A 139,752-nucleotide genomic window follows, 5' to 3' on the forward strand; every position below is an offset into this window, starting at 1 on the left:
TAGAAACGTTTTATCATTCCGTACTTTCCTGTGCAGTCAGGCCAGTTCCACTTTAACTGCGCTCGACAACGGAGGTCGTTTTGAAAACAACGAGAGTAAAGGGACACTGCACGTCTGCAGAACATCACGTCCGAGTTTAAGGACAGCAACTTTAGAGATTGGAAGCTAGGGAGTTTCAGGTCTGTGTTTTTATTATAGGTTCAAGAAAATCTGAATACCTTTTCAAGAAGTATTTCAGAATCCCAGTCAAATCCAGTACGAATGCCGCATAGATCTGCATTGTACAATTAGTATACTGTTTGTCCATTGAATCAAACAAGCCTTATGAAGCATTTCTAAAACAGGAGAGATCGTTAGGGAATGCGTCTTCCTGTAAAAATAAAATGACTTCAAGGGCACTATAAGCAGAGGTGCTCTACAGAAGAACTATAGCCAGAGATGTCAAAGAGGTCGAGATTTCACCACGTGAGAGAAAGCATCTCAGAAAACGAAGTTGCGGTCATTTCCACGCCTTATAAAACCACTAGGTCAAACAACAAGAGCTGAAGAGCCGCTGTTGATAGTAACGCGGCCGAGCGCTCTAAGAAGCTGGCTTAAACCTCCAGCCTCTTCAGGAGCATCTGTTGGAGTCACACTGCTACGGCGTATCTCCTTGTTAAGTATCCCTTTTATTGTTGTTGCTACCTCCAGGCGATGTAAACCAGGTTCAGAAAAAAAACATTTGAACAACATTATTCCCATATTTACTCAAAGGTGCAGTGGCCAGGTGGTAAGGTGTTGGTCTTGTAAACTGAAGATTGTGGTTTCAAACCCCACCCATGCCTGTTTCAAGGTCTTCAAAAAAACTTGCAATGTAGGAGTCTCAATAACAAAAGAACATAAGTGTTGCAAGTGATTAGTGTTCTTGCATATCCTGCCTTGCTTTTTAGTCGACAAAACGTGTCTCTCTTCACACCCATCTTCCGAATGATCGCCTCAGCATTGGGAAGGAACGTGCGCTTGATACAGCCCCCGACTCCATGGTCTGATCACAAACAGATCTGGTGAGCTGTCAGTCCAGGTTGGAAGTAACGTTCGAAAGCACAAAAAAATCTGACTTAGGAACGAGAAGACCGTGTTTTTTTAAACGAGTTAACGATAAATTAATATACTGCCTGCAAGACTATGTCAAGTTCAAGTTCAAGTTTAAAGTTCAAGTTCAAGTTTATTGTCATTATACTCATACGCAGGTATATGGTATAACGAAATGCTATTTAGCTAGCTCTCGGACATAAGTAGTACAAAGAAAAAAACACAACAACAATACAATTGTATAACAAAAGAAAGACAGAGACAACAGCCGATGTCCAAAAAACAACAGGCAGCGTGCAAAACAACAAAAAGGTAACAGGTTATGTGCAAAAACATGCATCGAAAGAATGAAATAAAGGGATAGAAATGATGGGGTGAGCTTTTTGACATGTATGGTAGAGGTAGATTTTCAATGTGTGTTTGGGTTTTTGGTAAGAAAGAAGGCACTGTGAGGTTCAGGTCATAGGTGAGAGGTGAGGTGAGAGTGAGAGAGGCGGGGAGTTTAATAGTTTGATAGTGCGGGGGTAAAAACTGTTTCTGAGTCTGGTAGTCCGGACCCGAATGCTCCGGTACCGTTTTCCATGTCATGCTAAACGCCACAAATTGTGTTAGTCCAGCCGTATCAATCGTCCTAAAGTTACGGAAAATCGGATGCGACTGGTGCAATCAGCACACATTTTTTCAGGATAGTCGAGCAGTTTAAAACAGCAAATTCACAGCTTCGTGTCTTTTAAGCTTTGTGTTTCGCTCTCCAAATAGAGGCACGGATTCAAATCCCACTCCCGACAGTCAGGCATTTTACCCTGTCTTTTTTACCTGCTTTTACACTGTTTCAGTCTTGTTGTGCTCGCTGACAATCACAGTACGAGGAAAACGGAGAAACTACTTAGCAAAAAACATAACGGACAGAAAAAAGCTTCGTAAACACGTGAATGTGATTAGCAGCGGTAAGGTATGCATTCAAATGTTTAAGGCTGATTTATAAAAGCAGCAGAAGAAAGTTGCAGCGCAGTGCAATTTGTGAGAATTCGCGGGTTTTTATGCTGCTTGGACTTCTTTCAAGCCTATGAAGTGACCCCCGTTTTATTTTCATTTTCAAACTTCAGAACCGAATAACAAAAAGGTTTTATGTGTGACAGCATTCCGTTGCAAATACCGTTTCCACGATGTATTCAGCGACGGGAATGAAATATTTTAGTACTGGCTCAAATGCGAGGAATTTCAGAAAAACCTGGAAAAGCAACGCTTACAGTAAATGACAAATTTAAAGCGTGTAGTCAGCATGAACAGAACAACGCAATGCTCTGTAATAACGATCTGAAGCCGCAATTACTCTTTTATTTCGGGCAGTTCATTCCGATAAGATGTTTCCGCAGAATAAATGAAATGCCGAACTCCAAACATGTTGTTGCCATTATTGTTACTCCTGCTGCTGTAGTTTTAAGCTTTAATCAGTAGATATGTAATGTTGTAAAGGGGCTGGACTACTTTGTTCAGTCCAAATTCCATTATGTGAATTTATGCTTTTTTTAATATAAGCATTAACAACACAATGCGTGCTCAAAAACCGTTACTTATTAGCTTAAGAAGCGGCAGTGTTTTGACAAAGTGTGGTATTCGAACAGTAAATGCTGAAGTGTTTAATACTTGCTTGTGAGCCTTAGATAAATTTTCGAAATCAGACTTCGAAATTTTGTTTCCCTTTCACTGTGTTGTATTTGCCCTACTCGTACAACATCAATTGTGATGTCATCATTGCCCATTGGTTTGTCTTGTTGTCATTGTGTATTTTACATTACAGGAACTGAAAGTACTGAACTGAAGGTACTGAAGGTAGGAACTGAAAGTACAGACTGCTTTAATTATAAGAAAGTTTTTTTTCTGCTGTTCTCTTTCCTGATGCATTGGTATTTTAAGGCTATTGGGCAGCAAGGATTTATCTTCCTGAACTCGCTATATAACATATGGGTCCATGGTCATCTTAGTTTAGATGTACCTTTTAGAGTTGGTATTTTTCTCCATCGTTCAGCCTTCAGACATACTTGGAAAGTTTTAGGCACAGACATAATCTTTCTTAATCCCCTTTTATCCTGAGGTGACGTCCCAGACGAGCTTGCCCCCTGGGAATATTCACTGTGTTCTTCAGGCTTTTTTTCTGATTCTACACAGATTTTTTCCCCTTCAAACATGTCACCACTGTCTGTGCTGCCGTGTGCTGCCCATGCATCTTCTGTATCTCCTGATGAACTTCTAAGCTCTGTGTTGCCTTCCAAACTATGTCCCTCACTTTGACTTGAAATATTAACTATAGATTGTGTACTGTCATCTGGTTTGGAATCCTTACCAATACTCACCTCCTTTTGCGCCCTAAGCACTTGGATTCTTACTTTTTTTCTATCTTCATGCCAGATACTGATAACCATTTCCTGTTGCTGGAGCAATCCTCTCCAAGGACTCTGTTTGACAGTGTTGACCACATATTGTCATGCCACCTAATTTTTTTTTTCTTGCTTAGAAAACTTCAGAAATTCTTTGATCTCATTCCCTACTCCACCAGCCCTTGACCAGAGGTCTGGTCTCCTACTCCTCTGTCCTCCTTTAACATGTGGCATTGCCAACAACCTGAAAAATAGGGAACACATCTGAATGAAGTGGAAACATAATTGAAATTCAACTCCCATTGGATATTAATAGTGTAGGAGTGCAACAGTCCATTAAATGTTTTTATTTCTGTGTTTAATTTTTGAGGGACCCTATATTTTGATATAGCATCAATCACAAAACAGCATTCTGTCACTGTCACGACCACCAGCCAGGGGAGATCAACTCACAAAAGAACTAACCAGTACCAGCAGCGGGTTAATAATAACATTTGTTAATCCACCAGCAAAGCACTGTTTTAACCATTCAAACCCGCTTCCAGCTACTCGGTATTGAGTCTTCTCTTTGAGAGTTCTACCTCGCGTTTACTCTGAATCTCGCTTACTGGTTACTGAACTCCCTTTTGCCTCTCGACCTTGGACCTTACCTTCTGTTTTGAATTGTTTGCTTCTCTCTGTACTTCCAGTATTTCGATCTACCTTTCACCTAACAATCTCGGTCTGGATTCTTCGCCTGTCTCAATAACTACTTGCTCCTGCATCTGCACAGGATCTGCATACCTTTTCACTGATGATTTCTGACAGTCACAGCCACATAAAAAACTAGAAAAGAAGTATGTGTTTCTTAAAAAAAATACCCCAAATTGTTTTTGTTTTTTAAAAGTCAACATATCTGGGTTGTGTTTGCAAGATTTTTTAAAATTGCAAAGTTTGTGTGGGTATGATTGTAAAAAATCAAATCATAACTGAAGAAGGCTCCATGGTCAAAACATTGTGTTTTCTTCTTCTCTTTTCAGCATGGAATAAACCTATTACTTGTTCCTTGGAGATTACCATGTGCCAATACGATAAGATCACTGTATTGACCATATACAATTTCTTGCATTAGAAATTCCTATTTTGCATATCCCAGCTTGCTCTCCTTGAGACACACATACAGGGAGAGAAGCTGGGGGTCAGAGCGCAGGGTCAGCCATTTATACGGCACCCCTGCAGCAGTTGGGGTTAAGGGCCTTGTTCAGGAACCCAATGGAGTAGGATTCCTCTGCCGACCGTGGGATGTTAACCAGCAACCTTCCAGCCACAGGTGCAGATCCTTAGCCACAGAGCCGCCGCTCTGCCAAATGTGCCAATTCTTTAAAAGCAGTCCAAAAAAATGCAAATTTATTTTTAAAAATAGCTGTTGTACAGAACATCAGTGGCTATTGAAGAGTACATACAAGCACAGAGACAAGTTAATAAACTTGGAATGACTACTTACAGCTCTGGAAAGACCGAAGATATTGTTTCCGGTTGTTAAGGAACAAGTAATAGGTTTATTCCATGCTGAAAAAAAGAAGAGAGAAAACAATGTTTCGGCCGTGGAGCATTCTTCAGGTGTGAGAGAGAGAAGGCAGTAGGCAAAGGTAATGTAGTGGGAGAACAAAGGCTGGGAGGGAGGAGGAGTGAGAGGCGGGAGCAGGGGACAGAAAGAGAGGCCAAACAAGAGGTGTGAAGTCAGAAAAGGTGTTGAGAGGTGTGAAATGAAACTTCCAATGAATGGAGAAAAACTTAGTAGAATAGTAGTCTGTCGTTTAGAGAAGGGGGAAGGTGTGATCCTAGCTGCAGGATAAGTTTGGTTTCAGTAGTCTTACTAATGTATGAGTTCAGAAAACCATCTTTGAGAACACAGACGTAGAGATTAGAGTTGTCATGGCCATCAGAGGTGAAATGAGAAACAGTGGTTTTTGGAGAGATCTTCAATCTTCACAGCCCTGACATGTTTTCTGAAGCGGTCTCCAAGTCTCCTTCCTGTTTCTCCAATATAGAGAGAAACTGGGCATTTACTGCAAGAGATACAGTAAATAAGGTTGCTGGAGGTACAAGATGCCATCTGGGTGATCCAGAATTGTCCTGAGGTGCGTTGAATGAGTGTGGTGTTGGATGTGTACTTGCAGGCGATACAGCGAGCTCTGTTGCAGGGGAAGTACCTGGTGTGGATGGTTGCTGAGAGCGGTCAAGGGAGCTGTGAACACGAAGGTTGCGCAGATTAGGTGATTGCCAATATGAGATGATGGGGCGGTCAGAAAAGAGGGCCCCAATGGAGGGATCATCCTGTAGGATGGAAAAGTTGTCGTTAACAGTCCTGGGGATAGGAAGTGTGTTAGGGAAGCACCAAAGGAATGCGGTTGTTATGGTGGGAGTTCCTGATTGGGTTGATGGTCCAAGGGGTGTTTTTGGCTCGGGCAAGGGCCCTGTCAATAACACTGCTGGGGTATCCTCTGTTGATGAAAAAGGAGTAGATTTTGAGGGTTTGATTCTGGAAGTCGATGTCGTTGCTGCATATTTGTTGTAGCCGAAGGAACTGTGAAAAAGGGAGAGAATTTTTAGTATGTTTGGAGTGAAAACAAGAGATAGCTGTGTGAATCCGTGGGTTTGTAATAAACAGAAGTGGAGAGTCTGGGGTAGTTGATGGAGAAGTTGATGTCCAGAAACGGAAGAGTAGTGGAAGATATGTTAACCATATATTTGAGGGACAGGTGGAAGTTGGTGAAATGGTGCAGGAAGCACTTAAGCTGATCGTTGGAGCATGTGGTGGCACTGACGCAGCCATCGATATATTGCTTGTAGAGGTCAGGGACATAGCCAGTGTAGGAAGCGAAGAAGCGTTCTTCTACCCAGCCAACAAAGATATTGGCATAGCTGGGTCCCATTCTGGTGGCCATGGCAACTCCACTCACCTGTTGGTAAAAAAGATTATTGAAGGAGAATGCGTTCAGTCTGAGAACCAGTGTTTCTGGTTGTTGTCCTTTAATTGATCTGGCACCAAAACATTAATCCTAAACAGTCAAACAAGTCCATGTGATGAAAACCCTTATGCTCTTTAATGTTTTTTTACACACTAATTTCCCCCCCTCCCACTCATCAGCTTTTGGATGAGAGATTCTGACCACTGTATAAGATCAGAAGCAGTAGAAAAAACTTTGCCAAATGTCACAACCCATTTAACATTCATCAGACAGGTTAATCAGTTGGATATCTCTTAGGTTCTAAATGCACTTAACGGCTGTATAATGCAAGCAAAAGAGTAAAAAGAACAGTAGATAACTACAGTTCTTACAATAATAAACAGCCATTTGATCTTGTGAATGATCTATCATACACCCTTGAAATGATGTTAAAGATTTGGAAGTTTGCACAGCTTGTAGTCTTTCTAACTCCATGAGACACACAGACAGGGAGAGAAGCTGGGGGTCAGAGCGCAGGGTCGGCCACTGTGCTCTTGTGTCAAACAGGTCATACAAAGACCGCCATTCCTTATATCTTTCCCTGAACCTGTGCGTCACTTCCTCACCTTCCAGAAGCAAAATATCAAGCTTCCACACACCCTTCCCCACAGTAACAGCTGTTGGAATAGAAATTGTACATGACAGCAGACAATGGTCAAAGAAAAAAAAACAGGGGTTAGGCCTGCGGTCGTGCAAGTAAAATCACGTATCAAACAAAATGCGTGAGGCTTGGGTCCCATTAGACTAGTCCCATGTGAAACCTGCCCTCCCCTGACTATGAAGTTTGAAGCCATCTTTCAGTTTAAAATCTTTACATAATGTTTGCAATAATATTGATGATTTATCAAATTGGACCCGCCTCTCGCCCCTCATTCTGCCTTCTCTTTCTAAAAGAGAATTAAAATCCCATCCCAATCAATATACTCAGTTCCTGAATTAGGACATATCTGTCATGTGAGCAACTCAGACAATATATATTTAAGAGTTTAAATTAGACATTCATGAAACCCAGATACACCACCAGTGCTCTCCCTGGTTTCACTACAAGGTGCTGACGTACCTCTACCATCTTATTTTTAATTAGAACAGCTATACCATCAGATTTATTTTCTTTGGACCCACTCCAGATTGATGGGCCCAATGTCCCCAGTTCTTCCATATCCTTATAGCCGTTTTTAAAGGGTAACCCACACTCCTGTAACAACACAATATCAGGATTTACCTTCCTCACAAAAGATAGTATATTCCTTGCCCTTAACTTGGAGCGAATGCTTCTCACATTTATGGACACAATATTAAGAGCCATAATTAAGTAGGACCAGGGGAGACTTAAAGCTCTGGCTACAATCATTCAGTAGGTGACACCTACTATACAGGCCTCCCCCCCCTTTTGCTTTAATTGTCTCCTCCTCCACCACCCCCACAATCCATAGGATATATCTCCACCTGCCTTCCTTGAGTCTCTGGTTCTAAAGCTTGGTCAGTAAGATCACATATATTGGAGACATCTAAACCCATGGGAGAACCTACCTGAGGACTCGGAAAATGATCTTCCCTCACTCTTCTGCTCTTCTGAGTTAAATCATTTTCTAAATCTAATGTCTCTTTTAGACTGCACCCTCTGTTCTGTACATTTCATTTGAGCACTTTCAGTCTCCACAGGTGGCAGGCTATTGGAAGAGCATTGGTCTTCCCAGTTTTGTTCTATTTGCAAAGGAATTTGGACAGTCTTTAAACACATGACCTTCACACTCACAGAGATTACATTTCCTCACGCTTGTACATTCAGTATATGCATGTCCAATTTCCTTGCACTTACCACACACCACCTTTGTACAGGCATCCACAAAGTGACCCAGCTCCCCACATCTCCTGCACGGTTTTGGCTGCCCTTGGTAGAACACAAGGCCTCTATTTTCACCTAATCCAATCAAAGAAGGAATGTGTTTAAATCCACCATAACCATTTTTTGTCTTCATGCAATGAAACAGGTACTCTCCATGCACAGTTCCAGATGCCATCATCATCCAAGACTTTCTGAAGCTCACCTTTCACTAAACAATACTTAGACAACCATGTCACAACATCTTCCTTCATCACCATCTCATTAAACATGCGAACAATCACAGTCCTATTAATTAATAATAATTGCTTACACTTATACAGCGCTTTTCTGGACACTCCACTCAAAGCGCTTTACAGGTAATGGGGACTCCCCTCCACCACCACCAATGTGCAGCATCCACCTGGATGATGCGACGGCAGCCATAGTGCGCCAGAACGCTCACCACACATCTGCTCTCAGTGGGGAGGAAAGCAGAGTAATGTAGCCAATTCATAGGGGGGGATTATTAGGAGGCCATGATTGGTGAGGGCCAATTGGAAATTTGGCCAGGACACCGGGGTTACACCCCTACTCTTTTCGAGAAACGCCCTGGGATTTTTAATGACCACAGAGAGTCAGGACCTCAGTTTTACATCTCATCCGAAGGACGGCGCCTGTTTACAGTATAGTGTCCCCGTCACTATACTGGGGCATTAGGACCCAAACAGACCACAGGGTGAGTGCCCCCTGCTGGCCCCACTAACACCTCTTCCAGCAGCAACCTTGGTTTTTCCCAGGAGGTCTCCCATCCAGGTACTGACCAGGCTCACACCACATTAGAAAGATCCATCAGCTTCTGCCATTCAAACATTCTAATCAGGCCCACATCTTTTTTTCTACTCTATTTTTATCCAAAATTGTTCCAGTAACTTCGCCGATTGAAACTAATGTCAAAACCAATTCCCTTCAGCAAAGTGATTAAGCATTTGACATCTAATGCCTTAATCCTTTCTGTAACACCTTCCTTGAAAAGTCCAACCGTGAAATATCACCCGAGTGAGCCGAACCCTCACCACCCTTATACACCAAAAGTGAGCAAAAGTAACGGTGCATGCCGACCCTACAGGCCGCCATGGCCGTTACAAATGTGTCAAAAGCAAACTAAACCTAAACCGAAACCTCTGCTGTGCACCAAACCCACCAAAACCCTATTCCCTTAATCTTACACTTATAAAAAAACTCCACTCTCGACTTCTGGGTTTAACCCTTTACATCTCAAACACTGGTTAGAGACTCAGTGTGTCCCAGGCTCAGCGGTTATATAGGACAGGACTCGGCGAGCTGCAGGTGAAACTCGTTGTTCTGCGCTCCCCGTGCGGAATGCTCGTCTCCTCCCTCCAGACTCATCAAACCGCCTTCATACTCTACAGCGGGAAAAAAAAACTCCCTTTACTGTCTTCATACAGTACATCCCTCTTAAATCCCAGAAACACAGAAACTCCGGGGCGTTTCTGTGAGTCAGTACTAGGTTTCTCTGTTCGAGGTTACAAGCAGAAACAATAAAAGCGCTGAAAGCAGGAAGTTATTTCTGCTCGTAGGCATAAATGTGTAAAAATAAATGTTCTGATTCCTAAAACCTAATAAAATCCATGTAAGTCTCCTTTTCGTCCCCAATGCATATAACTGAATATAAACCAGTCACGTTCAGCTACTTTTCTGATGTATATGAATACACTAGTTCTGGTGCAGCTCTTACAACAAAGATACTTAAGAACTTTTTTTTCATACGAGCTCTTGCCGTTTTTAAATTGAATATTTTTTCATTTCAGTAAATCACACGAAACACCAGCAACACTCATTGTAAGCATCTGACCAATCACATTCCTGAATTTTAAACCCATTTAGTATTTATTTTTAACTTGTTTTATTTTTTAAAAATTTTAAAACCTGTTTTAAGTATTCTTGCCATTTTTAGCATATTGTAAGTGGATTTTTTCAAATATTTTATTTTTTAAATCATATCAACCCATTGTAAGTTCCCATTGATAATTCCTGAGCTTTATAACTGTGTATTATTTCTTTTTACCTTTTTTAATTTTTTTATTATTTTACAGAGCTTTTTAATATATTGTGAGCATTTTAGTGTCATTTTAAAATAGGACTATCAATGCTCCTGACTTTTAAACCTGTATTTATTCTGACATTATTCTCTCCACCTGCAGATGAGGGAGTTATTTGATTTTAAATTTGTTGATTTGGGGGGAAAATGTACATTCATTTCCTTGTATGTATCACCAGTGGGAAACTTTTTTTGGATGAATTGCATTTTTGGATGAATTGCAATCTTTACTTCAAGGCCTTCAGGCTGATATAGAAAAGACGGGAGATTTAAATGACACATTTGATAAATCAGACAGGAACAGCATAACATCTAAAATGGCAGAACCCTCTAAAGTACTGAAAAAATTCCGGCACATTCATAATAAATACAATTTATTTAATTTAAAGCATAAAATTTGCTTTAAAAAGAAAACCACAATTTGTACGATATCATATTTCAATATCGACATTCAGATGAAGAATTTGAGGATTTGAATATCATTGAAGAGTACATCGATTTTGGGACAATGTTTGCATCTGAATAATCCTTCCTCCTGGAAAGAAGGAAAAAAAAGTTTTGAGTCTCAGTCTTCAGGATCCCCCCCAAAAAACGTGCAAATTTGTTTCCGATGTATTTTGGATAAAGATATAACTTTCATAGAAGATACATTTTATCAGTTGAATGCAGTCGATACTTTCGACTTTTTATATGATGATAGGACCTACATTTAGGGCTCAGTACTGATAACACTGCTGCTATTGATGGAGTAGAAATAAGTGATGTACTGGCAGTTTTTTTTCTGAGGCAAGAGGTCCTAGAACACCTCCTATAAAAATGTTAAGATTCAGAGCAAGAAATATTTTTCCACCTCACCTAATGCTATTGCATTAACAAGGCTGAAGTTGGCTTCTTATTCGCCAGCTGCTGCTTTGTGTTTTTCGTTCCATCTTAAATGCGACTGCTGTGATGTTATGTCGTCTTTCGCCTGTAGATGGCTCTCTACAGTCATTTTTAAAAATACTTCTCCGGATGTATTATTGTACATTTCCTCAGTAAAGGGGAATATGTAAGTAGAGACTGTCCAAATTGCATTTTTGTATGAAACACATTTCAGAAACACAACTCACAATAAAACAAACTGGCATGTTATACCACGAGTAAATAAGACAAAGGCAAAATGTAAATTCACTGGCACTTCCTGCATATTTTCCACGACCTTGCCTTCTGATCATAAAAAGTCTCAAACTCTTGCATTTTACAAGAAATTTTAATATAGCAGTTTTAAATGGGACATTTAGAACATGGCATATGAGACTATATGGTTAACTGAGGATGAACAGAGGGTGATCGAACCTACCTCCTGGTTATGAAAATGTCTAAAAATTCTGACACAGATGTGTGAGAGACAATGGAAAAGACTATCAAAATCCTGAACTTCAGGACATTTTACTGTACCGTTTTTTAAATACGACCCTCTGAACATGGCACGAGAGAATACATTGTCAATGCAATGCAATGTTTGCTATATTCTAGGGCCCTCCCTCCTGATTTTAAAATCATCTCATATTTCTGACATCAAGGTGTGAGACACAATATACAGACTGTCAAAATCCTGAACTTCAGGACATTTTATGATACCATTTTAAAAATATGACCCTCTGAGCATGTGAGAAAATGGCATGTGAAAATGCATTGGGAAAAGGTGAATGCAATTTCTGCTGAATTGCTATTGCCCTCCCTCCTGATTACAAACTTGTCTCACAATTCTGAGACTGAGGTGTGAGACACAATGTAACAGACACTATTAAATTGTGAAGTACAAGAGATTATACTGTTACGTTTTTTTTTAATATTGACCCTCTGGCATGTGAGGACTTGTAGTCAACAAAATAGCACACATTCTGCCAATTTGCTTTGTCCGTCCTTCCTCGTTACCAAAACATCTTAGTATACCGACACTAAGGTAAATGTCTCTAAATCCAGAAGTTAAGTTGTCAAAGTATATCGGAGTCAACCGATACTGATCAGGTTCTGCTGCTGCTGAGCCCGCAGCCTTCACCATAAGGTCCAATTCTCCAAGCCTGTACCCTTCAGAAATTGCAGTATAGAATGAAAAAAACTCCAATAGATATCGGCCACTGTTGGCGATTTTCCTTTAAGAGAGATAGATAATACTTTATTAATCCCGTAGGGAAACTGACAAATGATTCTCCAGAAATTTTACGGAGTGTATCACTTTCACTGAGACCGAGGAGTGTTAAGCTGTACATGAGTCTTTGTGGCTCGGTTGTTAACAAAAAGGGTGGTGGTTTGAGCCTTCCCAGGGACCCTATGAGCCTTTTAATGTACACACCCGTCTCACTTTATCTCCACGGCCGGTCTTGTACCGCAATCAAATACAGAGCCCGCAGGGGGCAGTAGACTCGCAAATATAGCTCACTGTGTATATAATGAAGAAGCGGAGGTTAGTTTCTCATCTGCATGTTGCAGAGCCTTATGCAACTCGCAACAACAGTTGGGGTTTGATCCCTGCACGGGCTATTAGTTGAAAGACCATTGTAAATGACGTGTAACAGATTTATCCAGCTGGCTTTTATGTTTCATACTAAATTGCTATCTTGAAACCAAAATAATTAGAAATATGGAACACAACTGTTGTTCCCCATGAAGGAAAGCTGTTTTACACTGACGTCACTCCTTTTTATTTAATCCAGATTTTAAAAACAACTCGGCCCTATCAAAGGAAAATGTTACACAAAAGTTGGAAAGCACACTCTGAATCCATCTGTATATTTGATTTCCGCAATCCGTTCAAGGCTGCCTATGTTAATCGTAAGTGTATAGATGAAACATTTAATATATTGTTCAGTTTAAATCAAAATGCTTTACTACTACAAGAGAGAAGTATAGTATGGAGGATGCGACAAATGTGTGATTTCTTGGAAGAAAACTACTTTTCTTTGCGTTCGAAATTAATTCGAAACAATTGACACACAAACCCTTTGTCTTTTTTAAAGAGATTATATCTTTAAACAGACAAATGTATAAAATGTGTTTTTTTTACCTAGAGATTTTGGACAGGGGCGATGTATTACTAGTAGAGGCTGCTGACTAACACTGTACTGTCTGGAGATCAGCTCCATTTGCAATAAAAAAACATGCGTAACAAAGCTGGAGAGCAGCTGAACTTGTGCTCAGTAGTCAGTATGGTGCTGAGGGTTCAATACTGGCGTTGTTGTATTAGTACAAGCTGCACAGGCTCTGAATCAGACCATTTCAATTAGTCTGATCAGTGCAGGACAAGTTAGCCCATGTCACCCAGCTCTGATTCAAGATCGAGTTGCATCTTCAACATTTTGTTTTTGTTTCTGATCATAATTTTCTTTAGTTATGATCGATATTGAACATTTTCTAAGTAAAACAAAACTAATCAAACATGCAGGCAGATTTTTGAAAAGTATTAGGAGTTGACAGGGCGCTCCTTCGGAATAGTCGTCAGAAAATGTGAGAAAAGGAAAGTTACGTAAACTCTCACACACAGCATTAAAGACTGGAATCTGGTCATAAAAAAACTAGCTGTCTCCCCGTCGGCAATCAAACCCCGGTTTCCCGCGTGACTGGCAGGGACACAAACAACTTTACTAACTAGGAGCGCTTGCTAGCTATTAGGAGGCATTTACTCTTAAATATGTTACTGTTTTGGGTTTCGACACAATTACACACATTACGTCCGAGTTTAGTGACAACTACCTCAGAGATTGTAAGCTGGGTAGTTTCAGATCACTTTTTTTTAAAGGTTCAAGCAAACCCGAATACCTTTGTGTAATCGTTTTTCATAAAGTGTAATTGTATTATAGCATGTCCCCTTGATGGTTTTCTTGATACGTTATATGTGCTCTTGTTTGTATTGTATGTAGTTTTGTTGTTCAAATAAAACGTAAAAGACACAACTTTCCAGATGCGGCTGCTGTAAAAATAAAATGACATCAAGGGTGCTGTACGCAGAGGTCTGAAACCTGCTCCACAGAAGATCTTTATCCAGAGGTGTTAAAGAAGTCGAGATCTCGCCATGAGAGGGGAAGCATCTCAGAAAAAGCAGGTGCAGTCGGTTCCACGGTCATAACGCCACTAAGTCGGGCGACAAGAGCAAAACCCACCCGGCTTCCTCCAGGCAAGTAATGAGATAAAGAGACAGCATGCAGCGGGTAGTGTGGCCGAGTGGTCTAAGGCACTGGATTAAGGCTCCAGTCTCTTCAGGGGCGTGGGTTTGAATCCCACCGCTTCCAGGTGCTTCTGTCGAGACCCCCTTTCAGCTGGCTTCAGATGAAAGGGAGGGAACTGCTTTTTGGCAGTCTCTCGAGAAACTAAGCAAAGTGTTTAAAGATACTTTCTCAGCTTGACATCAAGGCACAAAACAAAAACCTTCTTGCGTCTTCTCAACCCAAAAGCGCTTTGCCATTTTTTGCGTTATGCAGGGAACGATGTCTGCCCAGATCACTTTTGTGTCAATGCAAATCGTAGTGTGCCCTCCGTTTTAATGTTGGCTGTGCTGGCGTGCTGCTTCTGTCTGTGAAACTTGAATGTTCTGCTTCTTCACACCAAATCGTCGGCGGGGGTTGAGCTTGTTAAATCTTTGTGCATAGCGCTCCTTTGGAAGTACTTTGTCCAAGTTCAAAAGCAATCGTGGGATTTACTTCATGCGTGCAAAAAGCATGCCTCGCACGACAGATTTAAATGGGGAATGGAGCCTGCTTCTTGCTGTTTTTCCTGTGGTTGCAGTTACAAAGTTGATCGTGCTTTCACATTCTGTTAACAGTATTCACTGGCTGAGCTTTATCAGTTGGTTCGTAAAGGAATCTCTGCTTCGGTTCCAGAAAAGTCATCTGTAGTGTGTTTTTTTCCGTGCCCATGGCAGTCTTTTAAAGCTGGTAGTAATGGCGGCGAAGTTAATTTTTTATCCTCTTTAAAAGAATAAGGACGGGCTGGGGCGAGCTCCATTTACCACTCTTTCAGCTAACCGCCGAACTCGCGAACTGATTACACTGCAGAGCCACGGGCGCCTCGCTTTTCTCCATTCTCTGGGTTAGGGTGAAAAAAAACTTTGCTGGTATTAGCTGGCCTGCTGGGAGTTCCTCTTCTTCACTGATAAGCAAGATTTGTGTTTCATCTTTCGCAAGCTGTATAGATTTCTTTCAAAACAAGTTGTTCCAGAAAGGAAACGGACACTTGCATTCACCTGAATTAAAAGGCATGGGATTTGCCCATAAGGATAAATTCTGTACAGTAAGACAGGAAGAAAGGCACCGCTGGGAATCGGACCCAGGATCTCCTGTTTACTAGACAGGCGCTTTAGCCAACTAAGCCACGGCGCCGGCAAAGTGCTGTCCTTTGACAGCCACTTGGACACGTCTCTACTGCTCTGAGACATCTGCGTTCGGTGTGCACCGAGCCTGCTCGCCTTGCAAGTTGCCTCATTTACATGCGATAGTTCCACCACTAAGAGAAAGGATGAGAAATGGCTTTTATCTGTCACTTTTCATGTCAGAGGATCTCAATCTGCTTTCCCTGTACAAGAGGATGTCCAACTCATGTAGCTTAAGACGTAGACGACAGTGCTCCACTGAAATCTTGATCTCACAACCCTCGGCATGACTCCGCTGTGTTCCGCTTTAGACAAAGGGGGGAAAAGACTTCTTTCATCACACGTTTTGCACTGTTTACGGTGTTTGCAGTGCTCTTTCTTAAATGAAAACCAGGAATCGGCACCATATGAGGTGAGACTAGATAATATTGGAACAAGTAGCCTCGCCATTCCATGCGTGACGTGAGCAAAGTGTAATTCCTGTCTTTATAGTGTGCTTGTTAGAGACATAGCTGGCACCCAGAGCGCTTTAAATCCGGGAGTCAGCAGCCCAAGACAAGAGAGTTTCCTTCGTCTATGTTTTTTGGGTGAAGGGGGAAACCATGCGTGTGCTGCAAACGATCTTAGTATCGAAGTGCCGTCCCACATAACCGATCCGAACAATCTGCTTTACAGAGGAGCACTGCCGGAGCTTATCGTTGGCAAACTGAAGACCAGGCTGACCTCTTCTGTGACTCTTGAACACTGAGTTTCTAGGTTGTGAATTCAAGCTCCACGCTGGCGGGAAATTCCATAGGTAATGATCACATTTTCTTGCATGCTAATCAAAAGAAATATTAAGAAACTTTTCCCGATACCAGTTTTTTACAAAAGTAAAGGCACATGGCACATGTGTGCCACATCACGTCCGAGTTTAGTGACAACTACCTCAGAGATTGTAAGCTGGGTAGTCTCAGATCAGATCACTTTTTTTATCAAAGGTTCAAGCAAACCCAAATACTTTTGCAAGAGACATTTCAGAATCCCAGACAAATCCAGTACGATTGCTGGATCCTTTGAATTCGACTGAACTATAGCACAGATCTGCAGTCCACCATTAGAATACTGTGGGTGTGCTGTATAAGCCATACCGCCCAAAATAGTTCTAAAACAGGAGAAGCATCCTCGTTTAGGAATGTGGTATAAAGTGAAATGGTCTGGGAAGAGTCCTACATTTGAACAGTTCAAAATAGACGTAAAGGGGTATTTACGGACTCTTTCGAAATGTAAGAACAAGCTGGGCGGACCTTATCTTTATTTACCTTGTGTAATCGTTTTTCATAAAGTGTAATTGTATTATAGCATGTGCCCCTGACGATTTTCTTGATACGTTATATGTGCTCTTGTTTGTATTGTATGTAGTTTTGTTGTTCAAATAAAACGTAAAAGACACAACTTTCCGGATGCGGCTGCTGTAAAAATAAAATGACATCAAGGGTGCTGTACGCAGAGGTCTGAAACCTGCTCCACAGAAGATCTTTATCCAGAGGTGTTAAAGAAGTCGAGATCTCGCCATGAGAGGGGAAGCATCTCAGAAAAAGCAGGTGCAGTCAGTTCCACGGTCATAACGCCACTAAGTCGGGCGACAAGAGCAAAACCCACCCGGCTTCCTCCGGGCAAGTAATGAGACAAAGAAACGGTGCACAGCGGGTAGCGTGGCCGAGCGGTCTAAGGCGCTGGATTAAGGCTCCAGTCTCTTCGGGGGCGTGGGTTCGAATCCCACCGCTGCCAGGTGCTTCTGTCGAGACCCCCTTTCAGCTGGCTTCAGACGAAAGGGAGGGAACTGCTTTTTGGCAGTCTCTCGAGAAACTAAGCAAAGTGTTTAAAGATACTTTCTCAGCTTGACATCAAGGCACAAAACAAAAACCTTCTTGCGTCCTCTCAACCCAAAAGCGCTTTGCCACTTTTTGCGTTATGTAGGGAACGATGTCTGCCCAGATCACTTTTGTGTCAATGCAAATCGTAGTGTGCCCTCCGTTTTAATGTTGGCTGTGCTGGCGTGCTGCTTCTGTCTGTGAAACTTGAATGTTCTGCTTCTTCACACCAAATCGTCGGCGGGGGTTGAGCTTGTTAAATCTTTGCGCATAGCGCTCCTTTGGAAGTACTTTGTCCAAGTTCAAAAGCAATCGTGGGATTTACTTCATGCGTGCAAAAAGCATGCCTCGCACGACAGATTTAAATGGGGAATGGAGCCTGCTTCTTGCTGTTTTTCCTGTGGTTGCAGTTACAAAGTTGATCGTGCTTTCACATTCTGTTAACAGTATTCACTGGCTGAGCTTTATCAGTTGGTTGTAAAGGAATCTCTGCTTCGGTTCCAGAAAAGTCATCTGTAGTGTGTTTTTTTCCGTGTCTTTTAAAGCTGGTAGTAATGGCGGCGAAGTTAATTTTTTATCCTCTTTAAAAGAATAAGGACGGGCTGGGGCGAGCTCCATTTACCACTCTTTCAGCTAACCGCCGAACTCGCGAACTGATTACACTGCAGAGCCACAGGCGCCTCGCTTTTCTCCATTCTCTGGGTTAGGGTGAAAAAAAATTTTTGCTGGTATTAGCTGGCCTGCTGGGAGTACCTCTTCTTCACTGATAAGCAAGATTTGTGTTTCATCTTTCGCAAGCTGTATAGATTTCTTTCAAAACAAGTTGTTCCAGAAAGGAAACGGACACTTGCATTCACCTGAATTAAAAGGCATGGGATTTGCCCATAAGGATAAATTCTGTACAGTAAGACAGGAAGAAAGGCACCGCTGGGAATCGGACCCAGGATCTCCTGTTTACTAGACAGGCGCTTTAGCCAACTAAGCCACGGCGCCGGCAAAGTGCTGTCCTTTGACAGCCACTTGGACACGTCTCTACTGCTCTGAGACATCTGCGTTCGGTGTGCACCGAGCCTGCTCGCCTTGCAAGTTGCCTCATTTACATGCGATAGTTCCACCACTAAGAGAAAGGATGAGAAATAGCTTTTATCTGTCACTTTTCATGTCAGAGGATCTCAATCTGCTTTCCCTGTACAAGAGGATGTCCAACTCATGTAGCTAAAGACGTAGACGACAGTGCTCCACTGAAATCTTGATCTCACAACCCTCGGCATGACTCCGCTGTGTTCCGCTTTAGACAAAGGGGGGAAAAGACTTCTTTCATCACACGTTTTGCACTGTTTATGGTGTTTGCAGTGCTCTTTCTTAAATGAAAACCAGGAATCGGCACCATATGAGGTGAGACTAGATAATATTGGAACAAGTAGCCTCGCCATTCCATGCGTGACGTGAGCAAAGTGTAATTCCTGTCTTTATAGTGTGCTTGTTAGAGACATAGCTGGCTCCCAGAGCGCTTTAAATCCGGGAGTCAGCAGCCCAAGACAAGAGAGTTTCCTTCGTCTATGTTTTTTGCGTGAAGGGGGAAACCATGCGTGTGCTGCAAACGATCTTAGTATCGAAGTGCCGTCCCACATAACCGATCCGAACAATCTGCTTTACAGAGGAGCACTGCCGGAGCTTATCGTTGGCAAACTGAAGACCAGGCTGACCTCTTCTGTGACTCTTGAACACTGAGTCTCATGGTTGTGAATTCAAACTCCACGCCGGTGGGAAATTCAATAGGTAATGATCACATTTTCTTGCATGCTTCTGTAGGGTTTGGGCATTTACTTGGACAATTATTAATTGTAGCAGTAAATCACAAAATTGATTCTTTTGATGGCTTTAGAATCCAACCATGCAATATAACTCAAACAACGCACACACAGGTACTAATACACGAGGATACATTTATTAATACATAGAATATGCATATAAACAGATCTTATCGAGAGGGTTATCAGAATACAAAAGATATATATTCAGTCAGTTACAAAGAGTTACATATATCAAGAGGACATACATTCAGTATATCATTCATTTAGACCGTTTCGTAATTGAACTTGGTTATAACTTCTACATTAGATACTCAAAACAAGTACATAACTCTTGTTGGGATAACAATTGAATTCTCGAGCAGTAATGCAGTGAAGTTGAATACTCATCCAATCTCTGGGGATTCAGATCTCCTGCGGGCACAAAGAAACAGTTGCAGGCTGTTGCTGTCCAATCTGCGCTCTCTGGCTCGGTGCCAGGCTGTGCTGTGCGGCTTGTGACGGTGCGCTGCTGATGCTCTCTGAATACTGGCTAGTTAGTTTTGGCTGAAATTAGCGAAGTTTGTGCACAGGAGAAAAGATGACTGTGAGTCCCAGCAGGTCAGGAAGAAGACCAGTTCGTTCCTGATGAAGCGCTAGTTCTGAATAGTAATTCAGATGTCCACAGTTCTGACCTTTTCACCAGGCCTGCTGCTGGTGCTAACCTCGGGTGGATCCTCTGGTTACTCTCTGGCAACCTCCGCTCTCGACTCTTAGAACAAAGGAAAGTTCTGGCACTCGGACACACTGGCCGTTCCGTGGTTGTCCGGGTTGAGTCTCTGGATGGTCAGGAGGCGCGCTGCGAGAATGTCCTGCCCTTGGGAGCCTTCTGCTCCTGGGCCGTCCTGCCCTGGAATTCTCCTTTGAATTCCCTTTAGAAAAGTCCACAGAATTCTACACTTAAGGCTCTCTGTGTTGCCTGTTTTTACCTGGAAGAACTTCAGCTCGTTGATTGGCTGAAAGTTCCATGGGCATCAGAGTCCCACGTGGGTTACTCGGCCCTACCAGTCCCTGATTGGTTGATCAAGGTGAGATATGAGTCACTTACTCCTGACACTTAGGAATGCAATCCAGATGTCCATCTGGCACTCCCTAGACAGATAGGCGCCAATGGATGCCTATTGATCATGATAGCCAGGCTTAGCTAAGTGCACCCCCCTTTGGGAGCTGTCCCTTATCAAAAGAAAACATCTTTAAATCAGCCTGCATGAATAGTTTCTCTGTGGCTGCACCACAGAGATGAACAGAGAGATGAGGCCTCATTTGGGAAAGCACTGAAACACTTAATTCTGTCTTATTAACAAGCATTGCCGCTACACTGGGATAGGACATTCCACACTGGAGTATTATTATTGAGAGACAGGATCACTGTCTGTTCCCCAGGCTGGGGCAGGAGATCCCACACTGTATCATTATTATTGAGAGACAGGCTCACTGTCTCTTCCTTAGGCTGGGAAAGGAGGTCTCACGCTGTATTATTATTATTGAGAGACAGGTTCACCGTCTGTTCCTCAGGCTGGGACAGGAGATCACACACTGTATTATTATTTCTGAGAGACAGGCTCACTGTCTGTTCTTCAGGCTGGGGCAGGAGATCACATTGTATTATTATTTTTGAGAGACAAGCTCACTGTTCCTCAGGCTGGAACAGGAGATGACACACTGTATTATTATTATTGAGAGACAGCCTCCGTGCCCCCCAGGCTGGGTCAGGAGATCACACACTGATCTATTATTATTGAGAGACAAGCACACTTTTTGTTCCTCAGACTGGGACAGGACATCCCACACTGGATTATTATTATTGAGAGACAGGATCACTGTCTGTTCCTCAGGCTAAGAAAGGAGCTCACACACTGGATTATTATTATTGAGAGATAGGTTTACTCTCTGTTCCCCAGGCTGGGACAGGAGATCACACACTGTATTATTATTATTGAGAGACAGCCTCCGTGCCCCCCAGGCTGGGTCAGGAGATCACACACTGATCTATTATTATTGAGAGACAAGCACACTTTTTGTTCCTCAGACTGGGACAGGACATCCCACACTGGATTATTATTATTGAGAGACAGGATCACTGTCTGTTCCTCAGGCTAAGAAAGGAGCTCACACACTGGATTATTATTATTGAGAGATAGGTTTACTCTCTGTTCCCCAGGCTGGGACAGGAGATCACACACTGTATTATTAATATTGAGAGGCAGGCTCACTGTCTCTTCCTCAGGCTGGGACAGGAGGTAACACACTGTATTATTATTATTACTGAGATACAGGCTCACTGTCTGTTCCTCAGACTGGGACACGAGATCACACACTGTATTTGTATTATTGAGAGACAAGCTCACTTTTCCTCAGGCTGGGACTGGAGATCACACACTGTTCTATTATTAGTGAGAGACATGCTCACTGTTTGTTCCCCAGACTGGGACAGGACATTCCACACTGGATTATTATTATTGAGAGATAGGTTTACTGTCTGTTCCCCAGGCTGGGACAGGAGATCACACACTGTATTATTATTATTATTGAGAGACAGGTTCACTGTCTGTTCCTCAGGCTGGGACAGGAGATCACACACTGTATTATTATTATTGAGAGACAAGCTCACTGTTCCTCAGGCTGGGACAGGAGATCACATTGTATTATTATTATTGACAGATAAACTCACTGTTCCTCACTGTTATTATTATTGAGAGTCTGGCTCCCTGTTCCCCAAGCTGGGACAGGAGGTCACACACTGTATTATTATTATTATTGAGAGACAGGCTCGCTGTCTGTTCCTCAGGCTGGGACAGGAGATCACACACTGTACTATTATTATTGAGAGACAGGCTCAGTGTTCCCCAGGCTGGGACAGGAGATCACACACTTTATTATTATTATTGAGAGACAGGCTCACTGTTTGTTCCTCAGGCTGGGACTGGAGATCACACACTGTTCTATTATTATTGAGAAACAGGCTCGCTGTCTGCTCCTCAGGCTGGGACAGGAGATCACACACTGTATTATTATTATTGAGAGACAGGGTCACTGTCTGTTCTTCAGGCTGGGATAGGAGATCACGCACTGTATTATTATAATTGAGAGACAGGCTCGGTGTCTGTCCCTCATGCTGGGAGAGGAGATCACACACTGTATTATTATTATTGAGAGACAGGTTCGGTGTCTGCTCCTCAGGCTGGGACAGGAGATCACACACTGTTGTAGTGTGCTCTCACGAGGCACCAGTTCTGTAGGGGTTTGTGCATTTACTGGGACAATTATTAATTGTGGCAGTTAATCACAAAATTGATTCTTTTAATGGTCTCAGAATCCAACCATGCGAGATAACTCAAACAACGCACACACAGGTACTAATACACGAGGATACATTCATTAATATATATAATATGCATGTAAACCAAACAGATCTTATCCTAAGGGTTATCAGAATACAAAAGATATATATTCATTCAGTTACAAAGAGTTACACATATCAAGAGGACATACGTTCGGTATATCATTCATTTAGACCGTTTCGTAATTTAACTTGGTTACAACTTCTGCATTAGATACTCAAAACAAGTACATAACTCTTAGGAATTACATTGATATCAACTGGTTGGGATAACAATAGAATTCTGGAGCAGTAATGCAGTGAAGTTGAATACTCTTCCGATCTCTGGGGATTCAGATCTCCTGCGGGCACAAAGAAACAGTTGCAGGCTTGTTGCTGTCCAATCCACACTCTCTGGCTCCGTGCCAGGCTGTGCTGTGCGGCTTGTGACGGTGCGCTGCTGATGCTCTCTGAATACTGGCTAGTTAGTTTGGGCTGAAACTAGCGAAGTTTGTGCACAGGAGAAAAGATGACTGTGAGTCCCAGCAGGTCAGGAAGAAGACCAGTTCGTTCCTGATGAAGCGCTAGTTCTGAATAGTAATTCAGCTGTCCACAGTTCTGACCTTTTCACCAGGCCTGCTGCTGGTGCTAACCTCGGGTGGATCCTCTGGTTACTCTCTGGCAACCTCCGCTCTCGACTCTTAGAACAAAGGAAAGTTCTGGCACTTGGACACACTGGCCGTTCCGTGGTGGTCCAGGCTGAGTCTCAGGATGGTCAGGAGGCGCGCTGCGAGAATGTTCTGCCCTTGGGAGCCTTTCTGCTCCTGGGCCGTCCCGCCCTGGAATTATCTCACAGCCCTGGAATTCTCCTTTGAATTCCCTTTAGAATAGTCTTGGAGCTCTGTGTTGCCTGTTTTTACCTGGAGGAACTTCAGCTCGTTCATTGGATGAAAGTTTCATGGGCATCAGAGACCCACGTGGGTTACTCTGCCCTACCAGTCCCTGATTGGTTGATCAAGGTGAGATATGAGTCACTTACTCCTGACACTTAGGAATGCAGTCCAGATGTCCATCTGGCACTCCCTAGACAGATAGGCGCCAATGGATGCCCATTGATCATGATAGCCAGGCTTAGCTAAATGCATCCCCATTTGGGAGCTGTCCCTTATCAAAAGAAAACATCTTTAAATCAGCCTGCCTGAATAGCTTCTCTGTGGCTGCACCACAGAGATGAAGAGAGAGATGGGGCCTCATTTGGGAAAGCACAGCAACACTTAATTCTGTCTTATTAACAAGCATTGCCGCTACAATTAGTAGAAAGAAAGATACAATGTTTTGAAAATGTAATATGTTTTAAAGGATTAAAGGGAAAATAAATACTTTATATACGCAAAGTAATTCAACTGAGCTCCTCTAAACAATATCGCCTGAAGAATTGCCAAAGCACAGTGTACCAATTTGGGTGACACTGGGGGAAAAGGATCACAACATTCTACACATTCTCACAATATTACACGCACGGAAACCAATATTTACCACTAGGATAGAATGCAGCATAGAACAGTTGGATAGAAGGTTAGTGTAACTCTATAGTGCATCACAGAGGTCAGTCTCTTCCCCCTCATTATGCAGGCTGACTTCACTGTCCTCCAGCGATAGTCAGCTGTAATCACTGATGCAGACATGATGTTAATACTCTGACAGCATCTTGGCTGATTTGGTTAAAGTGTTTTCCTATTAAACAGGAGATTCTGCGCTCAAATCCCAGCAGTGTCTTTCTTCCTGTCTTGTCTTACAAAATGTATCACTATGGATGATTACATGCAGCTTGATTTTGTTTAATGCAAGTTTTCATTCCCTTTCTGATGGCTCTCTAAAGTAATTTTTAAAAGTACTAATCGGGATGGATTACTGTACATATCCTCAGTAAAGGGGAATATATAAGTAGTGACTATCCAAATTGCATTTTTGTGTGAAACACATTTCAGAAAATTGAAAACCAATTTTCAAAACTCACAATAACAAGACAAAGGCAAAACATAAGTTCACTTTCACTTTATGCATATTTACCACAACCTTGCCTTCTGATCATAAAAAGTCTTAATTTTAATATAGCAGTTTTAAATGGGACATTCAGAACATGGCATATGAGAATATATGGTTAACCGAGGATGAGCAAAGGATGATCGCACTTTCTGCTTATTGCTATGAACCTACCCCTGGTTATAAAAATGTCTCAAAATTCTGACACTGAGGTGTGAGACACAATGTAACAGGCTCTCATAATCCCGAAATACAAGAAATTTTACTGTAGCGTTTTATAAATTTGACCCTGTGAACATTGCATGTCCCTCCTTACTCATTACCAAAACATCTCAATGTCCCGGCACTATGTACATTTGTAATTACAACACTTCACTGTTTCATTTATGAGTTGTGACATTGTGAACATGGCATGTTAAAGTATATAGAAAATCTAGATCAGAACAGGCTAAATGCAATTCCTAGTGATTTATCATTTTCTTACTTTCTAAATGAAAAAAAATATTTTTTCAGTGATTATGACACTTCAGTATGACATAAAATATGCTTCAATGACAGAATAAATAATAATAATAATAAATAATCATGGAAAAAATACCCAAAGTGGACATTCATAGTTGTGATTATAGAATGTTAGATATCGGGTGGGTAGCTGCGTCAGCATGCGTAGGCTGCAAAGGAACAAGTAAAGGACTATTCCAGCTGAAAAGAGAAGAAAAGAATCACAATGTTTCGGCTGTGGAGCCTTCTTCAGGTGTCCGAAAGACAGGGCAGTAAGCAAAGATAATTTTCTTTTTATCTTTGCTGAATGCAGTTTATCGCTGATGACATCAAAGACATTAAGGACATTAAGGAGTTTTTACGGCTAACAGCTCCACATCAACTTCCTTTCATAACTTTCATAACTAACCTCATCAGATCCTTCAACTCTTTTCTTGGGTGAATATGGTTTTCTGGGGAGTTGCGATGTTGGGCATACAGTAACTGGACATTTCCCGGTGATTCTGACACGTGTTAAGCACTCGCATTTCCTGCAAATATTAAAATGGTAAAGGTTTCGCTGAGAAATCCAATCGACCTTTGCGAAGACAATGTTTACATCGCAACAGAAACCCGTCCTTTGGTGGACTCAAACCACCGACTTTTCAGTTAACAACCGAATGCGCCACACAGACGGAATGGTGGATTCGTGTCTCACATCACAACTTTCCAGTTAAAAAAAAATATTTTTTTGCCAGCTGGCAATATTTCTTCTGCACTGATAATCAAGAATTGAATTTAATTTCTCGCAAGCTGTGTGAATTTCTTGAAATACAAGTTTTCCAGAAAGGAAATGAATACATGCATTTAACGAAATCAAGCCCTTTGTGATAGTCCGAAATGGTACGTTATGTACCACAAGATAGGAAAAAAAACATGATTGGGATTTTAAGCTACTGTACGTGACCTATGGTACCAGACCGGGGTAAAGTTAGCTTGAAGTTCGAAAACGATTTTGGCACGCCTGTAGCGTTTACACGAAACCTCTTAGAATCGCGAGAATACTTGCTTTGTGCATAAAATACATTGTGAATGCTTTCTCAGCCTTTACTTTTTCATTTATATTACATTTTTTTTGGACCAAGCACGAATATTCTTTTGTCCATATCTTCGCAACGGAAGCACAGAACGCCTTCAAACCAAATGCATTTTAAAGACCACGACGTGGATATTTCCACAGCCTCTACATCAAAGTATCAGTGAGCTAATTATCTTTTTTTAAACCTCCGGTTTTTCATCGATGAGTAATTACGCACTAACTGGAACCCGGGGGACCGCTGTATACACAAGTTCACAACGCGAGAAATACTGTTCAATACGGCTTCATGCGAAAAACCCGTATATGACCATAGGAAGCATAACTGTGCAGTCTCCAATTACCCAGACTGTAAGCACGGGAATAAAGCTTTGACTGAATTCTGAAACCCTTCCTTTACGTCCTGTTTTCATTCAGGTAAGAGTCAACTATATGCAAAATACTACTGACAGCAAGAAGATTAAAATATTCTTTACTCAGCAGCTTATTAAACACAGCTCCCATGATGTTCAAACCGATTTTTTACACAGAACACTGACACAGCTTTGCGTTCTGAATCTCTTTTTCTCGTGTGTTTATTTAATGTGGCACAATGTACTGGGATAGGGGTATTCTGTTCACAAACCAATAGCATTTAAACCACAGCACCCACAATGCTGCAAGTAAGTGTTTTGCACACTAAGCAGAGAGCGATGTCTTCCTCGTTAGTATAGTGGCAAGTATCCCCACCTGTCACCCGGGAGACCAGGGTTCATCAGGACATGCATTGAAGTGAAAGCAGGATGCGCTGCGACATCCACTGTGCAGACCCGCCACACTAAGAGGTGAGTGGGTCTTTTCGATCACAGCGCTAGGCGAATCCCTAAACAGTGTGCGTGGCAACAAACGAAACGGGCCTGTTTCCGCCCGGTTTCGATCCGGGGAAATCGGGCCCAGTAGTGGCGGGATCTGTACAGTGCATGTCGCAGCGCTTCAATGTGCTTCCTGATGTCCTACCCCGAGTGCAGAAAAGACAGCATCCACAGCAACAACAGCTCAGGTCTCTGCACAGGAGCTAAGCTGCCCTCATCTCCTCTGCTCTGCGGCTCCTGCGGAGTGGAGTCCTGCCTGGAGCCGTGTTTGCAGGCTGCGGCTCCCCGCGCCCTGTCTGTGCGTCGTGTCCAAGAGCTCCTGGGAGGAAGAGAGAGCCCTCCCACTCGGGGGCTTTTCCACGGTCTGTGTGAGGAGGGGCGGGTGTGTCCAGTAGCTTATCGAGCGGAAGCCTGGGGCGGCGGAGAGCTGTGATCGTGCAGACCTTGAGGTGTCACCTCTTTGTCTGCTTTCCCGCCCCCCCTCCGCCCAAGCTCTGCTCCAAAGTAGCCCGGCAACCCCTCACACCTGCACGTGTCACAACCTAAGGTGCGGTCATGAGACACCCATGGGGTGTCGTTCTGTTCTTGCTAATTGTTTCCTGCCCGTCGCAGGCAGGAGTCCATGCGAGGAAGATGCGCTGGACAGAGCTCAGAGGGCGCAGCTGGGTGGCTTTCCTTCTGAGTGACGTTCCTGCAACACTCTCCCGCTACTCTTGGTGCGCTCATGCCACAACACAGGAAGGCTGGAGCAGGTGGCTGTGGGCTTTGCGCACCGCCGAAATAGCTCAGTTGGGAGAGCGTTAGACTGAAGATCTAAAGATCCCGGGTTTCGGTATTTTGTTTCATCGCGCCCTTTGTTCCTCTCTCCAGCGCCCCCTGCCTAAAGTGACGCGTCCCTTTCTCAGCCCGAAACGCAAGCGAGACACCAGGAGCGGTCCCTGCAGGTTTCCGTAGTGTAGCGGCTATCACGTTCGCCTAACACGCGAAAGGTCCCCGGTTCGAGACCGGGCGGAAACAGCCTCGTTTTGCACGCTCCTGTACTTCACAGAGGTCTTGAGCGACCGGTCATTTGTTCCCAATGTATTTCCGGTGCCTTCGTGCACTCTTGTACCAAACACACGTTCCTTCTGTACGCGGAGCCGATCATTTGCAATTGGGCTGTGCCGACAGACCAGGTCGAGCTCTGTCGGCTCAAAAGCAGCGCAGGACCTGCAAGAACAACAGAAAGATTAGCATCCAGCGGGGGCCTCTTAGTGAGCCCAAGAGCTCATCAAGAATCGGCTCCAGCAACAGGGCTGGGCGCATTGTTCCATTCTCCGCCCACTCTCGGTGTAAACAAGTCCCTCCTGGTCTCTGCTTGAAATGCACTTTCCTGCGTTTGCTTTGGTGTAACTGGCTTCCCCTGCATGGGCGAATGTGAAGAAGATCCTTAGTAAGTCATTGAAGAAAACCGAGAAGAGGTCGGAGTGGCTTCTGTCGTTCATCAACGATCCAGTCAGGCAGTACTCCTCTGTAAAGCGCCGTTCGTTCACGTCGATTGGCTTTTTTTTTGCCTTCATTCGTGCGAGTAGTAAAAGCAGACGCCCCTATTCTGCCGTGACCCGGATTCGAACCGGGGTTGTTGCGGCCACAACGCAAAGTACTGACCACTATACGATCACAGCAAGTTACCGAGACACACGCGGAAAGGACTGTGCTCTCTTCGTGTGACATAATTCGGAAAAGTCCTGACGTTGCATTTCAACTGAGCCCCAGTATACATCGACCCTTCGACACTCTGAGTGACAACTCTCTTGCGTGTTTTCTCATATTTATGTAGTTTGCTTGCATGATGCCGGGAACAGCATGGTTGTTCGCTGCCATATAGTCTAGCGGTTAGGGTTCCTGGTTTTCACCCAGGCGGTTCCACTCGGTTTTGCCTCCTGCTTTCCAAAAGATCAGCACCGTGTACGAAAGAGCCGCATTAAAACTACTCGAACGTGCAAAACGTGCGAGAAGAGGGGGCGCTTGTTTCCAACCGAAACTTCTCGCGTGTGAGACGAGCTGATCATCGCTGTGGGAGGGTTACTCTGGTAGACAGGGCTGACCTTCGGCAATAGGATTTATAGTCTCCAAGATGATATTTGCACTTTCTGGAGAGGCGATTTTCTCCACTTCAGTAGCCCGATTTCGTCGATTGCGTGGAGAGGGCTGTAGAATGTGGCGCCGCCTTTCCTGCTCCGTCCATGACAGGCGTGCTGGTCTCTGGAGAGAGAGCACGGTCCATCAGCGCACTCCAATAAAGGCACTGGAAGCAGCTGAATCGCATTGGCGAAGCTCAGGGCTGGGCCGCTGGGCACGTCTTACCACCGTTTCCGTAGTGTAGTGGTTATCACGTTCGCCTCACACGCGAAAGGTCCCCGGTTCGAAACCGGGCGGAAACAGACATCTTTTGTCGCCAGGCACAAAAGGGGATTGGGGATTCGCCTAGCGCTGTGATCGAACAGACCCACTGGACCCACCTCTTAGTGTGGCGGGATCTGCACAGTGCATGTCACAGCGCATCCTGCTTTCACTTCAAGGCGCGTCCTGATGCACCCCAGTCTCCCGCGTGACAGGTGGGGACAGGTGACAGGTCCTATACTAACGAGGAAGACATCGCTCTCTCCGACCCCCGGCATCGTGTCCCGACCCACCGTGCTGGAAGCCGACGCGTGCTGTGATTCCTTTACGGAGCAGAAATGACAACCGAGGAGCCGAGAGATCATTTCAGCATTTCGCGTCTGAACGGAAAACACAAACGACCAACTCGGAATGACTTGCCTTTGACGCTTCTCAAAGCGTTCTTTGTGCATCGAACAGACCCACCCACCTCTTAGTGTGGCGGGATCTGCACAGTGCATGTCGCAGCGCTTCCTGCTTTCACTTCAATGTGCTTCCTGATGTCGAGTTGTGTGCCGTGCGGAGGCTCTGAAAGGGAGAGCAATGAAAAGGTGCACGACGCTGTGAAAGAAAACAGAGAAGTGAAAGGCAGTCATTTCTCTAAGGAGGTGAAAGAAAAGCTACTCCCCGTCGGGGAATCGAACCCCGGTCTCCCGCGTGACAGGCGGGGATACTTGCCACTATACTAACGAGGAAGACATCGCTCTCTCCAACCCCCAGCATCGTGTCCCGACCCAGCATGATGGAAGCCGACGCGTGCTGTGATCCCTTTACGGAGCAGAAATGACAACCGAGGAGCCGAGAGATCATGTCAGCATTTCGCGTCTGAACGGAAAACACAAACGACCAACTCGGAATGACTTGCCTTTGACGCTTTTCAAAGTGTTCTTTGTGCACGACGACTGCGCCGCCTAGCAGATACAAATGGGTTGTACAACTTTGAACTAGCAAATGGAAGAGGGCTTAGCCCCCTCTCTTTTAGCCCAGGTTCGATCTGTCTCCCAGAATCACCAGGGCGCACACACACACACACCCGTGCCGTTGAAGTGCTCTGCTTCATTTCTAAGGGCAACTCAACATTCACTCCTACCCCGAGTGCAGAAAAGACAGCATCCACAGCAACAACAGCTCAGGTCTCTGCACAGGAGCTAAGCTGCCCTCATCTCCTCTGCTCTGCGGCTCCTGCGGAGTGGAGTCCTGCCTGGAGCCGTGTTTGCAGGCGGCGGCTCCCCGCGCCCTGTCTGGGCGTCGTGTCCAAGAGCTCCTGGGAGGAAGAGCGAGCCCTCCCACTCGGGGGCTTTTCCACGGTCTGTGTGAGGAGGGGCGGGTGTGTCCAGTAGCTTATCGAGCGGAAGCCTGGGGCGGCGGAGAGCTGTGATCGTGCAGACCTTGAGGTGTCACCTCTTTGTCTGCTTTCCCGCCCCCCCTCCGCCCAAGCTCTGCTCCAAAGTAGCCCGGCAACCCCTCACACCTGCACGTGTCACAACCTAAGGTGCGGTCATGAGACACCCATGGGGTGTCGTTCTGTTCTTGCTAATTGTTTCCTGCCCGTCGCAGGCAGGAGTCCATGCGAGGAAGATGCGCTGGACAGAGCTCAGAGGGCGCAGCTGGGTGGCTTTCCTTCTGAGTGACGTTCCTGCAACACTCTCCCGCTACTCTTGGTGCGCTCATGCCACAACACAGGAAGGCTGGAGCAGGTGGCTGTGGGCTTTGCGAACTGCCGAAATAGCTCAGTTGGGAGAGCGTTAGACTGAAGATCTAAAGGTCCCTGGTTCGATCCCGGGTTTCGGCATTTTGTTTCATCGCGCCCTTTGTTCCTCTCTCCAGCGCCACCTGCCTAAAGTGACGCGTCCCTTTCTCAGCCCGAAACGCAAGCGAGACACCAGCAGCAGTCCCTACAGGTTTCCGTAGTGTAGCGGCTATCACGTTCGCCTAACACGCGAAAGGTCCCCGGTTCGAGACCGGGCGGAAACAGCCTCGTTTTGCACGCTCCTGTACTTCACAGAGGTCTTGAGCGACCGGTCATTTGTTCCCAATGTATTTCCGGTGCCTTCGTGCACTCTTGTACCAAACGCTCGTTCCTTCTGTACGCGGAGCCGATTATTCGCAATTGGGCTGTGCCGACAGACCAGGTCGAGCTCTGTCGGCTCAAAAGCAGCGCAGGACCTGCAAGAACAACAGAAAGATTAGCATCCAGCGGGGGCTTCTTAGTGAGCCCAAGAACTCATCAAGAATCGGCTCCAGCAACAGGGCTGGGCGCATTGTTCCATTCTCCGCCCACTCTCGGTGTAAACAAGTCCCTCCTGGTCTCTGCTTGAAATGCACTTTCCTGCGTTTGCTTTGGTGTAACTGGCTTCCCCTGCATGGGCGAATGTGAAGAAGATCCTTAGTAAGTCATTGAAGAAAACCGAGAAGAGGTCGGAGTGGCCTCTGTCGTTCATCAACGATCCAGTCAGGCAGTACTCCTCTGTAAAGCGCCGTTCATTCACGTCGATTGGCTTTTTTTTGCCTTCATTCGTGCGAGTAGTAAAAGCAGACGCCCCTATTCTGCCGTGACCCAGATTCGAACCGGGGTTGTTGCGGCCACAACGCAAAGTACTGACCACTATACGATCACAGCGAGTTACCGAGACACACACGGCAGGGCGGAAAGGGCTGTGCTCTCTTCGTGTGACATAATTCGGAAAAGTCCTGACGTTGCATTTCAACTGAGCCCCAGTATACATCGACCCTTCGACACTCTGAGTGACAACTCTCTTGCGTGTTTTCTCATATTTATGTAGTTTGCTCGCATGATGCCGGGAACAGCATGGTTGTTCGCTGCCATATAGTCTAGCGGTTAGGGTTCCTCGTTTTCACCCAGGCGGTTCGACTCGGTTTTGCCTCCTGCTTTCCAAAAGATCAGCACCGTGTACGAAAGAGCCGCATTAAAACTACTCAAACGTGCAAAACGTGCGAGAAGAGGGGGCGCTTGTTTCCAACCGAAACTCCTCGCGTGTGAGACGAGCTGATCATCGCTGTGGGAGGGTTACTCTGGTAGACAGGGCTGACCTTCGGCAATAGGATTTATAGTCTCCAAGATGATATTTGCACTTTCTGGAGAGGCGATTTTCTCCACTTCAGTAGCCCGATTTCGTCGATTGCGTGGAGAGGGCTGTAGAATGTGGCGCCGCCTTTCCTGCTCCGTCCATGACAGGCGTGCTGGTCTCTGGAGAGAGAGCACGGTCCATCAGCGCACTCCAATAAAGGCACTGGAAGCAGCTGAATCGCATTGGCGAAGCTCAGGGCTGGGCCGCTGGGCACGTCTTACCACCGTTTCCGTAGTGTAGTGGTTATCACGTTCGCCTCACACGCGAAAGGTCCTCGGTTCGAAACCGGGCGGAAACAGACATCTTTTGTCGCCAGGCACAAAAGGGGATTGGGGATTCGCCTAGCGCTGTGATCGAACAGACCCACTGGACCCACCTCTTAGTGTGGCGGGATCTGCACAGTGCATGTCACAGCGCATCCTGCTTTCACTTCAAGGCGCGTCCTGATGCACCCCAGTCTCCCGCGTGACAGGTGGGGACAGGTGACAGGTCCTATACTAACGAGGAAGACATCGCTCTCTCCGACCCCCGACATCGTGTCCCGACCCACCGTGCTGGAAGCCGACGCGTGCTGTGATTCCTTTACGGAGCAGAAATGACAACCGAGGAGCCGAGAGATCATTTCAGCATTTCGCGTCTGAACGGAAAACACAAACGACCAACTCGGAATGACTTGCCTTTGACGCTTCTCAAAGCGTTCTTTGTGCATCGAACAGACCCACTCACCTCTTAGTGTGGCGGGATCTGCACAGTGCATGTCGCAGCGCTTCCTGCTTTCACTTCAATGTGCTTCCTGATGTCGAGTCGACTGCCGTGCGGAGGCTCTGAAAGCGAGAGCAATGAAAAGGTGCACGACGCTGTGAAAGAAAACAGAGAAGTGAAAGGCAGTCATTTCTCTAAGGAGGTGAAAGAAAAGCTACTCCCCGTCGGGGAATCGAACCCCAGTCTCCCGCGTGACAGGCGGGGATACTTGCCACTATACTAACGAGGAAGACATCGCTCTCTCCAACCCCCGGCATCGTGTCCCGACCCAGCATGATGGAAGCCGACGCGTGCTGTGATCCCTTTACGGAGCAGAAATGACAACCGAGGAGCCGAGAGATCATGTCAGCATTTCGCGTCTGAACGGAAAACACAAACGACCAACTCGGAATGACTTGCCTTTGACGCTTTTCAAAGTGTTCTTTGTGCACGACGACTGCACCGCCTAGCAGATACAAATGGGTTGTACAACTTTGAACTAGCAAATGGAAGAGGGCTTAGCCCCCTCTCTTTTAGCCCAGGTTCGATCTGTCTCCCAGAATCACCAGGGCGCACACACACACACACCCGTGCCGTTGAAGTGCTCTGCTTCATTTCTAAGGGCAACTCAACATTCACTCCTACCCCGAGTGCAGAAAAGACAGCATCCACAGCAACAACAGCTCAGGTCTCTGCACAGGAGCTAAGCTGCCCTCATCTCCTCTGCTCTGCGGCTCCTGCGGAGTGGAGTCCTGCCTGGAGCCGTGTTTGCAGGCGGCGGCTCCCTGCGCCCTGTCTGGGCGTCGTGTCCAAGAGCTCCTGGGAGGAAGAGCGAGCCCTCCCACTCGGGGGCTTTTCCATGGTCTGTGTGAGGAGGGGCGGGTGTGTCCAGTAGCTTATCGAGCGGAAGCCTGGGGCGGCGGAGAGCTGTGATCGTGCAGACCTTGAGGTGTCACCTCTTTGTCTGCTTTCCCGCCCCCCCTCCGCCCAAGCTCTGCTCCAAAGTAGCCCGGCAACCCCTCACACCTGCACGTGTCACAACCTAAGGTGCGGTCATGAGACACCCATGGGGTGTCGTTCTGTTCTTGCTAATTGTTTCCTGCCCGTCGCAGGCAGGAGTCCATGCGAGGAAGATGCGCTGGACAGAGCTCAGAGGGCGCAGCTGGGTGGCTTTCCTTCTGAGTGACGTTCCTGCAACACTCTCCCGCTACTCTTGGTGCGCTCATGCCACAACACAGGAAGGCTGGAGCAGGTGGCTGTGGGCTTTGCGCACTGCCGAAGTAGCTCAGTTGGGAGAGCGTTAGACTGAAGATTTAAAGGTCCCTGGTTCGATCCCGGGTTTCGGCATATCGTTTCATCGCGCCCTTTGTTCCTCTCTCCAGCGCCACCTGCCTAAAGTGACGCGTCCCTTTCTCAGCCCGAAACGCAAGCGAGACACCAGCAGCAGTCCCTACAGGTTTCCGTAGTGTAGCGGCTATCACGTTCGCCTAACACGCGAAAGGTCCCCGGTTTGAGACCGGGCGGAAACAGCCTCGTTTTGCACGCTCCTGTACTTCACAGAGGTCTTGGGCGACCGGTCATTTGTTCCCAATGTATTTCCGGTGCCTTCGTGCACTCTTGTACCAAACGCACGTTCCTTCTGTACGCGGAGCCGATCATTTGCAATTGGGCTGTGCCGACAGACCAGGTCGAGCTCTCTCGGCTCAAAAGCAGCGCAGGACCTGCAAGAACAACAGAAAGATTAGCATCCAGCGGGGGCCTCTTAGTGAGCCCAAGAGCTCATCAAGAATCGGCTCCAGCAACAGGGCTGGGCGCATTGTTCCATTCTCCGCCCACTCTCGGTGTAAACAAGTCCCTCCTGGTCTCTGCTTGAAATGCACTTTCCTGCGTTTGCTTTGGTGTAACTGGCTTCCCCTGCATGGGCGAATGTGAAGAAGATCCTTAGTAAGTCATTGAAGAAAACCGAGAAGAGGTCGGAGTGGCCTCTGTCGTTCATCAACAATCCAGTCAGGCAGTACTCCTCTGTAAAGCGCCGTTCGTTCACGTCAATTGGCTTTTTTTTGCCTTCATTCGTGCGAGTAGTAAAAGCAGACGCCCCTATTCTGCCGTGAACCGGATTCGAACCGGGGTTGTTGCGGCCACAACGCAAAGTACTGACCACTATACGATCACAGCGAGTTACCGAGACACACGCGGCAGGGCGGAAAGGGCTGTGCTCTCTTCGTGTGACATAATTCGGAAAAGTCCTGACGTTGCATTTCAACTGAGCCCCAGTATACATCGACCCTTCGACACTCTGAGTGACAACTCTCTTGCGTGTTTTCTCATATTTATGTAGTTTGCTTGCATGATGCCGGGAACAGCATGGTTGTTCGCTGCCATATAGTCTAGCGGTTAGGGTTCCTGGTTTTCACCCAGGCGGTTCGACTCGGTTTTGCCTCCTGCTTTCCAAAAGATCAGCACCGTGTACGAAAGAGCCGCAATAAAACTACTCGAACGTGCAAAACGTGCGAGAAGAGGGGGCGCTTGTTTCCAACCGAAACTTCTCGCGTGTGAGACGAGCTGATCATCGCTGTGGGAGGGTTACTCTGGTAGACAGGGCTGACCTTCGGCAATAGGATTTATAGTCTCCAAGATGATATTTGCACTTTCTGGAGAGGCGATTTTCTCCACTTCAGTAGCCCGATTTCGTCGATTGCGTGGAGAGGGCTGTAGAATGTGGCGCCGCCTTTCCTGCTCCGTCCATGACAGGCGTGCTGGTCTCTGGAGAGAGAGCACGGTCCATCAGCGCACTCCAATAAAGGCACTGGAAGCAGCTGAATCGCATTGGCGAAGCTCAGGGCTGGGCCGCTGGGCACGTCTTACCACCGTTTCCGTAGTGTAGTGGTTATCACGTTCGCCTCACACGCGAAAGGTCCTCGGTTCGAAACCGGGCGGAAACAGACATCTTTTGTCGCCAGGCACAAAAGGGGATTGGGGATTCGCCTAGCGCTGTGATCGAACAGACCCACTGGACCCACCTCTTAGTGTGGCGGGATCTGCACAGTGCATGTCACAGCGCATCCTGCTTTCACTTCAAGGCGCGTCCTGATGCACCCCAGTCTCCCGCGTGACAGGTGGGGACAGGTGACAGGTCCTATACTAACGAGGAAGACATCGCTCTCTCCGACCCCCGACATCGTGTCCCGACCCACCGTGCTGGAAGCCGACGCGTGCTGTGATCCCTTTACGGAGCAGAAATGACAACCGAGGAGCCGAGAGATCATGTCAGCATTTCGCGTCTGAACGGAAAACACAAACGACCAACTCGGAATGACTTGCCTTTGACGCTTTTCAAAGTGTTCTTTGTGCACGACGACTGCACCGCCTAGCAGATACAAATGGGTTGTACAACTTTGAACTAGCAAATGGAAGAGGGCTTAGCCCCCTCTCTTTTAGCCCAGGTTCGATCTGTCTCCCAGAATCACCAGGGCGCACACACACACACACCCGTGCCGTTGAAGTGCTCTGCTTCATTTCTAAGGGCAACTCAACATTCACTCCTACCCCGAGTGCAGAAAAGACAGCATCCACAGCAACAACAGCTCAGGTCTCTGCACAGGAGCTAAGCTGCCCTCATCTCCTCTGCTCTGCGGCTCCTGCGGAGTGGAGTCCTGCCTGGAGCCGTGTTTGCAGGCGGCGGCTCCCTGCGCCCTGTCTGGGCGTCGTGTCCAAGAGCTCCTGGGAGGAAGAGCGAGCCCTCCCACTCGGGGGCTTTTCCATGGTCTGTGTGAGGAGGGGCGGGTGTGTCCAGTAGCTTATCGAGCGGAAGCCTGGGGCGGCGGAGAGCTGTGATCGTGCAGACCTTGAGGTGTCACCTCTTTGTCTGCTTTCCCGCCCCCCCTCCGCCCAAGCTCTGCTCCAAAGTAGCCCGGCAACCCCTCACACCTGCACGTGTCACAACCTAAGGTGCGGTCATGAGACACCCATGGGGTGTCGTTCTGTTCTTGCTAATTGTTTCCTGCCCGTCGCAGGCAGGAGTCCATGCGAGGAAGATGCGCTGGACAGAGCTCAGAGGGCGCAGCTGGGTGGCTTTCCTTCTGAGTGACGTTCCTGCAACACTCTCCCGCTACTCTTGGTGCGCTCATGCCACAACACAGGAAGGCTGGAGCAGGTGGCTGTGGGCTTTGCGCACTGCCGAAGTAGCTCAGTTGGGAGAGCGTTAGACTGAAGATTTAAAGGTCCCTGGTTCGATCCCGGGTTTCGGCATATCGTTTCATCGCGCCCTTTGTTCCTCTCTCCAGCGCCACCTGCCTAAAGTGACGCGTCCCTTTCTCAGCCCGAAACGCAAGCGAGACACCAGCAGCAGTCCCTACAGGTTTCCGTAGTGTAGCGGCTATCACGTTCGCCTAACACGCGAAAGGTCCCCGGTTTGAGACCGGGCGGAAACAGCCTCGTTTTGCACGCTCCTGTACTTCACAGAGGTCTTGGGCGACCGGTCATTTGTTCCCAATGTATTTCCGGTGCCTTCGTGCACTCTTGTACCAAACGCACGTTCCTTCTGTACGCGGAGCCGATCATTTGCAATTGGGCTGTGCCGACAGACCAGGTCGAGCTCTCTCGGCTCAAAAGCAGCGCAGGACCTGCAAGAACAACAGAAAGATTAGCATCCAGCGGGGGCCTCTTAGTGAGCCCAAGAGCTCATCAAGAATCGGCTCCAGCAACAGGGCTGGGCGCATTGTTCCATTCTCCGCCCACTCTCGGTGTAAACAAGTCCCTCCTGGTCTCTGCTTGAAATGCACTTTCCTGCGTTTGCTTTGGTGTAACTGGCTTCCCCTGCATGGGCGAATGTGAAGAAGATCCTTAGTAAGTCATTGAAGAAAACCGAGAAGAGGTCGGAGTGGCCTCTGTCGTTCATCAACAATCCAGTCAGGCAGTACTCCTCTGTAAAGCGCCGTTCGTTCACGTCAATTGGCTTTTTTTTGCCTTCATTCGTGCGAGTAGTAAAAGCAGACGCCCCTATTCTGCCGTGAACCGGATTCGAACCGGGGTTGTTGCGGCCACAACGCAAAGTACTGACCACTATACGATCACAGCGAGTTACCGAGACACACGCGGCAGGGCGGAAAGGGCTGTGCTCTCTTCGTGTGACATAATTCGGAAAAGTCCTGACGTTGCATTTCAACTGAGCCCCAGTATACATCGACCCTTCGACACTCTGAGTGACAACTCTCTTGCGTGTTTTCTCATATTTATGTAGTTTGCTTGCATGATGCCGGGAACAGCATGGTTGTTCGCTGCCATATAGTCTAGCGGTTAGGGTTCCTGGTTTTCACCCAGGCGGTTCGACTCGGTTTTGCCTCCTGCTTTCCAAAAGATCAGCACCGTGTACGAAAGAGCCGCAATAAAACTACTCGAACGTGCAAAACGTGCGAGAAGAGGGGGCGCTTGTTTCCAACCGAAACTTCTCGCGTGTGAGACGAGCTGATCATCGCTGTGGGAGGGTTACTCTGGTAGACAGGGCTGACCTTCGGCAATAGGATTTATAGTCTCCAAGATGATATTTGCACTTTCTGGAGAGGCGATTTTCTCCACTTCAGTAGCCCGATTTCGTCGATTGCGTGGAGAGGGCTGTAGAATGTGGCGCCGCCTTTCCTGCTCCGTCCATGACAGGCGTGCTGGTCTCTGGAGAGAGAGCACGGTCCATCAGCGCACTCCAATAAAGGCACTGGAAGCAGCTGAATCGCATTGGCGAAGCTCAGGGCTGGGCCGCTGGGCACGTCTTACCACCGTTTCCGTAGTGTAGTGGTTATCACGTTCGCCTCACACGCGAAAGGTCCTCGGTTCGAAACCGGGCGGAAACAGACATCTTTTGTCGCCAGGCACAAAAGGGGATTGGGGATTCGCCTAGCGCTGTGATCGAACAGACCCACTGGACCCACCTCTTAGTGTGGCGGGATCTGCACAGTGCATGTCACAGCGCATCCTGCTTTCACTTCAAGGCGCGTCCTGATGCACCCCAGTCTCCCGCGTGACAGGTGGGGACAGGTGACAGGTCCTATACTAACGAGGAAGACATCGCTCTCTCCGACCCCCGACATCGTGTCCCGACCCACCGTGCTGGAAGCCGACGCGTGCTGTGATCCCTTTACGGAGCAGAAATGACAACCGAGGAGCCGAGAGATCATGTCAGCATTTCGCGTCTGAACGGAAAACACAAACGACCAACTCGGAATGACTTGCCTTTGACGCTTTTCAAAGTGTTCTTTGTGCACGACGACTGCACCGCCTAGCAGATACAAATGGGTTGTACAACTTTGAACTAGCAAATGGAAGAGGGCTTAGCCCCCTCTCTTTTAGCCCAGGTTCGATCTGTCTCCCAGAATCACCAGGGCGCACACACACACACACCCGTGCCGTTGAAGTGCTCTGCTTCATTTCTAAGGGCAACTCAACATTCACTCCTACCCCGAGTGCAGAAAAGACAGCATCCACAGCAACAACAGCTCAGGTCTCTGCACAGGAGCTAAGCTGCCCTCATCTCCTCTGCTCTGCGGCTCCTGCGGAGTGGAGTCCTGCCTGGAGCCGTGTTTGCAGGCGGCGGCTCCCTGCGCCCTGTCTGGGCGTCGTGTCCAAGAGCTCCTGGGAGGAAGAGCGAGCCCTCCCACTCGGGGGCTTTTCCATGGTCTGTGTGAGGAGGGGCGGGTGTGTCCAGTAGCTTATCGAGCGGAAGCCTGGGGCGGCGGAGAGCTGTGATCGTGCAGACCTTGAGGTGTCACCTCTTTGTCTGCTTTCCCGCCCCCCCTCCGCCCAAGCTCTGCTCCAAAGTAGCCCGGCAACCCCTCACACCTGCACGTGTCACAACCTAAGGTGCGGTCATGAGACACCCATGGGGTGTCGTTCTGTTCTTGCTAATTGTTTCCTGCCCGTCGCAGGCAGGAGTCCATGCGAGGAAGATGCGCTGGACAGAGCTCAGAGGGCGCAGCTGGGTGGCTTTCCTTCTGAGTGACGTTCCTGCAACACTCTCCCGCTACTCTTGGTGCGCTCATGCCACAACACAGGAAGGCTGGAGCAGGTGGCTGTGGGCTTTGCGCACTGCCGAAGTAGCTCAGTTGGGAGAGCGTTAGACTGAAGATTTAAAGGTCCCTGGTTCGATCCCGGGTTTCGGCATATCGTTTCATCGCGCCCTTTGTTCCTCTCTCCAGCGCCACCTGCCTAAAGTGACGCGTCCCTTTCTCAGCCCGAAACGCAAGCGAGACACCAGCAGCAGTCCCTACAGGTTTCCGTAGTGTAGCGGCTATCACGTTCGCCTAACACGCGAAAGGTCCCCGGTTTGAGACCGGGCGGAAACAGCCTCGTTTTGCACGCTCCTGTACTTCACAGAGGTCTTGGGCGACCGGTCATTTGTTCCCAATGTATTTCCGGTGCCTTCGTGCACTCTTGTACCAAACGCACGTTCCTTCTGTACGCGGAGCCGATCATTTGCAATTGGGCTGTGCCGACAGACCAGGTCGAGCTCTCTCGGCTCAAAAGCAGCGCAGGACCTGCAAGAACAACAGAAAGATTAGCATCCAGCGGGGGCCTCTTAGTGAGCCCAAGAGCTCATCAAGAATCGGCTCCAGCAACAGGGCTGGGCGCATTGTTCCATTCTCCGCCCACTCTCGGTGTAAACAAGTCCCTCCTGGTCTCTGCTTGAAATGCACTTTCCTGCGTTTGCTTTGGTGTAACTGGCTTCCCCTGCATGGGCGAATGTGAAGAAGATCCTTAGTAAGTCATTGAAGAAAACCGAGAAGAGGTCGGAGTGGCCTCTGTCGTTCATCAACAATCCAGTCAGGCAGTACTCCTCTGTAAAGCGCCGTTCGTTCACGTCAATTGGCTTTTTTTTGCCTTCATTCGTGCGAGTAGTAAAAGCAGACGCCCCTATTCTGCCGTGAACCGGATTCGAACCGGGGTTGTTGCGGCCACAACGCAAAGTACTGACCACTATACGATCACAGCGAGTTACCGAGACACACGCGGCAGGGCGGAAAGGGCTGTGCTCTCTTCGTGTGACATAATTCGGAAAAGTCCTGACGTTGCATTTCAACTGAGCCCCAGTATACATCGACCCTTCGACACTCTGAGTGACAACTCTCTTGCGTGTTTTCTCATATTTATGTAGTTTGCTTGCATGATGCCGGGAACAGCATGGTTGTTCGCTGCCATATAGTCTAGCGGTTAGGGTTCCTGGTTTTCACCCAGGCGGTTCGACTCGGTTTTGCCTCCTGCTTTCCAAAAGATCAGCACCGTGTACGAAAGAGCCGCAATAAAACTACTCGAACGTGCAAAACGTGCGAGAAGAGGGGGCGCTTGTTTCCAACCGAAACTTCTCGCGTGTGAGACGAGCTGATCATCGCTGTGGGAGGGTTACTCTGGTAGACAGGGCTGACCTTCGGCAATAGGATTTATAGTCTCCAAGATGATATTTGCACTTTCTGGAGAGGCGATTTTCTCCACTTCAGTAGCCCGATTTCGTCGATTGCGTGGAGAGGGCTGTAGAATGTGGCGCCGCCTTTCCTGCTCCGTCCATGACAGGCGTGCTGGTCTCTGGAGAGAGAGCACGGTCCATCAGCGCACTCCAATAAAGGCACTGGAAGCAGCTGAATCGCATTGGCGAAGCTCAGGGCTGGGCCGCTGGGCACGTCTTACCACCGTTTCCGTAGTGTAGTGGTTATCACGTTCGCCTCACACGCGAAAGGTCCTCGGTTCGAAACCGGGCGGAAACAGACATCTTTTGTCGCCAGGCACAAAAGGGGATTGGGGATTCGCCTAGCGCTGTGATCGAACAGACCCACTGGACCCACCTCTTAGTGTGGCGGGATCTGCACAGTGCATGTCACAGCGCATCCTGCTTTCACTTCAAGGCGCGTCCTGATGCACCCCAGTCTCCCGCGTGACAGGTGGGGACAGGTGACAGGTCCTATACTAACGAGGAAGACATCGCTCTCTCCGACCCCCGACATCGTGTCCCGACCCACCGTGCTGGAAGCCGACGCGTGCTGTGATCCCTTTACGGAGCAGAAATGACAACCGAGGAGCCGAGAGATCATGTCAGCATTTCGCGTCTGAACGGAAAACACAAACGACCAACTCGGAATGACTTGCCTTTGACGCTTTTCAAAGTGTTCTTTGTGCACGACGACTGCACCGCCTAGCAGATACAAATGGGTTGTACAACTTTGAACTAGCAAATGGAAGAGGGCTTAGCCCCCTCTCTTTTAGCCCAGGTTCGATCTGTCTCCCAGAATCACCAGGGCGCACACACACACACACCCGTGCCGTTGAAGTGCTCTGCTTCATTTCTAAGGGCAACTCAACATTCACTCCTACCCCGAGTGCAGAAAAGACAGCATCCACAGCAACAACAGCTCAGGTCTCTGCACAGGAGCTAAGCTGCCCTCATCTCCTCTGCTCTGCGGCTCCTGCGGAGTGGAGTCCTGCCTGGAGCCGTGTTTGCAGGCGGCGGCTCCCTGCGCCCTGTCTGGGCGTCGTGTCCAAGAGCTCCTGGGAGGAAGAGCGAGCCCTCCCACTCGGGGGCTTTTCCATGGTCTGTGTGAGGAGGGGCGGGTGTGTCCAGTAGCTTATCGAGCGGAAGCCTGGGGCGGCGGAGAGCTGTGATCGTGCAGACCTTGAGGTGTCACCTCTTTGTCTGCTTTCCCGCCCCCCCTCCGCCCAAGCTCTGCTCCAAAGTAGCCCGGCAACCCCTCACACCTGCACGTGTCACAACCTAAGGTGCGGTCATGAGACACCCATGGGGTGTCGTTCTGTTCTTGCTAATTGTTTCCTGCCCGTCGCAGGCAGGAGTCCATGCGAGGAAGATGCGCTGGACAGAGCTCAGAGGGCGCAGCTGGGTGGCTTTCCTTCTGAGTGACGTTCCTGCAACACTCTCCCGCTACTCTTGGTGCGCTCATGCCACAACACAGGAAGGCTGGAGCAGGTGGCTGTGGGCTTTGCGCACTGCCGAAGTAGCTCAGTTGGGAGAGCGTTAGACTGAAGATTTAAAGGTCCCTGGTTCGATCCCGGGTTTCGGCATATCGTTTCATCGCGCCCTTTGTTCCTCTCTCCAGCGCCACCTGCCTAAAGTGACGCGTCCCTTTCTCAGCCCGAAACGCAAGCGAGACACCAGCAGCAGTCCCTACAGGTTTCCGTAGTGTAGCGGCTATCACGTTCGCCTAACACGCGAAAGGTCCCCGGTTTGAGACCGGGCGGAAACAGCCTCGTTTTGCACGCTCCTGTACTTCACAGAGGTCTTGGGCGACCGGTCATTTGTTCCCAATGTATTTCCGGTGCCTTCGTGCACTCTTGTACCAAACGCACGTTCCTTCTGTACGCGGAGCCGATCATTTGCAATTGGGCTGTGCCGACAGACCAGGTCGAGCTCTCTCGGCTCAAAAGCAGCGCAGGACCTGCAAGAACAACAGAAAGATTAGCATCCAGCGGGGGCCTCTTAGTGAGCCCAAGAGCTCATCAAGAATCGGCTCCAGCAACAGGGCTGGGCGCATTGTTCCATTCTCCGCCCACTCTCGGTGTAAACAAGTCCCTCCTGGTCTCTGCTTGAAATGCACTTTCCTGCGTTTGCTTTGGTGTAACTGGCTTCCCCTGCATGGGCGAATGTGAAGAAGATCCTTAGTAAGTCATTGAAGAAAACCGAGAAGAGGTCGGAGTGGCCTCTGTCGTTCATCAACAATCCAGTCAGGCAGTACTCCTCTGTAAAGCGCCGTTCGTTCACGTCAATTGGCTTTTTTTTGCCTTCATTCGTGCGAGTAGTAAAAGCAGACGCCCCTATTCTGCCGTGAACCGGATTCGAACCGGGGTTGTTGCGGCCACAACGCAAAGTACTGACCACTATACGATCACAGCGAGTTACCGAGACACACGCGGCAGGGCGGAAAGGGCTGTGCTCTCTTCGTGTGACATAATTCGGAAAAGTCCTGACGTTGCATTTCAACTGAGCCCCAGTATACATCGACCCTTCGACACTCTGAGTGACAACTCTCTTGCGTGTTTTCTCATATTTATGTAGTTTGCTTGCATGATGCCGGGAACAGCATGGTTGTTCGCTGCCATATAGTCTAGCGGTTAGGGTTCCTGGTTTTCACCCAGGCGGTTCGACTCGGTTTTGCCTCCTGCTTTCCAAAAGATCAGCACCGTGTACGAAAGAGCCGCAATAAAACTACTCGAACGTGCAAAACGTGCGAGAAGAGGGGGCGCTTGTTTCCAACCGAAACTTCTCGCGTGTGAGACGAGCTGATCATCGCTGTGGGAGGGTTACTCTGGTAGACAGGGCTGACCTTCGGCAATAGGATTTATAGTCTCCAAGATGATATTTGCACTTTCTGGAGAGGCGATTTTCTCCACTTCAGTAGCCCGATTTCGTCGATTGCGTGGAGAGGGCTGTAGAATGTGGCGCCGCCTTTCCTGCTCCGTCCATGACAGGCGTGCTGGTCTCTGGAGAGAGAGCACGGTCCATCAGCGCACTCCAATAAAGGCACTGGAAGCAGCTGAATCGCATTGGCGAAGCTCAGGGCTGGGCCGCTGGGCACGTCTTACCACCGTTTCCGTAGTGTAGTGGTTATCACGTTCGCCTCACACGCGAAAGGTCCTCGGTTCGAAACCGGGCGGAAACAGACATCTTTTGTCGCCAGGCACAAAAGGGGATTGGGGATTCGCCTAGCGCTGTGATCGAACAGACCCACTGGACCCACCTCTTAGTGTGGCGGGATCTGCACAGTGCATGTCACAGCGCATCCTGCTTTCACTTCAAGGCGCGTCCTGATGCACCCCAGTCTCCCGCGTGACAGGTGGGGACAGGTGACAGGTCCTATACTAACGAGGAAGACATCGCTCTCTCCGACCCCCGACATCGTGTCCCGACCCACCGTGCTGGAAGCCGACGCGTGCTGTGATCCCTTTACGGAGCAGAAATGACAACCGAGGAGCCGAGAGATCATGTCAGCATTTCGCGTCTGAACGGAAAACACAAACGACCAACTCGGAATGACTTGCCTTTGACGCTTTTCAAAGTGTTCTTTGTGCACGACGACTGCACCGCCTAGCAGATACAAATGGGTTGTACAACTTTGAACTAGCAAATGGAAGAGGGCTTAGCCCCCTCTCTTTTAGCCCAGGTTCGATCTGTCTCCCAGAATCACCAGGGCGCACACACACACACACCCGTGCCGTTGAAGTGCTCTGCTTCATTTCTAAGGGCAACTCAACATTCACTCCTACCCCGAGTGCAGAAAAGACAGCATCCACAGCAACAACAGCTCAGGTCTCTGCACAGGAGCTAAGCTGCCCTCATCTCCTCTGCTCTGCGGCTCCTGCGGAGTGGAGTCCTGCCTGGAGCCGTGTTTGCAGGCGGCGGCTCCCTGCGCCCTGTCTGGGCGTCGTGTCCAAGAGCTCCTGGGAGGAAGAGCGAGCCCTCCCACTCGGGGGCTTTTCCATGGTCTGTGTGAGGAGGGGCGGGTGTGTCCAGTAGCTTATCGAGCGGAAGCCTGGGGCGGCGGAGAGCTGTGATCGTGCAGACCTTGAGGTGTCACCTCTTTGTCTGCTTTCCCGCCCCCCCTCCGCCCAAGCTCTGCTCCAAAGTAGCCCGGCAACCCCTCACACCTGCACGTGTCACAACCTAAGGTGCGGTCATGAGACACCCATGGGGTGTCGTTCTGTTCTTGCTAATTGTTTCCTGCCCGTCGCAGGCAGGAGTCCATGCGAGGAAGATGCGCTGGACAGAGCTCAGAGGGCGCAGCTGGGTGGCTTTCCTTCTGAGTGACGTTCCTGCAACACTCTCCCGCTACTCTTGGTGCGCTCATGCCACAACACAGGAAGGCTGGAGCAGGTGGCTGTGGGCTTTGCGCACTGCCGAAGTAGCTCAGTTGGGAGAGCGTTAGACTGAAGATTTAAAGGTCCCTGGTTCGATCCCGGGTTTCGGCATATCGTTTCATCGCGCCCTTTGTTCCTCTCTCCAGCGCCACCTGCCTAAAGTGACGCGTCCCTTTCTCAGCCCGAAACGCAAGCGAGACACCAGCAGCAGTCCCTACAGGTTTCCGTAGTGTAGCGGCTATCACGTTCGCCTAACACGCGAAAGGTCCCCGGTTTGAGACCGGGCGGAAACAGCCTCGTTTTGCACGCTCCTGTACTTCACAGAGGTCTTGGGCGACCGGTCATTTGTTCCCAATGTATTTCCGGTGCCTTCGTGCACTCTTGTACCAAACGCACGTTCCTTCTGTACGCGGAGCCGATCATTTGCAATTGGGCTGTGCCGACAGACCAGGTCGAGCTCTCTCGGCTCAAAAGCAGCGCAGGACCTGCAAGAACAACAGAAAGATTAGCATCCAGCGGGGGCCTCTTAGTGAGCCCAAGAGCTCATCAAGAATCGGCTCCAGCAACAGGGCTGGGCGCATTGTTCCATTCTCCGCCCACTCTCGGTGTAAACAAGTCCCTCCTGGTCTCTGCTTGAAATGCACTTTCCTGCGTTTGCTTTGGTGTAACTGGCTTCCCCTGCATGGGCGAATGTGAAGAAGATCCTTAGTAAGTCATTGAAGAAAACCGAGAAGAGGTCGGAGTGGCCTCTGTCGTTCATCAACAATCCAGTCAGGCAGTACTCCTCTGTAAAGCGCCGTTCGTTCACGTCAATTGGCTTTTTTTTGCCTTCATTCGTGCGAGTAGTAAAAGCAGACGCCCCTATTCTGCCGTGAACCGGATTCGAACCGGGGTTGTTGCGGCCACAACGCAAAGTACTGACCACTATACGATCACAGCGAGTTACCGAGACACACGCGGCAGGGCGGAAAGGGCTGTGCTCTCTTCGTGTGACATAATTCGGAAAAGTCCTGACGTTGCATTTCAACTGAGCCCCAGTATACATCGACCCTTCGACACTCTGAGTGACAACTCTCTTGCGTGTTTTCTCATATTTATGTAGTTTGCTTGCATGATGCCGGGAACAGCATGGTTGTTCGCTGCCATATAGTCTAGCGGTTAGGGTTCCTGGTTTTCACCCAGGCGGTTCGACTCGGTTTTGCCTCCTGCTTTCCAAAAGATCAGCACCGTGTACGAAAGAGCCGCAATAAAACTACTCGAACGTGCAAAACGTGCGAGAAGAGGGGGCGCTTGTTTCCAACCGAAACTTCTCGCGTGTGAGACGAGCTGATCATCGCTGTGGGAGGGTTACTCTGGTAGACAGGGCTGACCTTCGGCAATAGGATTTATAGTCTCCAAGATGATATTTGCACTTTCTGGAGAGGCGATTTTCTCCACTTCAGTAGCCCGATTTCGTCGATTGCGTGGAGAGGGCTGTAGAATGTGGCGCCGCCTTTCCTGCTCCGTCCATGACAGGCGTGCTGGTCTCTGGAGAGAGAGCACGGCCCATCAGCGCACTCCAATAAAGGCACTGGAAGCAGCTAAATCGCATTGGCGAAGCTCAGCGCTGGGCCGCTGGGCACGTCTTACCACCGTTTCCGTAGTGTAGTGGTTATCACGTTCGCCTCACACGGAAAGGTCCCCGGTTCGAAACCGGGCGGAAACAGACATCTTTTGTCGCCAGGCACAAAAGGGGATTGGGGATTCGCCTAGCGCTGTGATCGAACAGACCCACTGGACCCACCTCTTAGTGTGGCGGGATTTGCACAGTGCATGTCACAGCGCATCCTGCTTTCACTTCAAGGCGCGTCCTGATGCACCCCAGTCTCCCGCGTGACAGGTGGGGACAGGTGACAGGTCCTATACTAACGAGGAAGACATCGCTCTCTCCGACCCCCGGCATCGTGTCCCGACCCACCGTGCTGGAAGCCGACGCGTGCTGTGATTCCTTTACGGAGCAGAAATGACAACCGAGGAGCCGAGAGATCATTTCAGCATTTCGCGTCTGAACGGAAAACACAAACGACCAACTCGGAATGACTTGCCTTTGACGCTTCTCAAAGCGTTCTTTGTGCATCGAACAGACCCACTCACCTCTTAGTGTGGCGGGATCTGCACAGTGCATGTCGCAGCGCTTCCTGCTTTCACTTCAATGTGCTTCCTGATGTTGAGTCGACTGCCGTGCGGAGGCTCTGAAAGCGAGAGCAATGAAAAGGTGCACGACGCTGTGAAAGAAAACAGAGAAGTGAAAGGCAGTCATTTCTCTAAGGAGGTGAAAGAAAAGCTACTCCCCGTCGGGGAATCGAACCCCGGTCTCCCGCGTGACAGGCGGGGATACTTGCCACTATACTAACGAGGAAGACATCGCTCTCTCCAACCCCCGGCATCGTGTCCCGACCCAGCATGCTGGAAGCCGACGCGTGCTGTGATCCCTTTACGGAGCAGAAATGACAACCGAGGAGCCGAGAGATCATGTCAGCATTTCGCGTCTGAACGGAAAACACAAACGACCAACTCGGAATGACTTGCCTTTGACGCTTTTCAAAGTGTTCTTTGTGCACGACGACTGCGCCGCCTAGCAGATACAAAGGGGTTGTACAACTTTGAACTAGCAAATGGAAGAGGGCTAAGCCCCCTCTCTTTTAGCCCAGGTTCGATCTGTCTCCCAGAATCACCAGGGCGCACACACACACACCCGTGCCGTTGAAGTGCTCTGCTTCATTTCTAAGGGCAACTCAACATTCACTCCTATCCCGAGTGCAGAAAAGACAGCATCCACAGCAACAACAGCTCAGGTCTCTTCACAGGAGCTAAGCTGCCCTCATCTCCTCTGCTCTGCGGCTCCTGCGGAGTGGAGTCCTGCCTGGAGCCGTGTTTGCAGGCGGCGGCTCCCCGCGCCCTGTCTGGGCGTCGTGTCCAAGAGCTCCTGGGAGGAAGAGAGAGCCCTCCCACTCGGGGGCTTTTCCACGGTCTGTGTGAGGAGGGGCGGGTGTGTCCAGTAGCTTATCGAGCGGAAGCCTGGGGCGGCGGAGAGCTGTGATCGTGCAGACCTTGAGGTGTCACCTCTTTGTCTGCTTTCCCGCCCCCCCTCCGCCCAAGCTCTGCTCCAAAGTAGCCCGGCAACCCCTCACACCTGCACGTGTCACAACCTAAGGTGCGGTCATGAGACACCCATGACGTGTCGTTCTGTTCTTGCTAATTGTTTCCTGCCTGTCGCAGGCAGGAGTCCATGCGAGGAAGATGCGCTGGACAGAGCTCAGAGGGCGCAGCTGGGTGGCTTTCCTTCTGAGTGACGTTCCTGCAACACTCTCCCGCTACTCTTGGTGCGCTCATGCCACAACACAGGAAGGCTGGAGCAGGTGGCTGTGGGCTTTGCGCACTGCCGAAATAGCTCAGTTGGGAGAGCGTTAGACTGAAGATCTAAAGGTCCCTGGTTCGATCCCGGGTTTCGGCATTTCGTTTCATTGCGACCTTTGTTCCTCTCTCCAGCGCCACCTGCCTAAAGTGACGCGTCCCTTTCTCAGCCCGAAACGCAAGCGAGACACCAGCAGCAGTCCCTACAGGTTTCCGTAGTGTAGCGGCTATCACGTTCGCCTAACACGCGAAAGGTCCCCGGTTCGAGACCGGGCGGAAACAGCCTCGTTTTGCACGCTCCTGTACTTCACAGAGGTCTTGAGCGACCGGTCATTTGTTCCCAATGTATTTCCGGTGCCTTCGTGCACTCTTGTACCAAACGCACATTCCTTCTGTACGCGGAGCCGATCATTTGCAATTGGGCTGTGCCGACAGACCAGGTCGAGCTCTGTCGGCTCAAAAGCAGCGCAGGACCTGCAAGAACAACAGAAAGATTAGCATCCAGCGGGGGCCTCTTAGTGAGCCCAAGAGCTCATCAAGAATCGGCTCCAGCAACAGGGCTGGGCGCATTGTTCCATTCTCCGCCCACTCTCGGTGTAAACAAGTCCCTCCTGGTCTCTGCTTGAAATGCACTTTCCTGCGTTTGCTTTGGTGTAACTGGCTTCCCCTGCATGGGCGAATGTGAAGAAGATCCTTAGTAAGTCATTGAAGAAAACCGAGAAGAGGTAGGAGTGGCCTCTGTCGTTCATCAACGATCCAGTCAGGCAGTACTCTTCTGTAAAGCGCCGTTCGTTCACGTCGATTGGCTTTTTTTTGCCTTCATTCGTGCGAGTAGTAAAAGCAGACGCCCCTATTCTGCCGTGACCCGGATTCGAACCGGGGTTGTTGCGGCCACAACGCAAAGTACTGACCACTATACGATCACAGCGAGTTACCGAGACACATGCGGCAGGGCGGAAAGGGCTGTGCTCTCTTCGTGTGACATAATTCGGAAAAGTCCTGACGTTGCATTTCAACTGAGCCCCAGTATACATCGACCCTTCGACACTCTGAGTGACAACTCTCTTGCGTGTTTTCTCATATTTATGTAGTTTGCTTGCATGATGCCGGGAACAGCATGGTTGTTCGCTGCCATATAGTCTAGCGGTTAGGGTTCCTGGTTTTCACCCAGGCGGTTCGACTCGGTTTTGCCTCCTGCTTTCCAAAAGCTCAGCACCGTGTACGAAAGAGCCGCATTAAAACTACTCGAACGTGCAAGACGTGCGAGAAGAGGGGGCGCTTGTTTCCAACCGAAACTTCTCGCGTGTGAGACGAGCTGATCATCGCTGTGGGAGGGTTACTCTGGTTGGCAGGGCTGACCTTCGGCAATAGGATTTATAGTCTCCAAGATGATATTTGCACTTTCTGGAGAGGCGATTTTCTCCACTTCAGTAGCCCGATTTCGTCGATTGCGTGGAGAGGGCTGTAGAATGTGGCGCCGCCTTTCCTGCTCCGTCCATGACAGGCGTGCTGGTCTCTGGAGAGAGAGCACGGTCCTCAGCGCACTCCAATAAAGGCACTGGAAGCAGCTAAATCGCATTGGCGAAGCTCAGCACTGGGCCGGTGGGCACGTCTTACCACCGTTTCCGTAGTGTAGTGGTTATCACGTTCGCCTCACACGCGAAAGGTCCCCGGTTCGAAACCGGGCGGAAACAGACATCTTTTGTCGCCAGGCACAAAAGGGGATTGGGGATTCGCCTAGCGCTGTGATCGAACAGACCCACTGGACCCACCTCTTAGTGTGGCGGGATCTGCACAGTGCATGTCACAGCGCATCCTGCTTTCACTTCAAGGCGCGTCCTGATGCACCCCAGTCTCCCGCGTGACAGGTGGGGACAGGTGACAGGTCCTATACTAACGAGGAAGACATCGCTCTCTCCGACCCCCGGCATCGTGTCCCGACCCACCGTGCTGGAAGCCGACGCGTGCTGTGATTCCTTTACGGAGCAGAAATGACAACCGAGGAGCCGAGAGATCATTTCAGCATTTCGCGTCTGAACGGAAAACACAAACGACCAACTCGGAATGACTTGCCTTTGACGCTTCTCAAAGCGTTCTTTGTGCATCGAACAGACCCACTCACCTCTTAGTGTGGCGGGATCTGCACAGTGCATGTCGCAGCGCTTCCTGCTTTCACTTCAATGTGCTTCCTGATGTTGAGTCGACTGCCGTGCGGAGGCTCTGAAAGCGAGAGCAATGAAAAGGTGCACGACGCTGTGAAAGAAAACAGAGAAGTGAAAGGCAGTCATTTCTCTAAGGAGGTGAAAGAAAAGCTACTCCCCGTCGGGGAATCGAACCCCGGTCTCCCGCGTGACAGGCGGGGATACTTGCCACTATACTAACGAGGAAGACATCGCTCTCTCCAACCCCCGGCATCGTGTCCCGACCCAGCATGCTGGAAGCCGACGCGTGCTGTGATCCCTTTACGGAGCAGAAATGACAACCGAGGAGCCGAGAGATCATGTCAGCATTTCGCGTCTGAACGGAAAACACAAACGACCAACTCGGAATGACTTGCCTTTGACGCTTTTCAAAGTGTTCTTTGTGCACGACGACTGCGCCGCCTAGCAGATACAAAGGGGTTGTACAACTTTGAACTAGCAAATGGAAGAGGGCTAAGCCCCCTCTCTTTTAGCCCAGGTTCGATCTGTCTCCCAGAATCACCAGGGCGCACACACACACACCCGTGCCGTTGAAGTGCTCTGCTTCATTTCTAAGGGCAACTCAACATTCACTCCTATCCCGAGTGCAGAAAAGACAGCATCCACAGCAACAACAGCTCAGGTCTCTTCACAGGAGCTAAGCTGCCCTCATCTCCTCTGCTCTGCGGCTCCTGCGGAGTGGAGTCCTGCCTGGAGCCGTGTTTGCAGGCGGCGGCTCCCCGCGCCCTGTCTGGGCGTCGTGTCCAAGAGCTCCTGGGAGGAAGAGAGAGCCCTCCCACTCGGGGGCTTTTCCACGGTCTGTGTGAGGAGGGGCGGGTGTGTCCAGTAGCTTATCGAGCGGAAGCCTGGGGCGGCGGAGAGCTGTGATCGTGCAGACCTTGAGGTGTCACCTCTTTGTCTGCTTTCCCGCCCCCCCTCCGCCCAAGCTCTGCTCCAAAGTAGCCCGGCAACCCCTCACACCTGCACGTGTCACAACCTAAGGTGCGGTCATGAGACACCCATGACGTGTCGTTCTGTTCTTGCTAATTGTTTCCTGCCTGTCGCAGGCAGGAGTCCATGCGAGGAAGATGCGCTGGACAGAGCTCAGAGGGCGCAGCTGGGTGGCTTTCCTTCTGAGTGACGTTCCTGCAACACTCTCCCGCTACTCTTGGTGCGCTCATGCCACAACACAGGAAGGCTGGAGCAGGTGGCTGTGGGCTTTGCGCACTGCCGAAATAGCTCAGTTGGGAGAGCGTTAGACTGAAGATCTAAAGGTCCCTGGTTCGATCCCGGGTTTCGGCATTTCGTTTCATCGCGACCTTTGTTCCTCTCTCCAGCGCCACCTGCCTAAAGTGACGCGTCCCTTTCTCAGCCCGAAACGCAAGCGAGACACCAGCAGCAGTCCCTACAGGTTTCCGTAGTGTAGCGGCTATCACGTTCGCCTAACACGCGAAAGGTCCCCGGTTCGAGACCGGGCGGAAACAGCCTCGTTTTGCACGCTCCTGTACTTCACAGAGGTCTTGAGCGACCGGTCATTTGTTCCCAATGTATTTCCGGTGCCTTCGTGCACTCTTGTACCAAACGCACATTCCTTCTGTACGCGGAGCCGATCATTTGCAATTGGGCTGTGCCGACAGACCAGGTCGAGCTCTGTCGGCTCAAAAGCAGCGCAGGACCTGCAAGAACAACAGAAAGATTAGCATCCAGCGGGGGCCTCTTAGTGAGCCCAAGAGCTCATCAAGAATCGGCTCCAGCAACAGGGCTGGGCGCATTGTTCCATTCTCCGCCCACTCTCGGTGTAAACAAGTCCCTCCTGGTCTCTGCTTGAAATGCACTTTCCTGCGTTTGCTTTGGTGTAACTGGCTTCCCCTGCATGGGCGAATGTGAAGAAGATCCTTAGTAAGTCATTGAAGAAAACCGAGAAGAGGTAGGAGTGGCCTCTGTCGTTCATCAACGATCCAGTCAGGCAGTACTCTTCTGTAAAGCGCCGTTCGTTCACGTCGATTGGCTTTTTTTTGCCTTCATTCGTGCGAGTAGTAAAAGCAGACGCCCCTATTCTGCCGTGACCCGGATTCGAACCGGGGTTGTTGCGGCCACAACGCAAAGTACTGACCACTATACGATCACAGCGAGTTACCGAGACACATGCGGCAGGGCGGAAAGGGCTGTGCTCTCTTCGTGTGACATAATTCGGAAAAGTCCTGACGTTGCATTTCAACTGAGCCCCAGTATACATCGACCCTTCGACACTCTGAGTGACAACTCTCTTGCGTGTTTTCTCATATTTATGTAGTTTGCTTGCATGATGCCGGGAACAGCATGGTTGTTCGCTGCCATATAGTCTAGCGGTTAGGGTTCCTGGTTTTCACCCAGGCGGTTCGACTCGGTTTTGCCTCCTGCTTTCCAAAAGCTCAGCACCGTGTACGAAAGAGCCGCATTAAAACTACTCGAACGTGCAAGACGTGCGAGAAGAGGGGGCGCTTGTTTCCAACCGAAACTTCTCGCGTGTGAGACGAGCTGATCATCGCTGTGGGAGGGTTACTCTGGTTGGCAGGGCTGACCTTCGGCAATAGGATTTATAGTCTCCAAGATGATATTTGCACTTTCTGGAGAGGCGATTTTCTCCACTTCAGTAGCCCGATTTCGTCGATTGCGTGGAGAGGGCTGTAGAATGTGGCGCCGCCTTTCCTGCTCCGTCCATGACAGGCGTGCTGGTCTCTGGAGAGAGAGCACGGTCCTCAGCGCACTCCAATAAAGGCACTGGAAGCAGCTAAATCGCATTGGCGAAGCTCAGCACTGGGCCGGTGGGCACGTCTTACCACCGTTTCCGTAGTGTAGTGGTTATCACGTTCGCCTCACACGCGAAAGGTCCCCGGTTCGAAACCGGGCGGAAACAGACATCTTTTGTCGCCAGGCACAAAAGGGGATTGGGGATTCGCCTAGCGCTGTGATCGAACAGACCCACTGGACCCACCTCTTAGTGTGGCGGGATCTGCACAGTGCATGTCACAGCGCATCCTGCTTTCACTTCAAGGCGCGTCCTGATGCACCCCAGTCTCCCGCGTGACAGGTGGGGACAGGTGACAGGTCCTATACTAACGAGGAAGACATCGCTCTCTCCGACCCCCGGCATCGTGTCCCGACCCACCGTGCTGGAAGCCGACGCGTGCTGTGATTCCTTTACGGAGCAGAAATGACAACCGAGGAGCCGAGAGATCATTTCAGCATTTCGCGTCTGAACGGAAAACACAAACGACCAACTCGGAATGACTTGCCTTTGACGCTTCTCAAAGCGTTCTTTGTGCATCGAACAGACCCACTCACCTCTTAGTGTGGCGGGATCTGCACAGTGCATGTCGCAGCGCTTCCTGCTTTCACTTCAATGTGCTTCCTGATGTCGAGTCGACTGCCGTGCGGAGGCTCTGAAAGCGAGAGCAATGAAAAGGTGCACGACGCTGTGAAAGAAAACAGAGAAGTGAAAGGCAGTCATTTCTCTAAGGAGGTGAAAGAAAAGCTACTCCCCGTCGGGGAATCGAACCCCGGTCTCCCGCGTGACAGGCGGGGATACTTGCCACTATACTCACGAGGAAGACATCGCTCTCTCCAACCCCCGGCATCGTGTCCCGACCCAGCATGCTGGAAGCCGACGCGTGCTGTGATCCCTTTACGGAGCAGAAATGACAACCGAGGAGCCGAGAGATCATGTCAGCATTTCGCGTCTGAACGGAAAACACAAACGACCAACTCGGAATGACTTGCCTTTGACGCTTTTCAAAGTGTTCTTTGTGCACGACGACTGCGCCGCCTAGCAGATACAAAGGGGTTGTACAACTTTGAACTAGCAAATGGAAGAGGGCTAAGCCCCCTCTCTTTTAGCCCAGGTTCGATCTGTCTCCCAGAATCACCAGGGCGCACACACACACACACACCCGTGCCGTTGAAGTGCTCTGCTTCATTTCTAAGGGCAACTCAACATTCACTCCTACCCCGAGTGCAGAAAAGACAGCATCCACAGCAACAACAGCTCAGGTCTCTGCACAGGAGCTAAGCTGCCCTCATCTCCTCTGCTCTGCGGCTCCTGCGGAGTGGAGTCCTGCCTGGAGCCGTGTTTGCAGGCGGCGGCTCCCCGCGCCCTGTCTGGGCGTCGTGTCCAAGAGCTCCTGGGAGGAAGAGAGAGCCCTCCCACTCGGGGGCTTTTCCACGGTCTGTGTGAGGAGGGGCGGGTGTGTCCAGTAGCTTATCGAGCGGAAGCCTGGGGCGGCGGAGAGCTGTGATCGTGCAGACCTTGAGGTGTCACCTCTTTGTCTGCTTTCCCGCCCCCCCTCCGCCCAAGCTCTGCTCAAAGTAGCCCGGCAACCCCTCACACCTGCACGTGTCACAACCTAAGGTGCGGTCATGAGACACCCATGGGGTGTCGTTCTGTTCTTGCTAATTGTTTCCTGCCCGTCGCAGGCAGGAGTCCATGCGAGGAAGATGCGCTGGACAGAGCTCAGAGGGCGCAGCTGGGTGGCTTTCCTTCTGAGTGACGTTCCTGCAACACTCTCCCGCTACTCTTGGTGCGCTCATGCCACAACACAGGAAGGCTGGAGCAGGTGGCTGTGGGCTTTGCGCACTGCCGAAATAGCTCAGTTGGGAGAGCGTTAGACTGAAGATCTAAAGGTCCCTGGTTCGATCCCGGGTTTCGGCATTTTGTTTCATCGCGCCCTTTGTTCCTCTCTCCAGCGCCACCTGCCTAAAGTGACGCGTCCCTTTCTCAGCCCGAAACGCAAGCGAGACACCAGCAGCAGTCCCTACAGGTTTCCGTAGTGTAGCGGCTATCACGTTCGCCTAACACGCGAAAGGTCCCCGGTTCGAGACCGGGCGGAAACAGCCTCGTTTTGCACGCTCCTGTACTTCACAGAGGTCTTGAGCGACCGGGCATTTGTTCCCAATGTATTTCCGGTGTCTTCGTGCACTCTTGTACCAAACGCACGTTCCTTCTGTACGCGGAGCCGATCATTTGCAATTGGGCTGTGCCGACAGACCAGGTCAAGCTCTGTCGGCTCAAAAGCAGCGCAGGACCTGCAAGAACAACAGAAAGATTAGCATCCAGCGGGGGCCTCTTAGTGAGCCCAAGAGCTCATCAAGAATCGGCTCCAGCAACAGGGCTGGGCGCATTGTTCCATTCTCCGCCCACTCTCGGTGTAAACAAGTCCCTCCTGGTCTCTGCTTGAAATGCACTTTCCTGCGTTTGCTTTGGTGTAACTGGCTTCCCCTGCATGGGCGAATGTGAAGAAGATCCTTAGTAAGTCATTGAAGAAAACCGAGAAGAGGTCGGAGTGGCCTCTGTCGTTCATCAACGATCCAGTCAGGCAGTACTCCTCTGTAAAGCGCCGTTCGTTCACGTCGATTGGCTTTTTTTTGCCTTCATTCGTGCGAGTAGTAAAAGCAGACGCCCCTATTCTGCCGTGACCCGGATTCGAACCGGGATTGTTGCGGCCACAACGCAAAGTACTGACCACTATACGATCACAGCGAGTTACCGAGACACACGCGGCAGGGCGGAAAGGGCTGTGCTCTCTTCGTGTGACATAATTCGGAAAAGTCCTGACGTTGCATTTCAACTGAGCCCCAGTATACATCGATCCTTCGACACTCTGAGTGACAACTCTCTTGCGTGTTTTCTCATATTTATGTAGTTTGCTTGGTGGCGCAGTCGTCTTGCACAAAGAACGCTTTGAAAAGCGTCAAAAGCAAGTCATTCCAAGTTAGTCGTTTGTGTTTTCCGTTCAGACGCGAAATGCTGAAATAATCTCTCGGCTCCTCGGTTGTCATTTCTGCTACATAGAGGAATCACAGCACGCGTGTTAAAAGAAGACTGTGATATTCGGTGCGTCTTGGAATAGACGAGATTAAAGAGTGAGTAGTTTTGTTTTTCTGTGATGTAATGGGACCAATGAAGAATGTGGCATTCAGACTAATGTGGAGTATTGTTTCCTTAGGGAAATTGGCACTACCATATACTGGGGCATTAGGACCCATATGGACCGCAGGGTGAGCGCCCAGCGACAGAAACCAGACGGTACCGTGTGTCGGGCTCGGCCGCGAGCAGGACAATGACTTCACTTAAATGTTTAACTGATAAAACCCAAATGAACCAAACCTGTATAAATTAGTGGTGGAAAGGAGTCTTTTTATATAGCAAAAGGTCTCTGATCCTTTGGTAAGAACGATGGGTATATAACCCATTGTCCTCAATATTAGAAATGAATCCTTGAGCACTGCTGTTGTACCAACGGTCCATAAAAGCTTAACATTACCCTTTCTTGCATAAATTGTAGAACATGCCATCACATTTCAGTTGCACCTCAGTAGCAGTTTGATCTATTATCACCCTACTCCCCACCTCAGAACCTTCGCTCTTCTTATTCTGGTCTCCTAACTGTCCCCCACGCCCATCTACACTGTATGAGTGACAAGGCCTTCTCCTGTTATGCCCCCATGCTCTGGAACTCTCACCCCAAGGATACCAGAGTCACCTTCCCTAAACTCCTTCAAATTCAGACTCAACACCTTGTTCTGTAGAAGAGCCTTTACTGAACTGGTTCCATTCTTTACCCCTCTGCTTCTACTTTCCTTAGTACCACCATCCATGGTCTCCTCTGTCTATTGGAATTGTGTTATCCTGTGTATTCTTATTGTAATTGTTTCAAGTACTTTGCGAAGCCACCTTTGGAACCATTATATAAAATAGTTTATCCTAAATCCTTGAAACTTTAATAGGGCATTGCAGTAGGGCTAAAAATTAACAGTGTTAGTGGGCCAGCAGGATTTGTGCAAATTATAGGTAGTCACAAAGGAAGACTAGAATTTACTTGAAATTCATGACATGGGACACTGAAACAGTGGAGAGGCTTTGTGTAGTAAGCATTCAGTCTCAATCTACACAGTCTGTGCTGCTGGTAGAGGTGGTTGTGAACACTTGTCTTCCGGATCAAGTACTGGGATCTCCAGTTTCAATCTGAATACTTCCCGTGACTGTCCAATACTGTGAAACCAACACCCATAAGACAAGACCTCCAAGATTCTAACTGTACCTTTATTCACTGATGTTTGGGCACCAGAATTGTTCCTCTGCTAAGGAAGGGAAGGCCTACTTTACACCAAGCCCCTGTTGACAATCCCTTCCTTGTGTTTCTTTTAGTCAGTTTGTGCAGCCTAGAATAGGACATCAGATCTCACTCTTACCGGGCACTACAGTAGCAACTCACACTCCATAAGCACTACCCCTCTAGGAAACAGGAGGACTGCCAGTATATTGAACACCTCTGTCTCTCCCCCAGTAAAAAAGTCACAATGACCTGCCCAAGGAATAGTGCGGCTATCTTCCCCCAGTACAACGCTTTATTACTCCAGCCATTTTCAGTCCTCATTGGCAGCAATACGGGAAGCATTCTTGAAAGGGGAACCCCCACAAATACTTCCCTTGAATTCCTCCACCCCATTCAAAAAATAAAGAAACAAGGGCAGGCAGAAGGGTCTTTCACAGCTTTATTGAGATGTTGCCATTACAAGGCAAGTGGAGGCAGGAGAGTCACAAGGGCCAGGCTGGAGCCTTCATTCAGGCACCTGGGGAGGAAGGAAAACAATCCAGCTGAACTGCAGGACACCACCCCTACAGGAGCTCCTCCTGCCAGACCCTACCTGTCCACTGGCCAACATCTCCAAAGTCATCTGCTCCCTCCACATCCTCACTGGTGCTCTCAGCATCTTCACTGGAGCTCCGAGGGTCTCCTTCCTCATCCTCAGTCCAGTCAGCTCCCACATCCAGAGGAGCTTCTACTGGTGCCACAGCCACCCGACTGCTGGTCACCAGGCTCCTGGTACCTGTGGACAAGCAGCACCCAGGAGTGAGGGATCTGCTATACCCAGAGTCCCACAGTGATGCTACTCATCTAAACAGTCTCTTTGTCCAGCATGGGATCATTCCTCAGTTGTCCAAGCATGGTTGTCTCTTGAGCAGAGATGCATCCACAAGGGATAGAGAACCAGACCCACCTTCATTCCAACTGCCAGCACACCTGGACTCACAGCAGGCACAGACCTCATGGTCACCATACAGCTCCTCCCACCTGGAGGAGAGGAGGACAGGTGAGGCCTCCACCTGGCATGTCCCAGAGCACCCTCAGCAGGCTCCTTGCAGAAGTACCCCTTCGCCTCCCTGTTGTAGGTGCAGGACTTGGTCCCTGGTGTTGCTTTAGCAGGAGCCACAGCCATGACAAAGTGCATGTACAGCTCAGTCACTTCATGCTGCAAGAGGGAAGGTCACAGCATTAAGGGATCAAGGCCAATAGATGGACAGAGAAGGACCTTCTGCCATCAGTGAAGGCAAGCTGGCAGCTCTAGGCACTACAGCTGCCACAGTCTGGTTCACATCTAGATCATGGATGAAAAAGCAGACAATCGATCAGTACAGCAAGAAGGCTGAGCAGCCTTTGAGAGCAGTACCTTCCTGGACAGCTTCTTCTTCCTTGAGGAAGGCATCAATTGTGAAGCGGAGCACATCCTTCTGCTTGGAGGGGACAAACCTGGACAGGCAGCCATCTGCCTTGCTGTCCACCATGCACCTGGGGACAAGGACAAGGATGAACCCCTGCAGGCTCTCGGGGCTCCTGCCCACCTCCCCTCCCAGAAGGGGCCGTACCCCAAGTTGTGGATCACGGGGAAACGGGGCTGGGAGTGCTGGTCCGGTTTCTCCGTTACGTAACACGAGTGGATGTACAGCCTCTGCTCCGCTGTGGCAAAGTAGGCAGTGGCCTGGAAGTACATGGGCTGACCCAGGAAGTACTCATCCTTAGGAGAAACCCGGACCCAGTGGGCTGGAGAAAGAGAGAGGCAGCATTACACCTGCACACAGCACCCCCTGCAGGCAGGAGGAGCCACTCACTCAAGGAGCTTACAGTTGGTGGTGAGCAGCACAAAGCTGTGTTTGTTCTTCAGGTCCTTGAAGAAGGTCCTTCTCCTGGCCCACGTGGGGACATAGCCAACCTTGTAGGAGTAGTGGAACCTGCAGGACAGAGGGGATGAGGGGCTTCTGGACACTTTCCCAGCAGCTTCTCAGCAGCAGCAGAGCCCTGCCTACCTGTTGTAGGAGCACTTGACAGGCACAGAGAAGGGAATGAAGCGATGCACAGGTGCACTGGAGGAGGGCGGGGCATAGCGGAGAGTGTTGGAGTACACCAGGCGGCCCTGGACAACCTGCAAAGTCACAGAGGAAGGGATATTCCCAGGAAAGGCAACCCCGACACTGGCCCTACAGCTCACATCGATACACTGCCTGTAGATGAAGAACCGCTTACCGATCGCTCGGTGCCGCACTCGTGAAGCCCGTAGATGAAGTAGAAGTAACTGCGTGTGGTTCGGCTGGCGCTGCAGTTGCCCAAGGTCACCTCCGATGGCCGACAGCTGAAGCCGAACAGGAGCCGACTGACCCTCACGTACATCCTGCTGGAGTCACACCACACAGCCACTCCTCGGGTGCCCCCGATGGCAGGGCGAGCCGGCTGCCGCCCTCGCTGGGGAGGAAACAGGAAGCTCTTGATGTAGGCGGGTGAGGGGCGGCTGCCGGCTTCGGGCTTCATCTTCTCCTTGTCGAAGTAGGGCGAGTACGCATCTCTTGACACGGGAAGGCGGCGAAAGTCAGGAGCCAAGGACTGCGAGTCGTTCTCGCTTGCAGACAGGTCTTCGGAGGGCGCATCTGCCAGGCTCAAGTCCTCCGACTGGGCTGCGTCTTCAGGAGCCGGGAGGTCGGCCTGGAGCGCTAATTCCCCGAGAGACCCAGCGGAGATCAGTGCGGGGAGCCCATCTGTCACGGACGTCCAAAGGGACTAACCGTGGGGAGCAGGAGAGCGGAAAAAGACCCATATGCATAGCGGCGAGATGGGAAAAAGGCCCGGGCTCATTAGTGCAAAGAGTTCAGGAATGCCGTATAGAAACCTATGCCCTCAGGGAGCGGACGTAGGGCGCCCTGGTGCTAGGCGGGTCTCAGGACATCCGAACATCAATGCTGAGGGAGGACAGAGTGCAAGACCCGGAAATATATAGCCCAAGGGAAAGAGAGGGACAGGAAGGACAGCAGACCAGAAACTAGGGACAGGACAGAGAAGGAGCGCCCTCTGGCTGCAGAGGGTGTGACACCGGCCCCTGCGTACAGGCACAGCACAAAGAGAAACGAGCGCATTGCCAAATTGACGTCCCGCTAAACTGCTACAGAAGTAAGACAAGTAAACCACCAAACTGTGTTGAAGCAAGAGAGCATAAAGTGTGAACACGGTGAATAGGTTTTTATACTAGCAGGACTATGCTACCACACACATGGTCACACTACCGCTCAATCAACACAATCAATTACATACAGAGACCCGGATTGTTCTCAGCGTCTAATTAGAACCTGCTTCCAGTCTGAGGCGGGACTCCGTGAAGCCGCCTGAACACTTTCCCGTGTGTATCTGACCTCAGCAGAGGAGTTCCACGCAATTTCGACAGAATTAAATCACCCACACGTGTAAAATTTGCTCAGATTCATTTATTGTTCAATTAGTTTCTAATTTCAGAGGACAGTGTGTTAAACTCGCTGTCAGACAGAGTACGGAATATGCGACACGTCCGTCCACACTTTCTTTTATCGAGGGGGCTGTTCTATCAACACGTACCGCAATGAAAATAATTTTACCATTTTTCATGTGTAATTGCATGTCATATTAAAATGTGTAATACAACCATTTCTTTGCTTCCCAGTAAATAAATACTGATCAGCTTTTGACATGATCTGATAATAATTTGTCTGATTTTCCAGAGATTGCTTTTGCTTCGCAGCACTGAGAACCTATGGAAGCCCGTTTCCGCCAGGGAGTAAAAAAAAACGCACTATGGTATCTCAGAATTGTGACTTAGAATCTCAGAATTGCGACCTAAAAACTCAGAATTTTGACTTTATATCTCACATTTGCGACTTCGAAATAGCCCATATTTCATTGTCTGTCCTTTTGTTATTGTAACGGATTCGGGTTCTAGGGCTTGTGCCCTCGCCGCTCCCACCCTACTTCGTGCCTCACTGTATTGGCTTGAATCCAGGCCTTGCTAGCTGAGCTAAAGAACATTTTAGATATAAAGTCGGAGTTCTGAGTTACTTAGTCGGAATTCTGCGATACCATAGCGCGTTTTTTTAACTCCCTGGCAGAAACGGGCTTTCATACATTTCAATTAGTCTGATCAGTGTAGGACAAGTTAATGTAGAACCATTGCTATGTCTGTCTCTTGTTTGTATATAAATGAATGTCTTTGACAACTTAATGTTAGTTTTTAATTTAGTTTTACGATGTAGGTCATGCGTTAACATATGCAGGAGCATACAAAATGTCTCCCTCCTGATTCAGCTCATGCTCCATAGGAGAGAAGCGATTCCTCCTGCTTCTCGTACAACCATATCAGAACAGAAGCCCGTGTCACCCGGCTCTGATTTAAGAGCAACTCACATCTTTAGCCCCTTTTTTATTCGTGATCATAATTTTCTAAAGTTATGATCAATATTGAACTTTTTCTAAATAAAACGACAATAATCAAACATACAAAGTATTAGGAGTTGACAGGGTGCCCCTTTGGAATAGTCGTCAGAAAATGTGAGAAAAGGAAAGTTACCTAAGCTCTCACACACAGCATTAGAGATTGGAATCTGATTGTAAAAAAAAAAAACTACCTGTCTCCCCTTCATTTAACGGTGCTGTTGTTTTTATTTTACATGTTGTTAGCATTTTAATGAATTGTTAAAAGATTGATACACAAATCGCTAAATAAGAAAACGTAAAAACCCAACTGTAAGCAGTTGACCATTCATATTCCTGAATTTTAAATCCCTGTGTTTATCTGTGTCCAAGTGCCTGGTGCAGCTATTTTGAAAGCAGAGTCTATGATTTATTGCGGAAGCGCATTTTTGCCACCCAGGAAAAAAATCTTAATTAATAAATACCAAATTATCTCCTAATTACGAGATAGCAACGATGTCATTTGTGTGTATGAACAACCTGTTACATTTGCAATGGCAGTACCTACAGGCTATCAAAAGGTTTGCTGGCACTGTGGGTTTAGTTTTCCTGACAACGTGCATGCTGAGAAATGCGCACGGACTGACTTTCTTCTCGCAATGAAAATGTTACCGTTTGTACCTCATGTAAACACAGTTCTAACCATTAGCACACTCATATATATCCTGAATCAAGAACGAATGTGACCTAGAATCCATTGTACCGCTTCAAACTGAAAGTCAGATATGTAGTCTCAAACTACATAACTCAGGATTTTTTTTCCCTTGATGGCAGCATTGGCTTGTGTTATTTAGATTCAACCACTGAAGAGGTTGGTTTTGTGTTTTTAGCTATTGAACATAACTGGTAAGTTTAAGTCAGTTCTTGTAACTCTTTCCGCTCGAAAGCGCTGTATTAATACCGGCGCACCTGTCTCCACAGGAAAGTTATTGCTGTTCCCAAACCAATGTACTGCAGCTTGTGGCCACGTGTTCCTGCTGTCAGCATGTGATACCATGTTCTTCCACCGCTAGAAATATTACTGCTCTAGTACAGGAGTAAAAAAGGAAACAAATGAAAACACCGTTTAGAAAAAACACACACGTCTCAGGCCTTAACCATGACAAGGATGGGATTTGAACCTAGACGAGCAGAGTACAATGGATTAGCAATCCAAAAAGTGACTCCTGTTTAATTTTCTTTTCGCTTGCTCGATTTGTAGTACGCTCCTCAATCCTTACAACCGATAAACAAAACGGCTTCATGTGCCACAGCATTCTGCTGCAGGTACGGGTTGCACCGTGTATTAGGCGAACCCGAATGGAATATTTCAAATATGTGAAGAATTTCATGAAACCTGAAAAAAGAAGATCACAGCCAATGTCAACAGTTCAGGGCCTGTAGGTAGCTTCAACAGAACAAAACGATCTGAAGCCGCAATAATTTCAGAGTGTATTGTGACACTCTAACCATGCTGTTGCTATTACTGCTACTTCTGCTGCAGTTGCTTTAAACTCTACTCAGCGGGCAAGTAAAGTTGTACAAAAAATAGACTACTTTGAGCCGTCCAAATTCCATTATGTGAATTTAAGCTTTTTTTTTATTAATAACAGCATGAGTAATACAATGCATGCTCAGAAACGTTACTTATAAGCTTATGAAGCAACAGTGTTTCGACAATTTGCGGTCTTCAAAAAGTAAACGCTGAAGTTTTTATACTTCCTTGTGAGCAGATCACCTTTGATTTAGAAAAGGAAAACTTACTCCCCTGTTGCTTTCATTGCAATATCTGAATCGAGACCCAAGCGCTAAGAAAGCTGAAAAACGCAGAAGTAATAAACCCGATTTTAATTTAGATACACATTTTCTAATGCAGCCTTCATTACAAGACACTCTATTTCTCGAAAGCGTCTTATGTAAAAAAGAGGAAAACGAAAATATATGGATGACAATATTTAAAAGATGAAGATTTTACTTTTGAGAAATTGTCATTTTATGTATCTAGATGCTTTTCAACCGCTGTTTTTAGAACCTTGCTGTGCTTCCTGAATCATTTTAAGTGTTATAAACTGGGTGTGGAGATAGCGATCACTTTGTAGAGCAGTTGATAGGCTGGAGCTGTTCAGACTACTCTTGTTATTTCTCAAACGCTTCCATCATTTTTCTTTCATGCTAGGACGCGAGTGTGTACATGTGTTTGGTTTTCGTTTCACTGATTCTCATTGAAGATTTGGGAATTAACGAAGAAAGAATCAGTAACCAGGAAGGCAGAAGCTTTGGTTCTCAACGATCTTGAAGACGCCCATGTAGAGCAGCGTGTGATGGTTTGTACTACAAAAGACCAAGTGCTCAGTGACGTCTGCGTTTACCGTTGAAACTTTTCATCTCAGGTGCAAAAGCAGTTGTGTTAAACATAGCTGAGTGGTGCAGCAGAAGCGTCCTGGGTCCATAACCCAAAGATCAATGGATCAAAGCCATCCTCTGCTATATATGTTTAATGCACGACTGATAAGCACACCATCAGTTTAATGACGTGCATTGAAACTGATTTCTTCTCTCGTATGTGCAAACTTCACACTTAGGGTGCTCTTTAATCTTTACAAATATGCAGATGCCCAAATGTTTCTTTTGTTGTTCTGACATCTTTTATAGATTCCTCAAATCCTTCAAATGAACATCCATATCAGCACAGTTATGTTTATATCTTTTAAAATTAAAGTACATACAACAAAAATATCAATGTACATTTGTACTGTGCTCATTTAATAATGATTGTCGAGTTCTCCGACAACTCTGTGTTATAATTTTAAAACATTTTTGCTAAGGATACACAACGGGTGTATAAGGCATTCTAACTACAGCCAGCTGAAGATAAAATTCCACACGTGAAAATGGTTTCACGCACATTTCCTGCAAAGTTCAAGAGGGCTTTTAGCGGAGATTATGTTTACATCGAAACAATCCGAAGCGCGTCCCTGACCACCAGCCCTTTGTATAACAGCTGTACAAAGACACTCCCGTGCATAAGGAAATGTTGTGTTTAACAGAAGTGAGTTAACATGATCCGTGACCTAATTTACCAGAACAAATACTCACCCAGCAAGGTCTGCTTTACTACAAGAGAGAAGTAGAGTGAAAGACGTGATCATTTCACGCTGTTGTGGAACAAAACGCTTTTTTCTTGGAATTCTAAATCAATTAGAAATTCAGAGCGACACATAAAGGCTTTGTCTGCTTAAAAGTGATGATTTTTAAAAACTGATAAAAATGTAGAAAACACGTTTCTCACGTAGAAATTTAAGATGGGGGTGGAGTATTACTAGGAGCGGCGCTGAACTCACCATGGTGCAATTCATTTACGTGACGGGCTGGTGGTTTAATGGATAACGCGTCTGATTTCGGTTTATTAGATTGTCGATTCGACTTCTACCGGGGTTGTGTGATTTAAATCAGGCTCCTCAGAAATAGATGTCCGTTATGTAAATGAACCGCACCTGAAAGCAAACGTTGGGTCTGGGTTCCTTTCTTTCCTACATGAAATAGCAAATCGTTACAAAAAAAAAACACCAACTAATGTCCAATGGCGTTAGTCATTTAAGTAAACATGAATATACTGTAAGGTCTTGGTACATGGGAGTGGATTTCAACCACAATTAAAAAAGGGCAAATTATAATTACAGGCTTCAGACACTTTTTCAAACAAAAGAGACCAAACACTCCCTAACTTTCAGGTTTGCTTGAACCTGTAACAAAAAAGGGGTCTGAAGCTTCCATTCTCTGATGTCACTGTCTCTAAAGCCGGGCGTGATGTTTCGCGGATATGCAATGTGCCTTTTCTCTTGTCGTGTTCATGATGATTCGCTGCATAAGCTCCTGATTGGGTGTTTTGTACTGCGCTGTTACTTCGTTCAGATTACCTATGTGGTGTACAGATAAAACCCGACTGCGTGGTGTAATTTCCGGGTTCGGCACCAGCAGCGCCTGCAAACTCCTCAGCTGACCTCGACGTGATTTGAACACGCAACCTTCTGATCTGGAGTCAGACGCGCTACCATTGCGCCACGAGGTCACTCGCCACAAGTGCTTTTAATTCCCCCAAAGAGAACAATCAGCATCCCTGAAAAAGATTTTTTTTCATTCTCTCCTGTGAGGAGCGCCGCTCTTCCAACGAGAGACTCTTCTTCCCAGACCACAGAATATTCTTTCCGCCCGGCTCTCTCACAGAGAGCAGACACACCGTCTCCACTGATGTGTTTACTACATCTATAGATCTGACCCCCTACAGCCCCGATATTCCTGGACAGGATATTTACCACCAGCCTCGTGAACGTCTCATCTTGACCTCTCCCAGGAGGAGCACAATTAACACAGAATCCTCTCTCCATTTAGCAAATAACAAAAAACACTGTTTACCTGTCAAGACAGAAAACCAGGCTGCTGCAGGTGAGGCTTAAACTCACAACCTCGGCATGAGTCCACTGAATATGTCATTTTACATGGCCTGAACCAGGAAAGAGATTGGAAGTCAAGAAGTTATGTTTTTTTTTTAATACTTGCCTACTCTTTTAATTTTTCGGTCAAATATTTTATTTGGGAGTACTTTCAATTGATGTTAATCCTAGTCCCGATGCACGATTCTGGGCCATGGTGCATCTTGAATAATGTTCTTATAGGCTTCAGTTTGGAAAAGTGCGCTCTTCAGAAGCTACCGAAACCGCTAATGGTTACATAACACAATGCAAAAGGAACGTTCGGGTTTGAAAAAGAATATTACTTGCTATGAATACAAACACTGTTACAGCAGGCGTGTTAGGGCTATTTTAGCTTAGATCATCAATTCATCTTACATTTCTTCTCCATCTATATCAACAGCGTCATCGCTAGTGAGCCCTAAAGGCAGGTCCTGGCAATACAATCTTCTTTAGAAAACATTTTTAAAACTATTTCCACTACCATACATAAAGTAAAAGATTCCGATTGTACGCAACTAATAAATTATCTTTTCCAGGGGCGTTGTAGCTAGATGCAAATTACAATCGAAAATATCAGTATCAGCTTTAATATTTTCTTTTGGATCCACAGGACGATCAGCATGAGCCATCAAAGAGCCTGTAGTGGCAAGAAGTTTAAAAGCACACAAGTGATCTGTCTTTGGTCAAAGGAATTGCTGGAGCAGTAGGACACAGAGCAATATCTAGCAGCTGTAGACGATGTTCGGGGAAGAGATAATTCTGTTTTCAGCACAGGGAGTGAGAATGAGTTCAGTCCGGCTCCCAGCAGAATCCATTCTGGTTTGGTTACTATCAGACTGTGCGTCTGAGGCTCTTTAAATCGCAACGTGAAAAAAAAAGAACAAAAAACATTTGCTCACATCTTGTGATTTCCACAAGAGGAAGAGAAGATATCACTTTAAAAAAAATCAGAACTGAAGATTTGGATCCGGGACCTCATACTTGTCAAATGATTAAAATAATAATTATGAAAATATCAGGTTGTGTTTCTGCAACATATTGTGCACAGTATGCCATTTATTTCTAAAAATACAGTAGATTGTACTTAATAAAAATGTACAATTCACCGCTGGTATAAACAGATGTGTGCTGTGTTTGCCTTTGTAAGCATTTGTTTAAAAAATAAGTTCACAATACGATAAAAAACACAGAAAGCACAAACGTAATAATATAATGATACAAAATCAATACCAAATCATAAAGCCAATTAAGTACCTATCCTTTGAAAACAGTGACATTTGTATCTACTTTTGAATTACAAATCAGACAGCATAGTCCCTTAATTCACAGATAAGACATTTGCCAAAACAAGACAACCAGATGTTAGCTGAATTCGGAACAACAGCCTCTGCTTCATCGTTTATTGAGCTTTTGATCAACGTCTGAGTGAAAAAGATTCGCTATTTTAACTATTTAATTAAAGTTCACAAAAGCACCTTTCTTCGAGCTGTAGTTGAAACAGCAACTTAAGGATTCCTAACTGTTTCTAATACAGTCAGCCGCGCTACCAACTGAGCTATCGAAGGGATTTAAAGTGCTCCTCTCTGGCACATATTGCCCAATGTAGTGAAATATTCCGGGTACTTAAATTCCAGTTCGACATCAAGTTTCCAACTCGTTTCCTTGGTCTTGTTTACCTTGAATTTAAGCCACAAACCAGGATTCTACTGTATAATCTTCCGGGGATGTTACAAAATGTTTGATGGGGCATCAATCATTACAGGCGGAAATTCACTCCTTTTTTTTTCTCGACGCATCATATTAAACATTTCATTTGGATCGAGAAGAGGATCACCATGAGAGACAGAACAAACTGTTTGATTCCGTCTTTATTGGGAGCTGTATCACAGCTAATGCATGTAAAGCCTTCAGTATGCGATAGTGAGAGCTCAGTTATGCCAGGGAGTGGGAGTAAAGAGAACTGAACTGAAATTTATTAAATTCATATTTAAATAGAGTGTAAATCATCAAAGTGTTCTGTCACTTAAAACTTATTACAACACTACCAGGAGTGGGGATTGAACCCACGTGGACATTTGTCCATTGGATCTTAAGTCCAACGCCTTAACCACTCGGCCATCCTGGTCTACAGCAATATGCTTTTCAGTTGTTTAACATTTAAATATGATTCAGTAATTAAAAAAAAATTAAACCACGAAACCTCTTAGAGTTGCGAGAATACTTCCTTTGTGTATAAAATACATTGTGAATGCTTTCTCAGCCTTTACTTTTTCGTTTTTATGACATTTTTTTGACCGAGCACGAATATTCTTTTGTCCATATCTTCACAATGGAAGCACAGAACGCCGTCAAACCAAATGCATTTTAAAGACCAAGACTTGTGGATATTTCCACAGCCGCTACATCAAACTATCAGTGGGCTAATTATCTTTTTTTAAACCTCCGGTTTTTCATCGATGCGTAATTACGCACTTACTGGAACCTGGAGGACCACTGTGTACAGACGTTCACAACGTGAGAAATACTGTTCAATACAGCTTTGTGCGAATAACCCGTATATGACCATAGGAAGCAGAACAGCGCAGTCTCCAATTACCCAGACTGTAAGCACAGGAATAAAGCTTTGTTTGATTTCTGAAACCCTTCCTTTACGCCCTGTTTTCATTCAGGTAAGGGTCAACTATATTGACAATACTACTGACAGCAGGAAGATTAAAATATTCTTTACTCAGCAGCTCATTAAAAACAGCTCCCATGATGTTCAAACCGATTTTTTACACAGAACACTGACACAGCTTTGCGTTCTGAATCTCTTTTTCTCATGCTTTTATTTAATATGGCACAATGCACTGGGATAGGGGTATTCTGTTCACAAACCAATAGCATTTAAATCACAGCACCCAGAATGCTGCAAGTAAGTGTTTTGCACACTAAGCAGGTCTTCTAACTTTTCCCAGCTTTGTTTTGGGTTGTGGAACCTTTATATTTTATGAATTTCTGAAGATAACACTACAGGTAATACACTGGAACAGGTGGGTCTTCTTCATGGCTCAATAGTGTAGTGGTTTGATGGGTTTACTTAGACAATTATTAATTGTAACAGTAATCACGAGGTTGTTCGTTGTAGCTTTTAGAAAATCAATCGTCAGAACAACTAACAATGCACACACACGGGTTCAATACACGAGATACATGTATTAATATAAATTGTGCACCAAAGATATACTAGTCTGCCTGGATACGAGCAGCAGACCTTACTGTGAGGGTTATCAATATACAAGGTACTTAATCTCGAAGAGATGCAAACACAAAGAGATACACAACAGAGAATATATTTCAATATATATCGTTCGGTTACCAAATCGCTAACCAGTGTTATTACCCACTGTTACTCTAAACTCGGAAGTAAATACATTACTCATGAATTAAATTGATAACAACTTGTGTTGAGGTACAATTGAATTCTCGAGAAGCAATGTAGAACATGGGGTTTACTTTTCCACTGTGTATGGATTTGGAATCTCCCGGCACGAACACCAAACCAGCTGACAGGCTCTGTTGCAGCCTCTGTTGCAGCGGTTGTCCAATGGGCGTTGTGTCGGCGTTCTCTGGCTACCGGCCAACCAGTCAAGGTGCAGCTCGGAGTAGGACGGGCGGAGAAATCTGACTGCGGCGCGCAGGGCAGTCGTTGCTCCGAGGGGATCTACCAGCAGTCCGGCTGGCTAGTAGAAAGTCTCTATGCACAGAGTATGACCGCGAGTCCTCACAAGTCACTCTTTTGCCTGGGAAGAAACTGGTTAGTTCCCGGTCCAGCGCTGCTTCTGAATAAGCTATTCAGGTTGTCGACGAGGGTCCAACTGTAGGCTGCCGTTGATCAAGCGGAGCATTCACGTTGGTAGAATTCTGAGTACGTACGGGATCCTCGGCCTTGCGCTTAGAACAAAGTCCAAGTCCTTTTGCAGACAACAGCAGTTGTCACGTGATTGTCTCTGAGGATGCACGAAAATGGCCAAGGAGAGCCCCGATCTGAGCTTGCGCACCCTTTTTGACCAAGACCCAGGTGTGTGCTGATTGGTTGAGAGTTCGGTGGGCATTGGAGACCCACATGGTATTACCACGCCCTGCCAGTCCCTGATTGGTTGGTCAAGATGAGATATAAGTCACTTACTCTTGATACTTAGGAATGCAGTCCAGATGTCCATTCGGCACTCTCTAGACTGATAGGCGCCAATGGATGACCATTGATCATGATAGCCAGGCTTAGCTAAGTGCATCCCCGTCTGGGAGCTTGTTCCTTATCAAAAGAAAACATCTTAAATCAGCCTGCATGAATACTTTCTCTGTGGCTGCACCACAGAGATGGAGGGTGAGATGGGGCCTCCTTTAGGACAGCATACCAACGCTTAATTCTGTCTTATTAACAAGCATTGCCCCTGCAATAGCAATTCAAATACAACAGCCACACTGCTTAAACCATATGTTTTACACACCAGACAGGCCCCCTAACCTCATACAACCTTGCTGTGGCTGTGACCCCTTTCTTTATTTTTTTATGATTTTCTGAAGGTAACACTTCAGGTAATACATTGGGATAGGTGGGTCTTCTTCATGGCTCAATAGCAATTCAAATACAACAGCCACACTGCTGAAACCATATGTTTTACACACCAGACAGGCCCCCTAACCTTATACAACCTTGCTGTGGCTGTGGCCCCTTTATTTATTTTGTAATGATTTTTTCAATATGGCACCATTAGACAGCCGGTACATGGGAATAGGGGGGTGGTATTCACGAGTCAATAGCTCTTCAAGCACAACAGCCACAGTGCTGCAACCAGGTGTTTTACACACCAGACAGGCCCCCTAACCTTATACAATCTTGCTGTGGCTGTGTCCCTTTTCTTTATTTTTTATGATGTTTTCAATATGGCACCATTAGACAGGCGGTACATGGTGATAGGAGGGTGCTATTCACGAGTCAATAGCTCTTCAAGCACAACAACCACAGTGCAGCAACCAGGTGTTTTACATCAGACATTCCACCTAACCTTATACAACCTCGCTTTGAGTTGTGGAACATTTCTTTATTTTTTAATGATTTTTTTACTGTAATCAAGTGTTGTGCTCATTAATAATAATAATAATAATTGCTTACACTTATATAGTGCTTTTCTGGACACTCCACTCAAAGCGCTTTACAGGTAATGGGGACTCCCCTCCACCACCACCAATGTGCAGCATCCACCTGGATGATGCGACGGCAGCCATAGTGCACCAGAACACTCACCACTATCAGTGAGGAGGAGAGAAGAGAAATGTAGCCAATTCAAAGAGGGGGATTATTAGGAGGCCATGATTGGTAAGGGCCAATGGGGAAATTTGGCCAGGACGCCGGGGTTACACCCCTACTCTTTTCAAGAAACGTAATGGGATTTGTAATGACCACAGAGAGTCAGGACCTCAGTTTTACATCTCATTCGAAGGAAGGCGCCTGTTTACAGTATAGTGTCCCCGTCACTATACTGGGGCATTAGGACCCACATGGACCGCAGGGTGAGCGCCCCCTGCTGGCCCCACTAGCACCTCTTCCCTCAGGAACCTTAGTTTTTCCCAGGAGGTCTACTATCCAGGTACTGACCAGGCTCACACCTGCTTAGCTTCAGTGGGTTGCCAGTTGTGAGTTGCAGGGTGATATGGCTGCTGGCCATAATCAGCAGCCTTCAGTACTGAAGCAGGTGTGAGCCTGGTCAGTACCTGGATGGGAGACCTCCTGGGAAAAACTAAGGTTGCTGCTGGAAGAGGTGCTAGTGGGGCCAGCACCACCATTAGGCAGGCCTCCTGACCTTTCAAAGTCATGCTTTGTTGTGTGAAACTTTAATTTTTTGAACATGGCAACTTCCACCGAGATGGGTGGGGGGTGTCGGGGTGCTCTTCAATAGCTTTTTCATCTATACACACAAACGGATGTAACCAAGACACTCAGAACCTGTCACGCAGGGGCTGACTGCTGAGGATAGGGATCCAATGCGGTGCCCTTGGTAGGGTTGGCACGAGACGCAGGCGTAGTCGGAGTAAACAGGCAGGGGTCCGAGTCCGGGAAGGCGTATGTCGAAGAAAACTCAGTCTTCACTCAGGTTGGGAGATTGTCAACAGAGATCTTTAATACAATCAGCTGAAGGGGAGCATATCACAGAGAAAGGGTTTCCCCTAGCACTCAAGACATGCTCACTGGACTGAAGTTATACTTTCCTTTTTTATACATTAAAAGTAGGCAATACTTTAACATATCAAAGGAACATACAGGGAAAGGGGCAGTGTCAGAAGTCAAACAAACAGGACAGGGGGGTGCCATTTGGCATCCTACAATCTGTTTCAATTTTCTCTGGTTGAATGGGTGTGAGGAATCACAGGCTTTAGTTTGCACCTAAGACAGTGGTCTTAGGTGCGAACAGAAAACCTTTCCCACGCATAGTCAGTGTCCTGACCTTTTGACTCGGTCTTCCACATGTAGCACAGGCGTAGGCACAGAATCGACAGGCGAAAGTGTAGTCGAGGGACTGGCAGGGGTCGGAGTCCGGGAAGGTGTAGAAGTTGCGTCGGTGTGGATTCAGAAGGCAGAGGCGTAAACGAAGAGACAGGCTGGGGTCAGGATACGATAAAGCGTAAAACAGGCGAAGGTACAAAATCGAGTGGCTAAAGCGGTAGTCGGAAAAGCGGGGTCGAGGTCCAGGGGAGAAGTCGTAGTAAGGCAAAGGTGTAGTTAGTACGTAAGCTCTGGGAGAGAATCTCAATCGTGAGCAATGACCGGGGGGCAGATGAGGGTTTAAGCAGAGGACTGATTGACACGTGCACGTTTGGTACGGGGAGAGCTCGTAAGAATGCGGGAGCGCTTGCCTGCGTGAGGGAGATTCGTGGCAAAACCAACAGAATCAACCTGAACTCACAGAAAAACAAGAATGCCCCCGAGACACCTGCACCCCCCCCGGACCACTCTGGTATCAACACCCCCAAACCCATCCATACCAGCTAACAAGACTCAGAATCGGTGCAACCCTCCAACCTGGATCAAGAGCAGGATGGGACAAGAACCTGCACCACAGGCCCAATGGGCTCAGAGCTGGGGGACATACAGATGCAGCCATTCAAAATGCGTGGGCGATACCGCATTATTTTCCGGTACGCTGTACGCAGTCTACCGCAAGTTACCATTAAATACCGCGAGTTACTGGTAAATACCGCTAGTTACCGTAAATTCTCCTATAATATGACAAGCAAAATAATAGTATCGGGAATTTCAGCAAGGTGGAGCTAATAAACTCAACCTCTCATGTTTGAGCTGTGGCCATCAAAGTCTTTAACGAAGGTATTACTAAAAGTATTAATAATGAATGACCTTGGACAAGCTGTAAGTATAAACTCAAAGTATTGCCCTGGTCAACATTCTTTTTTTCAAAAGTAACACCACAGCATTTCGCAATCACGCATTTGTTTCCAATCATGCAAAGTACAGTAATTTTTGAGAATCGATTCACCATGCCTTTCACATGCTCATAAAAGAGATTGATTTAGGAACATAAACATATTACTGTATGAAAACTGTACTGTATACAGTATGTATATGTATATTTAATGTCTTAACTGTGCCCGTTTAAGTATTGAATATTCATATCTAATTTTACCACTGAAGGGAAATCTTAGTAGCTGAGCATAAAAAGAATAGGAGCATACTGCAACGCGTGTGAAGGCCATAAACGATATTAATTTTGGAACATAAACATACAGAATATGGCTGGTCTCGGTACTTTAAAGAAAACATACACGAAAGATGGTTTCATTATGACCAGAATCGGTCTTGAGATATTTTTAACTTGATTTACAGTATTTGAGAGGTATGTCTTAACACCGATTCTACAGTACGTAAATACTGCTCACGTATGTTTCTAGGTTTATATTATGCATTTCATACGGTCAAATTACTTTTGAGAAACTAATAAGAAGCGCGAAACGGTATGCCCAGGGCGTTTTAGTTTATTTTTACTGGAACTCTGCTTTAACAATGTCGCCGTGGATTGATTAGAGATATCAAGTACATACAAGTAATTTTTTAAATGTTGTAGTTCGTCTTGTAAAAATGTTACGAGTACATCATCTATCAACAATTACACAGGTTCTGTTTCCATATTGCGGATTTTGGTTACGTAATATGATTTTCTAAATTTCACGTTGTGAATATATGATTTGGGCAAACAGAGCCGCAAAGAAGTACATTATGGGTTGTTGTTTTTTTTTTTGCAGTTTTATCTAGAACAAGCGATGCTTAAACCTTTGTCTGATTCTTGTGAAACTATCCACACGACAGTTACAGTACCTAGGAGTTGACTTCAGTGATGTCACTGATGGGATGTTTCTAAAAATCCTTCCTCTGTAAAACGTCTTCTCTAGTTGTCCTGCATATGTATTCGGTAATGAAGCTGTGTGTTCTGTCATGGAAATATAACTATCAAGGAAGCCACAAAAGAGAGTTCTCACCTGAGTAAGGTCTTTATTTCAATATTGCAATATTGGGAGCCCTGTGGAGACATCACTCCTGCTCTTTGCTCAGTTCGTTTGTGACCTTTTTACAGTGGGAAGCATGAATTCAGGACACCTGGCACCCCCTCCACCTGAGCGAACACCACTTCTTTTTCCTGTCTTTCACCAGAATCCAGTCTCCTTATTCATGCATTAGTTCCTACAGCACAGGTAAATCCCTGTGGGCTGGAGCCCAGCATTTTTCTTAGGGTTTTTTTTTTACAAGATTGGTCAACAGCTGGGTCACCTAAACATCTGTCTATCACCCTAATAGAGAATGGCCTAAAACTGTGATTATAGCGAGGAGCATACAGTTATTTCCATTCTAATACATCTGAGTTACACTCAGACTGAAAGCAGGGCTATTTACCCATGCCAATAAACCTAAATAATCACCTCTATCAAAGGGGATTACTCCCATGAGCATCTTTTATAGCATTACAATCCCAACATGAGCTCTGGTTATTATTTGTGGCTGACTGATAAAGTATTGATTCCATATCCCCATTTTATGTAAAGTAAAGCTCCTTACACTTAACAGGTACACTGTCGCCCCTCCTCAGGAAGCTCAACAAACACAGAAACAGTGACAATATAATAATTAATGTTCACTCAGTCTCTGGTGCAGTGGTTCGGTGTCGGCGCAATGCGTAGATCCAGCGATCTCATCCTGTCACTCAGATGGCAGAGTCGGTAGTCAGTTGCACTTGATATGGTCCTTCCCAGCAGGGTTGCAACATCTGGCAGGGTATATCTTCCTCACCACACCCACTCGCCAGGTATCAGGTCGTGTCTTCCCTCTACTGGAGGTCTCCAAGTGTCCAGCACCTGTTCACCAGCCCCGTGCACCACTTCAATTAACAACCTACAATACTACAATAGAGAATTAGCAAATTCAACAATCCATTAGCCAAATTCATCCCTCCAGGAAGTTTCGTTGATTGGCCTGTGATGATATCAAACAGGCTCTATTACACAGTTCTGTTTGATCCAGCCCGCATCCCATGGCGCTCCTTCAGTCTGATGTCTAGTCGATCTTTTAGAGTTCTGTTCCTTCATTCCACTGTTCCAGCAGACTGAGGGTGATCTCAGTCCATCTCACCCCGAATAATCCAGCCACAGCCTGTCCCTTGATCATAATACAAGCGGTAGGTCAGTGCCCACCGAGGGCTTATCTCCATCATCAAGTGTTTGGTAGACACAGAGGCAGTGACAGCAACCCACTGGGAAAACAGATTATAAGAGCCAAGGTTTCCCTTTACAAATGTAAATTGTAAACATTTGCTACTGCATGAAAGGTTTCTCAGGAGCAGGCCGTTTGAGCTGTAGCACCTGCACCTGAACTGTAGTTGAGTTCCTTTGATAAGCATCACATTGAGATACCACATAAGTGGCTACTGCTTCAAACACGGTCCCCACCCAGGTTTGGGTAACCAGCACACCATTTGACTCGCACCCAGGTGTCCAACTGAGTGCATTTGTCGAGCTACAAAGGGCATTAGGCTGTGAGGGCATGCAGGGCGTCCAGTGTGCTGGCAGCACCACACACTTTTCTAACCATGTCCTTTTCTCTGCTTTAGAGGCCTCAGCCTGAATATCCTGTAGCTGTCCCCTTTTCACCAACAGAGGTCTCACAGGGGTCTCAGACTCCTGTTCTACCAGGACTGCGCACCTGACAGCTACATCTGCAAAGTTGTTCTCTCGAGTTACTGGAAACATTTCTTTATTATGTGATTTACACTTTACCACAGCTACTTCAGTCAGCAGCTGCAAAGCTTCTAACAGTTCAGAGACAAACCCAGCATTCTTAACTGGAGTCCCTGCCATGTTGGGGAAATCCCTATTCCTTCACTGCCATCCAAAATTGTGGCATACACCAAATGTATATATACAGTCTTTATAAATTGCTACAGTTTTCCATTTAGCATATTTACAAGTTTCAATTAAATCTTTTCATTCGGTCTGCTAGTTCTACACCAGATTATTCACAGTTTATACAGCCAGGCAGGTAGCCTGCACAACACATAAACACGGCCCCTTGGCCACCGCATCAAGGGGTCCTGAATAATAATAACCCACTAGACGATGCCTATCTCCATGCTCCTGCACCAGCACAACGGCTCACAACCCATTTCTTTCACTTACATACAGATTACATACAGATGATCTGTCTGAGGGAATCCAGTCCAGGGCCAGTGCCTGCAAGAAAGCTTGTTTCAAAACATCAAAAACGGTTTCTGCTGCAGGGGTCAAGGCAATTTTGTCTTTAGACTGCACTACCCCCCTTAAACCAATACGTCACTAGACAAGCTCGTTCTGAGAAGGCATTCACCCTGGCTTTATCATGTAGTTGGTTTTATACTCCTTTTTTTTCCTCTCAAGATCCAATACTTGGAGTAGCCCGGCCTTATGGATTCCCTCATTAGGTAAAACAATCACAATATCACATAACTCTATTGAGTTAGTTTACATAAATGCTATTTCATGCAGTAATTCCTTATAAAATGCTGCAGTCTGGGCCTAAAATAGGTCTGGGGTGTCCCCCACCCACATCAGTAGTTGAAACTGTACATATTTTCCCAAGCAGACTGTGACAGCTTATATTTGCTTTAAACACAACCCTTGCACCCCTTCTCCTGTAGCCTCCTGTTACCCGTTAGAAAACTTTATATCACATCTTTATGCTGTTTTAGTCTAAAAACAGGACAGCTGTGCTCCTGTGTCCCCCAGTTACTGCACACTGTAAGATTATTTCAATCCTGAGATAAATTTAGGAAGGCTACAGAGGTGTTTACTAGATTAAAACTGTTAGTTCACACACGGCTCTCGTTTCAGCTTCTGACATGGTCTTTAATTGTGAAATCAAGCCTCTTTCTTCCAATTTCTCCAAAAAACACATTTTTTTTTAGTAACTGCACACCAGCTTATTAGTAGTTTTGTCTTTGGGGTTTTATATCTCGGTATAACATGAAAGTCGCACAATAATTTCGACAAACTGGCGGCTCCCTTTTCTCCTCCTTGGGAGTCTTTTTACCTCCCATTTGCAGCGCTCGCACTTCTGCATGCATGCTTCGCGAGTTATTAAATCAAATCTGTCTCCGCTGTCCGTAATATCAGGAAAGCATAGTTGTACATTCTTGGCAACATCAGGTTTTAACCCACTCAAGTAAATTTGTTTTATTACTGTGGAAGTATCTTCATTCACTTCCTTCTCATCGGCTAACCCCGAGTATACTATCCATAAAGCTATAAACCTTTCTGTAAAATCTGAAACATCCTCACTTCCTTCTGCTGACATGCTGTTACTTTTCTCTAATCAGTTTTCGGTGGGTAATGCTCTTTCAAAAATCTCCACACTAATTCCCACCCTTCTCCTAGATTCTCTCTTAAGGCGTTCTATTTCTTCTTTTGCTGTTTCTTTTTCTGCATATATATCTTCGTTTCGTTCAGCCATTGCTTTTAGCTTTTCCATCAGAGATTTTTGCGTCTCATCTATGATATTCTGTTGAATTCTCAAATATTCCTCTAAATATTGTTTATTTTTATCCAAATGTTCATACACTTTTCTACATTCCTGTTCAGCCTAAATTCCGTCTGACATATTTCTTTTAAGTTTCACTTTGGATTAATCAAACTTTTTTTTTCTTCACACCAAACCATTTTCACGTCTCCCACGCGCCCCGCTGAATCCCCCAGTCGAGACAAACTGACGAACTATCACAATTCGGGAACACGGACCAGGTTCCAAATCCTGGCTTTAAACACACAGTTGAATCGAGTTACCATTTTCGGCTCTTCTGCGAGTACAGTTCTAGTTACTACCTTCAGCCATACTGCAGTCGTGTACCAGGATGCAACACCTGGATTTTTTCACACGGGCAGGGCGAGATGCTATTCCTTCAGCAATCCCTCCTTTTCTACCCCACCTTCACAAAACAGGCATCTAAGACACATACACCATTAACTCATTTTTCTGTTGTACTCGCTTCAGCTTCAGGAAAACCCTGAACCCACCACAGCAACATGGAGAGGACAAGGGACTTTTTAGAAAAGAGGAGTCCTTACCTCTTTTAAGAAGCGGCCGCCTAACTTTTCCTCTCCATGTCCGTGTGGTTTAATTTAGATGGATACTTCTTCATCATTTGGGTCACGTATCCGCCAATCTGCCTCCTCCTTTTTAGAGGACGTTGTAAACCTTTAGGAACAATATGATCTAGCAACAAGGTTATGTCACTGTAATTAGGCTTAAGACAATCAAGAACAAGGCGCTTGCCTTTCTTCTAAATTCTTTACGATCATCAGGCAATTTAGGAAAAGACTTAACTAATGCAAATAATTCACCAGGAGACCAATGTCAATGTACTGTACATATGCTGGAGTTCCTTCTGGACCTGGAAAAGTGCACATTGGCATTTCACAAACAAGTGGCTCCGGACCGCTTTCTAATTTAGGTGGAGACTTTTTCTTTTGAGTACACATGGCCATGACTTTAGCTGCAGCTTGCTGTTCTTTAGTTTCAAGACTAGTCTTTTTTTAAGCTTCCCATTATTTCTGTGATTCCTCTTTCCATTAAATAAGTTTTCCAATTCACTTTCTTTCCTTTCTTCTCCTTCTCTTCTAAGTTTCCCCTTCTTCAGGAAACTTCTTTTTCCTAATTCAACTTTCCTCTGTCCATTCTGATTCACTTCATAGTTCCTTCATAGTTATGGGCCCCTAATTATCATATATAAATTATGTGCAAGTTCCCTTACACCTATTACCCTAGCTTTACAGTTCATGAACATAAAACATTTTTTTTACTCTAACCCAGGCTATAATTGTTTCTCTGAATTTGTCGTACATGTACTTTTGCTGGACTGCTCGGTCCCATTTTCGTCTTTGAATTTTAATTTCCCATTTTTACCGATCGGTGCCTTACTTAGAACCTTATCACATTAACTACTCCGCAGAGCAAAAACCACACGTCTGTGTTAAGATAAGTTCTTTATATGAGTCCCAGACTCATCAAACCCGCGTGAGAACACCCCTGTGGCTCGCTTCTCAAACTATTTATTTTTAAGGATCACTTACTGGCGTCAGACAGCTGCCAATTCTCCAGACGCGTCTCTGGAAGGATAAACAGTTTATCCTCCGAGGTTCGTCCAATTTTGCTAAAATTGTCCGGGTCCGGATGGAGTTTCAGCAGCCGTTCGCGTTTAGGTTTGTGATCCCGTACGAGCCCCCAAACTGTCATGGAAATATAACTGTCAAGGAAGCCACAAGAGAGAGTTCTCACCTGAGTAAGGTCTTTATTTCAATATTGCAATATTGGGAGCCCTGCTGCCACTTCGCCAAGTGCATCAGAGACTCAATTTGTTACAAGCAGTACAGGGTTTTTATAAGACGTTGCGCTGTAAAAAAGTTCAGCACTTGGTCCCTTCTAAAACTTCCCCTTTCTCTAAGAGAAAACAGATTACATCATAGAGCGAGAGAAGAAAAACTAGATTTGTTATTCAAAGCTTATCAGTTACTTTCAGCTAATTCTAATGACCCAGACAGCATATATTGTTTTGGTACATTGTCTTCTAAACTAACCTAAACAGTGTACTTTGTTGACGAACTGTTTTCTAAAATTCTGCACGCACTGTAGCACAGCAGTTACATCCTTGAAATATATTATCTAAAAGCACCAATATATTTTTTCAAAGCTCTCTACATTTTTAAGAATCAATTTACTTATTAGATTTCCACTTCACCGGCATCATGCAAGCAAACTACATAAATATGAGAAAACACGCAAGAGAGTTGTCACTCAGAGTGTCGAAGGGTCGATGTATACTGGGGCTCAGTTGAAATGCAACGTCAGGACTTTTCCGAATTATGTCACACGAAGAGAGCACAGCCCTTTCCGCCCTGCCGCGTGTGTCTCGGTAACTCGCTGTGATCGTATAGTGGTCAGTACTTTGCGTTGTGGCCGCAACAACCCCGGTTCGAATCCGGGTTACGGCAGAATAGGGGTGTCTGCTTTTACTACTCGCACGAATGAAGGCAAAAAAAAGCCAATCGATGTGAACGAACGGCGCTTTACAGAGGAGTACTGCCTGACTGGATCGTTGATGAACGACAGAGGCCACTCCGACCTCTTCTCGGTTTTCTTCAATGACTTACTAAGCATCTTCTTCACATTCGCCCATGCAGGGGAAGCCAGTTACACCAAAGCAAACGCAGGAAAGTGCATTTCAAGCAGAGACCAGGAGGGACTTGTTTACACCGAGAGTGGGCGGAGAATGGAACAATGCGCCCAGCCCTGTTGCTGGAGCCGATTCTTGATGAGCTCTTGGGCTCACTAAGAGGCCCCCGCTGGATGCTAATCTTTCTGTTGTTCTTGCAGGTCCTGCGCTGCTTTTGAGCCGACAGAGCTCGTCCTGGTCTGTCGGCACAGCCCAATTGCAAATGATCGGCTCCGTGTACAGAAGGAACGTGCGTTTGGTACAAGAGTGCACGAAGGCACCGGAAATACATTGGGAACAAATGACCGGTCGCTCAAGACCTCTGTGAAGTACAGGAGCGTGCAAAACGAGGCTGTTTCCGCCCGGTCTCGAACCGGGGACCTTTCGCGTGTTAGGCGAACGTGATAGCCGCTACACTACGGAAACCTGCGGGGACCGCTGCTGGTGTCTCGCTTGCGTTTCGGGCTGAGAAAGGGACGCGTCACTTTAGGAAGGGGGCGCTGGAGAGAGGAACAAAGGGCGCGATGAAACAAAATGCCGAAACCCGGGAACGAACCAGGGACCTTTAGATCTTCAGTCTAACGCTCTCCCAACTGAGCTATTTCGGCGGTGCGCAAAGCCCACAGCCACCTGCTCCAGCCTTCCTGTGTTGTGGCATGAGCGCACCAAGAGTAGCGGGAGAGTGTTGCAGGAACGTCACTCAGAAGGAAAGCCACCCAGCTGCGCCCTCTGAGCTCTGTCCAGCGCATCTTCCTCGCATGGACTCCTGCCTGCGACGAGCAGGAAACAATTAGCAAGAACAGAACGACACCCCATGGGTGTCTCATGACCGCACCTTAGGTTGTGACACGTGCAGGTGTGAGGGGTTGCCGGGCTACTTTGGAGCAGAGCTTGGGCGGAGGGGGGGCGGGAAAGCAGACAAAGAGGTGACACCTCAAGGTCTGCACGATCACAGCTCTCCGCCGCCCCAGGCTTCCGCTCGATAAGCTACTGGACACACCCGCCCCTCCTCACACAGACCGTGGAAAAGCCCCCGAGTGGGAGGGCTCTCTCTTCCTCCCAGGAGCTCTTGGACACGACGCACAGACAGGGCGCGGGGAGCCGCCGCCTGCAAACACGGCTCCAGGCAGGACTCCACTCCGCAGGAGCTGCAGAGCAGAGGAGATGAGGGCAGCTTAGCTCCTGTGCAGAGACCTGAGCTGTTGTTGCTGCAGACGCTGTCTTTTCTGTTCTCGGGGTAGGACATCAGGAAGCACATTGAAGCGCTGCGACATGCACTGTACAGATCCCGCCACTACTGGGCCCGATTTCCCCGGATCGAAACCGGGCGGAAACAGGCCCATTTTGTTTGTTGCCACCCACACTGTTTGGGGGTTCGCCTAGCGCTGTGATCGAACAGACCCACTCACCTCTTAGTGTGGCGGGATCTGCACAGTGGATGTCGCAGCGCGTCCTGCTTTCACTTCAATGCGCGTCCTGATGTACCCTGGTCTCCCGCGTGACAGGTGGGGATACTTGCCACTATACTAACGAGGAAGACATCGCTCTCTGCTTAGTGTGTAAAACACTTACTTGCAGCATTGTGGGTGCTGTGGTTTAAATGCTATTGGTTTGTGAACAGAATACCCCTATCCCAGTGCATTGTGCCACATTAAATAAAAGCACGAGAAAAAGAGATTCAGAACGCAAAGCTGTGTCAGTGTTCTGTGTAAAAAATGGGTTTGAACATCATGGGAGCTGTTTTTAATAAGCTGCTGAGTAAAGAATATTTTAATCTTCCTGCTGTCAGTAGTATTGTGCATATAGCTGACTCTTACCTGAATGAAAACAGGACGTAAAGGAAGGGTTTCAGAATTCAGACAAAGCTTTATTCCCGTGCTTACAGTCTGAGTAATTGGAGACTGCGCTGTTATGCTTCCTATGGTCATATATGGGTTTTTCGCATGAAGCCGTATTGAACAGTATTTCTCGCGTTGTGAACTTGTGTATACAGCGGTCCCCCGGGTTCCAGTTAGTGCGTAACTACGCATCGATGAAAAACCGGAGGTTTAAAAAAAGATAATTAGCTCACTGATACTTTGATGTAGAGGCTGTGGAAAGACCACGTCGTGGTCTTTAAAATGCATTTGGTTTGAAGGCGTTCTGTGCTTCCGTTGCGAAGATATGGACAAAAGAATATTCGTGCTTGGTCCAAAAAATGTAATATAAACGAAAAAGTAAAGGCTGAGAAAGCATTCACAATGTATTTTATGCACAAAGCAAGTATTCTCGCGATTCTAAGAGGTTTCGTGTAAACGCTACAGGCGTGGCAAAATCGTTTTCGAACTTCAAGCTAACTTTACATCGGTCAGACAGCGAGAGCAATGAAAAGGTGCACGACGCTGTGAAAAAAAACAGAGAAGTGAAAGGCAGTCCTTTCTCTAAGGAGGTGAAAGAAAAGCTACTCCCCGTCGGGGAATCGAACCCCGGTCTCCCACGTGACAGGCGGGGATACTTGCCACTATACTAACGAGGAAGACATCGCTCTCTCCAACCCCCGGCATCGTGTCCCGACCCAGCATGCTGGAAGCCGATGCGTGCTGTGATCCCTTTACGGAGCAGAAATGACAACCGAGGAGCCGAGAGATCATTTCAGCATTTCGCGTCTGAACGGAAAACACAAACGACCAACTCGGAATGACTTGCCTTTGACGCTTTTCAAAGTGTTCTTTGTGCACGACGACTGCGCCGCCTAGCAGATACAAAGGGGTTGTACAACTTTGAACTAGCAAATGGAAGAGGGCTAAGCCCCCTCTCTTTTAGCCCAGGTTCGATCTGTCTCCCAGAATCACCAGGGCGCACACACACACACCCGTGCCGTTGAAGTGCTCTGCTTCATTTCTAAGGGCAACTCAACATTCACTCCTACCCCGAGTGCAGAAAAGACAGCATCCACAGCAACAACAGCTCAGGTCTCTGCACAGGAGCTAAGCTGCCCTCATCTCCTCTGCTCTGCAGCTCCTGCGGAGTGGAGTCCACTGGGGTAAAGTTAGCTTGAAGTTCAAAAACGATTTTGACACGCCTGTAGCATTTACACGAAACCTCTAAGAATCGCGAGAATACTTGTGTATAAAACACATTGTGAATGCTTTCTCAGCCTTTACTTTTTCATTTATATGACATTTTTTTGACCAAGCACGAATATTCTTTTGTCCATATCTTCGCAACGGAAGCACAGAACGCCTTCAAACCAAATACATTTTAAAGACCACGACATGTGGATATTTCCACAGCCTCTACATCAAAGTATCAGTGAGCTAATTATCTTTTTTTAAACCTCCGGTTTTTCATCGATGCGTAATTACGCACTAACTGGAACCCGGGGGACCGCTGTATACACAAGTTCACAACACGAGAAATACTGTTCAATACGGCTTCATGCGAAAAACCCGTATATGACTATAGGCAACAGAATAGTGCAGTCTTCAATTACTCAGACTGTAAGCACGCGAATAAAGCTTTGTCTGAATTCTCAAACCCTTCCTTTACATCCTGTTTTCATTCAGGTAAGAGTCAACTATATGCACAATACTACTGACAGCAGGAAGATTAAAATATTCTTTACTCAGCAGCTTATTAAAAACAGCTCCCATGATATTCAAACCGATTTTTTACACAGAACACTGACACAGCTTTGCGTTCTGAATCTCATTTTCTCGTGCGTTTATTTAATGTGGCACAATGCACTGGGATAGGGGTATTCTGTTCACAAACCAATAGCATTTAAACCACAGCACCCACAATGCTGCAAGTAAGTGTTTTGCACACTAAGCAGAGAGCGATGTCTTCCTCGTTAGTATAGTGGCAAGTATCCCCACCTGTCACGCGGGAGACCGGGGTACATCAGGACATGCATTGAAGTGAAAGCAGGATGCACTGCGACATCCACTGTTCCGATCCCGCCACACTAAGAGGTGAGTGGGTCTGTTCGATCACAGCGCTAGGCGAATCCCCAAACAGTGTGTGTGGCAACAAACGAAACGGGCCTGTTTCCGCCCGGTTTCGATCCGGGGAAATCGGGCCCAGTGGTGGCGGGATCTGTACAGTGCATGTCGCAGTGCTTCAATGTGCTTCCTGATGTCCTACCCCGAGAACAGAAAGGACAGCATACACAGCAATAACAGATCAGGTCTCTGCACTGGAGCTAAGCTGCCCCCATCTCCTCTGCTCTGCTCTGCTCTGCGGCTCCTGCGGAGCGGAGTCCTGCCTGGAGCCGTGTTTGCAGGCGGCGGCTCCCCGCGCCCTGTCTGTGCGTCGTGTCCAAGAGCTCCTGGGAGGAAGAGAGAGCCCTCCCACTCGGGGGCTTTTCCACGGTCTGTGTGAGGAGGGGCGGGTGTGTCCAGTAGCTATTTGAGCAGAAGCCTGGGGCGGCGGAGAGCTGTGATCGTGCAGACCTTGAGGTGTCACCTCTTTGTCTGCTTTCCCGCCCCCCCTCCGCCCAAGCTCTGCTCCAAAGTAGCCCGGCAACCCCTCACACCTGCACGTGTCACAACCTAAGGTGCGGTCATGAGACACCCATGGGGTGTTGTTCTGTTCTTGCTAATTGTTTCCTGCCCGTCGCAGGCAGGAGTCCATGCGAGGAAGATGCGCTGGACAGAGCTCAGAGGGCACAGCTGGGTGGCTTTCCTTCTGAGTGACGTTCCTGCAACACTCTCCCGCTACTCTTGGTGCGCTCATGCCGCAACACAGGAAGGCTGGAGCAGGTGGGTGTGGAGAGTGTTAGACTGAAGATTTAAAGGTCCCTGGTTCAATCCCGGGTTTCAGCGTTTTGTTTCATTGAGCCCTCTGTTCCTCTCTGCAGCACCCCCTTCCTAAAGTGACGCTTCCCTTTCTCAGCCTGAAACGCAAGCGGGACACCAGCAGCAGTCCCTGCAGGTTTCCGTAGTGTAGCGCCTGTCACGTCAGCTTAACACCTGAAAAGTCCCCGGTTCGAGACTGGGCGGAAACAGCCTCGTTTTGCACGCTCCTGTACTTCACAGAGGTCTTGAGCGACCGGTCATTTGTTGACAATGTATTTCCGGTGCCTTCATGCACTCTTGTACCAAACGCACGTTCCTTCTGTACGCGGAGCCGATCATTTGCAATTGGGCTGTGCCGACAGACCAGCACGAGCTCTGTCGGCTCAAAAGCAGCGCAGGACCTGCAAGAACAACAGAAAGATTAGCATCCAGCGGGGGCCTCTTAGTGAGCCCAAGAGCTCATCAAGAATCGGCTCCAGCAACAGGGCTGGGCGCATTGTTCCATTCTCCGCCCACTCTCGGTGTAAACAAGTCCCTCCTGGTCTCTGCTTGAAATGCACTTTCCTGCTTTTGCTTTGGTGTAACTGGCTTCCCCTGCATGGTCGATTGTGAAGAAAATCCTTAGTAAGTCATTGAAGAAAACCGAGAAGAGGTCGGAGTGGCCTCTGTCGTTCATCAACGATCCAGTCAGGCAGTACTCCTCTGTAAAGCGCCGTCTGTTCACATCGATTGGCTTTTTTTTGCCTTCATTCGTGCAAGTAGTAAAAGCAGACACCCCTTTAGGGAGCCTGTCAGCACCCTGAGTTTTCCCCTTCTGTAAGCTCTCCATAGCCTCTCAGCTCTTCTACTGTCAAATCCCCCTCAAGTACTTCCCTATCTTCTTCACTCAAAACGTTTTCTAGCTTTGAGGTAAAAAAATGAATTTCTTCATCCTTTACCTCTGTAGAGCTGTACAGTCTTGAGTAGAAGTGTCACGCCCTCTGCAGCCAGAGGGCGGTCCTTCTCTGTCCTGTCCCTAGTTTCTGGTCTGCTGTCCTTCCTGTCCCTCTCTTTCCCTTGGCTAAATATTTCAGGGTCTTGCACTCTGTCCTCGCTCAGCACTGACGTTCGGATGTCCTGAGACCCGCCTAGCACCAGGGCGCCCCACGTCCGCTCCCTGAGGGCACAGGTTTCTATATGGCATTCCTGAACTCTTTGCACTAATGAGCCCGGGCCTTTTTCCCGTCTCACCGCTACGCATATGGGTCTTTTTCCGCCCTCCTGCTCCCCACGGTTAGTCCCCTTGGACGTCCGTGACAAGAAGGCCTCGATGCAGGAGAGGATAGCACTCAGCTCTGTACTCTCTCTTCCCTCCTCATCAACTACACTTTCCATGACAGACTTGGAGCTTACCACTTTACTGAAAAAGAAGCGAGTACACTTCTCATTTTCTTCCAAGAACTGCACTCAGCTTCTTAACAGCACTCCTCGACTACTTTCTTCCGCTATGCTCCGGACATCCTTTTTTAAAAGGGTGATATCCTCGAGCACATCGAAGCCACTGTCTCGTGTAGAGACGCTGCAGCTGCCTCTGTTTCCTGGCTAGCACTCCTCTCCGTCTGGCAGCAGCCTTCCTTCCCTCAGCCATGAAAAAGGCCTTTGTCCTCACCTTCACCTCCTCCCACCACTCTCCTACTGACCCGTACAGACACTGCAAGGACAGCCACTGTGATAGTTTCTCCTTGTAGCGGGATACTACCCCCTCGTTCTCTAGCAGCTTTGTGTTGAGTTTCCAGAGGCCTGGGCCAAAGACAGTCCCGCCCTGGAGTTCCACTCTACACCCTAAAGCCTGATGATCTGAGAAGAAGACAGGCTGAAGAGTGACCCCAACAACTTTCACTCTCTCTGAGACAAAGCAATAGTCAATTCTGATTCCTCCCTGACCATGTATATCCTGCTGTTGTGGGATATATACATCTATATGTGTCTGAGAGTTTAAAGTCTTGAACTAAGTTTTGCAGGGCCAGTGAGCTGGAATCCAGTTTTATCGGAGAGCAGTAAAAGTGTTCACGGAGTCCATTTCAAGGAAGGGGGTAGAGGGAGGGGTGGAGGGGTTCCAGCTGTCCCCATCACCATGCTCTCCTTCCTCCTCGCTCGGGGAGAAAACAGAGTCATTTTTCCTTTTCCTCAAGTCCACCTCCTGGGAGCACTGAGGGGAAAGGGGTGCAGCCGATGCACCAGTCTCCTCTTCCCTCTCACCCACCAGCTGCTGCAGATCCTCCGTGATGGACTGGATGGAGGAGAGGAGGACATCTCTAGCACTTGCAGAGTCTGAGAAAAGCAGCTCCGCTGAATCCTGGGTATCCTCGCTGGACCCGCTCCACCAGGGGGCCCCACACTGGCCCTCGTTCTGAGGAGCAGGAGTGGGGGAGGGGTCCTCGCTGTTCTCGGGGGTTTTCAAACCCTCGTGCTTGTCTGGTGCAGTCTGCAGTTGTGGGGTCGTAGTGGATTTCTCTTCCACCGGCCCCAGAGCCACAGCAGGACTGATCCTGGCTGGAGGCTGAGAGTCTTTGTCCAACAAGGGTTTTTTGTTTGAGTTGTTGTTTGCTTTGGATTTACGGGCCAGTTTGGCTGAAACAAGCACTGCCTCATCCTTTCTCATTTTGAGTTTATTGGCGTAGGCGTGAGGGCAGTTCTTAAAAACGTGTCCTTCCGAGCCACATAAATTGCACTTTGGCAGCATTGAACAGTCAGAGGCTAAATGTCCCTGTTTGCCACAGGTCTTGCAGCATTTCACAGTGCAGGACGATGCCAGGTGTCCCACAGCACCACAGCGCCAACACACCTTTGGTTGTCCCACATAAAACACATAGCCATTGCAGGCGCCCTGCCGGATTGTAGAGGGCAGGTGCCTTAAGCCTCCATTTACATTGTCCGGTAGCAAGCGAACCTCGAATTTCCTTGCTCCTGTTTTTATACCGTCAACATCTCTAACCTCAGTTCCATGGTGGACGGTGCAGTACTGGTTAAGCCAGGTGTGAATGTCCTCAGTCTTTGCCAGTTCCGAGAACATAACAACATGCACCATTTTCCTCTCTCTCTGTGTCAGAGGCTGCAAGTTGATCTTCTCAAGGGCAGGAACTTTCCCTCCTCTTGCCTCAAACACATCCACACATTGTTCAAACAGAGGATAGGTAGCAAATACAACCTCAAATGCTTTCTGACCTGGGAGAGCGAAGATGAAATCAAAGTGCTGAGGTTCAAAGCCAAGTTCCTTCTGCAACACTTTTCTGCTAAACTGCATACGATCCATGAAGAGGTCATCCAAAAGCTCAAAACGCACAGAATTCTTGCGGGATCCAAAAGTTGCCATTTCGTAAACTGCAAAACAAACACTGCTTCCACAAAACAAGAAAACAATCCAACTACTCCACCTACAGGATGATCAAGGTATCACCCCTGCCAGGTAAGTATAAGTTGTATAAGGCCCTGCAAGCGGCCAGCACCCACAGCACAAATGCATTCGCAGCATGTCCCGGGACGCAATTCGGTGTCATTTGCATAACACCAGACCGGCAGATCGCTACGCAAGCTCACGTCGTGTGCCTGCCACACACCGAACAAACACCGGAGCCTTTTCAGCAATTTCCAAAAAACGGGCCTGCTCGCCTGCTCGCCTGCCCACAAGGCTCCGTCTCTTACCCGCTCTCCAGAGCTTGCTGCCTTCTGTGCTGTTCTCTCGGCACCGCTGCAGCGCACACAACTCCTGCAGCGCGGGGAGAAAGTTTCCACGCTCCGCCGCAGGGAAGGCTCGCTCCGTGCGCACATGTCCTTTCAATGCCAGTTCAACAAGTGCTCTGCATTAGCAGCGTCGGGGCTCCGGCGTGTCGCACCTCACCTCACCTCGCACGGCCACCTCCTCGAATGTCTGGCGCTGGGCATGCCCCGCTCTCCTCCACCTTATCTTATCGCGTGTGACCACCGACAATGGCCACAATGCCGGGGAATAGCACCTGTAAAGTGTTAATTGGGGCACAGGAACAGCCCGTCTCGTCTCGGGGGCCGGCTTCAAAGACAATACAGCAAACACAGCGGGGCGGGGGAAGAAGACGACACGACACATGCAGGTACATTCAGCTCCGGTGGGAACGAGTCATTTGTCGGTCTTTTCAAGTGCTGGGAGTCGAGTAATCCTTCGCTTGTATCGTTTCTCCCCGGTGACTAGATCTCACCCTGCGACTCTCGACTGGGCTCACCCACGGCAGCCCAGCAGGTGTGAGCCTAGCTGGCACCCGGATGGGAGATTCCCCCCGGAAAAGCTCAGGTTGCTGCTGCTCCTACAAGAGGTGTGACTGGGACCAGTAGGGAGCGCTCACCCTGCGGTCTGTGTGGCTTTCTTATGCCCCAGCATCCTGATGGAGACACTCTGCTGCACAAACAGGCGCCGTCCTTCAGGGGAGGCATAAAACCGAAGTCCCGACCCTCCTTGGCCATTAAGAAATCCCAGGGTGTCTCTCAAAAAGAGACTCCGGGGGTGTCTCTCTGGTGTTAGTGTTCCCCTTTACCAATCAGTCGGGGTCTCCTCCTAATCCCCGTCTCATATGTAACAATCAATGACGAGGCCCCCCTGTCCCGCGATATTGTATTTGTCTCCTGGCCGCTGGCTAGCGCCGTGAGATTTAGTACTCGCGCAAGAGACTGGGGGCAGAGTGCGAACGCGGTCCCCCGCCCCCCACAAAGTGTATGCTCCAGGTTCCCTCTCGGGGCTCTGCAACACAGCGGAAAGGCAGCGAGAAGAAGCCTCTTGCTCTGACGCCGCAAGGCCACAAGAGGGCGGAGGCGCCGCGCGCCCAGCCGACGTGTTGGACTGGTGCGCTTTATGTGCTGAAATAAAAACGCGACAGCCCAGAAATGTTTTCAGAGTGCTGTGCACTGGAGGTTTTTGTCTTGTGAAGACTTGCCTTGTGCTCCTCCGTGCAGTTTGTTTGTTCTCCTCCAGTGCGGGACAAGCCAACACAAGGGAGCACATTCGCCAACATCCAGGTACGCAATGCGATTTGGAAAGAGGCTCCTTTCCAAAGAGTTGCACATGAACGATCCTTCAGTCCCGCTCGGGGGGCACAGAGCCCCAGCCACACACAGCTTCAAGTAGCGAGTTAAGCGCCATGGCTTTCGCTTGCGGCCACACCACCCTGAATGTGCCCAATCTCATCTGATCTCAGAAGCTAAGCAGGGTTGGGCCTGGTTAGTACTTGGATGGGAGACTTCCTGGAAATACCAGGTGCTGCAAGCTTTTGCTCTCTCGGCCAGCAGGGGTCGCCGTTGGTGCCGTAGGCTTTGGGAGGAAAACCTGGAGGATGGAAAGGTGATCTATAGCCTCATCTCTAGAGATGTTTTGTTGCTATGGCATGTGTGTGACCCATATAAAAAAAAACCCGTTTGTAAAACAAATATCGAAGCTGCCTCTAAATCTGCAAATGAAGATGAGTCGATAAACCACTTGTTTTTCGTATAACTATACATATATTCATTTATTACTGATTTCATTCATTGAGCACAGATCCAATAGAGGTACAGCCATTCACTGTTTGACATGTCTGCACTGGTACAGAACCTAGCAATCAGAAAACGGGTGAAACTGTCTTGAGAATTAGCATACAGTACCGAGGCCCCCATGACCAAATAAATTGGCCTTAATAATGCAGACTACAGCAAAACGACTGACTTTGAAAAGGGAATGAATGTCCGGAAGGAGTAGTGTAACCAGCTTGAAATGCTTCTCCGGACCTCTAACTAAAAGAAACCGGGAACCAGCAGTGGCTTTCGAACTGGGATCCTATCGCAGCACGTGGTGTCGTAACTCTTCCGTATCTGATATTGGACCAAGCACATCAGGGGAGAGCGCGAACGCAGTCCCCCAATACCAGAAATGATGCAGTCGAGATTCCCACATTTGGGGAATTCGCAGGGGTCAGCACAGCCGGAGTGCAATGGCCGAGCCTCGCCTTGGGTGAATCGATTTTTTAAGAACTTTATTTTCTTTTCACAAAAAAATACAGGACATCACAAATTCGAAAGCTTTACATTAATATAAATACTTAAAACAGTATATATGATCACATCTCATTACATTTTGACACGGTACCAGTTACATAGCAACAATTTTCTTTTTTTCTGGTGTAAATCACATTCTTTACTTAAACATGATAATGTTTTTCACAGTTTCTTGAGATATTGACCTATGCTCTCTATTTCCCACAGATTTTCTGCTTCCTCCCTCCTTTCTCTCCACAGATCTCTGAGGTAATAGTTCTCTCGGGTGATGAACAGGGCCAGGCTACCTGCTGCCTTGACTGGGACCTCGATGCCTTTGAACAGCCCCATGTTTCTCACTCTCCACAGGGGGTCTTTCCCACTGTTCACCACGGCCCAGATCCTGTCAAACACGTCAGGAGGAAGTTTGACAGGAGAGATGCCGTTTTAGCGGCAATGCTTGTTAATAAGACAGAATTAAGCGGTGGTATGCTGTCCTAAATGAGGCCCCATCTCACCCTCCATCTCTGTGGTGCAGCCACAGAGAAAGTATTCATGCAGGCTGATTTAAGATGTTTTCTTTTGATAAGGGACAGCTCCCAGATGGGGATGCACTTAGCTAAGCCTGGCTATCATGATCAATGGTCATCCATTGGCGCCTATCCTTTAGGGAGTGCCAAATGGACATCTGGACTGCATTCCTAAGTGTCAAGAGTAAGTGACTCATATCTCACCTTGATCAACCAATCAGGGACTGGCAGGGCGTGGTAATACCACGTGGGTCTCCAATGCCCGCCAAACTCTCAACCAATCAGCACACATCTGTGTCTTGGTCAAAAAGGGAGCGCAAGCTCAGATCGGGGCTCTCCTTGGCCATTTTCGCGCATCCTCAGAGACAATCATGTGACAACTGCTGTTGTCTGCAAAAGGGACTTGGACTTTGTTCTAAGCGCGAGGCCGAGGATCCCGTACGTACTCAGAATTCTACCAACATGAATGCTCCGCTTGATCAACGGCAGCCTACAGTTGGACCCTCGTCGACAACCTGAATAGCTTATTCAGAAGCAGCGCTGGACCGGGAACGAACCAGCTTCTTCCCAGGCAAAAGAGTGACTTGTGAGGACTCGCGGTCACACTCTGTGCATAGAGACTTTCTACTAGCCAGCCGGACTGCTGGTAGATCCCCTCGGAGCAACGACTGCCCTGCGCGCCGCAGTCAGATTCCTCCGCCCGTCCTACTCCGAGCTGCACCTTGACTGGTTGGCCGGTAGCCAGAGAACGCCCACACAACGCCCATTGGACAACCGCTGCAACAGAGGCTGCAACAGAGCCTGTCAGCTGGTTTGGTGTTCGTGCCGGGAGATTCCAAATCCATACACAGTGGATAAGCAAACCCCATGTTCTACATTGCGTCTCGAGAATTCAATTGTACCTCAACACAAGTTGTTATCAATTTAATTCATGAGTAATGTATTTACTTCCGAGTTTAGAGTAACAGTGGGTAATAACACTGATTAGCGATTTGGTAACCGAACGATATATATTGACATATATTCTCTGTTGTGTATCTCTTTGTGTTAGCATCTCTTCGAGATTATATACCTTGTATATTGATAACCCTCACAGTAAGGTCTGCCGCTCGTATCCAGGCAGACTAGTATATGTTTGGTGCACAATTTATATGAATAAATGTATCTCGTGTATTGAACCCGTGTGTGTGCGTTGTTAGTTGTTCTGACGATTGATTTTCTAAAAGCCACAACGAACAACCTCGTGATTACTGCTACAATTAATAATTGTCTCAGTAAACCCATCAAACCACGATACACCACCATAAACTATATTAATTTAGGAACATAAACATATAGTGTAAACTGTATATGGCTGGTATTGGTAGTTTAAAGAAAAAATACACACCAGTATTCCACTTTCTTCCTAAACATTTTAAGCATCAAAGTCTTACATGTAGTAAGATTTTACCACGTTTCGGAAACGTTTTTACATGCTCCTTCTGACCATCTTAAGTTTATATACTTTGTGAAAAGTCATAAGATATTAACATTTTCTGTGAATGTGCTCGTTATCGGAGTAAACAAAAGCATACTTTTAGAATTTGATTAATAGGGAATATAATATGGAATCACGTACCTAAAGAAATTAATAACGATATAATTATTTTTATGTACTGTAGCTCAAATAGTAGTATAATACACTTTCTATGGATACATGTGCTTCTACGCAACGCAGAAGCACATCCACAAGTAACATTACCTAGCTAAGAGAGGACATTGGCTAGCCAATATGATAAATACAGTGGAAAAAACAATTGGGAAAATAAGACCTGCTGATCTGTTATACATACCAGGAAGAGAACAGAATATGATTTTTTTCTGTGTCGAAACGTGTGTTGTCTTTATGAAATTCATGTATTTTAAACGTTTCATTAAGAAGAAAAAAACTTACAGAAAGATACTAAGCTGATCACGAGATAGAAAGATCACCCGTTTTTCGCGCATAAAAAGTGGCTATTAACTGGGTGAACTGTTATTAACTGGAGTCAACTGGGTGAAAACACATAATATGAACATGAAACAAAACAAAAAATAAAAATAAGATACAATCTACAGACATTAAAACCGGTGTCATGGAAATATAACTATCAAGGAAGCCACAAGAGAGAGTTCTCACCTGAGAAAGGTCTTTATTTCAATATTGCAATATTGGGAGCCCTGCTGCCACTTCGCAAAGTGCAACCAGAGACTCAATTTGTTACAAGCAGTACAGGGTTTTTATAAGACGTTGCGCTGTAAAAAAGCTCAGCGCTTTGTCCCTTCTAAAACTTCCCCTTTCCCTAAGAGAAAACAGATTACATCAAAAAGCGAAAGAAGAAGCACTAGATATGTTATTCAAAGCTTATCAGTTACTTTCAGCTAATTCTAACGACCCAGACAGCATATATTGTTTTGGTACATTGTCTTCTAAAGTAACCTAAACAGTGTACTTTGTTGACGCACTGTTTTCTAAAATTCTGCACGCACTGTAGCACAGCAGTTACATCCTTGAAATATATTATCTAAAAGCACCAATATATTTCTTTGCAAAGCTCTCTACATTTTAAGAATCAATTTAGTTATTAGATTTCCACTTCAAGACTTGTTCGGCTGGCGTTCGGGGAGTCGCGTTTTTCAGAATTGTATTGAGATCGTTTTCCACAGAGCTCAGATGTCAAAGCACAGCAGCAGCTCTCCACAGCGATCCTCTATAGCGCCCTTTCTCCCGCAGCTCCGTCCTCATTGGAAGGAAGCAAGAGTGAAAGGCTGAAGTGAAATAGAGCGGGGACGAAGGCAGTGAAGAGAGAGAACGTGGGAAGAAGAGAAAAACGCAAGGGAAAAAAGCAGCGTCGTAAAAGAGGTGACGGAGCTGTCCTCTCTATAAGAAGGGTGCCAGCGAGCCTTGCTCTCGCTTACGGCCACACCCCCTTGAGCACACCTGATCTCGTCTGATCTCGGAAGCTAAACAGGGATGGGCCTGGTTAGTACTTGGATGGGAGACCGCCTGGGAATACCAGGTGCTGTAAGCTTTTAAGCGCAGGAGGCGCCCTATCCCCGCTCGCTCGCTCATTCCCCTGTTCACACGTGCAGTGCGGCTTGTCCGTCTGTTTATTTGTCAGCTTTGGCGAGACACGGATGCTTGTGTATTAGCGTGAGCGTTTTTTATTCTGATCAGGAACAGTTTTACAAGTCCGCAAAGGATCGAGGAAAGGTTTATCGCCAGCTGAAAAGAGACACAGCGCTTCGGCTGTGGAGACTTGTTCGGCTGGCGTTCGGGGAGTCGAGTTTTTCAGAATTGTATTGAGATCGTTTTCCACAGAGCTCTATGGAAGCCCGTTTCCGCCAGGGAGGAAAAAAAAAACGCGCTATGCTATCTCAGAATTCCGACTTAGTATCTCAGAATTGCGACTTAGCAACTCAGAATTCCGACTTAGCAACTCAGAATTGCGACTTAGTATCTCAGAATTGCGACTTATTAAGTCAGAATTCCGACTTAGTATCACAGAATTGCGACTTAGCAACTCAGAATTCTGACTTAGTATCTCAGAATTGCGACTTAGCAACTCAGAATTGCGACTTAGCAACTCAGAATTCCGACTTTATATCTCACATTTGTGACTTCGAAATAGCCGTATTCCATTGTCTGTCCTTTTGTTATTGTAACGGATTCGGGTTCTAGGGATTGTGCCCTCGCCGCTCCCACCCTAGTTCGTGCCTCGCTGCACTGGCTCGAACCTGAGTCTTGCCAGCTGAGCTAAAGAAGACCTTCTTTTTTAAGTAAAAAAGGACATACAATGGAAATACGTAAAAAGTATGTTTCAGCTTTTATAATTGTGAATTCTTCTGGATGTGAAGTGCCTATTTCTGTATCTTATTTCATATTCTGTCTACGTAAATAAAAACTATTTTAAAAAGCCCACCATGCACTATTCCATCCGGGTACTATGGAAGCCTCACTGGCGGAAATGGGATTCTATAAAAATTAGTGTAATTAATTTGATTTTTATCAGGGCACTGTACAGGACAAGTCTTCAGGCTTATAGATCCTATGATCCTGTACGATTCATGAAAATAGTGTAACAGAACGGCCGACATACAGGTTGTACGATCTGGTTGCAGTACACCACCCTCCCCTGCGCAGAACAGGGATGCTGGCCGCCAGGGTTAAAGAAAATGAGCCAGTGCAGCGAGGCACGAACAAGGGTGGGAGCGGCGAGGGCACAAGCCCTAGAACCCGAATCCGTTACAATAACAAAAGGACAGACAATGAAATATGGCTATTTCGAAGTCACAAATGTGAGAGTTGCTAAGTCGCAATTCTGAGATACTAAGTCGGAATTCTGAGTTGCTAAGTCGCAATTCTGAGATACTAAGTCGGAATTCTGACTTGCTAAGTCGCAATTCTGAGATACTAAGTCGGAATTCTGACTTACTAAGTCGCAATTCTGAGATGCTAAGTCGGAATTCTGAGTTGCTAAGTCGCAATTCTGAGATACTAAGTCGGAATTCTGAGATACCATAGCGCGTTTTTTTTTCCTTCCTGGCGGAAACGGGCTTCCATAGAGCTCAGATGTCAAAGCACAGCAGCAGCTCTCCACAGCGATCCTCTATAGCGCCCTTTCTCCCGCAGCTCCGTCCTCATTGGAAGGAAGCAAGAGTGAAAGGCTGAAGTGAAATAGAGCGGGGACGAAGGCAGTGAAGAGAGAGAACGTGGGAAGAAGAGAAAAACGCAGGGGAAAAAAAGCAGCGTCGTAAAAGAGGTGACGGAGCTGTCCTCTGAAGTGGAAATCTAATAAGTAAATTGATTCTTAAAAATGTAGAGAGCTTTGAAAATATTGGATATATTGGTGCTTTTAGATAATATATTTCAAGGATGTAACTGCTGTGCTACAGTACGTGCAGAATGTTAGAAAACAGTTCGTCAACAAAGTACACTGTTTAGGTTAGTTTAGAAGACAATGTACCAAAACAATGTATGCTGTCTGGGTCATTAGAATTAGCTGAAAGTAACTGATAAGCTATGAATAACAAATCTAGTTTTTCTTCTCTCGCTCTATGATGTAATCTGTTTTCTCTTAGAGAAAGGGGAAGTTTTAGAAGGGACCAAGTGCTGAACTTTTTTACAGCGTAACGTCTAATAAAAACCCTGTACTGCTTGTAACAAATTGAGTCTCTGGTTGCACTTTGCAGGGCTCCCAATATTGCAATATTGAAATAAAGACCTTACCCAGGTGAGAACTCTTTCTTGTGGCTTCCTTGATAGTTATATTTCCATGACAATTTGGGGGCTCGTCCGGGATCACAAACCTGAGCGCGAACGGCTGCTGAAACTCCATCCGGACCCGGACAATTTTAGCAAATTGGACGAACCTCGGAGGATAAACTGTTTATCCTTCCAGAGACGCGTCTGGAGAATTGGCAGCTGTCTGATGTCAGTAAGTGATCCTTTAAAATTAATAGTTTGAGAAGTGAGTCACAGGGGTGTTCTCACGCGGGTTTGATGAGTCCAGGACTCATATAAAGAACTTATCTTAACACAGACGTGTGGTTTTTGCTCTGCGGAGTAGTTAATGTGATAAGGTTCTAAGTAAGGCACCGATCGGTAAAAATGGGAAATTAAAATTCAGAGACGAAAATGGGACCGAGCAGTCCAGCAAAAGTATATGTACGACAAATTCAGAGAAACAATTATAGCCTGGGTTAGAGTAAAAAAAAAATTTATGTTCATGAACTGTAAAGCTAGGGTAATAGGTGTAAGGGAACTTGCATATAATTTATTTATGATAATTAGGGGCCCATAACTATGAAGGATCTTTGTAAGTGAATCAGAATGGACAGAGGAAAGTTGAATTAGGAAAAAGAAGTTTCCTGAAGAAGGGGAAACTTAGAAGAGAAGGAGAAGAAAGGAAAGAAATTGAATTGGAAAATTTATGTAATGGAAAGAGGAATCACAGAAATAATGGGAAGCTTCAAAAAAGACTAGTCTTGAAACTAAAGAACAGCAAGCTGCAGCTAAAGTCATGGCCATGCCTACTAAAAAGAAAAAGTCTCCACCTAAATTAGAAAGCGGTCCGGAGCCACTTGTTTGTGAAATGCCAATGTGCACTTTTCCAGGTCCAGAAGGAACTCCAGCATATGTACAGTACATTGACATTGGTCTCCTGGTGAATTATTTGCATTAGTTAAGTCTTTTCCTAAATTGCCTGATGATCGTAAGGAATTTAGACGAAAGGCAAGCCTTGTTCTTGATTGTCTTAAGCCTACAGATGCAGCCATTCAAAATGCGCGGGCGATACCTGTCACGCCCTCTGCAGCCAGAGGGCGCTCCTTCTCTGTCCTGTCCCTAGTTTCTGGTCTGCTGTCCTTCCTGTCCCTCTCTTCCTTGGGCTATATATTTCCGGGTCTTGCACTCTGTCCTCGCTCAGCATTGATGTTCGGATGTCCTGAGACCCGCCTAGCACCAGGGCGCCCCACATCCGCTCCCTGAGGGCATAGGTTTCTATATGGCATTCCTGAACTCTTTGCACTAATGAGCCCGGGCCTTTTTCCCGTCTCGCTGCTACGCATATGGGTCTTTTTCCGCTCTCCTGCTCCCCACGGTTAGTCCCTTTGGACGTCCGTGACAGAATGCTGAGCCCCCTACTGACCCCGCGAGCGGCGTTTTTTTTTGTCTTGCTGCAGTTTTTTTTTTCTTGTTCTCTGGGCTGTTTTTTTTTTTCAATTCCTCTATTCTAATCACTGGATATCACTCCGATCTTCTGTGCCTGTGAGCGGGTCCTGTACCTGGCTTTCCTCGGGTAGATCACTCCGATATCAGTGATTGAATGTTGAGCTGGCTTGCCTATTCTTATTACTGGATATCACTCCGAGCTTCTGTGTCTGGAGGGGGTTCTCGTGCCTGGCTCTTCCTGGTCTTGGTCTCTCCAATATCAGTGATAGAATGGTAAGCTTTCTGCCGTTCCTTCATGCCTTTCGCTGGATATCACTCCGGGCATCTGTGTCTGTGAGCGGGCTTCGGTCTGGCTTTCCTCAGGTTGTCCACTCTGATATCAGCGTTAGTATGTGAACGTGCCCATTTGCCGTTCCTCCATTTTTTTCGCTGGATATCACTCCGGGCATCTGTGTCTGTGAGCGGACTTCGGTCTGGCTTTCCTCAGGTTGTCCACTCCGATATCAGCGTTAGAATGTGAACGTGCCATTTGCCCAGTCTGCGGTATTTTTCCCCGGGGTTTTTGTGTTTTTTTTTCTTGTTTTTTGCCTTTTGTTTTGATTTTTTCCTCTGGTTTCCCCTCCTTTTTGGTCCCCCCTGCTCTCTGTGTCTCGGAACTTTGGGTCCTACCTGTTTTTGGTTCCTATTTTTTTTTTTGTGTGGTTTGTCTCCTTGGTCTTTCCCAGGTTTTTGTCTGTTGTGTTTGTGCTTGTGTACTTTTTTGTTTTTAGTCTCCGGAGGTCTTCTCTACCCCCCCTTCCTCCACCCAATAAAGGTTTATACCCCGGAGGAAGGGGTAGCTCTCAGCCGTGGATTCCCGGAGGTTTCCTTTCAGTTAAATGAGGTTTTTCCTCCCCCCAGTGCTGTGCAGCTTATTTATTTGTTTGGGCGTCGGGAGCCGCCCATGAAGGGGGGGGTACTGTCACGCCCTCTGCAGCCAGAGGGCGCTCCTTCTCTGTCCTGTCCCTAGTTTCTGGTCTGCTGTCCTTCCTGTCCCTCTCTTCCTTGGGCTATATATTTCCGGGTCTTGCACTCTGTCCTCGCTCAGCATTGATGTTCGGATGTCCTGAGACCCGCCTAGCACCAGGGCGCCCCACGTCCGCTCCCTGAGGGCATAGGTTTCTATTCGGCATTCCTGAACTCTTTGCACTAATGAGCCCGGCCTTTTTCCCGTCTCGCCGCTACGCATATGGGTCTTTTTCCGCTCTCCTGCTCCCCACGGTTAGTCCCTTTGGACGTCTGTGACAATACCGCATTATTTTGCGGTACGCTGTACGCAGTCTACCGCGAGTTACCGTAAATTCTCCTATAATATGACAAGCAAAATAATAGTATCCGGAATTTCGGCAAGGTGGAGCTAATAAAGCTCAACCTCTCATGTTTGAGCTGTGGCCATCAAAGTCTTTAACGAAGATATTACTAATAGTATTAATAATGAATGACCTTGGACAAGCTGTAAGTGTAAACTCAAAGTATTGCCCTGGTCAACATTCTTTTTTTCATTGACCGTCTTTGTAAAAGTAACACCACAGCATTTCGCAATCACGCATTTGTTTCCAATCATGCAAAGTACAGTAATTTTTGAGAATCGATTCACCATGAATTTCACATGCTCATAAAAGAGATTGATTTAGGAACGTAAACATATTACTGTATGAAAACTGTACGGTATACAGTATGTATATGTATATTTAATGTCTTAACTGTGCCCGTTTAAGTATTGAATATTCATATCTAATTTTACCACTGAAGGGAAATCTTAGTAGCTGAGCATAAAAAGAATAGGAGCATACTGCAACGCGTGTGAAGGCCATAAACAATATTAATTTTGGAACATAAACATACAGTATATGGCTGGTCTCGGTACTTTTAAGAAAACATACACAAAACATGGTTTCATTATGACCAGAATCGGTCTTGAGATATTTTTAACTTGATTTACAGTATTTGAGAGGTATGTCTTAACACCGAAACTACAGTGCTTAAGTACTGCTCACGTATATGTTTCTAGGTTTATATTATGCATTTCATACGGTCAAATTACTTTTGAGCAACTAATAAGAAGCGCGAAACGGTATGCGTTTTAGTTTCGTTTTGTGCTGGGACCCGTGGATTGATTAGAGATATAAAGTACATACAAGTCATTTTTTAAATGTTGTAGTTCGTCTTGAAAAAATGTTACGAGTACATCATCTATCAACAATTACTCAGGTTCTGTTTCCATATTGCGGATTTTGGTTACGTAATATTATTTTCTAGATTTCACGTTGTGAATATATGATTTGGGCAAACAGAGCCGCAAAGAAGTACATTATAGGTTGTTGTTTTTTTTTGCAGTTTTATCTAGAACAAGCGATGCTTAAACCTTTGTCTGATTCTTGTGAAACTATCCACACGACAGTTACAGTACCTAGGAGTTAACTTCAGTGATGTCACTGATGGGATGTTTCTAAAAATCCATCCTCTGTAAAACGTCTTCTCTAGTTGTCCTGCATATGTATTCGCTAATGAAGCTGTGTGTTCTGAGCCTGGATCTCTACATTTCTGTTTGAACCAGCTTAGAGGGCTAAAGACAGCTTGTGTTTAAATTGAGTGTAAGGCAATTTATGCTTCTAAAGTCATGGTCAGCATTTATTATTGTACTGTGCTGTAAACTTGATCTGTGCCAAGTCACATTATTTTATAGCGTTTTTATAGCGTTATCGAATCCGGTGGCGCTGTGTGTTAGTTTCCTGACTCCTATGTCACATGGTCTGGGATTGAAACCTGTAAAACCGGTTTAATTCGTCACAGCCAGCGCTCCGGTTGTAAAGTAGAAGCAGGCGAGATTTCTAGCGGAAAAACACCTCCCCCTTCTTCAGGAGCAGAGGGTCTTCTGCTCAGAATGAAACGCTAAAATGTAATGTAGGCTCTGAATGGGTTCAATTATGATTTGGGCTTGATTAAGGTCGCTGCCTTTCATCTAAACCCTACTTGAATCCTTCTAAACTAAAAATCAGTGTTAGTGAGTTCTAAATAAAGAGGTATCCAGGTAACAGTGAAACGGGCGGACAGTCTGGGGAGATCGCCCGTTTTCCATGTAAATAGTTCCGCACCACTTGGTGTTTCTCTCGCTCTCTCTCGGGTCACCTGATCATTACCTCGAAAGATTTGAGTGCTTTGTGTATATTCTAATGGTAGTGGGGGCAGGGTGTGTGGGAACAGGTTTGGTTGAAATTGCATTGGAAATCTATGTTCTTCACACCTGAAACATTTTCTCTGAAAGCATTTTCTTCTCAGTTTAACCGATCTTGTTACAGCATGTTACAGTTACTATTATTAACCATATTAATTTTAAGTGCTTAATGTAAAATCTTGTAAAAATATATTTTCATTGTTCAAATATACATTAAGTCTGACTATCATATAATAAGTTAAATACAAAACTAAAGAAAAAATAGGGTTAAATATAATTCAAAATATTTTGTTAACAATGTTAAAATAAAATGTATTAACTAAGGAGTAGGATGGCACAGTTGTTAGTATGCTTTTTGTTTTGTTTCTTTTTCATAAATACAACAGTAGTACCTGATGTCTCAGTGGCTTTCAAAATTAAATTATGCATGCAAACCTGTGAACTAGAAAGATAACTAAGATATCCATCCATTTATAATGGTGGCGAAGTGGTTAACATTGCTATCTTGCAGCACTGGGGTCCTAGGTTCAATTCCTGCCATCCTGTGTGAGTGGGGTTTACATGTTCTCTCTGGGTTACATGGTTTTTCTCCATATGTGTGATATGACTCCCTCTCGCACTCCAAAACATACTGGTAAGTTAATTGGTTTATGGGAAAACTGGTCCTGGTGTGTGTGTGTTTGTGTCTGTCTGTCCTGTGATGGACTGGCGCTATGTCCAGGGTGTATTCTGCCTTGTGTCCGTTGCTTACTGGGATAGGCTCCAAATCCTCTGTACTGGATAAAGAGGTTAGAAATGGAAGTAAAGGCACTGTGTGGATGGAACCATACACAGTGTTAGAAACCCACTATGAAATGGCAGCATCTCACTGAGAATAAAACATTTTATAGTGCTGGCTTAAGGAAACAGCCTTTCCACCTCTCTTGCACATCAGTATCCATACCTAGTTATTTAAAAAAATTGCCTCTAATTATAAACATCTTAATATGCTGGGTCTGTGGATCCGCATCAGCTATGTTTGCCCATTACTTCAATTCATGTGCATCCAACACACAGTTCAATGCCAGCAACTACACATAATCTAAAATACAATCCTTATTTCAGTATCTATGTAAACATATAGTCTGTTAACTTCATCATCTTCATCAAAAGTATGCCTAACCCCATTAGGAAGTGTTCTTGTTATAAGTGTATTCCTCAGCTTTCCGCAAATTATCTTCTTCTTGCCAACATCTCTAGTCTTTTATCCTGCAATAACTCAGCCAACACTTAAATCTCCAAAAGCTGCTTGTGTTAATTTCTTTAAATCACAAATATCATGTGTAAATACTGGCCATGTAATACTCTGCATTGTGGAATAATAGTTTATTTTAAAGGGAACTAGAGAAACTAAGAACTAGAGAAATCAAGAAAGGCTTTTTTTCTAGAATTAATAAATGCACATCCTGTTCACTGGGGAAATTAAATCCACACTGAGCAATCTTCAATATGTTCAGAATATGACAGCAAGAATCCTATCAGGGATGCATTACACCTGTTTTCAAGTCCTTGCACTGGTTACCTATCAGATTTCGAGTCAACTTCAAAATCCTTATCCTCCTTATATACTGTCCTACAACTGTTATTATTGATCACCGAATTATTGTACTTGACATGACTTCATTCAGCCTTTCCTGAACGTCTATGACAGGCAGAGAGAGTGCTGTTTCTGGTGCGATCTTTTGCAGATGACATTTCACTGTTTTAAACGAACAAGAAATTAGATTGCTCATAAATCAGTTATTCTATATAAACACAGCATAATTGCCCTCTGAAAATCCTCTTTTTCTTGTTCGTTTTAGAGACCTTGATCAAAACTGATTTTAGATGTCAGAAAGGATTTATTTTCTCTGTATTTCCTACATTGCTTTGTCGAGATTTTAACTTTATATCTAACTTTATATCTAGGCTCAGATTTCAACTATAAATCGTACAGTAATTAATAGCAGTAAATACTGATGTTTATACATAAAAAAGTCATGCCTTGGAGTATAGACCCCCAAAGGAATGCCATAGACTCAAACTGCAAAATAAACACAGAAAGAAAGTATTTGTATTGTAATTGGAAATCCTGGTACTGTATGAGTGATTGGTATGACTTTCCTCATTACAAATCTCTTATTAGAATTTAAATTTCTCTGTAACTCCAGGTCAGAACAGAGAAAATGTAACTGCCTTAAGGAGTTTATGATTATGAAAAATAGAAGGATAAGCATGATACGTATGTCTTCTGTCATTTTCTAAGTCATGTTACTGAGCACCAAATCTTATTGAGAATATGAATCCATTTAAGGTTTATACCATTAAAGTAACGGTTTATTCCATGCTGAAAATGTTTGTACCAGACTTTTTTGAGGCCTGTTTAATTGTGTCTGAAGTCTGATGTTGTAAATTTTATTGTTAAAAAGATCCATGAAAATGTCACTACTAAAGTTAGCTGGTACTGTTGGTATTTTAAGTGGCAAGTAGAGCTCATATTTTAGATTTTGTGTAGTTGCTAGCGTTGAACTGTGTGTTGGATGCACATGAATTGAAGGAATGGGCAAACATAGCTGATGCGGATCCACAGAGCCAGCATATTAAGATGTTTATAATTAGAGGCAATTTGTTTAAATAACTAGGTATGGATACTGATGTGCAAGAGAGGTGGAAAGGCTGTTTCCTTAAGCCAGCACTATAAAATGTTTTATTCTCAGTGAGATGCTGCCATTTCATAGTGGGTTTCTGGGTTTCTTCAGTGCCTTTACTTCCATCCATTTCTAATCTCTTTATCCAGTACAGAGGATTTGGATCCTATCCCAGTAAGCGACGGACACAAGGCAGAATACACCCTGGACATAGCGCCAGTCCATCACAGGACAGACAGACACAAACACACACACACCAGGGCCAGTTTAAATCTAACCTCAGAACCTTTCTTTTCAGAAGACTTAGTGTCTGTATCTGCTTCATTTTCTAATTTTGGTAGCACCTCTAACTGCTTGTCTTTCTTATATGCATTTACTTTGTAATCTGTGGTCCTTTTATCTGTTTTTACATCTACTGTATTGCTTTGAGATGCCACCTTTAATGGTGATATATCAAATAAAGTTTTTTATTATTGTTATAGGGAAACATGATCAGATTTTCCCTGGTTCAGAAAAAAAGATCTAAAGTGTACTAGTTTGTCACTCTTCTCATTCCCTTTGCTAAATGACTTTTCATACTAATCTGATCAATCTAACTGCCAGTTTTCTGTGCTTTCTCTATCCTCCTAGATTTGCAATTATTCTGAAAATTTTCATCTTGAAATAACTCATTTCTAAATACCTTTTTCACTGTTAACATCTTGCAGCAAATCTGCGACAAAATATACACTCTGACAGTTCATCCTGCTACCAACATTAAATAAGATTTAAATAAGATTTCTATATTTATGTCTTTATTTAGTGGTTTCATAGTGACAAAGGCTAAACTTTCTTGGAAAAATGTATTTTATGTGTTGCGGAAAAAAGTGACTTGCTTTAACAAAATATGTTTACAAATCCTTTCACCTGGCATTTTCGTAGTTAGAAATTATGGAACGCTCTGTTAAAAGCAAGGGAGTTTTTATGTCCGTTGCAGTTCTTTTGCAACATGAACATAATTATATCGTTATTAATTTCTTGAGATACGCGATTCCATATTATATTCCCTTTTAATCAAATTCTAAAAGTATGCTTGTTGACTCCGGTATCGCGTTAGTTAAAGACTTCGATGCTTAAAATGTTTAGGGAGAAATGGAATACTGGTGTGTATGTTTTCTTTAAAGTACCGAGACCAGCCATATACTGTATGTTTAAGTTCCAAAGTTCACACGCATTGCAGTATGCTCCTATTCTTTTTATGCTCAGGCACTAAGTAAAAGGAGATGCTTCATATTGCTTTACTAATTTTAAAAACTAAGTTATAAATGCAGACGCTCCCTCGGTGCGCTGCTCTGGTGCGTCGGCTCTTACACAGTGCCTGTCTGCCGTAAGCGTTACAATATACATACCCAACACTGCTTGTACCCATCTGTCATGCAAATAAAACACCTTGAATTGAATTGAATTGAGGGGAGAAGGGGGGAATACTAAAGCCAATACTGGCTCAATGGGCTTTGACGTGGTAATGCGTTGGTTTAACAGTCCGGGTGTGGCAGGCTTCCAATGTCAACTCAACTCGATTGGAAGACAATGAACGTATTTTAGCCCTAAATGAATTAATAGCAAACATGGTTTACATAAAATACATTTTTCCAAGAAAGTTTATAATAATACGATCTATAGTTGAAATCTGAGCCTACTTTAAAAATAAAGGAAAAGCATTTTCAGAGAGCAATCAGGCAGTTTATGTAGAAAAAGCGATTAGGTTTATGAGCAATCTAATTACCTATTCGCTTAAAACGCTATATAAAATAAAGTTTATTTAGAGATGAATGATCAGTGTCAAAGTTTAAATAATGGGAGTCAGGAAACTAACACACAGCCCTGTCGCAGCACACGGATATAATCATACCGTTATTAAATTCTTGAGATACGCGATTCCATATTATATTCCCTTTTAATCAAATTCTAAATGTATGCTTGTTGACTCCGGTATCACGTTAGTTAAAGACTTCGAAGCTTACAATGTTTAGGGAGAAATGGAATACTGGTGTGTATTTTTTTCTTTAAAGTACCAAGACCAGCTATATACTGTATGTTTATGTTCCAAAATTAATATCATTTATGGCCTTCACGCGTTACAGTATGCTCCTATTCTTTTTATGCTCAGCTACTAAAATTTCCCTTTAGTGGTAAAATTCCATATAAATATTCAAAACTAAGCGGATTGAAATGTGCACAGTAAAGACATTAAATGATTAAATCTTTTCACTACCAACCAATCCACCACGAGTGCCCCTGTCGGTCATTTTGGCCAGCCAATCACTTGCCCTGCGGTGCCCTATGGTGCCCTGCGGGTTGGTTACTGCACCGCGGGTTTTTACCGCTCATTTTGAATGGCTGCATCTGTAATTACAGTGACATAACCTTGTTGCTAGATCATATTGTTCCTAAAGGTTTACAACATCCTCTAAAAAGGAGGAGGCAGATTGGCCGATACATGACCCAAATGATGAAGAAGTGTCCATCTAAATTAAACCACACGGACATGGAGAGGAAAAGATAGGCGGCCGCTTCTAAAAAGAGGTAAGGACTCCTCTTTTCTAAAAAGTCCCTTGTCCTCTCCATGTTGCTGTGGTGCTGAAGCAAGTACAACAGAAAAATGAGTTAATGGTGTATGTGTTTTTAGATGCCTGTTTTGTGAAGGTGGGGTAGAAAAAGAGGGATTGCTGAAGGAATAGCGTCTCGCCCTGCCCGTGCGAAACAATCCAGGTGTTGCATCCTGGTACACGACTGCAATACGGCTGAAGGTAGTAACTAGAACTGTACTCGCAGAAGAGCCGAAAATGGTAACTCGATTCAACTGTGTGTTTAAAGCCAGGATTTGGAACCTGGTCCGTGTTCCCGTATTGTGATAGTTCGTCAGTTTGTCTCGACTGGGGGATTCCGCGGGGCGCGTGGGAGACGTGAAAATGGTTTGGTGTGAAGAAAAAAAGTTTGATTAATCCAAAGTGAAACTTAAAAGAAATATTGACTGTCAGACGGAATTTAGGCTGAACAGGAATGTAGAAAAGTGTATGAATATTTGGATAAAAATAAACAATAGTTAGAAGAATATTTGAGAATTCAACAGAATATCATAGATGAGACGCAAAAATCCCTGATGGAAAAGCTAAAAGCAATGGCTGAACGAAACGAAGTTATATATGCAGAAAAAGAAACAGCAAAAGAAGAAATAGAACGCCTTAAGAGAGAATCTGGGAGAAGGGTGGGAATTAGTGTGGAGATTTTTGAAAGAGCATTACCCACCGAAAACTGATTAGAGAAAAGTAACAGCATGTCAGCAGAAGGAAGTGAGGATGTTTTCAGATTTTACAGAAAGGTTTATAGCTTAATGGATAGTATACTCGGGGTTAGCCGATGAAAAGGAAGTGAATGAAGATACTTCCACAGTAATAAAACAAATTTACTTGAGTGTGTTAAAACCTGATGTTGCCAAGAATGTACAACTATGCTTTCCTGATATTACGGACAGCGGAGACAGATTTGATTTAATAACTCGCGAAGCATGCATGCAGAAGTGCGAGCGCTGCAAATGGGAGGTAAAAAGACTCCCAAGGAGGAGAAAAGGGAGCCGCCAGTTTGTCAAAATTATTGTGCGACTTTCATGTTATACTGAGATATAAAACCCCAAAGACAAAACTACTAATAAGCTGGTGTGCAGTTACTAAAACAAAAAATGTTTTTTGGAGAAATTGGAAGAAAGAGGCTTGATTTCACAATTAAAGAACATGTCAGAAGCTGAAACGAGAGCTGTGCGTGAACTAACAGTTTTAATCTAGTAAACCCCCCTGTAGCCTTCCTAAATTTATCTCAGGATTGAAATAAAAGTGAAATAATCTTACAGTGTGCAGTAACTGGGGGACACAGGAGCACAGCTGTTCTGTTTTTAGACTAAAACAGCATAAAAATGTGATATAAAGTTTTCTAACAGGTAACAGGAGGCTACAGGAGAAGGAGTTGTGTTTAAAACAAATATAAGCTGTCAGAGTCTGCTTGGGTAAAGATGTACAGTTTCAACTACTGATGTGGGTGGGGGACACCCCAGACCTATTTTAGGCCCAGACTGTAGCATTTTATAAGGAATTACTGCATGAAATAGCATTTATGTAAACCTAACTCAATAGAGTTATGTGATATTGTGATTGTTTTACCTAATGAGGGACTCCATAAGGCCGGGCTACTCCAAGTACTGGATCTTGAAAAAAAAAGGAGTATAAAACCAACTGCATGATAAAGCCAGGGTGAATGCCTTCTCAGAACGAGCTTGTCTAGTGACGTATTGGTTTAAGGGGGGTAGTGCAGTCTAAAGACAAAATTGCCTTGACCCCTGCAGCAGAAACTGTTTTTGATGTTTTGAGACAAGCTTTCTTGCAGGCACTGGCCCTGGACTGGATTCCCTCAGACGGATCATCTGTATGTAATCTGTCTGTAAGTGAAAGAAATGGGTTGTGAGCCATTGTGCTGGTGCAGGAGCATGGAGATAGGCATCGTCTGGTGGGTTTATTATTATTCAGGACCCCTTGATGCGGTGGCCAAGGGGCCGTGTTTATGTGTTGTGCAGGCTACCTGCCTGGCTGTATAAACTGTGAATAATCTGGTGTAGAACTAGCAGACTATGAAAAGATTTAATTGAAACTTGTAAATATGCTAAATGGAAAATTGTAGCAATTTATATAGACTGTATATATACATTTGGTGTATGCCACAATTTTGGATGGCAGTGAAGGAATAGGGATTTCCCCAACATGGCAGGGACTCCAGTTAAGAATGCTGAGTTTGTCTCTGAACTGTTAGAAGCTTTGCAGCTACTGACTGAAGTAGCTGTGGTAAAGTGTAAATCACATAATAAAGAAATGTTTCCAGTAACTCGAGGGAACAACTTTGCAGATGTAGCTGTCAGGTGCGCAGTCCTGGTAGAACAGGAGTCTGAGACCCCTGTGAAACCTCTGTTGGTGAAAAGGGGACCGCTACAAGATATTCAGGCTGAGGCCTCTAAAGCAGAGAAAAGGACATGGTAAGAAAAGAGTGTGGTGCTGCCAGCACACTGGACGCCCTGCATGCCCTCACAGCCTAATGCCCTTTGTAGCTCGACAAATGCACTCTGTCAGACACCTGGGTGTGAGTCAAATGGTATGCCGGTTACCCAAACCTGGGTGGGGACCGTGTTTGAAGCAGTAGCCACTTATGTGGTACTGTATCTCAATGTGATGCTTATCAAAGGAACTCAACTACAGTTCAGGTGCAGGTGCTACAGCTCAAAAGGCCTGCTCCTGAGAAACCTTTCATGCAGTAGCAAATGTTTACAATTTACAATTGTAAAGGGAAACCTTGGCTCTTATAATCTGTTTTCCCAGTGGGTTGCTGTCACTGCCTCTGTGTCTACCAAACACTTGATGATGGAGATAAGCCCTCGGTGGGCACTGCCCTACCGCTTATATTATGATCAAGGGACAGGCTGTGGCTGCATTATTCGGGGTGAGATGGACTGAGATCACCCTCAGTCTGCTGGAACAGTGGAATGAAGGAACAGAACTCTAAAAGATCGACGAGACATCAGACTGAAGGAACGCCATGGGATGCGGGCTGGATCAAACAGAACTGTGTAATAGAGCCTGTTTGATATCATCACAGGCCAATCAACGAAACTTCCTGGAGGGATGAATTTGGCTAATGGATTGTTGAATTTGCTAATTCTCTATTGTAGTATTGTAGGTTGTTAATTGAAGTGGTGCACGGGGCTGGTGAACAGGTGCTGGACGCTCCTGGAGACCTCCAGTAGAGGGAAGACACGACCTGATACCTGGCGAGTGGGGTGTGGGTGTGGAAGATATATCCTGCCAGATGTTGCAACCCTGCTGGGAAGGACCATATCAAGTGCAACTGACTACCGACTCTGCCATCTGAGTGACAGGATGAGATCACTGGATCTACGCATTGCGCCGACACCGAACCACTGCACCAGTGTTGTAACAGAAGAAATAAGGTTCCTGATCCCGAGATGAAGTAAAACAGATGAGTTTATTGCATACAAGGAACAATAAAGCCGAAGTCTTGTTTCCCGCAAGAAACAACAAAACCGAAGTATTGTTCGCCGTACTGTTACAAACTTTTGGGTTATATAGTGTTTTCTTCTCCGTTTCTGACGACACTCGGTCTGATGGTAAAGAGGGGGGTTCATGGTATTTGACCAGTTTACGATGTTCTGGACAAATGGTCAGTTTAAGATTACACCCAGGGGGGTTCCTAGCTTGCATCTGCAATCCTTATCAGTTAACCCCCTTTCCTGCCATAAACCCCAGCTTGTGACTTGGAAGTCTAAACCCCCTACAGAAAGGATTAAATTCAAACCCCCGTCTTCACATCTTTCTTCACCAGAGACTGAGTGAACATTTATTATTATATTGTCACTGTTTCTGTGTTTGTTGAGCTTCCTGAGGGGGGGCGACAGTGTACCTGTTAAGTGTAAGGAGCTTTACTTTGATAAAATGGGGATATGGAATCAATACTTTATCAGTCAGCCACAAATAATAATCAGAGCTCATGTTGGGATTGTATTGCTATAAAAGATGGTCATGGGAGTAATCCCCTTTGATAGAGGTGATTATTTAGGTTTACTGGCATGGGAAAATAGCCCTGCTTTTAGTCTGTGTGTAACTCAGATGTATTAGAATGGAAATAAGTGTATGCTCCTCGCTATAATCACAGTTTTAGGCCATTCTCTATTAGGGTGATAGACAGCTGTTTAGGTGAGCAAAGACTAAACAGTACTTGTATTCTAGACAATTATTAGCAAATTAATGACTTAGCAAAGCACATCTATGATGAAGAAAAATATATACCATAATTAGAATCCAGATGATTGGGGCATTGGTGCATGGCTACAGTCTGTGCTAGGAACCTGGCGAGGGTCTCTGGTTCAATACAGATTTGTGTGTCTGGTATTATTCGTTACGATCATACTGTTAATATCCTGCTTGAAAAACATGTGGACTAAAGCTGCTGCTTCTGTGCTAATTGTATGCCCTGAAGGGATCATAAAGGTCAAAAAATGATTTCATGGGAAAGGTTCTCTTATCTAGTGGCAGAACCTGATGGGTAGAACAATATAGTTTTAAGGGGGGTTACCCTTGGGAGTGATTCCCATAGATGCACATTATTATTATGGTTTGTTTGTTCATAATAAGATGTTTTGCAGGAACGGACCAAAGAGAAATTTTACAACTTCAGCTAGAATTGTTCTGCAAAACGGCACAGCTGAGTCAGTGGAACAATGTGTAGATTTTTCTAAGAGTTATTACCCAGCTGTTGACCAATCTTGTAAAAAATAAAACCCTAAGAAAAATGCTGGGCTCCAGCCCACAGGGATTTACCTGTGCTGTAAGAACTAATGCATGAATAAGGAGACTGGATTCTGGTGAAAGACTTCAGGAAAAAGAAATGGTGTTCACTCAAGTGGAGGGGGCCATGCCAGGTGCCCTGTATTCATGCTTCCCACTGTAAAAAGGTCACAAATGAACTGAGCAAAGCGCAGGAGTGATGTCTCCACAGGGATAGATGGAGATCACATCCTTGGGACTGATGTGCCCAGCCTTTTTCCATTTTATGTGGAAGCCTGTCATCACCCAGAAAGAGGAAGAATCTAAACGCGAAGCCTATTTGTATACAAACTGGCTGAATGAAACTGATAATGAGGGGGATATGAGTAATTTGTGGTATAAACTTATAAATCATACTGTAAAGTTAAAGAAATGTAATGCATCTTGTTATGTATGTGCTTTAATGCCTCATTCTACAGCCTCACCCATTTCTCTCCTGGTTAGAATCACTGTTTGGGACAGGGGGAATGTTTTTCTTTAAGTTACTAACACCGATTATAGTAGCTGTGATACTTGTCTTCCTGGTTTTGTGTTGCTGTACGAAATATATTATTCCAATGCTTTGAAATATGGTAATGAATATGTTTGCGCATCAGTATGTTCTGATAAGAACGCAAGAATCCGAAGTACGGGAGCCTCCTGGGAGTCCATATGAAGAATCTAACTTTTAATCATTTTCAAGAATAAAAAGGAGGGAATTGAAGTGGAAATCTAATAAGTAAATTGATTCTTAAAAATGTAGAGAGCTTTGAAAAAAATATATTGGTGCTTTTAGATAATATATTTCAAAGATGTAACTGCTGTGCTACAGTACGTGCAGAATTTTAGAAAACAGTTCGTCAACAAAGTACACTGTTTAGGTTAGTTTAGAAGACTAGTTTAGATGTACCAAAACAATATATGCTGTCTGGGTCATTAGAATTAGCTGAAAGTAACTGATAAGCTTTGAATAACATATCTAGTGCTTCTTCTCTCGCTCTATGATGTAATCTGTTTTCTCTTAGAGAAAGGGGAAGTTTTAGAAGGGACCAAGTGCTGAACTTTTTTACAGCGCAACGTCTTATAAAAACCCTGTACTGCTTGTAACAAATTGAGTCTCTGGTTGCACTTTGCAGGGCTCCCAATATTGCAATATTGAAATAAAGACCTTACTCAGGTGAGAACTCTCTCTTGTGGCTTCCTTGATAGTTATATTTCCATGACAATTCTCTATAAGAAGGGTGCCAGCGAGCCTTGCTCTCGCTTACGGCCACACCCCCTTGAGCACGCCTGATCTCTTCTGATCTCGGAAGCTAAACAGGGGTGGGCCTGGTTAGTACTTGAATGGGAGACCGCGTTGGAATACCAGGTGCTGTAAGCTTTTAAGCGCAGGAGGCGCCCTATCCCCGCTCGCTCGCTCATTCCCCTGTTCACACGTGCAGTGCGGCTTGTCCGTCTGTTTATTTGTCAGCTTTGGCGAGACACGGGTGCTTGTGTATTAGCGTGAGCGTTTTTTATTCTGATCATGAACAGTTTTACAAGTCCGCAAAGGATCGAGGAAAGGTTTATCGTCAGCTGAAAAGAGACACAGCAGTTCGGCTTTGGAGACTTGTTCGGCTGGCGTTCGGGGAGTTGCGTTTTTCAGAATTGTATTGAGATCGTTTTCCACAGAGCTCAGATGTCAAAGCACAGCAGCAGCTCTCCACAGCGATCCTCTATAGCGCCCTTTCTCCCGCAGCTCCGTCCTCATTGGAAGGAAGCAAGAGTGAAAGGCTGAAGTGAAATACAGATGCAGCCATTCAAAATGAGCGTTAAAAACCCGTGGTTCTTTAACCAACCCGCAGGGCACCGTAGGGCACCGCGGTAAGTGATTTGCTGGCCAAAATGACCGACAGGGGCACTCGTGGTGCATTGGTTGGTAGTGAAAAGATTTAATCATTTAATGTCTTTACTGTGCACGTTTCAATCCGCTTAGTTTTGAATATTTATATGGAATTTTACCACTAAAGGGAAATTTTAGTAGCTGAGCATAAAAAGAAGAGGAGCATAACCCATCTGAAAGTCCTAAACGATATTAATTTAGAAACATAAACATTACTGTATGTACATAAACTGTACTGTGTATGGCTGGTCTTGATTTGTTTAAAGAAAAAATACACACCAGTCTTCCATTTCTCCCTAAACATTTTAAGCATGAAAGTTTTATGAAATGGTACCCAAATATGTGATTGCTGTATAGAATGAATTTTAATTTTTAAAAATTATTTAACACGAAAATTAAGCTGTTTACATCTTCCGCCTGAGAACAGTCACCCGTTGCTACCCAACGCAGAAACACAGCCACTAACTAGCAAAGAGAGGACATTAGCTAGCCAATATGATAAAGAAATAAATGATTATTTTGTTTATTTCTTTTGCACATTTATTTGAACATTTCTATCAATTGTACAAGCACTTGGAAACTGTCCAATCCCTAGTTCATCAAGCATTTACCGGTCTGGCGCCGGTCTGTGTCTTCTAGGATATAATGCCAGCGAACTCTTGTTTTTATGTCCACTATAACTATGCTGGGCAAACGTTCCAAGGTCAAATTCTTCCAGCACGGGGGTACCTTTAAAGCGGAGACGACGGCACCGAAATTTTTTGGCGCGCCTTCTCTTTGAAGCCCTGGTCAAATATGAAGACAGTACGTACAGTTATAATTCAAACGGAATTAAAAACTACACATCCCAGTTACCATGGTGGTGCTTGTGATCATTGCGTTTAACCAACGAAACAGGGCGAAAAATCAGTCACATGACTTTGGGGCAGAGTTTCGAAAGCTTAACCTATCAGCAACAAAGCGAAATTTACACGATAGGCTACCTCAAACTGTCAGTTACACGACTGTGTATGTCGCTTAAGCCACTCCTATTTGGCATTTTAGTTATGAAGGCAAGAAGCCGCCCCCCTCTGGGTGTCTGATTTGCCGCCATCTTTAACTGTTCCGTGTCTGAATCGGAGTAGCTATGCGTACGAAATAAAGTTAATCCCAACTACAAAACATATATTTTTGTGGTAAGAGGGCGCAACACATCAGTATTTACTGCTATTAATTACTGTACGATTTATAGTTGAAATCTGAGCCTAGATATAAAGTTAGATATAAAGTTAAAATCTCGAAAAAGCAATGTAGGAAATACAGAGAAAATAAATCCTTTCTGACATCTAAAATCAGTTTCGATCAAGGTCTCTAAAACGAACAAGAAAAAGAGGATTTTCGGAGGGCAATTACGCTGTGTTTATATAGAATAACTGATTTATGAGCAATCTAATTTCTTGTTCGTTTAAAACAGTGAAATGTCAGCTGCAAAAGATCGCACCAGAAACAGCACTCTCTCTGCCTGTCATAGACGTTCAGGAAAGGCTGAATGAAGTCATGTCAAGTACAATAATTCGGTGATCAATAATAACAGTTGTAGGACAGTATATAAGGAGGATACGGATTTTGAAGTTGACTCTAAATCTGATAGGTAACCAGTGCAAGGACTTGAAAACAGGTATAATGCATCCCTGATAGGATTCTTGCTGTCATATTCTGAACATATTGAAGATTGCTCAGTGTGGATTTAATTTCCCCAGTGAACAGGATGTGCATTTATTAATTCTAGAAAAAAAGCCTTTCTTGATTTCTCTAGTTCTTAGTTTCTCTATTTCCCTTTAAAATAAACTATTATTCCACAATGCAGAGTATTACATGGCCAGTATTTACACATGATATTTGTGATTTAAAGAAATTAACACAAGCAGCTTTTGGAGATTTAAGTGTTGGCTGAGTTATTGCAGGATAAAAGACTAGAGATGTTGACAAGAAGAAGATAATTTGGGGAAACCTGAGGAATACACTTATAACAAGAACACTTCCTAATGGGGTTAGGCATACTTTTGATGAAGATGATGAAGTTAACAGACTATATGTTTACATAGATACTGAAATAAGGATTGTATTTTAGATTATGTGTAGTTGCTGGCATTGAACTGTGTGTTGGATGCACATGAATTGAAGGAATGGGCAAACATAGCTGATGCAGATCCACAGAGCCAGCATATTAAGATGTTTATAATTAGAGGCAATTTGTTTAAATAACTAGGTATGGATACTGATGTGCAAGAGAGGTGGAAAGGCTGTTTCCTTAAGCCAGCACTATAAGATATTTTATTCTCAGTGAGATGCTGCCATTTCATAGTGGGTTTCTAACACTGTGTATAGTTCCATCCACACAGTGCCTTTACTTCCATCCATTTCTAATCTCTTTATCCAGTACAGAGGATTTGGAGCCTATCCCAGTAAGCAACGGACACAAGGCAGAATACACCCTGGACGAAGCGCCAGTCCATCACAGGACAGACAGACACAAACACACACACACCAGGGCCAGTTTTCCCATACATCAATTAACTTACCAGTATGTTTTGGAGTGCGAGAGGGAGTCATATCACACATATGGAGAAATACCATGTAACCCAGAGAGAACATGTAAACCCCACACACACAGGATGGCAGGAATTGAACCTAGGACCCCAGTGCTGCAAGACAGCAATGCTAACCACTTTGCCACCATTATAAATGGATGGATATCTTAGTTATCTTTCTAGTTCACAGGTTTGCATGCATAATTTAATTTTGAAAGCCACTGAGACATCAGGTACTACTATTGTATTTATGAAAAAGAAACAAAACAAAAAACATACTAACAACTGTGCCACCCTACTCCTTAGTTAATACATTTTATTTTAACATTGTTAACAAAATATTTTGAATTATATTTAACCCTATTTTTTCTTTAGTTTTGTATTTAACTTATTATATGATAGTCAGACTTAATGTATATTTGAACAATGAAAATATATTTTTACAAGATGCGGGGGAAAGTGCAACAGCTTATTACAGTGCTAAATTTAATATTATTGATTGCTAATAGTTTATGCTAACACCTAACTTTCTTAATTAGATGTATTTAAAACAGTGAACTAAGTGTAACATACTATTCAGAAATACAATCGAAAATAGTTTTGTGGTGTTTGTATGGATGAAACGTTTCTAAAATGTATAACATAACAAAATTAAAGACGATTAAAATCTGTAATCTTTCCACTTGTAATGTCATTAGATACGTTTCTGGTTTGTATTAATTAGCTAGTATTAGTTAGTAGTTAGTAGTTTTAATTTAATTAGTATTGCAATTCGCACTGATTCCCTTGCGAAGATATGGACTTAAGAATATTCGTGCCTGGTCAAAAAATGGCATTAAGCACTTAAAATGAATATGGTTAATAATAGTAAACTGTAACATGCTGTAACAAGATCGGTTAAACTGCGAAGAAAATGCTTTCAGAGAAAATGTTTCAGGTGTGAAGAACATAGAACTCCAATGCAATTTCAACCAAACCTGTTCCCACACACCTGCCCCCACTACCATTAGAATATACACAAAGCACTCAAATCTTTCGAGCTAATGATCAGGTTACCCGAGAGAGAGCGAGAGAAACACCAAGGGGTGCGGAACCAGGGAACTATTTACATGGAAAACGGGCGATCTCCCCAGACTGTCCGCCCGTTTCACTGTTACCTGGATACCTCTTTATTTAGAACTCACTAACACTGATTTTTAGTTTAGAAGGATTCAAGTAGGGTTTTAGATGAAAGGCAGCGACCTTAATCAAGCCCAAATCATAATTGAACCCATTCAGAGCCTACATTACATTTTAGTGTTTCATTCTGAGCAGAAGACCCTCACACCTGAAGAAGGCTTACGTTTTCTCTCTTCTCTTTTAAGCATGTGTACAATGTGTAATACAATTACAATGTGTAATTACAATGCTGTAATACAATTTGAATCGTATGAGGGTGGGGGGGGAGGGGGAGGTGTCTTTCACTGGAAATCTCGCCTGCTTCTACTTTACAAGTACAACCCCTCTCTGCCGGAGTGCTGGCTGTGACTAATTAAACCGGTTTCACAGGTTTCAATCACAGACCATGTGACATGGGAGTCAGGAAACTAACACACAGCGCCACCGGATTTGATAACGCTATAAAAACGCTATAAAATAATGTGACTAGGCACAGAACAAGTTTACAGCACAGTACAATAATAAATGCTGACCATGACTTTAGAAGCATAAATTGCCTTACACTCAATTTAAACATAAGCTGTCTTTAGCCCTCTAAGCTGGTTCATACAGAAATGTAGAGATCCAGGCTCAGAACACACAGCTTCATTAGCGAATACATATGCAGGACAACTAGAGAAGACGTTTTACAGAGGATGGATTTTTAGATTCATCCCATCAGTGACATCACTGAAGTCAACTCCTAGGTACTGTAACTGTCGTGTGGATAGTTTCACAAGAATCAGACAAAGGTTTAAGCATCGCTTGTTCTAGATAAAACTGAAAAAAAAAAACAACAACCCATAATGTACTTCTTTGCGGCTCTGTTTGCCCAAATCATATATTCACAACATGAAATTTAGAAAATAATATTATGTAACCAAAATCCGCAATATGGAAACAGAACCTGTGTAATTATTGATAGATGATGTACTCGTAACATTTTTACAAGACGAACTACAACATTTAAAAAATGACTTGTATGTACTTGATATCTCTAATCAATCCACGGCGACATTGTTAAAGCAGAGTCCCAGTAAAACGAAACTAAAATGCCCTGGGCATACCGTTTCGCGCTTCTTATTAGTTGCTCAAAAGAAATTTGACCGTATGAAATGCATAATATAAACCTAGAAACATATACGTGAGCAGTATTTACGTACTGTAGTATCGGTGTTAAGACATACCTCTCAAATACTGTAAATCAAGTTAAAAATATCTCAAGACCGATTCTGGTCATAATGAAACCATGTTTCGTGTATGTTTTCTTTAAAGTACCGAGACCAGCCATATACTGTATGTTTATGTTCCAAAATTAATATCGTTTATGGCCTTCACACGCGTTGCAGTATTCTCCTATTCTTTTTATGCTCAGCTACTAAGATTTCCCTTCAGTGGTAAAATTAGATATGAATATTCAATACTTAAACGGGCACAGTTAAGACATTAAATATACATATACATACTGTATGCAGTACAGTTTTCATACAGTAATATGTTTACGTTCCTAAATCAATCTCTTTTATGAGCATGTGAAAGGCATGGTGAATCGATTCTCAAAAATTACTGTACTTTGCATGATTGGAAACAAATGCGTAATTGCGAAATGCTGTGGTGTTACTTTTACAAAGACGGTCAATGAAAAAAAGAATGTTGACCAGGGCAATACTTTGAGTTTACACTTACAGCTTGTCCAAGGTCATTCATTATTAATACTATTAGTAATATCTTCGTTAAAGACTTTGATGGCCACAGCTCAAACATGAGAGGTTGAGCTTTATTAGCTCCACCTTGCCGAAATTCCGGATACTATTATTTTGCTTGTCATATTATAGGAGAATGTACGGTAACTAGCGGTATTTACCGGTAACTCGCGGTATTTACCGGTAACTTGCGGTAGACTGCGTACAGCGTACCGGTATCGCCCACGTATTTTGAATGGCTGCATCTGTATGTCCCCCAGCTCTGAGCCCATTGGGCCTACTGGTGTGACCAGAGCTGCAGCGTCGCCATGCTGGTGGGGGTCAGTTCGCCTTTTCTGTTGGAATGAACAGGGGGGTTACATGATGGTGCTGTCTGTGGTCTGGCTGTCCTGCTGGTCTGGATAAGGGGTGCGTAGTGTGGTGCAGGTTCTTGTCCCATCCTGCTCTTGGTCCAGGTTGGAGGGTTGCACCGATTCTGAGTCTTGTTAGCTGGTATGGATGGGTTTGGGGGTGTTGATACCAGAGTGGTCCGGGGGGGTGCAGGTGTCTCGGGGGCATTCTTGTTTTTCTGTGAGTTCAGGTTGGTTTTGCCACGAATCTCCCTCACGCAGGCAAGCGCTCCCGCATTCCTACGAGCTCTCCCCGTACCAAACGTGCACGTGTCAATCAGTCCTCTGCTTAAACCCTCATCTGCCCCCCCGGTCATTGCTCACGATTGAGATTCTCTCCCGGAGCTTACGTACTAACTACACCTTTGCCTTACTACGACTTCTCCCCTGGACCTCGACCCCGCTTTTCCGACTACCGCTTTAGCCACTCGATTTTGTACCTTCGCCTGTTTTACGCTTTCTCGGATCCTGACCCAAGCCTGTCTCTTCGTTTACACCTCTGCCTTCTGAATCCACACCGACGCAACTTCTACGCCTTCCCGGACTCCGACCCCTGCCAGTCCCTCAACTACAATTTCGCCTGTCGATTCTGTGCCTACGCCTGTGCTACATGTGGAAGACTGAGTCAAAAGGTCAGGACAGTGACTATGCGTGGGAAAGGTTATCTGTTCGCACCTAAGACCACTGTCTTAGGTGCAAACTAAAGCCTGTGATTCCTCACACCCATTCAATCAGACAAAATTGAAACAGATTGTAGGATGCCAAATGGCACCCCCCTGTCCTGTTTGTTTGACTTCTGACACTGCCCCTTTCCCTGTATGTTCCTTTGATATGTTAAAGTATTTCAGGTGGGTAGCTGCGTCAGCATGCGTAGGCTGCAAAGGAACAAGTAATAGGTTTATTCCATGCTGAAAAAAAGAAGAAAGAGAACACAACGTTTCGGCCGTGGAGCCTTCTTCAGGTGTGAGAGAGACAGGGCAGTAGGCAAAGGTAAAGTAGCGGGAGAACAAAGGTTGGGAGGGAGGAGGAGTGAGAGGCGGGAGCAGGGGACAGAAAGAGAGGCCAATCAAGAGGTGTGAAGTCAGAATGGGTGCAGAGAGGTGTGAAATGAAACTTCCAATGAATGGAGAAAATTTAAAAGAACAGTAATCTGTCGTTAAGGGAAGGGAGAATGTGTGATCCTAACTGCAGAATAATTTTAGTTTCGGTGGTCTTTCTGATGTATGAGTTCGGAAAACCGTCTTTGAGAACACAGACGGAGAGATTAGTGTGGTCGTGGCCGTCAGAGGTGAAATGAGAAACAATGGGCTTGGAGAGATCTTTAATCTTCACAGCCCTGACGTGTTCTCTGAAGCGGTCTCCGAGTCTCCTTCCTGTTTCTCCAATGTAGATGGCTGGGCATTTACTGCAAGAGATACAGTAAATAAGGTTGCTGGAGGTACAAGATGCTGTCTGGGTGATCCGGAATTGTCCTGAGGGGCCTTGAATGAGTGTGGTGGTGGCTGTGTACTTGCAGGTGATACAGCGAGCTCTGTTGCAAGGGAAAGTGCCTGGTGTGGATGGTTGTTGAGGGCGGTCAAGGGAGCTGTGAACAAGGAGGTTACGCAGATTAGGTGGTCGGCGATATGAGATGATAGGGCGATCAGAAAAGAGGGCCCCAATGGAGGGATCATCCTGTAGGATGGAAAAATTCTGGTTAATGGTCCTGGGGATAGGAAGTGTGTTAGGGTGGTAAGGAAGCACCAAGGGAATGCGGTTGTTACGGCGGGAGTTCCTGATCGGGTTGATGGTCCGGGGGGTGTTTTTGGCTCGGGCAAGGGCCCTGTCAATCACACTGCTGGGATATCCTCTGTTGATAAAAAATGAGTACATTTCGAGGGCTTGGTTCTCGAAGTCGATGTCGTCGCTGCATAGTCTTCGTAACCTAAGGAACTGTGAAAAAGGAAGAGAGTTTTTAGTGTGGTTGGGGTGAAATGAGCTGTACAGGAGGTAGCTGTGTGAATCCGTGGGTTTGTAATAAACTGAAGTGGAAAGTCAGGGGTAGTTGATAGACAAGTGGATGTCTAGAAACGGAAGAGTGGTGGAAGATATGTGAACTGTATATTTGAGGGACGGGTGGAAGTTGGTGAAATGGTGCAGGAAGAACTCGAGCTGATCGTTGGAGCATGTGGCGGCACCGACGCAATCATCAATATATCGTTCAATATATCGTCTCTACAAACGATATATTGATGATTGCGTCGGTGCCGCCCTCAACAACCATCCACACCAGGCACTTTCCCTTGCAACAGAGCTCGCTGTATCACCTGCAAGTACACAGCCACCACCACACTCATTCAAGGCCCCTCAGGACAATTCCGGATCACCCAGACAGCATCTTGTACCTCCAGCAACCTTATTTACTGTATCTCTTGCAGTAAATGCCCAGCCATCTACATTGGAGAAACAGGAAGGAGACTCGGAGACCGCTTCAGAGAACACGTCAGGGCTGTGAAGATTAAAGATCTCTCCAAGCCCATTGTTTCTCATTTCACCTCTGACGGCCACGACCACACTAATCTCTCCGTCTGTGTTCTCAAAGACGGTTTTCCGAACTCATACATCAGAAAGACCACCGAAACTAAAATTATTCTGCAGTTAGGATCACACATTCTCCCTTCTTTTAAATTTTCTCCATTCATTGGAAGTTTCATTTCACACCTCTCTGCACCCATTCTGACTTCACACCTCTTGATTGGCCTCTCTTTCTGTCCCCTGCTCCCGCCTCTCACTCCTCCTCCCTCCCAACCTTTGTTCTCCCGCTACTTTACCTTTGCCTACTGCCCTGTCTCTCTCACACCTGAAGAAGGCTCCACGGCCGAAACGTTGTGTTCTCTTTCTTCTTTTTTTCAGCATGGAATAAACCTATTACATGTTAAAGTATTGCCTACTTTTACTGTATAAAAAAGGAAAGTATAACTTCAGTCCAATGAACATGTCTTGAGTGCTAGGGGAAACCCTTTCTCTGTGATATGCTCCCCTTCAGCTGATTGTATTAAAGATCTCTGTTGACAATCTCCCAGCCTGAGTGAAGAGTTTTCTTCGACATACGCCTTCCCGGACTCGGACCCCTGCCTGTTTACTCCGACTACGTCTGCGTCTCGCGCCAACCCTACCAAGGGCACCGCATTGGATCCCTATCCTCAGCAGTCAGCCAATGCGTGACAGGTTCTGTGTGTCTTGTTTACATCCGTTTGTGTGTATAGATGAAAAAGCTATTGAAGAGCACCCCAACACCCCCCACCCATCTCGGTGGAAGTTGCCATGTTCAAAAAATCCTAAAAAGATAATTAAAGTTTCACACAACAAAGCATGACTTTGAAAGGTCAGGAGGCCTGCCTAATGGTGGTGCTGGCCCCACTAGCACCTCTTCCAGCAGCAACCTTAGTTTTTCCCAGGAGGTCTCCCATCCAGGTACTGACCAGGCTCACACCTGCTTCAGTACTGAAGGCTGCTGATTATGGCCAGCAGCCATATCACCCTGCAACTCACAACTGGCAACCCACTGAAGCTAAGCAGGTGTGAGCCTGGTCAGTACCTGGATAGTAGACCTCCTGGGAAAAACTAAGGTTCCTGGGGGAAGAGGTGCTAGTGGGGCCAGCAGGGGGCGCTCACCCTGCGGTCCATGTGGGTCCTAATGCCCCAGTATAGTGACGGGGACACTATACTGTAAACAGGCGCCTTCCTTCGAATGAGATGTAAAACTGAGGTCCTGACTCTCTGTGGTCATTACAAATCCCGTGGCGTTTCTTGAAAAGAGGAGATGTGTAACCCCTGCGTCCTGGCCAAATTTCCCCATTGGCCCTTATCAATCATGGCCTCCTAATAATCCCCTTCTTTGAATTGGCTACATTTCTCTTCTCTACTCCTCACTGATAGTGGTGAGTGTTCTGGCGCACTATGGCTGCCGTCGCATCATCCAGGTGGATGCTGCACATTGGTGGTGGTGGAGGGGAGTCCCCATTACCTGTAAAGTGCTTTGAGTGGAGTGTCCAGAAAAGCGCTATATAAGTGTAAGCAATTATTATTATTATTAATGAGCACAACACTTGATTACAGTAAAAAAATCATTAAAAATAAAGAAATGTTCCACAACTCAAAGCAAGGTTGTATAAGGTTAGGGGAGCTGTCTGATGTGTAAAACACCTGGTTGCAGCACTGTGGCTGTTGTGCTTGAAGAGCTATTGACTCGTGAATAGCACCCTCCTATCACCATGTACAGCCTGTCTAATGGTGCCGTATTGAAAACATCATAAAAAAATAAAGAAAAGGGACACAGCCACAGCAAGATTGTATAAGGTTAGGGGGCCTGTCTGGTGTGTAAAACACCTGGTTGCAGCACTGTGGCTGTTGTGCTTGAAGAGCTATTGACTCGTGAATAACACCCCCCTATCCCCATGTACCGGCTGTCTAATGGTGCCATATTGAAAAAATCATTACAAAATAAATAAAGGGGCCGCATCCACAGCAAGGTTGTATAAGGTTAGGAGGCCTGTCTGGTGTGTAAAACATATGGCTTTAGCAGTGTGGCTGTTGTATTTGAATTGCTATTGAGCCATGAAGAAGACCCACCTATCCCAATGTATTACCTGTAGTGTTACCTTCAGAAAATCATAAAAAAATAAAGAAAGGGGTCACAGCCACAGCAAGGTTGTATGAGGTTAGGGGGCCTGTCTGGTGTGTAAAACATATGGTTTCAGCAGTGTGGCTGTTGTATTTGAATTGCTATTGTAGCGGCAATGCTTGTTAATAAGACAGAATTAAACGTTGGTATGCTGTCCTAAAGGAGGCCCCATCTCACCCTCCATCTCTGTGGTGCAGCCACAGAGAAAGTATTCATGCAGGCTGATTTAAGATGTTTTCTTTTGATAAGGAACAAGCTCCCAGACGGGGATGCACTTAGCTAAGCCTGGCTATCATGATCAATGGTCATCCATTGGTGCCTATCAGTCTAGAGAGTGCCGAATGGACATCTGGACTGCATTCCTAAGTGTCAAGAGTAAGTGACTTATATCTCATCTTGACCAACCAATCAGGGACTGGCAGGGCGTGGTAATACCATTTGGGTCTCCAATGTCCGCCAAACTCTCAACCAGTCAGCACACATCTGGGTCTTGGTCAAAAAGGGAGCGCAAGCTCAGATCGGGGCTCTCCTTGGCCATTTTCGCGCATCCTCAGAGACAATCACGTGACAACTGCTGTTGTCTGCAAAAGGACTTGGACTTTGTTCTAAGCGCGAGGCCGAAGATCCCGTACGTACTCAGAATTCTACCAACGTGAATGCTCCGCTTGATCAATGGCAGCCTACAGTTGGACCCTCGTCGACAACCTGAATAGCTTATTCAGAAGCAGCGCTGGACCGGGAACGAACCAGCTTCTTCCCAGGCAAAAGAGTGACTTGTGAGGACTCGCGGTCACACTCTGTGCATAGAGACTTTCTACTAGCCAGCCGGACTCCTGGTAGATCCCCTCGGAGCAACGACTGCCCTGCGCGCCGCAGTCAGATTTCTCAGCCCGTCCTACTCCGAGCTGCACGTTGACTGGTTGGCCGGTAGCCAGAGAACGCCGACACAATGCCCATTGGACAACCGCTGCAACAGAGGCTGCAACAGAGCCTGTCAGCTGGTTTGGTGTTCGTGCCGGGAGAGTCCCGAGAATTCAATTGTACCTCAACACAAGTTGTTATCAATTTAATTCATGAGTAATGTATTTACTTCCGAGTTTAGAGTAACAGTGGGTAATAACACTGATTAGCAATTTGATAACCAAACGATATATATTGACATATATTCTCTGTTGTGTATCTCTTTGTGTTTGCATCTCTTCGAGATTATATACCTTGTATATTGATAACCCTCACAGTAAGGTCTGCCGCTCGTATCCATGCAGACTAGTATATCTTTGGTGCACAATTTATATTAATAAATGTATCTCGTGTATTGAACCCGTGTGTGTGCGTTGTTAGTTGTTCTGACAATTGATTTTCTAAAAGCTACAACGAACAACCTCGTGATTACTGTTACAATTAATAATTGTCTCAGTAAACCCATCAAACCACTACATTTAATGGCGTCCCTGTGCGGGCGAGTTTAGAATGAAATGAGAATCAATCGCACAGAATAACTGATGTTGCTGTGAGTTCAAGTTCAGCACAGCACCACGGCTTCTATACGTGAATACCGGGTGTGCTGATAACTGCCTAAAGAAATCCCCCTGTTTTCTAGCATTTAGTGTAACGTGTGCTGATTGGAAATCCATCTGCTCGGGTGTTTAGATTCCGTACTGTATTTTGGTAAAAAGGAAAAAAAGTAATACTCTTAAAGTTTTTCTGACGTAATGACAATGGCTGCTAAAATGTCTGAAGTGGAGTCGCTTATAAATACTATTTCTAGCGACGACAATCCTATTTGCTGGAGCGGTATCGAAAATTTGAACTTTGATGATATTGAGAAGCTGCAAGTAAATCTAGTAACTAAGGTAGCGAACCAGCTTAACACAGGAGAGTCTGTGAATGCAGTTCAGGTCCTATCGAGTTTCGCCTTAAATCTAGCTAAACAGCTGGAACTGTCTTTGTCCGAGCTGACAAAGTTTCAAAAGCTTCAGGGAAAGCTAGAAAGATATAAGGCGGAGCGAGTTGAGTTGTTGGATATAATCAGAGAAAAGAGAGTGAAAAATGAGGAAAGTGAAGACAGACTCAGGGAAGTTTTAGGTAAATTAGATGACCTGTCTGCTAGAGAAACTGCGGCTGAGGTAGCTAGGAGAGACCTGGAAGCGACCTTGAAAGAAAAAGAAATTGAGAGTTTAAATGAGCTCAGCCAGGAAAGGCAAAAGGAGTTAGATGCTGCCGTACTGGAAGCAAAACAGGCTAGATCCCACTTGCATGCCAGCCCACCTAGCAGCCCGGAGCGCTCACCCAGCGCGCCGGGAGGAGGTTTCTCCCGGCCAGGGTCTGTGGTCGGATCGGCATGGGGGAGATCGCCAAGTCCTGCGCGGGACGCAAGGGCGATTCAATTCAGGCATAGACCCCCTGCTCCTGATCACGGCCGTCCTCCTGCCCGCGGAGAAACCGTAAAAATTAACCTCCACTCCCTGAGGCAGTTAGCCAAAGATGTAGAAAGGTTCGACCTGTCAGTGTCAGGGAATAATGTGGAAACCTACATCGATGAGCTGAGATATACTTTGCAGTTTATGCCCGAAGCGTCCGAACAGGAAAAGGCTATGTTAGTAAGGAAAACTACCAGCCGAGCGGTCCACGAGTGGATGTCTAGACAAGGACCGGAGGTCTGTAATAGCTTTGAGGAGCTGTGTCAGGCAATGATCGGAGAATTTTCGGCTTTTATCGATCCCATATCTGCCGTGGCCGCTGCGCACCATATTAAGCACGAAAAAGCTGAAGCCCCTCGCGACTACTATGAGAGGCTTAGGCGCACTTATTTTGCAGGGCGGAATGAAGAGGGTTGCGAAGAGAACGTGAATTTCAAAGGTTTATTCATTGCTAATCTGCATCCCTCAGTCAGGAAAATGATTGTGATGCACACACTCAAAAAGCCTGGGGAGCTGAAGTCTCTGCTTCCTCAGAGCGAAAACCTGCTAAAACGGCCGTGTTCACCACTAAAGCCAGCAGGGTTGACGACTCGCCTCAGCTTGAGGGAGCTGAGGTTCCTGAGCCCGCTAAGCCCCGGCGCAAAATAGGCAGGCAGGACCGCACTAAGCGTCAGAGCCGCTGTGAGCGCTACGGGGAAGGCAAGGGCTCAGGCAGAGCCTATCATAAGGCTGGACGAAGGGAGTCGACTGCAGCCCGCCTGGCCCGGCTTGAACAAGCCCTGTGTCATGATATTAGTCCCCCCTCCTTAAGGGTGCTCCAGCCCTTTCACTTAAGACTTTATTCTCTGCACCTGTTTCCCATTCCCAGCCCACCTTAAAAGCCAGGCGCTGACGCTCATCCGGTCTCTGCATCTGATTTCCATATCGTGCGAGTCCGGGACCTGGAAGCGCCTGGTCCCGTTAAGGTTTTAACCTCCGTTCCCGTTCCCGTTCCTGTTCCTGTTCCCCGTCCGCCGGTTCCGACCCGGCCTTCGTGGCTTTTAATTCCTTCTTCTGATGGATCTTCTGGTTTTGGACTTACCCTTGTGTTTTGGATATTCCCAAAGGACTACTCTCTCGGATTGTTCGCCTCGGCCACACCTTCCCCGTGCACCAGCGCACCTTGGACACGCCCCCCTGTCTTCAGCCCCGTATTCCTGCATGACGTTTCCCTAGTGTTTCCCCACTCCGTCGGACTGTGTCGTCCGCATAGGGTCCGGAAAGAACTGTTCGTTACACCCTGCTTGAGAGATCAGGACAGGGTAAACCTTCCGCACCGAATGCTGGAAGCGTGAATAAGCTGAGGGGGACCACGCCCCTTCTCACTGGAGGAGGCGGGGATCCGTCCCAAACCCCTCCCTCAGTCTATCTGATTGGGTGGGAGGGTTCCTGCCTGGAAGAAGGCTGTGACTCTGAGTTGGGCGCTGACCCCGCCCCTGAAGTCAAAGAAAAGACAGGCTTCCAACAATTCTTAAGGAATCTCAGCCAGAAAGGCAAAGCAAGGCGTATTTATATCAAGGTTTCTCTTGAAAACGTCTTAGATAGAGAAGCACTGATTGACACTGGGGCTGAAATTAGTTTGATGTCAGCCGATCTACTCAGCGAGCTCAAACGAGTAGCAAAAGGAAAAGGCATCAGACTTAAGGTAGAACCATGTAAGACAGATATTTCCAGCTATACCCAGGATCATGCCAGGATCACACACCGAGTGTGGGTGGCACTTAGGTTCGGGCCAATGAACGTGGTGCATCCTGTTTATAACTCTAGGTTTAAAACAGAGCCACTACTCATTGGCCAAGACCTGCTTGACAGGCTGGAGCCTCTGGTGGACTGCCAGCGTGGAAAATTGTGGGCTCAGGTCAAAAACCCTAAGCCTGTCGCACAGCAAAAAGGGGGGTTCAGTGGTTATGCTGTGATCACACAGTGCCCACTGAACACTATAGCTGAGTTGGAGGTTCCTCCTGGTTCCTCTGGACGAGAAATAAATGTCTCTTCTTGCTTTCCAAAACTACAGGGAAGTCGTGCCCTGGCCAAGGTCCCAACAGCCTCCATGCCACAGGAGCGGTGCTCCGAGCAGCCGCCTGATCCACCAGGTAAAGCAAACCCCATTCACATCCCTAAAGAGGAGCGGATCTCCCCACTTGGTGATGAAAAGGAGCTTTCCCTGTGCACCCTGGCACCCAAGAGGGGTCAGGACCACCACCCCGCAGGGGTGGAAGGGATCCAGATGGCAAGAGAGCAGGTTGGTGATGTAGCCCTCACCCTTAGCCCTGAGAGGTCCTCTATTAGTGAGGATCTGCTTGAGCAGCTGTCACAGGGCCACCGCCAGGTGCCCCTGGTGCAACATTCACAGGTTAGACAGGAGGTCCAGCTGGACACTGGGACTACTGCGCTGTAGCTTACCGCTGTGGATGCCGATTCCCTCTGCTGTGATCCAGGGAACCTGCAGTCAGGTAACATTATTTCTCACAACTACCAGGTAGTGAGAGAGACCGACCTGATTGTTCCTGCCTCAACGGCAGGGTTTCCAACACATCCAGTCCCCAAGAAGGGACAGGGAATGAAAGCCGAGCCGGTTTTCTTACAGCCACCAGCTCAGTCTGTCAGTCTGAGTCTCACCAACAGTGGTTCAGCCATACTGGAGCTGGATGCTCAAGCCACCCGCCTGCCAGCGCAGGACATCGCAAAGAGGGGTGTCAGAATCCCCGCCTGCACTGACATGGGCCTGGTGGGTGATAGCGAGTTCAAAGACAGTGAACTAGCTATCCCAGTGCTGGGGCAGCTCCCTGAACCCCTAGCGAGGGAAGGGGGGAGTGAGCAGGTGTCCTACACCCACGCCCAGCGAACGATTGTAAACATGCCGATAGAGGGATTCCTCAATCAGGAGGGGTGCAGGGTGGACCTGAACAGTGAGAATGGGGTAACAATCCCAGATCACTCAGGTGCTCCAGATGACCACTCAGCCGAGGGTCAGGCATGCTCCACCGCTGCACCGCCCCCTGCAACGTTCCTAGAGCACAGGCATGAACAAATCAAAAAAGCAGATGCCCTGGAAATGGAGGAGCAGCATCAGCAGCTGCGTCAGATCTCCCCAGATTTCCAGGATGTTGGTGCCCAGGATGCCACATGGCATACTGAGAAAGACACCATGTACACGCTGCGCCAGCTTAGAAAGGCGACAGTCACTCAGAAGGAGATGACTGGGATCAGCCACCCTTAAAAACTTTTGGGAGGACTGATTGCTGCCGCCACTGTTGTGCATTTGCTCTTTTTGATAGGTTTGTTTGTTACCGGCACTCTCACCCTGACTGCCCCAAGAAGGCAGGTGTCAGAAATGCCAGAGGGTAGTGAAAGACTGTATCAACAGAAGCAGCGGCTGGAAAGCCTAGGGAAAACCTTACAGGGCACAATATTAGCAGTAAACCTTCATGCAGCAGTGTTAAATAACACCCTCCACACCGTGGGCAGGATTGTCGACGTGTTACAGTGGGATTATGCTTACGTGCAACAGGTCAGAATGCTGATGCAGGATTTGCTTAGGGAGCTTAGTGCCATGGTAACTAGCCTAGCCATGGGACAGATTCCAACCTACTTGGTTCCACTGTCCTTGGTAGAAGAAGTACTGAGGATCACCACTTCTGAGATGGTGCAGCCAGTGCAAGTACATCTTGCATACAGTCTAGGCAGTGCCATTCCCATACATGTCAACCCCGAAGCCAAGGAAATAGGTTTCCTGTTGAACCTTCCCATCGTGAGTAGCAAGGATATCTATAGACTCAAGTCTATATCGAACGTTGGCTTCTGGAGGGGGGACATGCATGTGAAGTTGACCACCCCATCGCTCGTAGCTTACCAGGAGGATGATCCAAATTTGTACCTTGTTCCAAACCTGGAACTGTGTATGTCAACCAAGGATATCCACTGGGTATGCCCAAGTAAGCCATTCCTTAGGGACACAACTCAGAGGTTGTGTGGTATCAGAAAGGGGGCTGCCACTGAAAAGTGTAAAGCCACAGTGACGAGCAAAAGTGAGGTTAATGAACCCCAGGTTGAGCAGGTGGGAAAGATATGGCTGGTCAGCACACCACAGTTAACTGTTACAAGAACCTATGACAGACATGACATAGCTACCGAAGTGCAGCTACCCAACCAAACAGTTTTTCTACAAGTTTCTGAAGGAGCTATAGTGCATCTCAACGATTTAGCACTATATCACCTGGAGTCAGAACTGTATGAAACGGAACTCGAGATTGAGGACGCTTTCAGAGGACACAGCGTTGACTTGGATGAGAGAATCCAAGAGACAGTAAGCCTTGAGGGTGTACAGTTACTTGAATTTGTTCTCAACGACACAAACTTAAAAACTACGCTGGTAGGTCCCAAGTACGGTCGTTGTGGATCCTCTGGGGCGCTGGGAACAGTAAACGTGGTCATCTTGACACTGCTGCTGGGTAGCTGGATCATGGCTGGGGTAATGCGTTGGATGCTGTTCTCTTGTATCAAAGCCTTGCGGGGTAGTTTGAATGAGACAAAGGGAGCAATGGTGTATCACCGAAATCAGGTAACCACTCCCAAACGTCTGCCTGCTGCAGAGCTATCCGATACTGATAGTGAACTGCCGGAAGTTTAAGGTCTAGGGCTATTGATGATGCCCGATGCCTCATTTCTATGTACCTTATAACTGAGAGCAGGTATACGCAATGTTCTTTCCAACACTATTTCCTGTACAAATTCTCGAGAGGTAATGTGAATATTGGGTGGTAGAATCCACCGTGGTACAACAGACATCACTTAACTCTGTTTTTGTTTTGAAGGCAACAACGCCTCAGGACCTCGTGACCTTCAAAAAGGGGGGATATGTAGCGGCAATGCTTGTTAATAAGACAGAATTAGGCGTTGGTATGCTGTCCTAAAGGAGGCCCCATCTCACCCTCCATCTCTGTGGTGCAGCCACAGAGAAAGTATTCATGCAGGCTGATTTAAGATGTTTTCTTTTGATAAGGAACAAGCTCCCAGACGGGGATGCACTTAGCTAAGCCTGGCTATCATGATCAATGGTCATCCATTGGTGCCTATCAGTCTAGAGAGTGCCGAATGGACATCTGGACTGCATTCCTAAGTGTCAAGAGTAAGTGACTTATATCTCATCTTGACCAACCAATCAGGGACTGGCAGGGCGTGGTAATACCACGTGGGTCTCCAATGCCCGCCAAACTCTCAACCAATCAGCACACATCTGGGTCTTGGTCAAAAAGGGAGCGCAAGCTCAGATCGGGGCTCTCCTTGGCCATTTTCGTGCATCCTCAGAGACAATCACGTGACAACTGCTGTTGTCTGCAAAAGGACTTGGACTTTGTTCTAAGCGCGAGGCCGAGGATCCCGTACGTACTCAGAATTCTACCAACGTGAATGCTCCACTTGATCAACGGCAGCCTACAGTTGGACCCCTCGTCGACAACCTGAATAGCTTATTCAGAAGCAGCGCTGGACCGGGAACGAACCAGCTTCTTCCCAGGCAAAAGAGTGACTTGTGAAGACTCACGGTCACACTCTTTGCATAGAGACTTTCTACTAGCCAGCCGGACTCCTGGTAGATCCCCTCGGAGCAACGACTGCCCTGTGCGCCGCAGTCAGATTCCTCCGCCCGTCCTACTCTGAGCTGCACCTTGACTGGTTGGCCGGTAGCTAGAGGACGCCGACACAATGCCCATTGGCCAACCGCTGCAACAGAGGCTGCAACAGAGCCTGTCAGCTGGTTTGGTGTTCGTGCCAGGAGATTCCAAATCCATACACAGTGGATAAGTAAACCCCATATTCTACGTTGCGTCTCGAGAATTCAATTGTACCTCAACACAAGTTGTTATCAATTTAATTCATGAGTAATGTATTTACTTCCGAGTTTAGAGTAACAGTGGGTAATAACACTGGTTAGCGATTTGGTAACCGAACGATATATATTGACATATATTCTCTGTTGTGTATCTCTTTGTGTTTGCATCTCTTCGAGATTATATACCTTGTATATTGATAACCCTCACAGCAAGGTCTGCCACTCGTATCCAGGCAGACTAGTATATCTTTGGTGCACAATTTATATTAATAAATGTATCTCGTGTATTGAACCCGTGTGTGTGCGTTGTTAGTTGTTCTGACGATTTATTTTCTAAAAGCTACAACGAACAACCTCGTGATTACTGTTACAATTAATAATTGTCTCAGTAAACCCATCAAACCACTACACTATTGAGCCATGAAGAAGACCCACCTGTCCCAGTGTATTACCTGTAGTGTTACTTTCAGAAAATCATAAAAAAATAAAGAAAGAGGCCACAGCCACAGCAAGGTTGTATGAGGTTAGGGGCCCTGTCTGGTGTGTAAAACATATGGTTTCAGCAGTGTGGCTGTTGTATTTGAATTACTATTGAGCCATGAAAAAGACCCACCTATCCCAGTGTATACCTGTAGTGTTATCTTCAGAAAATCATAAAAAATAAAGGTTCCACAACCCAAAACAAAGCTGGAAAAAGTCAGAAGACCTGCTTAGTGTGCAAAACACTTACTTGCAGCATTGTGGGTGCTGTGATTTAAATGCTATTGGTTTGTGAACAGAATATCCCTATCCCAGTGCATTGTGCCATATTAAATAAAAGCACGAGAAAAAGAGATTCAGAACGCAAAGCTGTGTCAGTGTTCTGTGTAAAATATCGGTTTGAACATCATGGGAGCTGTTTTTAATGAGCTGCTGAGTAAAGAATATTTTAATCTTCCTGCTGTCAGTAGTATTGTCAATATAGTTGACCCTTACCTGAATGAAAACAGGGCGTAAAGGAAGGGTTTCAGAAATCAAACAAAGCTTTATTCCTGTGCTTACAGTCTGGGTAATTGGAGACTGCACTGTTCTGCTTCCTATGGTCATATACGGCTTATTCGCACGAAGCCGTATTGAACAGTATTTCTTGCGTTGTGAACGTCTGTACACAGCAGTCCTCCAGGTTCCAGTAAGTGCGTAATTATGCATCGATGAAAAACCGGAGGTTTAAAAAAAGATAATTAGCCCACTGATAGTTTGATGTAGATGCTGTGGAAATATCCACAAGTCTTGGTCTTTAAAATGCATTTGGTTTGACGGCGTTCTGTGCTTCCTTTGGGAAGATATGGACAAAAGAATATTCGTGCTCGGTCAAAAAAATGTCATAAAAACGAAAAAGTAAAGGCTGAGAAAGCATTCACAATGTATTTTATACACAAAGGAAGTATTCTCGCAACTCTAAGAGGTTTCGTGGTTTAATTTTTTTTAATTGTTGAATCATATTTAAATGTTAAACAACTGAAGAGCATATTGCTGTAGACCAGGATGGCCGAGTGGTTAAGGCGTTGGACTTAAGATCCAATGGACAAATGTCCACGTGGGTTCAATCCCCACTCCTGGTAGTGTTGTAATAAGTTTTAAGTGACAGAACACTTTGATGATTTACACTCTATTTAAATATGAATTTAATAAATTTCAGTTCAGTTCTCTTCACTCCCACTCCCTGGCATAACTGAGCTCTCACTATCGCATACTGAAGGCTTTACATGCATTAGCTGTGATTCAGTTCCCAATAAAGACGGAATCAAACAGTTTGTTCTGTCTCTCATGGTGATCCTCTTCTCGATCCAAATGAAATGTTTAATATGATGCCTCGAGAAAAAAAAAGGAGTGGATTTCCACCTATAATGATGGATGCCCCATCAAACATTTTGTAACATCCCCGGAAGATTATACAGTAGAATCCTGGTTTGTGGCTTAAATTCAAGGTAAACAAGACTAAGGAAACGAGTTGGAAACTTGATGTCGAACTGGAATTTAAGTACCCGGAATATTTCACTACATTGGGCAATATGTGCCAGAGAAGAGCACTTTAAATCCCTTCGATAGCTCAGTTGGTAGCGTGGCTGATTGTATTAGAAACAGTTTGGAATCCTTAAGTCGCTGTTTCGACTCCAGCTTGAAGAAAGGTGCTTTTGTGAACTTTAATCAAATAGTTAAAATAGCAAATCTTTTTCACTCAGACGTTGATCAAAAGCTCAATAAACAATGAAGCAGAGGCTCTTGTTCCGAATTCAGCTAACATCTGGTTGTCTTGTTTTGGCAAATATCTTATCTTTGAATTAAGGGACTACGCTGTCTGATTTGTAATTCAAAAGTAGATACAAATGTCACTGTTTTCAAAGGATAGGTACTTAATTGGCTTTATGATTTAGTATTGATTTTGTATCATTATATTATTACGTTTGTGCTTTTTGTGTTTTTTATCATATTGTGAACTTATTTTTTTAACAAATGCTTACAAAGGCAAACACAGCACACATCTGTTTATACCAGTGGTGAATTGTACATTTTTATTAAGTACAATCTACTGTATTTTTAGAAAAAAATGGCATACTGTGCAGGATATGTTGCAGAAACACAACCTGATATTTTCATAATTATTATTTTAATCATTTGACAAGTATGAGGTCCCGGATCCAAATCTTCAGTTCTGATTTTTTTTAAAGTGATATCTTCTCTTCCTCTCGTGGAAATCACAAGATGTGAGCAAATGTTTTTTGTTCTTTTTTTTTCACGTTGCGATCCAAAGAGCCTCAGACACACAGTCTGACAGTAACCAAACCAGAATGGATTCTGCTGGGAGCCGGACTGAGCTCATTCTCACTCCCTGTGCTGAAAACAGAATTATCTCTTCCCCGAACATCATCTACAGCTGCTAGATATTGCTCTGCGTCCTACTGCTCCAGCAATTCCTTTGACCAAAGACAGATCACTTGTGCACTTTTAACCTTTTTGCCGTTACAGGCTCTTTGATGGCTCATGCTGATCGTCCTGTGGATTTGAAAGAAAATGTTAAAGCTGATATATTTTCAATTGTAATTTGCATCTAGCTACAACGTCCCTGGAAAAGATAATTTATTAGTTGCGTGCAATCGGAATCTTTTACTTTACGGATGGTAGTGGAAATAGTTTTAAAAATGTTTTCTAAAGAAGATTGTATTGCCAGGACCTGCCTTTAGCGCTCAGTAGCGATTACGCTGTTGATATAGATGGAGAAGAAATGTAAGATGAATTGATGATCTAAGCTAAAATATCCCTAACACGCCTCCTGTAACAGTGTTTGTATTCATAGCAAGTAATATTCTTTTTCAAACCCGAACGTTGCTTTTTCATTAAGTGTTATGTAACCATTAGCGGTTTCGGTAACTTCTAAAGAGCGCACTTTTCCAAACTGAAGCCTATAAGAATTTTGTTTCATCAAAGAGTACAGAAAGAAGAAAGAAAGAAAAAGTGTCGTAAATGAACTCTGTTGCCCTTGGGAGATGTCAAGCGCATTGGACATGAAAAGTGCCCAATAAAAGCCATTTCTCTTCGTTTCTTTTACGGTCAGGGCTCCTGTTCCGTGTAAAGGAGACAGCTTGCTCAGCCGTCAGACTCAGGGCTTAGTGAATGCAAATGGCTCAGAGCGGTGTGTCCAAGCGGCTGTAAAAGAGGAGAATTCTGCCGGCACTGTAGCTGAATCGGTTTAAGTATCTGTCTCGTTAACTGGGGATCCTGGCTCCACATCCCAGCTGTGCCTTTCTTCCTGTCTTTCTGTGCAGAAACAACCATCTTGGACAACCGCATAGGGCTTGATTTAGTTTAATGCATGAATGCATTTCCTTTCTGCAACAACTTGTTTTTCAAGAAATTCATACAGCTTGTGAAAAATGAAATTTAATTTTTGCCTATCAGAGCTAATGTTTAATTTTTGACCAGAAAGGTGCGAATGGAGAAAAGCCTCTCTCATCAGTCTCTGTGGCGCAATCGGTGAGCACGTTTGGTTGTTAACTGAAAGGTTGGTGGTTCAAACCCACCCAGGGACAATCTTCTTATTATTGTCAATGTAAACACTGTCTCCGCTAAAGCTGAAACCTTAACCCTCTTTATATTTGCAGAAAATGCGAGTCTTTTGCCCGTGTCCAACAACAACACTTGAGACCGGGGAAGTCCAATAGTGATCAACACCGCAACTCCCCAGAAATCCATATTTACCCATGGAAAAGTATCTTTGAATGGCTGGCGGGAGATATCATTTATACTCTTGTTGCGTCCTCTGCTAAAAGAGATTAGAAATACAACGCAGATTTGTTTGAGAATTTGACAAGCATTGTTACGAGTAGTATAAAGCGACACCTTTCGTCAAACTTTTGACAGGTACCACGCCCCCCTTTTCCAGCCAATGGGCGTCAGCGGTGTTTGGCTGTCCCGCCCCCTTGCCAGCCAATGGCGTGTTGTTATTTGTGCATGTCCCGCCCCCTCAGGAGCCAATGGTGTGTCGTTAAGGGTCGGAACTCCCGCCTCCCCCTGGCCGGTCGGTCCGGAGCCTTAGGGTCCCAAAGCCCCAAGGCGGCGCATCCCTCGCTTGTGTGTGAAAGTGTGTATTGGTTTGGAAGGGGACCATGTCTGCCGCGGGGTTGAGTGCGCTCTATTATAACCCTAGGAAATCGGGTAGTTTTCGTGTCTGGGAGTCTGGTGAGGGCCGCGAGATCCCCGGGTGTGAGCAGCGCCAGCCGCGGCCGGGTGGCCGAGTGGTTGTCTGGCCAGGCTGCTTATACGCTGCATAAGCTGTGTCTCAAAAGCATCAGGGGTGTAAACACACACACACACACACACACACACACACACACACAGCGTAAAGTCTCACGGAAAGAACGCACAGGACAAACACCATGTGAAATGTGAACTGCTTTATTTCAACGGGGGGTTTTCAAACACAGAAACAGCGCAGCAGCACTTTTCACACAAGTTACAGACTCCAGTTTGCAAGTATGTGAAATGTGAACCGCTTTATTTCAACAGTGCGTGCTTCAAACACTGAAACAACGTAGCACACA

General features: G+C 46.2%; 1 protein-coding gene, 1 long non-coding RNA gene, 39 other non-coding genes and 2 pseudogenes across 41 annotated transcripts; 28 read left to right on the forward strand and 15 right to left on the reverse strand.

The window, feature by feature from the left end:
- Window positions 1-14,569: 14,569 nt before the first annotated feature.
- trnal-aag (transfer RNA leucine (anticodon AAG)) lies at window positions 14,570-14,651 on the forward strand. Its single transcript has one exon. It is a non-coding gene; the product is annotated as a tRNA-Leu (tRNA).
- A 1,012-nt stretch (window positions 14,652-15,663) lies between these two features.
- Window positions 15,664-15,737, reverse strand: trnat-agu (transfer RNA threonine (anticodon AGU)). Its single transcript has one exon. It is a non-coding gene; the product is annotated as a tRNA-Thr (tRNA).
- Window positions 15,738-17,415: 1,678 nt separating this feature from the next.
- Window positions 17,416-17,497, forward strand: trnal-aag (transfer RNA leucine (anticodon AAG)). Its single transcript has one exon. It is a non-coding gene; the product is annotated as a tRNA-Leu (tRNA).
- A 1,002-nt stretch (window positions 17,498-18,499) lies between these two features.
- trnat-agu (transfer RNA threonine (anticodon AGU)) lies at window positions 18,500-18,573 on the reverse strand. Its single transcript has one exon. It is a non-coding gene; the product is annotated as a tRNA-Thr (tRNA).
- Window positions 18,574-28,163: 9,590 nt separating this feature from the next.
- Window positions 28,164-28,236, forward strand: trnav-aac (transfer RNA valine (anticodon AAC)). Its single transcript has one exon. It is a non-coding gene; the product is annotated as a tRNA-Val (tRNA).
- Window positions 28,237-28,811: 575 nt separating this feature from the next.
- trnah-gug (transfer RNA histidin (anticodon GUG)) lies at window positions 28,812-28,883 on the reverse strand. Its single transcript has one exon. It is a non-coding gene; the product is annotated as a tRNA-His (tRNA).
- Window positions 28,884-29,569: 686 nt separating this feature from the next.
- Window positions 29,570-29,642, forward strand: trnav-cac (transfer RNA valine (anticodon CAC)). Its single transcript has one exon. It is a non-coding gene; the product is annotated as a tRNA-Val (tRNA).
- Window positions 29,643-30,263: 621 nt separating this feature from the next.
- trnad-guc (transfer RNA aspartic acid (anticodon GUC)) lies at window positions 30,264-30,335 on the reverse strand. Its single transcript has one exon. It is a non-coding gene; the product is annotated as a tRNA-Asp (tRNA).
- Window positions 30,336-31,359: 1,024 nt separating this feature from the next.
- trnaf-gaa (transfer RNA phenylalanine (anticodon GAA)) lies at window positions 31,360-31,432 on the forward strand. Its single transcript has one exon. It is a non-coding gene; the product is annotated as a tRNA-Phe (tRNA).
- Window positions 31,433-31,541: 109 nt separating this feature from the next.
- Window positions 31,542-31,614, forward strand: trnav-aac (transfer RNA valine (anticodon AAC)). The gene has a single exon. It is a non-coding gene; the product is annotated as a tRNA-Val (tRNA).
- Window positions 31,615-32,954: 1,340 nt separating this feature from the next.
- trnav-cac (transfer RNA valine (anticodon CAC)) lies at window positions 32,955-33,027 on the forward strand. The gene has a single exon. It is a non-coding gene; the product is annotated as a tRNA-Val (tRNA).
- A 1,717-nt stretch (window positions 33,028-34,744) lies between these two features.
- Window positions 34,745-34,817, forward strand: trnaf-gaa (transfer RNA phenylalanine (anticodon GAA)). Its single transcript has one exon. It is a non-coding gene; the product is annotated as a tRNA-Phe (tRNA).
- A 1,522-nt stretch (window positions 34,818-36,339) lies between these two features.
- trnav-cac (transfer RNA valine (anticodon CAC)) lies at window positions 36,340-36,412 on the forward strand. Its single transcript has one exon. It is a non-coding gene; the product is annotated as a tRNA-Val (tRNA).
- Window positions 36,413-37,645: 1,233 nt separating this feature from the next.
- On the forward strand, window positions 37,646-37,718 carry trnaf-gaa (transfer RNA phenylalanine (anticodon GAA)). The gene has a single exon. It is a non-coding gene; the product is annotated as a tRNA-Phe (tRNA).
- Window positions 37,719-39,240: 1,522 nt separating this feature from the next.
- On the forward strand, window positions 39,241-39,313 carry trnav-cac (transfer RNA valine (anticodon CAC)). The gene has a single exon. It is a non-coding gene; the product is annotated as a tRNA-Val (tRNA).
- Window positions 39,314-40,546: 1,233 nt separating this feature from the next.
- On the forward strand, window positions 40,547-40,619 carry trnaf-gaa (transfer RNA phenylalanine (anticodon GAA)). The gene has a single exon. It is a non-coding gene; the product is annotated as a tRNA-Phe (tRNA).
- A 1,522-nt stretch (window positions 40,620-42,141) lies between these two features.
- Window positions 42,142-42,214, forward strand: trnav-cac (transfer RNA valine (anticodon CAC)). The gene has a single exon. It is a non-coding gene; the product is annotated as a tRNA-Val (tRNA).
- A 1,233-nt stretch (window positions 42,215-43,447) lies between these two features.
- On the forward strand, window positions 43,448-43,520 carry trnaf-gaa (transfer RNA phenylalanine (anticodon GAA)). Its single transcript has one exon. It is a non-coding gene; the product is annotated as a tRNA-Phe (tRNA).
- A 1,522-nt stretch (window positions 43,521-45,042) lies between these two features.
- On the forward strand, window positions 45,043-45,115 carry trnav-cac (transfer RNA valine (anticodon CAC)). The gene has a single exon. It is a non-coding gene; the product is annotated as a tRNA-Val (tRNA).
- A 1,233-nt stretch (window positions 45,116-46,348) lies between these two features.
- Window positions 46,349-46,421, forward strand: trnaf-gaa (transfer RNA phenylalanine (anticodon GAA)). The gene has a single exon. It is a non-coding gene; the product is annotated as a tRNA-Phe (tRNA).
- A 2,215-nt stretch (window positions 46,422-48,636) lies between these two features.
- On the reverse strand, window positions 48,637-48,708 carry trnad-guc (transfer RNA aspartic acid (anticodon GUC)). The gene has a single exon. It is a non-coding gene; the product is annotated as a tRNA-Asp (tRNA).
- A 1,022-nt stretch (window positions 48,709-49,730) lies between these two features.
- Window positions 49,731-49,803, forward strand: trnaf-gaa (transfer RNA phenylalanine (anticodon GAA)). Its single transcript has one exon. It is a non-coding gene; the product is annotated as a tRNA-Phe (tRNA).
- A 109-nt stretch (window positions 49,804-49,912) lies between these two features.
- Window positions 49,913-49,985, forward strand: trnav-aac (transfer RNA valine (anticodon AAC)). Its single transcript has one exon. It is a non-coding gene; the product is annotated as a tRNA-Val (tRNA).
- Window positions 49,986-50,559: 574 nt separating this feature from the next.
- On the reverse strand, window positions 50,560-50,631 carry trnah-gug (transfer RNA histidin (anticodon GUG)). The gene has a single exon. It is a non-coding gene; the product is annotated as a tRNA-His (tRNA).
- Window positions 50,632-51,324: 693 nt separating this feature from the next.
- Window positions 51,325-51,397, forward strand: trnav-cac (transfer RNA valine (anticodon CAC)). The gene has a single exon. It is a non-coding gene; the product is annotated as a tRNA-Val (tRNA).
- A 621-nt stretch (window positions 51,398-52,018) lies between these two features.
- On the reverse strand, window positions 52,019-52,090 carry trnad-guc (transfer RNA aspartic acid (anticodon GUC)). Its single transcript has one exon. It is a non-coding gene; the product is annotated as a tRNA-Asp (tRNA).
- Window positions 52,091-53,112: 1,022 nt separating this feature from the next.
- Window positions 53,113-53,185, forward strand: trnaf-gaa (transfer RNA phenylalanine (anticodon GAA)). Its single transcript has one exon. It is a non-coding gene; the product is annotated as a tRNA-Phe (tRNA).
- Window positions 53,186-53,294: 109 nt separating this feature from the next.
- trnav-aac (transfer RNA valine (anticodon AAC)) lies at window positions 53,295-53,367 on the forward strand. Its single transcript has one exon. It is a non-coding gene; the product is annotated as a tRNA-Val (tRNA).
- A 574-nt stretch (window positions 53,368-53,941) lies between these two features.
- trnah-gug (transfer RNA histidin (anticodon GUG)) lies at window positions 53,942-54,013 on the reverse strand. The gene has a single exon. It is a non-coding gene; the product is annotated as a tRNA-His (tRNA).
- A 693-nt stretch (window positions 54,014-54,706) lies between these two features.
- On the forward strand, window positions 54,707-54,779 carry trnav-cac (transfer RNA valine (anticodon CAC)). The gene has a single exon. It is a non-coding gene; the product is annotated as a tRNA-Val (tRNA).
- Window positions 54,780-56,497: 1,718 nt separating this feature from the next.
- Window positions 56,498-56,570, forward strand: trnaf-gaa (transfer RNA phenylalanine (anticodon GAA)). Its single transcript has one exon. It is a non-coding gene; the product is annotated as a tRNA-Phe (tRNA).
- A 109-nt stretch (window positions 56,571-56,679) lies between these two features.
- trnav-aac (transfer RNA valine (anticodon AAC)) lies at window positions 56,680-56,752 on the forward strand. The gene has a single exon. It is a non-coding gene; the product is annotated as a tRNA-Val (tRNA).
- A 2,647-nt stretch (window positions 56,753-59,399) lies between these two features.
- On the reverse strand, window positions 59,400-60,188 carry LOC148664834 (uncharacterized). Its single transcript, XR_015937153.1, has 3 exons — window positions 59,921-60,188; window positions 59,567-59,749; window positions 59,400-59,491 (listed from the first exon to the last, which is right to left on the reverse strand). It is a non-coding gene; the product is annotated as an uncharacterized LOC148664834 (long non-coding RNA).
- A 528-nt stretch (window positions 60,189-60,716) lies between these two features.
- LOC148664835 (zona pellucida sperm-binding protein 3-like) lies at window positions 60,717-61,993 on the reverse strand. Its single transcript, XM_088630922.1, has 3 exons — window positions 61,222-61,993; window positions 61,005-61,120; window positions 60,717-60,741 (listed from the first exon to the last, which is right to left on the reverse strand). Exons 1-3 carry the CDS (start codon window positions 61,501-61,503, stop codon window positions 60,717-60,719), a joined length of 423 nt encoding a protein of 140 aa, XP_088487048.1. The 5' UTR covers window positions 61,504-61,993.
- A 5,445-nt stretch (window positions 61,994-67,438) lies between these two features.
- On the reverse strand, window positions 67,439-67,510 carry trnaw-cca (transfer RNA tryptophan (anticodon CCA)). Its single transcript has one exon. It is a non-coding gene; the product is annotated as a tRNA-Trp (tRNA).
- A 2,445-nt stretch (window positions 67,511-69,955) lies between these two features.
- Window positions 69,956-70,038, reverse strand: trnal-uaa (transfer RNA leucine (anticodon UAA)). Its single transcript has one exon. It is a non-coding gene; the product is annotated as a tRNA-Leu (tRNA).
- A 13,008-nt stretch (window positions 70,039-83,046) lies between these two features.
- On the reverse strand, window positions 83,047-83,119 carry trnav-aac (transfer RNA valine (anticodon AAC)). Its single transcript has one exon. It is a non-coding gene; the product is annotated as a tRNA-Val (tRNA).
- A 109-nt stretch (window positions 83,120-83,228) lies between these two features.
- On the reverse strand, window positions 83,229-83,301 carry trnaf-gaa (transfer RNA phenylalanine (anticodon GAA)). Its single transcript has one exon. It is a non-coding gene; the product is annotated as a tRNA-Phe (tRNA).
- A 9,323-nt stretch (window positions 83,302-92,624) lies between these two features.
- LOC148664840 (5S ribosomal RNA) lies at window positions 92,625-92,743 on the forward strand (annotated as a pseudogene).
- Window positions 92,744-93,342: 599 nt separating this feature from the next.
- LOC148664841 (U1 spliceosomal RNA) lies at window positions 93,343-93,507 on the reverse strand. The gene has a single exon (XR_015938656.1). It is a non-coding gene; the product is annotated as a U1 spliceosomal RNA (small nuclear RNA).
- A 3,437-nt stretch (window positions 93,508-96,944) lies between these two features.
- Window positions 96,945-97,063, forward strand: LOC148664842 (5S ribosomal RNA). The gene has a single exon (XR_015938737.1). It is a non-coding gene; the product is annotated as a 5S ribosomal RNA (ribosomal RNA).
- Window positions 97,064-115,243: 18,180 nt separating this feature from the next.
- Window positions 115,244-115,362, forward strand: LOC148664843 (5S ribosomal RNA; annotated as a pseudogene).
- A 20,830-nt stretch (window positions 115,363-136,192) lies between these two features.
- On the forward strand, window positions 136,193-136,275 carry trnal-uaa (transfer RNA leucine (anticodon UAA)). The gene has a single exon. It is a non-coding gene; the product is annotated as a tRNA-Leu (tRNA).
- Window positions 136,276-139,752: the final 3,477 nt, after the last annotated feature.

The sequence above is a fragment of the Lepisosteus platostomus genome, chromosome 5 (assembly GCF_059453375.1).
Source record: "Lepisosteus platostomus isolate fLepPlt1 chromosome 5, fLepPlt1.hap1, whole genome shotgun sequence".
NCBI lineage: Eukaryota > Metazoa > Chordata > Actinopteri > Semionotiformes > Lepisosteidae > Lepisosteus > Lepisosteus platostomus.

Excerpts from the sequence above, each read along its gene's own strand:
- LOC148664835 (XM_088630922.1), bottom strand. The coding sequence starts at position 61,503 with ATGAAGCCCGAAGCCGGCAGCCGCCCCTCACCCGCCTACATCAAGAGC. Across the intron at positions 61,121-61,221 it reads AGTGCGGCACCGAGCGATCG|GTTGTCCAGGGCCGCCTGGT; the intron begins GTAAGCGGTTCT and ends GTGACTTTGCAG. Across the intron at positions 60,742-61,004 it reads GTCAAGTGCTCCTACAACAG|CCCACTGGGTCCGGGTTTCT; the intron begins GTAGGCAGGGCT and ends CTCTTTCTCCAG.